Source organism: Eretmochelys imbricata, chromosome 27 (genome assembly GCF_965152235.1).
Source record: "Eretmochelys imbricata isolate rEreImb1 chromosome 27, rEreImb1.hap1, whole genome shotgun sequence".
Lineage (NCBI taxonomy): Eukaryota > Metazoa > Chordata > Testudines > Cheloniidae > Eretmochelys > Eretmochelys imbricata.
In genome coordinates this window covers 2,227,476-2,338,301 of record NC_135598.1, presented here as the reverse complement: position 1 = coordinate 2,338,301, position 110,826 = coordinate 2,227,476, and the positions used below count along the sequence as shown (strand labels likewise).

Genomic DNA, 110,826 nt, shown 5'->3' with positions numbered 1-110,826 from the left:
TCTGTTTGGCAACCTTCTAAAAGCGTGAAAATGAAGTTTAGTTGCTTAGAGGTCGCACCCATGTGGCGTGCGCGAACAGGGTAGTTATTTTAAACCTGCTCCCCCCTCCTCGGCGCCCCGTGTTCACACTGACTTATTTAGGAGACGAAGCGGGTACGGGAGAAACTAGGGCAGCGCCCTGCGCCCGGGAGCGAGGGAGGAACCGCGCAGGGCGCCCCCCTGTCGCGGGAGCGGCTCCCGGGAAAGGGCTGGAAGTGGGGGGACCCCCCGGCCCGGCTCGGCCCGGCTCCCAGCCCCCCCACGCTGCACACATTGTCCCTGGGCCGGTCTGCGGCCCGGGCTCCGGGGGCGCTGGGCAAAGCGGACCCCCGCCCCGCAGCGACCCCCAGGCCCCAGCCGCGGCCCGGCTGCGCCCCTTCGCCCCGGGGAGCCGGGCTGCGGGGCGGCCTGAGGCCCCGGGCGGGCGGCTCGGCTCGGGCAGGGCCCAGGGCTCCCCCGGGCGCTCGGGGGCGGCCGTCGAGGGGCCGCGGCTCTTACCGTGGAACGGGGCCCGCGCGACCAGCCGCTTCCGCCTGCCGCCTTTCAAATCACGCGGCAACGCCCGGCCGCTCTCCCCATTGGCCGCCAGCCTCCTTCTGATTGGCTCTGCGCCGCCAGGGGGCGGAGCCCGCTCCCTTCACACAGCCAATAGGCGTGTCCTCAGACGGAGGGGGTCGCACGGCCCGCCGGGAGTTGTAGTTCTTTGAGGAAGGGTGCCGCGGACGTATGGCGGCGCCGGGCCCTTGGGAGTCCCGCTCCAGGGGTGCGCCGCGCGTGCGCTGGCTGGGCTGCAGGGCACTGGTCAGGCCCCCTCCGCAGGGCGGATGGGTCCCGTGGCCAGCTCAGCCGCCGCCGCTGCGCAGAGATGGTGGGCACGGCCCTTGCCCTCTGGGGGCCTCAGTTTCCCCACCCGCCGCATGGTAGCGCTGAGCCCAGACGCCCAGGCGCGCAGCGGGGATTGGGGCTAGTAAAGCAGTTGAGCTCCCCCGGGAAGGGGCTACCCAGGCAAAGGGAGGGTGCTATGGAGCGGGGTGCGGTCAGCATGGGGGATCTGCAGGGCTGGACACGCAGGGCTGCCCCTAAGCACCAGCAAGGCCAATAACTGCTTGGGCCCCTGTGATTCACTATATATTACTGGGGTTTATTTTCTTTAGTGCCCGCTGTCGAACTGCTAATATACACCCAGGCTGGGACTGTCAAACCCTCCTATTTGGATACCTGCTTCTGATTAAAAATCAATGGAAATTTCCCTTCGGAGGCTTTGAAAATCCCAGCTCCACAATATACAACTCTAGGTCATGTGAAAGGGCCAAGGATTTGACATCCCTTAAGAAAGCTGTGGAAATATCCTTTGGGATTGTCACTTTTATTTTGATAGTTCAGGGGTTGGACGGGACTACCAGCCCTTCCGTGGAGGGAGGGCCAGGCAGTTTGTGGGGAGCTGGTGAGGCCTTGTGGGAAGCTGAAACAGAAACGAAGTGGGGGTGAACCCACATGCAGCACAATAGAGAAAACACGGTACATTGCGGTCATAAGGTGGTTCTGCTGTGAAGGTTCACCAGGCCCACCAAAACCAAACAACCAGATTAATCCCTGGAGTAAGCAAATGCAACCACAGTGAAGTCAATGGTTCTGCTTCAGAGCCAGAGGGATTAGAAATACATGATATGTTTGACAGGAGCCCTATCTGCTCTGTATCCTTCAACTGGGGTGGTATTATCTGCAGTAATAATGGCCTGGTTCTAACAATATTTTAAGATTCCACTTAACATAGTGAAAGTAAATGGCTCAAATCCCAGCCCCTGCTAAAACTTTGTCCCCTTTCATGCTTTACAAATTAAAAATGTAAACCCCCCTACTACCTTTCTCCACATCCAGAACCTGAAATACCCAGGCACATAACCCCTTGTCATTTGGAACAGCTTTAATACACCCAAGGCAATCAGAGCAACACATTCTAAGAGAAGACTCACCAAAAAGATCCTACTTAAAAGTTCAAAAAGACCCCCAAATTCCTTACGGAGCTTGACCTTCCAATCTGGGCCCACAGCTGTCTAGATTAGGGTGCTCTACTTTCCCCATTGGACAACTCACAGTTGTTTTCCCATTCCCTTCCTCTGCCAGGTATCTGCCATAAGTATATCAGAGTTTGGGAGTGTGGAATTCCAGATTGTTCACATTTGGTACATTATACAGCTCCTGAGGTATATGGAAATTATACCTGCCAGCAAGTACAATGGGCTTCAGTCTTCCCCATTTACCCAGAGAGCAGAACATGCAAATTAGCCCATGACAAAGACTAGAATCATAGAATATGAGGGTTGGAATGGACCTCAGGAAGTCATCTAGTCCAACTCCTTGCTCAAAGCAGGACCAATCCCCAATTTTTGCCCCAGATCCCTAAATGGCCCCCTCAAGGATTGAACTCACAAGCCTGGGTTGAGCAGGCCAATGCTCAAACCACTGAGCTATCCCTCCCCCCATTGTGGCCCACTTCCTCCATTCTCCCACTTCACCGGTAGAGGGCACCAAATAACCTGTCAGGCCTTGAGCTCACGTCTCGCAGAGAGCACCTGCCCCGCCATGCACAAGAAAGAAGCATTTCTTAGGGTTCCATGCTGCTCCCTGGGGGGCAATGAGCAGTACAACTGCAAAATGTTTCCCCCTCAGGATACCTCAGCTCCTGCTCTGGTGGACTCATGACTGGAGCTGGTGAATAACCGATGCGGCAGTTTGGCCACCACATGGAAACACCCAGGAAAATACTTGGTTCAGTTCTGAAAATGTTTGAAAAGCAACAAAATTCTGTTCCAGGCCAGCAACCATGCATTCCTTTGTGATCTTTAGCCAGGGACTAGCACACTCATTGGGGGAGGGATAGCTCAGTGGTTTGAGCATTGGCCTGCTAAACCCAGGGTTGTGAGTTCAATCCCTGAGGGGGCCATTTAGGGATATGTGGCATAAATTGGGGATTGGTCCTGCTTTGAGCAGGGGGTTGGACTAGATGACCTCCTGAGGTCCCTTCGAACCCTGATATTCTATGTGGGAGGTGGGAGATCCAGGTTTGAGTTCCTGCTCCAGAGCAGGGATCTGAACTCAGATAATCCCTCTGCCAACCCACCAGGGTACAGGCTAGGCTGGAGCAAGGAGCTCTCAAGCTCCCCTGTTGAACCTGGTCCACTTTAAATAACCACATACAAATTCACTGGGCCAAAAAAAGAGAAGCAGCATTTGTATAGCCTGGTGATGAAGACACTCACCTGCCAAGTAGGAGACAGGATTCAAATCTTTCCTCTGAAACAGGCGGAGAGAAAATGTGAATTCATATCTCCTACCACCCATCTGTCTGTCTGAAGCACCAGGCTCCAGTGTTGTTCTCATTCACACACTGACCCAAGGACTATTTAGTATTTATACAAAGTAGAACAGCTTCAACAGGAGGGATTGAGAGTCCTCTCCCCTAACATAGCCTATAGCCATTGGTCCGGCTGCTCACCTGGGGGTGGGGGATAGCCTCTGATGTCAAGTCCCTGCTCCAGTGTGGATTGAAATCGGGGACTTTTATGTTCTGGGCAAGCAGCTTAGCCACTGGTCTGAGGCTATAAAAGGGGTAGGGACACTCTTACTTTTCTCAAACTGGCCTTGACAAATATTTTCCCAGCCAAACCCAAGCTGGTCACATTTGCAAATTGTTTCAGGTTGACCAAAGCTGCATTTTTCAGTGAATAAATTATTTGTCTGAAAAATTTTGCCCAGCTCTACTCATGATCATGGTCCCCATGTTCTAGGTGGTGGAGACCATCAAGCGCAATGGGAATACTGGCTCTCTACCTGAGACTTTAGCCCCCTCCAGCCAGTACTATCACAGCGGGAGACTCCTCTGCGGAGGGGCAGGGGATACAGATGGAGAAGTTTCAGAGTAGCAGCCGTGTTAGTCTGTATTCGCAAAAAGAAAAGGAGGACTTGTGGCACCTTAGAGACTAACAAATTTATTTGAGCATAAGCTTTCGTGAGCTACAGCTCACTTCATCGGATGCATGCAGTGGAAAATACAGTGGGGAGATTTATATACACAGAACATGAAACAATGGGTGTTACTATACACACGGTAAAGAGAGTGATCACTTAAGGTGAGCTATTACCAGCAGGAGAGTGGGGGGGGCGGGACGGACCTTTTGTAGTGATAATCAAGGTGGGCCATTTCCAGCAGTTGACAAGAACGTCTGAGGAACAGTGGCTGGAGGGGGGGAATAAACAAGGGGAAATAGAAGTGTCTTTTTGGCAACATCTGTAGCCTAGCACTACTTTTAACATGCTCCCGCTGTGTGTGCCTCTCTCATTATCACCTCCCGGGGAGAGTTAAAGGTTTGATACCTGCCAGTGAGATTAGAGCAGCTCACACCTCAGATTCCAGAGCTTCAAAATATTCCTTCTCATTGCCAGGGGAAAGAGCCCTGCAAAGGCAGCTGTGTCTGCACAGCCAGAAGAGCGAAGGATAAATTCAGAGTGGAAGGAAGGGGAGGTACCAAGTTCTGAGAGATCTGTTTGTGCAATGGCTTGTGCCGTAGCAGAGCTGTGTGTGAATCAGGCTTTGTAGTTTGAAAATGGCCTCTGATTTTGGGTCTCTTAATTTTTGAGTGCCCAGCTTGAGACTTCGTACTTGGCACAGGAATGGACAGGGCAAGGGCCAACTCCGGACCGCCCCTATTCTGGAGCCAGCTGTCAGGATAAGTGAGAGCAGCCTCAGAGATGCTTGACCTACTCTCAGAGGCCTGTGGCTTTAAGGTTCCATTTCAGCAGCTGAGAGTAGCTGGAGTGCAGCTCCGGCGCCATGGCCCTGTGCCAGGGACCATGGTGGGAAGTGGCATAGAGCCACTGTGTCGGCTTAAGTCATGTGGGGAGCCAGATCCACTGGCTTTGTGGCCAGGCTGTAACATAGGGTATGTCTACCCTGACACCCTCCACTGGCCCAGGCCACCTGACTTGGGGTTGTGGGGCTTGGGCTAAGAGGCTGTTTCATTGTGTGTAGACGGTTGGACCTGGGCTGGAGCCTGGACTGGACCCTGCAAGGGAGAAGGGCCCAGTGCCTGTGTGAGTCCAGCTCCAGGTAATGATCTGATCCTTTGCATTCCCCTAGTGCTTTTATTCTGAAGAGCTGACATTGCTGCAAAGCCTTGGACTAAGAACTCCTCTCATCTTCCTTGTGAACTAGGGCTGTATGATCACCTTTGGTTTACAAATGGGGCACAGAGAGGGGTTATGACTTGGCCACAATGTCAGACCCAGGAATAGAACCCAGGAGTCCTGACCTCTAGGCTGCTGCTCGGTCACATGCAGCAAGCTAAACTGGGGTTAGTTTTGCTGTCACCTGAAGTTCAGAGTGCATAGCATTGGCTTCTCTGAGCAACTTGTTTGGTGAGGAGGCTGGTCGCCTGGCACTTGGTGGCGTGTTTGCGTGGCAGTGTCTGGGACTGGGGGTCACAGAACAGAACACAAGGGAAGCGAATGATCGAATGAAGCAGAAAACAGATTTGCAAGCACTGCTTGCTCCAGGCAGCAGCGTCTCACTGGGGCTGTATCCCTCCGAGCTAGTCACCAGCCCTCCATGCGACAAGCAGCACTGTGTGTGCTGGCTTCCCCGCCTCCATGGCTGATTCTGTGCTCGGGGGGTCAGGAACTCAACTCCCAAGCTCAGGGGGGAAATGAACCCACACCCCCTCGTACTGCCACACGCACCCATTTCTAAGGGTGTCTGGGGCCCATTTGGGGAATTAAATTCAGCTGAGTACAGAAGTTCTCATCATTTTGATGTCCTACTCTGTTGTGGTGTGCTGCAAACCGGCTGGTGTGTTCCACCCCAGAAGTGGCTGTACTGCAGTGGAAAGGGGGGTCTACCATCTGAAAAGTGCTTCAGGATCATTTGGAATAAAAGGCACTAGGGAAATGGTGCAAGGGCTGAGGAGGGGTTACTCCTGGAGGGGTCAGGAGGTTGGAGACTGGCTCCGAAGCCAACTCCAGCACTAAGATTTGGATTTAATGGTTCAGGAACCTCACAAAGAGCCGCTAGGTCTGAGGTTACTGTTATGTGGGGCCTGAGTCCAGAGTGAGGGAGGTGCAGAGATGTCTTTACCACTGGAGCTGGTCAGAAATTTTCCCACAGAAACCTGCCGGGACCCTGGTGGGTTGCAGAGGGTCCTGGTGCTTCTGAGGTCAGCAGCTCAGGGACAGAGCAGCCAGGCCTGGGTGTCCAGGCTCCCAGGAACTCCACGGTCCCAGCTCCTCGGCAGGGATCCTGGAGACCCTGGGAGCCCTGACTCGAACTGAGGCTGGCTCCTCGATCTGCAGCAGGGAGCAAGGAGACCCACACCTGTGGAGCCGGTAGCCTGGCGGCTCTGGGTGGGGTCCAAGGCTCTGTAGCTTTGGGGCAGGGGGCCTTCCAGACTCCAGACTGGCCTGTTGGCTGCTTGTCAGGGCTGCCCTAGAGCCGCAGACCCTGGGAGCTGCTCAGATGCTGAGTGAAACTGACATGCTGGCAGCAGTGCCGGGGAGCTAATTTCCTTTTAGAAACACACTGCGGCGACGATTCTGAAGCAAACATTTGGGGGGATTTTCCGATTCAGGAAGGAACAAGGAACATTTTTGTTTCAGTTCACATTAAACCGTATTTTTTTAAATTTTTGCTTAAGTCTCCGTACTGTGATGGAGTAACCGCTGCCTGCCTCCACCATGGCCTCCGTAACCTCTGCCTGCCTCCACCACGACCTCCGTAACCTCCGCCTGCCTCCACCACGGCCTCCGTAACCACTGCCTGCCTCCACCACGGCCTCCGTAACCTCTGCCTGCCTCCACCGTGACCTCCGTAACCATGGCCTCCGTAACCACCGCCTGCCTCCACCACGGCCTCCGTAACCTCTGCCTGCCTCCACCACGACCTCTGTAACCACTGCCTGCCTCCACCGTGACCTCCGTAACCATGGCCTCCATAACCACTGCCTGCCTCCACCACGGCCTCCGTAACCTCTGCCTGCCTCCACCACGGCCTCCGTAACCTCTGCCTGAAACACCCACAACCTCTGTAACCGCCACCTGCCTCCACCACGGCCTCTGTAACCTCTGCCTGAAACACCCACAACCTCTGTAACCACCACCTGCCATCCCCTTGGCCTCCTGCAACTGCTTCACCCTATCACTGCGCCCTCCCATTGCAGCTGCCTGCTATTACCATGGCTTCCCGGGGTGACTTGCTGCTCCCCTCCCTCCCAGCTGTTCTAGATCAGAGAGCAGAGGGTGGAGTGGGGCTGGACACAGCACAGCTGGGGAGAGGTGCCATGCAAAGTAGACGGCACCTGGGCCATTGTGCAGAGGGAGGGTGTGGCTGGTTCCTCATGCCCATCCCCTGAGGTGCTCCCAGATGTGTTGCAGGGTGCCCTCCTCCAGGCCAGCTGCTCTTCTAGCCTGAGCGCTCCAGGGATGCCAGTCGAAAGAAGCAGGCTGCTCATGTGGTTCCCTCCAGCTGCATGGCACCCAGCCAGGCTGCTCATGTGGTTCCCTCCATCACCAGCTGCATGGCACCCAGGCTGGTGCATTAGGGCCACCTGCATCCAACTGCAGCTGAGGAGCTGCTCGCTCGTCCCGGAGTGCCCCTGCTCTCGGGCTGGGCCAGGGAGGGGCAGGCAGGGGGTCACACTCCTCAGCTTCCCTGCCCCAAACCCTCCCGCGGGCAGGCGCACTGACCCTGGCCCTCCCCCCACAGCGATGCCGATGCCTGACGAGCCGCGCAGCACGCGGGAGCGGCTGTCAGGCTGGGGTAGGTGTCAGGGAGCCACTGAGCTGGAAGGAAGCGTCTGCCGGCCAAGTGCTTTGTGCTCACGTGCGGCTCGCAGCCCAGACAGCGGCAAGCGGAGAAACCGGCACTGCCGCTGAGGCTGCCCGCAGAAGTGGGGTGGCACGGGGGAGAGGCAGAAGCGTCTGGGAGCGGCCCAGGCTAAATCAAGAGCTGTCTGTGCGTCCGTCAGCCGCGCTGAGAGCTCCTTCCACGGTTCTTCTCTCCCTCCTCCGGAGAGCCAGGTGGTGACCGCCCCGGCCTGGGCGAGAGGTTCACGCCCCCGGCTGGACTGCTGGGGCGGCACATGCAGACCAGAGCGGACTGCAGGCACCATGCTGCCCTGTGCTCGTACAAGGCTAAAGCACTGCCCAGGCCGGGTCCTGCGGGGGTCGGGCGCCCTCAGCTCCCCTTGGCTTTGATAGACTGGGACCTCCCTGCTGACTTGCACAGTTTGAGTCCCTGTGTTTTCAAGTGCAGCCACCTCTGGGGCGGTTTCACAGTGTACAAGGGAGGGAGAACCCCATGGCCCATGGGGCAGGGGATGCAGGACAGGCGGGTTCCTGCTGGAATTTGGCCAGGACTCTGAGATGCCACACTCAGCTCCCGCAGCCAGCCTTGCCTCATGCCACTGAGATGCCAATCGGGCCAGGCTCGGTAAGGGCAGCGCGCGGGTCCCTGGGAGGAGGGGTGCTAATACTGCTCAGCGCCTGCTCCGGGTCCGTTTGGGACCTTACCAACAAAGTGCTCCGGTTGCACGGAAGGGTGAGAAGAACAAGGGGGAGCTTCCCTGCTCCATGGGGCAGAGAAAAACGCCAGCGACCCCAGGAAATAAACCCCTGACCAGAGATGGGCCAGGCTCTGGAGCCAGACTTTCCCCCAGATCCCAGCTCTGTTACTGAGATCAGCATGTGCTTGAACACAGGCCTTTGTCTGACGTCCCTGCTGCTTGGAAAACGGGGCAAAGGAGTCTGCCCTCTGCAGAGCACTTTGGGAGCTGTAGCCGAGAAGGGCAGGGGTTAGGAATCGTTGTCATCGGTGCCTTTTGCCTTTCCATAGCACCTTCTAGGGTCTTGGTGTGAGGCTCACACCCGGCGGAAAATGGAGGCCCAGAGCTGGGAAGGGCCCTGCCTGCAGCCACGCAGCGAGCCCAGCACAGAAGCCAGGGCTCCAGCTCACAGTCCTGTGCGTTGGCCGGGAGAGCCTGCTTGCCTGTCAGCACAGTCCCATCATGTCCCATCAATTTCAGCTGGAGTTGGGGGGCGCTCGAAGGCTCCGAACCGGGAGCTGTTCCTAGATCTGTCAGGGTTGCCGACGAGCTGTCTGTCTGTCTGTCTGCAGTTGTCACCAGGATCACAGGATTGTATCAGGCAGCCTCAGTCCAAGGCAGGTCTGTTGGGCACCTCTTCTGTTGCTCTTGCTGAAGAGTCTAGCCCAGGTGGGTTGGGAGGGTGAAGCATTGCTGGCAAGTCTGTCCCCTGACAGCTTCACCCCACCACCCAGCTTGCACCTGGCAGATTCCCACGCCCCCCGGTGCTGTTCAGGGGAGCGTTTTCAGTGTCCTGGCAACGCCGGTGGAGCCAGACTACGGTGCCAGGAGCAGGGACACTCAGCTACACCGGGTCATTTCGGTGGGGACATGGGGCCAGCGTTGCAAAGCTGCCAATAGGGCTCTCCTGCGAGCCCTGGAGAAGGAACAGCTCCTGTGATGCTTCCCGCTCAGGGTGAGGCCTGGTGGTAGGGATCCCCCCCCTGCCCCCGCCAGGGAGGGTGTACATGCCCCCTGAATTTCCACAACACCCCGCAGTGGGCAAGTAGTTCTACGCAGTGTTGCCAATTTAGTCATTGGTTTGAAATTTGAAAAAGCAAATACAGTGTATGAGAAAATACTTGTACCTCAGAAAGCAGAATGGGTTTGAAAAGTCTGAACAAAGACTAGCTTCCTCACACAGCCCTTCATTTTTCTGACAATGTCGGTGCATTCGTTTTGGCGATCTCGGCCAACCTAATATTTTCAAATTATGATTTGTAAGCAAGGTCTGAGTGAGCTGTCCCCTGACAGCCAGTGATGAGGTGTGGGGTGGCGGGAGGGAAGGCTTCAGGAACAGACTGTCTGTATGTGAACACGCCTATTCTGCCTAGGTATTCAGCAGACGGAGCTGTGATCAATTCTGGCTGGTGCTGGGTTACAAATCACTTTCGTATTGAATGAAATGCTGTTATCCTTCTTGTATGCGTAAAAGGCAGAAGGGCTGGACTTAGTGTGTCCTGATTGAGGGAGTCACCCTCTGTGCTTAATTTGTGCCAGGTCTGAGCCCTGGCACATCTAGGCTTGGTAATTCATAGCCTTGGGGCCTCTGGGCTTGCCACATCAGTTATAAAAGTACAAAAAGAACAGGAGTACTTGTGGCACCTTAGAGACTAACACATTTATTTGAGCATGAGCTTTCGTGAGCTTGCATCCGATGAAGTGAGCTGTAGCTCACGAAAGCTCATGCTCAAATAAATGTGTTAGTCTCTAAGGTGCCACAAGTCCTCCTGTTCTTTTGCGAATACCGACTAACACGGCTGCTACTCTGAAAAAAGTACAAAAGTTGCATGAGCCCAGGTATCTCTCTCATTACAAATGAAACACTGATCACCCTCAACCAAACTGCACTCACTAAGCTAGCGGTTTGGATGGCTGACCCCAGGGGAGAGAGAGAGGGTGGGGACAGGTGGTTTGCTTGGTGGGGTGGGCTCCGTCTAAGAGTCACGGGTGCCAGTGGACCTGCTCCTCTCTCCTGTTTAAAGACAGAGCTGACTAGGCTCCACTGAGAGTTTTTTGTTTTGTTGAGTGACCACTAGAGCTGAAACCACAGCTCATCTGGTCGAAGTGCTTAGACCTGCTGCCGGCCAGCGTGGATGGGGAAGACCCTGCCCAGCCTGCACTAGCCGGGAGGTTCTCCCACCGAGAGCTGTAATAGGAAGAGAGCCTGAGACAAAAGCCCCCTTCCCCCACTCTCCCTTATCTCTCACCTGCTCCTTTCCCCCATACCCTCAGCTCCGGGCCTCACTCACCTTTTCGTTAGCGTTTTCCCCGCACCATCCCCTCCTGCCACAGGGGCACGGCTCGGGGGGGCCTGGCGCGCTCCCCGCCACTGGGGCACGGCTCGGGGGGCCTGGCGCGCTCCCCGCCACAGGGGCACGGCTCGGAGGGCCTGGCGTGCTCCCGGCCACTGGGGCACGGCCTGGGGGGCCTGGCGCGCTCCCTGCCACAGGGGCACGGCTCGGGGGGCCTGGCGCGCTCCCCGCCACTGAGGCACGGCTCGGGGGGCCTGGTGCGCTCCCCGCCACAGGGGCACGGCTCGGGGGGCCTGGCGCGCTCCCCGCCACTGGGGCACAGCTCGGGGGGCCTGGCGCGCTCCCCGCCACAGGGCCACGGCCTGGGGGGCCTGGCACGCTCCCCGCCACAGGGGCACGGCTCGGGGGCCCTGGCGCGCTCCCCGCCACTGGGGCACGGCTCGGGGGACCTGGCGCGCTCCCCGCCACTGGGGCACGGCTCGGGGGACCTGGCGCGCTCCCCGCCACAGGGGCACGGCTCGGGGGGCCTGGCGCGCTCCCCGCCACTGGGGCACGGCCCGGGGGGCCTGGCGCGCTCCCCGCCACAGGGGCACGGCTCGGGGGGCCTGGCGCGCTCCCCGCCACAGGGGCACGGCTCGGGGGGCCTGGCGCGCTCCCCGCCACTGAGGCACGGCTCGGGGGGCCTGGCGCGCTCCCCGCCACAGGGGCACGGCTCGGGGGGCCTGGCGCTCTCCCCGCCACAGGGCATGGCTCGGGGGGCCTGGCGCGTTCCCCGCCACTGAGGCACGGGTCGGGGGGCCTGGCGCGCTCCCCGCCACAGGGGCATGGCTCGGGGGGCCTGGCGCGCTCCCCGCCACAGGGGCACGGCTCCGGGGGCCTGGCGCGCTCCCCGCCAGTGGGGCACGGCTCGGGGGGCCTGGCGTGCTCCCCGCCACTGGGGCACGGCTCGGGGGGCCTGGCGCGCTCCCCGCCACTGAGGCACGGCTCGGGGGGCCTGGCGCGCTCCCCGCCACTGAGGCACGGCTCGGGGGGCCTGGCGCGCTCCCCGCCACAGGGGCACGGCTCGGGGGGCCTGGCGCTCTCCCCGCCACAGGGCATGGCTCGGGGGGCCTGGCGCGTTCCCCGCCACTGAGGCACGGCTCGGGGGGCCTGGCGCGCTCCCCGCCACAGGGGCATGGCTCGGGGGGCCTGGCGCGCTCCCCGCCACAGGGGCACGGCTCCGGGGGCCTGGCGCGCTCCCCGCCACTGGGGCACGGCTCGGGGGGCCTGGCGCGCTCCCCGCCACAGGGGCACGGCTCCGGGGGCCTGGCGCGCTCCCCGCCACTGAGGCACGGCTCGGGGGGCCTGGCGCGCTCCCCGCCACAGGGGCATGGCTCGGGGGGCCTGGCGCGCTCCCCGCCACAGGGGCACGGCTCCGGGGGCCTGGCGCGCTCCCCGCCACAGGGGCACGGCTCGGGGGACCTGGCGCGCTCCCCGCCACAGGGGCACGTTCCGGGGGGCCTGGCGTGCTCCCCGCCACTGGGGCACGGCTCGGGGGGCCTGGCGCGCTCCCCGCCACTGAGGCACGGCTCGGGGGGCCTGGCGCGCTCCCCGCCACAGGGGCACGGCTCGGGGGGCCTGGCGCGCTCCCCGCCACTGAGGCACGGCTCGGGGGGCCTGGCGCGCTCCCTGCCACTGGGGCACGGCTCGGGGGACCTAGCGCGCTCCCCGCCACAGGGGCACGTTCTGGGGGGCCTGGCGTGCTCCCCGCCACTGGGGCACGGCTCGGGGGGCCTGGCGCGCTCCCCGCCACAGGGTCACGGCCTGGGGGGCCTGGCGCGCTCCCCGCCACAGGGGCACGGCTCGGGGGGCCTGGCGTGCTCCCCGCCACAGGGGCATGGCCCGGGGGGCCTGGCGCGCTCCCCGCCACTGGGGCACGGCTCGGGGGGCCTGGCGCGCTCCCCGCCACAGGGGCACGTTCCGGGGGGCCTGGCGCGCTCCCTGCCACTGAGGCACGGCTCGGGGGGCCTGGCGCGCTCCCCGCCACTGAGGCACGGCTCGGGGGGCCTGGCGCGCTCCCCGCCACTGAGGCACGGCTCGGGGGGCCTGGCGCGCTCCCCGCCACAGGGGCACGGCTCGGGGGGCCTGGCGCGCTCCCCGCCACTGGGGCACGGCTCGGGGGGCCTGGCGCGCTCCCCGCCACAGGGGCACGGCTCGGGGGACCTGGCGCGCTCCCCGCCACAGGGGCACGGCTCGGCGGGCCTGGCGCGCTCCCCGCCACTGGGGCACGGCTCGGGGGGCCTGGCGCGCTCCCCGCCACAGGGGCACGGCCCGGGGGGCCTGGCGCGCTCCCCGCCACAGGGGCACGGCCCGGGGGGCCTGGCGCGCTCCCCGCCACAGGGGCACGGCTCGGGGCGCCTGGCGCGCTCCCCGCCACAGGGGCACGGCCCGGGGGGCCTGGCGCGCTCCCCGCCACAGGGGCACGGCCCGGGGGGCCTGGCGCGCTCCCCGCCACAGGGGCACGGCCCGGGGGGCCTGGCGCGCTCCCCGCCACAGGGGCACGGCTCGGGGCGCCTGGCGCGCTCCCCGCCACTGGGGCACGGCTCGGGGGGCCTGGCGCGCTCCCCGCCACTGGGGCACGGCTCGGGGGGCCTGGCGCGCTCCCCGCCACTGGGGCACGGCTCGGGGGGCCTGGCGCGCTCCCCGCCACTGGGGCACGGCTCGGGGGGCCTGGCGCGCTCCCCGCCACAGGGGCACGGCTCGGGGGGCCTGGCGCGCTCCCCGCCACAGGGGCACGGCTCGGCGGGCCTGGCGCGCTCCCCGCCACAGGGGCACGGCCCGGGGGGCCTGGCGCGCTCCCCGCCACAGGGGCACGGCCCGGGGGGCCTGGCGCGCTCCCCGCCACAGGGGCACGGCCCGGGGGGCCTGGCGCGCTCCCCGCCACAGGGGCACGGCTCGGGGCGCCTGGCGCGCTCCCCGCCACAGGGGCACGGCCCGGGGGGCCTGGCGCGCTCCCCGCCACAGGGGCACGGCCCGGGGGGCCTGGCGCGCTCCCCGCCACAGGGGCACGGCCCGGGGGGCCTGGCGCGCTCCCCGCCACAGGGGCACGGCTCGGGGCGCCTGGCGCGCTCCCCGCCACTGGGGCACGGCTCGGGGGGCCTGGCGCGCTCCCCGCCACTGGGGCACGGCCCGGGGGGCCTGGCGCGCTCCCCGCCACTGGGGCACGGCCCGGGGGGCCTGGCGCGCTCCCCGCCACAGGGGCACGGCCCGGGGGGCCTGGCGCGCTCCCCGCCACAGGGGCACGGCCCGGGGGGCCTGGCGCGCTCCCCGCCACAGGGGCACGGCTCGGGGCGCCTGGCGCGCTCCCCGCCACTGGGGCACGGCTCGGGGGGCCTGGCGCGCTCCCCGCCACTGGGGCACGGCTCGGGGGGCCTGGCGCGCTCCCTGCCACAGGGGCATGGCTCGGGGGGCCTGGCGCGCTCCCTGCCACTGAGGCACGGCTCGGGGGGCCTGGCGCACTCCCCGCCACAGGGGCACAGCCCGGGGGGCCTGGCGCGCTCCCCGCCACAGGGGCACGGCTCGGAGGGCCTGGCACACTGTCAGTACGGCCCGGGCCCAGGAAGTGAATGATCGAACCAGCACCCCAAATACGGTGATGACTCCTGGGCATGAGCCACTTGAGGCACATTGCGCATCCTTCTTCCCTTCCCGCTCCGGCTGCTGCCTCTCCCCTCCCTTTCCATCCCCCTCCCCCCCAGCTGCTCTCTCTTCCCCATCTCCCTTCCCCTCCCTCCGCTGCCTTTCCCCACCAGCTCACCCTAACATTGATGGGGTGGGGGCCAGAGCACCCTTCTGTTGCTCAGTGTGCCTGGGGAGAGGGCGGTCAGGACCCTTTCCCGGCATGTGACGCCTCCAGCAGCCTCCCCTGGTGCCTGCCCCTGCCCCCAAGGGAACATGCCAGCTTAGTGGATGGGTGGGGGCTCATTTATTAGCTTGCTTGTTTGTTTAATTCAAGCCCATGGAGTGATACTGGACAGATGGAGGGAGGGAGGGTTGGATGGATGGACAGAAGACTGGCTGCTGGCTTGGCGGGCTTGCTGGCTAGAGAGAGGGATGGATGGAGGGACGGATAGACAGAAGGGTGGCTGGCTGGAAAGAGAGATAGATGGATGGATGGCTAGAAGGATGGATGGAGGGTCGGATGGACAGAGGGCTGGCTGGCTGGATAGGGGGATGAATGGATGGAGGGACAGAGGGATGGATGGATGGATGGAGGGACAGATGGGCAGAGGGGTGGCTGACTGGACAGAAGGATGGATGGAGGGATGGAGGGACAGGTGGACAGAGGACTGGCTGGCTGGACAAAAGAATGGATGAAGGGACGGATGGACAGAGGACTGGCTGGCTGGACAGAAGGATAGAGGGATGGCGGGAGGGAGGGTTGATGGATGGATGGATGGACAGACAGATGGACAGAGGGGTGGCTGGCTGTACTGATGGATGGAGAGAGGGATGGACGGACAGAAGGATGGATGGATGGAGGGGTGGGCGGAAGGCTGGCTGGATGGAGGGATGGATAGACAGAGGACTGGCTGGCTGGATAGAAGGATAGAGGGATGGAGGGCCAGAGGCCTGGCTGAGTAGCTGGACAGATGGATGGATGGACAGACGGTTGCTGATCTGACCCTGACTCCGGGCTGTGATGGAGTTTCAGAAAGGCTGTGTCTGGCAACCCCCCACTCCCGCCTGCCCGCTCCCCGCCCTGTCCCTGCGGCAGGACAGCCAAGCCGAGCCCGTGGAGAGCAGCGCGTGGAAGAAGAAACCAGACTCGGGAGAGGTCACAGCTCTTATTTACCACGGATTTGCTCTGATATTGGTAAGAAAATCAATCCCTGCCCCTGCCTGACCTTCAGCCCCAGCCCCCAGCTCTGGCGTCGGGATGGGCGTCAGGGAGGGGACTGACATGGCCGGGTCCCTCGCTCCACCTGTGAGGGCTTATGCGGAAGGGAGGCTGGGTGCACCCATGGTGGCGTTGTCTCCCCCACCCCGTTCTTCGGGGGAGGGGGCTGCAGGTTCAGCTGCCCCCCACCGCTCCCCAGGAGAGGCCCCCATATATTGGAGGCCGCATGGCTGTCAGGGGGTGGGATAGGGCTCTTGGGCCATGTGGCCGTCGGGGGATGGGACGGAGCTCATGGGGTGCCATGTGGCCATCGGGGGGGTGGAACAAGTCTCGCCAGGGGCTGCGTGGTAGTCAGGGGTAGAACGGAGCTTGTGGGCACTGCGTAGCTATTGGGGGGTGGGCTGCGGCTAATGAGAAGCTGCGTGGCCATTGGGGGGGTGAGATGGGGCTTGTGGGGGGCCACATGGTCATTGGGGGATGGGATGGGGCTCACTGGGGCCATGTGGTAGTAGGGATGGAACGGAGCTTGTGAGGGGCCGCGTGCCCATCATGGGGTGAGACATGTTCCACCCCCATGTGGATCATGTGACCGTCTGGGGGTGAGACAAGGCTCATGGGGGGCTGCGTGGCCGTTGGGGGGTGAGACGGGGCTCACGGGGGGCCACGTGGCTGTCGGGGGCAAGACGGGGCTCATGAGGGGCCGTGTGGCAGTCAGGGAGTGAGACGGGTATCACGAGGGGTCGCGTGGCCGTCAGGTGAGATGGGGCTCATGGGGGCTGCGTAGCTGTTGGGGGAGGAAAGAAGTGAAGGGAAAGGAGCAGATGTCAGGGTCTCACTGTCGGCAGCCGGATGCCCTCCCCGGCGCTCCGTGTGGCAGGGAGGCCGGGGCCAGATCCCCGGGCCAGGCTCTAGGGATGGGCCCCGCCCCGGGGAGCCTTCCCAGTCTGCTTGGCGAGGGCGAGCGGGCGGCAGCTCAGTCCGAGTAGATGATGAAGCCCGAGAACGTGCTGTATTTGTTGTTGTTCCCCCCGTGCGCCTTGCCGCCGTCCAGTTTGATGAAGACCTCGTCGCCGGGGTCCAGGTGCAGGATGACACTGTTGCTGGCGTAGTCGTAGTTCTGGTCCGCGTCCTGCGCAATCGCACTGGCCCGCACCTGCGGGAGGAGAGAGAGCGCGGTCATCTGTCGCCCCACGGCCAGCCCCCATCCCGGCTCACTGCACCAATCACCAGGGCTGGTCGGGGCCCAGACCCCATGCCTTGCTGCCTCCCTGACCATGAGCCAGAGGCTGGGCCCCTTCCTGCCCAGCGCAGTGTCCCCTAGTCCTGCACTGCCTGGGCCAGCTCCCCTCACTCTTCTCCTGCAAGGCTGTGACGGGGTCCACATCATGGGGAGGCTAACAGGAGCGTGGTGGCTGGAAACCTGCGGGCAGCGCAGGGCTCAGGAAGGAGTGGAGCTGAAGAACTGACGACCATGGGAACTGCTTCCTGGGGGTGGGCATGGTTTCTCCACTACCGACAATGTGCAACTTAAGACTGGATGTTTTTCTAAGAGATCTGCTCTAGGGGTTATGGCCTGGGTCCTACAGAAGGTCAGCCTGGATGATCTGGCCTTGGAATCTATGAAACTGGCAAGGGGAGGGCAAGAAAGAAAGAAAGAAAGAAAGAAAGAAAGAAAGAAAGAAAGAAAGAAAGAAGCAGCTGGAGCAGAGCGAGCAAAGGCGAGGAGAGAAAAGACAGGATGGGGAAAGGGAAGAGGTAAAGAAAGAAAGGAAAGGACTCCTTAGAAGAGCAGGTAAAGGATCAGTGCTGGGCAAGGCTAGGCAGCAAGGGAAGGGGCAGGTTATAAATTGGGAGGGAGGCACGGTGAAGGCAGACGTTTCTGGAGGTGCCATGGCTCTGAGTGCAGCATGACCCTGGCACAGACAGGAGCGGCATCATGAGGTCTCTGCTGAGAGTGCAGGGACATGCCTAGCACCCGGCAGAGAGCCTGTTCTGAGTCCAGGGAGCAAGACTGCCAGCGCAGGAGGGGTACAAGGGCATCCCCTCCCCTGTCCAGAGCCCAGCTTCCCGAGGGGGAGGGAAGTTAAGGGGAACTCTTCTATCTGACGGTTTTATACGGCCGCCCATCACCATAGTATCTAGGTACCTTGTCCATAAAATCAATAGCATAGCAAAGCACCTAGTGGCATCTCGGGCAGCCCCTCTCTGTGCTAAGCTCTGCTTGTGGGAGGGGCTGGGGGCTCCTGCGGTGGACGTGATTAACGTCCCTTTTCACTTGTTGATTGTGTTTCTGTTTCGAGCGGGGCTGGCTGGGGTGCTCTGGGGCGTTGATGCTGCGAGTGTCAGTCAGGCGGCGGGAAGGCTTTCGGTGAGACAGGCCTGGCCGGAGAGCTTGCAGCTAGGCTACTCAGGTGATTGTTCCAGGAACTCCTAGGGGGCTCAGCCAAGAGCAGGGCCTGGCACATAGACTCGCCTAGAGACAGTCCCTGCTCCACACAGCCTGCAGGCTAACGCCGGCAAGCCAGGCCCAGGATGGACCATCAGCCCCTGTGATGGATGGAGACTGAGCCACATTTCCCTGTTGGCTACCAGCTGTTTGAAAGTCTGGCCCCTCAGGAGCTGCCCCAGGTCCCAGGGCGTGTCTGTAGCAGAGCAGAAAATTGAACCTAGATTTTCCAAGTCCCAGTCTGGGGCACAACAGTTTTGGTCTCAGAAAAGTTCCACGTAGAACTACCATCTATTCCCAGGCGAAGAGCCCACCAGGAAGGCTGAGACTGTATCCCTTGAACACGAGGCTAATAGCATGTGAGAAACACGGGCAGCTGCCATGGCTCATTGATAAATAAAAACCTTTGTGCTACAGCTTGGCCCAAATAGCCTCGGGCCCTAGTTCTCATAGCTCCTTACAGCTTAACACTTTGGGGGGCATTTCTAGGAGTGCACCAAAATAAAAGTGAGGATAATTTTCAGGAATTAAAAAACCCAGCAGCACTGGAGACCAGCAGGGGCCCAACTAACATGGCAGCCTGAAGTCTGAACTCTGAGGGGATAGCAAAGTAATCTGCTTCCATCGACCTCATGGGTGGCAGGTGAACCCCGCCTTTGGGGAGGCTAGCCCAATGGCCTTGCCCCTTCCACCTGAGGCCCTGCCCCCCGTATGCTGGAGCCCCAAGGCCCCCTCCCGTAACCAGAGGCGCCTGGAGACTCCCCCTCCGTGGCTGCAGGAGCCCCAGCCTGCCCACCCCAGCCATGCTGGCTGGCCCTCCCAAGCGCCGGCCTGGCCCCTGGGCCACCCTGGGCCTCTGGCCTGATACCACCACCCCCAGGCCGGCCTGGCCCGAGTGCCACCCCATGCCGCCAACAGGCCCTAACTCCAGGCTGCTGGCTGAAGCTGAGCACCCCCCACCAGTTTAAGGGTAGACGGGGAAGGAGGGCAGGGCCTTGGGGCAGAGATTGGGCGGGTCCACGGCCTGTGTCAGGGCAGGCTTAGTCTTCAATACCCACCACCCGTGATCAACCGCTCTGAACCTCCCCCAAAACCCGAGCACAGAATTGCAGAGTCTCCAAAAAATCGGAAAATTTAAAACGATCCTTCACTCAGATGAGTGTTTTCAGCTCGCAGTGAGGAGAGGAGAGAGATCTCTCAGATGCCAAGTGAACATATGGCAGGCAAATCAGGCAGAAATGCCAGGGCTGCAGAAGCCCAAATGGCTACCAAAGGCTAGCAGACAGTGGGGAGTGATGTCGGAGTTTACGGCCATGAGAGAGGATCTGACAACCACGCTTTGGGCAGTAACGAAGGAAGTTACGGACTTGGAAGAGTGCGTCACTGAGCCTGTAGAGAATGGCCTAAGAGAAGCAAGTGAGAGAGAGCCACATGGCACTCATGGAGCAGAAGAGAGGGGTGCAGCTTAAATTGGATGATCTAGAAAACAGAGTGAGAAGGAACAGATACTCTGAAAGAAAAGGAGTACTTGTGGCACCTTAGAGACTAACCAATTTATTTGAGCATAAGCTTTCCTGAGCTACAGCTCACTTCATCGGATGCATACTGTGGAAAGTGTAGAAGGTCTTTTATACACACAAAGCATGAAAAAATACCTCCCCCCACCCCACTCAAAGAAATGTCTGTATACTAATGCGAGAAGTATGGGGAATAAGCAGGAAGAACTCGAAATGCTAGTAAATAAATACAACTATGACAGTGTAGGGGCAATGCAGGGATAGCTCAGTGGCTTGAGCATTGGTCTCCTTAACCCAGGGTTGTGAGCTCAATCCTTGAGGGGGCCATTTAGGGCTTGAAGTGATCAGACATCTAACATAGTGAATGCCAGTGAAAATGAGGTAGGATCAGATGCTAAAATAGGGAAAGAACAAGTTAAAAATGACTTAGATAAGTTAGCTGTTGTTAAGTCACCAGGGCCTGATGAAATCCATTCTAGAAGAATACTCAAGGAGATGTCTGAGCCATTAGTGTTTATTTTTGAAAAGTCATGGAAGACAGGAGAGATTCCAGAGGACTGGAAAGGGCAAATCTAGTGCCAATCTATAAAAAGAGAAATAAGGACAACCCAGGGAATTACAGACTAGTCAGCTTGACTTCTGTACCTGGAAAGATACTGGAGCAAATAATGAAGCAATCCATTTGTAAACACCTAGAAGATAATAAGGTGATAAATAACAGTCAGCATGGATTTGTCAAGAACAAATTGTGTCAAACCAACCTAATAGCTTTCTTTGACAAGGTAATAAACCTTGTGGATGGGGGGAAGCAGTAGATATGGTATATCTTGACTTTAGTAACACTTTTGAAAGGGAGCTACTGTAAGGTTTGTGCATAACTGGTTGGAAAACTGTTCCCAGAGAGTAGTTATCCGTGGCTCACAGTTAAGCTGGAAGGACATAATGAGTGGGGTCCTGCAGGGATCAATTCTGAGTTCAGTTCTGTTCAATATCTTCATCAATGATTTAGATAATGGCATACAGAGTACACTTATAAAGTTTGTGGACTATACCAATCTGGGAGGGGTTGCAAGTGCTTTGGACGACAGGATTAAAATTAAAAATGAGCTGGACAAACTGGAGAAATGGTCTGAAATAAATAGGATGAAATTCAATAAGGGTAAATGCAAAGTACTCTACTTAGGAAGGAACAATTAGTTGCACAAAATGGGAAATGACTGCCTAGGAAGGAGTACTGCGGAAAGGGATCTGGGGGTCATAGTGGATCACAAGCTAAATATGAGTCAACAGTGTAATGCTGTTCCAAAAAAAGCAAACATCATTCTGGGATGTATTGGCAGGAGTGTTGTAAGCAAGACACGAGAAGTAATTCTTCCACTCTACTCTGCGCTGATTAGGCCTTAACTGGAGTATTGTGTCCAGTTCTAGGTGCCACATTTCAGGAAAGATGTGAACAAATTGGAGAAAGTCCAAAGAAGAGCAACAAAAATGATTAAAGGTCTAGAATACATGGCCTATGAGGGAAGACTGGAAAAAATTGGGTTTGTTTAGTCTGGAGAAGATAAGACTGAGAGGGGACATGATAACAGTTTTCAAGAACATAAAAGGTTGTTACAAGGAGGAGGGAGAAAAATTGTTCTTAACCTCTGAGGACAGGACAAGAAGCAATGGGCTTAAATTGCAGCAAGGGAAGTTTAGGTTGGACATTAGGAAAAGCTTCCTGACTGTCAGGGTTGTTAAGCACTGGAATAAATTGCCTCGGGGTCACATAGGTGATGTGTAGGGGGGGCATGTGGGGTCAAGTGCCCCTCAGATTTCTGCTTGGCCTGCCGGGGTCGGGGAGGAAGAGGGGCTCTGAACTTCTCCCATTGTGCCTGCCCCCTGGTGGGGAGTGGAAGGGGAGGGACCACTCAGGGTCGCTGCTCTGCAGCATGGGGGCTTCCTGAGAGAGACTGGCTGGGGCAGTGGCCCACCCCGTCCCCTCTCCTCCACGCCTGGTATCGGGCAGCATGAGTCATCTATGCCCAGGGAGGTTGTGGAATCTTTGTCACTGGAGATTTTTAAGAGCAGGTTAGACAAACACCTGCCAGGGATGGTCTAGATAATACTTTGTCCTGCTATGAGTGCAGGGGACTGAACTAGATGACCTCTCCAGGTCCCTTCAAGTCCTACGATTCTACAATTCTATATCTGGAAGTATCAGGCTTGCCAAAGATAAACAAAATTGATAAAGTTGATAGCATGAGCTTTCGTGAGCTACAGCTCACTTCATCAGATGCAAAGCTCATGCTCAAATAAATTGGTTAGTCTCTAAGGTGCCACAAGTACTCCATTTCTTTTTTTGAAAATTGATAAAGAAACTTTAGATAAAGAAATAGCAGAAGAAGAAATCTTAAAGGCAATCAGAAGTATGAAAAGTGGTAAAACTCCAGGATCTGACAGCATTCCAGCTGAGTATTACAAAGTATTTAAGGAGGTATTTGGGAGTCCTTTGAAATGTACCTTCAATGCCATTCTTTTTGGGGAGGAACTTCCACAGCCTATGACAGAAACTACTGTTGTTGTTCTCCCTAACTTTGGGAATGACCCTGGAGTCATAGATTACAGGCCAGAGGGACCATTTGTTGATCATCTAGTCTGACTTCCTGTATAGTGCAATTTACCTTATTTAGCTCTGATAGGCCCATATCACTTCTGAATCTTAGCATAAAGATTTTAGCAAAAATACTAGCTAGCCAATTGCAGTCCATGTTCTCTGTTTATATAAAATCAGATCAGACCAGATTCATTAAGGACAGACAAAAATCAGACAGTACTTGAATTCATCCATAATGCCAGCTCAAAAACCCATCCATTTCTTTTGATATCGCTTGATGCACGGGAAGCTTTTGAAACCAAATGTGGAACTTTCTGTTTCAAGTCCTGTCCTATACAGCCATTGGCCCCAGTTCTATACCTGGATAACTGCTCCTTACACCAGGCCAAAAGCAGCTGTGCGAGGTGGAATCACACAGTGGGACAAGGCAGGGTTGTCTATTGTCTCCTTTGCTTTTTGCACTGGCCATGCAGCATTTTGCACTGAGGATAAGGAACAATGAATCCACCACAGGAATAAAACTTGCAGAGACCATGATCAAAATGAACATTTTGTTCTATCTTTCTTGATTTAAAATCTTTTGTAACCATCCCAGATAAAATCCTAGCAGGAATACAGAGAATGTTCTTAGAATTCATATGGAATAAAAGAAGACCAAGAATGAGTGTAGATACTGTGACAATGTTCCTCCTCTGCCTTGGTGGGTCCTGCGTTTATTGGAGGATTTGCTCGCCTCAGAGGTTCATGGTAGCCCTCAGTTTGGCCACTTTCGTGGCTCAAATCTGCCGTTCACTCTGTTAGCCTCATCACTGGCTAGCATGGGGAAAAGGAAGAAGAAAAATCCCCGCAGTCTCTGCTGATCCAACTAGTGGATCGGGCAACAGGCCAGAGACCTTCCCCCCTGGTGGAACCCACAGTCCAGTTCATCTCCTCCGGTATTAAGTAGGGAGTTGGGGGTATGGAGGGATGGGGGAACCCAGGCCCGCCCTCTACTCTGGGTTCCAGCCCAGGGCCCTGTGGATTGCAGCTGTCTACAGTGGCTCCTGGAACAGCTGTGTGACAGCTACAACTCCCTGGGCGACTTCCCCATGGCCTCCTCCCAACACCTTCTTTATTCTCACCATGGGACCTTCCTCCTGATGTCTGATAATACTTGTGCTTCTCAGTCTCCCAGTAGTACGCCTTCTCACTCTCAGCTTCTTGTGCCTCTTGCTCCCAGCTCCTCGCACGCACACCACAAACTGAAGTGAGCTACTTTTTAAACCCAGGTGCCCTGATTAGCCTGCCTGTCTTAATTGATTCTAGAAAGTTCCTGATTGTTCTGGAACCTTCCCTGTTACCTTACCCAGGGAAAAGGGACCTACTTAACTTGGGGTTAATATATCTGCCTTCTATCAGTCTCCTGTATTGAGGAGCAGTGGGCGCTGTCCTGGGTTCTGCCAGGGATGGTTCCCTTTGTTTCACCCTTTGACCAAACTCCTGTCCCTGTTATTTCATTAGTTGTCCCCCATACTCATTTGGTTTCCAGGTCCTGTGATCCCCCTCTTAGGCTGGGGGCAGGATCCTTTAGCAGTCCTTTCAGATGTTCTTGTCAACTGCTGGAAATGGCCCACCTTGATTATTTCTCTCCTGCTGGTAATAGCTCACCTTACCTGATCACTCTCGTTACAGTGTGTATGGTAACACCCATTGTTTCATGTTCTCTATGAATATAAATCTCCCCACTGTATTTTCCACTGAATGCATCCGATAAAGTGAGCTGTAGCTCACGAAAGCTTATGCTCAGATAAATTTGTTAGTCTCTAAGGTGCCACAAGTCCTCCTTTTCTTTTTGCGGATACAGACTAACACGGCTGCTACTCTGAAACAAGAGGAAATGAAGAATTAATCTCTCATATGCGAGTAGCTGCTCAGCTACTGAGAGCCTCCCTTGGAAAAAATAAAATAGCTCAACCACAATGATTCAAATAATACGGGAGGTGGGTGTTGTGGAAAAATTAATGCACCAATTATGTTCCCAGAAAACAGACAGAGAACAGATAGAAAAGGAGGACTTGTGGCACCTTAGAGACTAACAAATTTATTTGAGCATAAGCTTTCGTGAGCTACAGCTCACTTCATCGGATGCATTCAGTGGCATAAATAAATAATAAATAATAAATAAATTTGTTAGTCTCTAAGGTGCCACAAGTCCTCCTTTTCTTTTGCGAATACAGACTAACACGGTTGCTGCTCTGAAAAGAGAACAGATAGATAGTTAGAGATTTGATTGCATTCATGCTTTCAAAGAACCCAGCACACCTGTCCACATTTTTAAAATATTAACATTTGATAGACATGCCTGGTTTGCTAAAAGATGTGTAATCAGGGATATCAATCAATTTAATAAAACCACCAGAAACAACATGTAATGGGCAACATAAAGATGTTCACTCTCTAAGACGGTAACACCCTGTTAACCAGAGAGCTCCAGGGTTTTGCTGTGCATTGTTTCGCTGAACAAAAGCTCACTGTTGTAAAAGACTTAAGGGTGGCAATTCTGCAACAGAAAAGCTTCAAAAACAAACACCAGCGAGAAACTGCTGAGCTTGAATTAACATGCAAACTAGATCCCATTAACTTGGGTTTGAATAGAGACTGGGGGTGGCTGGGTCATTACACATATGGAATCTATTTCCCGAAGTTAAGTATCCTCACACCTTCTTGTCAACTGTCTAAATGGGCCATCTTGATTATCACTACAAAAGTTTTTTCTCCTGCTGATAATAGGTCATCTTAACTAATTAGCCTCTTACAGTTTGTATGGCAACTTCCACCTTCTCTGTATGCATATATATATCTTCTTACTATATGGTCCATTCTATGCATCCATGGCTGTAGCTCACGAAAGCTTATGCTCAAATAAATTGGTTAGTCTCTAAGGTGCCACAAGTCCTCCTTTTCTTTTTGTGAATACAGACTGACACGACTGCTGCTCTGAAACCTCTTGTAATTATTATGTTTTGTCTCTGGTATTTCATGGCTGGATTTTTAAACCTATTTAAACTTCCTATATAAAGACATAGTTTAAAAAAAACAACCCAGCACTGTTCCCACAGTCTAGTGCTTCGAGGAGACCTCCTCCAATTACCCTTGGAACAATTCCCTGTTGGACGTGAAAGATTGTTTGCAGACAGGAGACTGTGTTTATTTAATGACAGGTTTCAGAGTAGCAGTCGTGTTAGTCTGTATGCACAAAAATAAAATGAGTACTTGTGGCAGCTTAGAGGCTAACAAATTTATTTGAGCCTAAGCTTTTGTGAGCTACAGCTCACTTCATCGGATGCATTCAGTGGAAAATACAGTGGGGAGATTTATATACACAGAGAACATGAAACAATGGGTGTTACCAGAGAGTGATCACTTAAGGTGAGCTATTACCAGCAGGAGAGCGGGCGTGGGGGTGGGGGGGAGGACCTTTTGTAGTGATAATCAAGGTGGGCCATTTCCAGCAGTTGACAAGAACATCTGAGGAACAGTGGGGGATGGGCGGGGGGGGGGAATAAACATGGGGAAATAGTTTTACTTTGTGTAATGACCCATCTACTCCCAGTCTCTATTCAAGACTAAGTTAATTGTATCCAGTTTGCAAATTAATTCCAATTCAGCAGTCTCTCCTTGGAGTCTGTTTTTGAAGTTTTTTTGTTGAAGAAATGCAACTTTTAGGTCTGTAATCGAGTGACCAAAGAGACTGAAGTGTTCTCCAACTGGTTTTTGAATGTTATAATTCTTGACGTCTGATTTGTGTCCATTTATTCTTTTATGTAGAGACTGTCCAGTTTGCCCAATATACATGGCAGAGGGGCATTGCTGGCACACGATGGCATCTATCACATTGGTGGATGTGCAGGTGAACGAGCCTCTGATAGTGTGGCTGATGTTATTAGGCCCTGTGATGGTGTCCTCTGAATAGATATGTGGGCACAGTTGGCAACGGGCTTTGTTGCAAGGATAGGTTCCTGGGTTAGTGGTTCTGTTGTGTGGTGTGTGGTTGCTGGTGAGTATTTACTTCAGGTTGGGGGGCTGTCTGTAAGCAAGGACTGGCCTGTCTCCCAAGATCTGTGAGAGTGACAGGTCGTCCTTCAGGATAGATTGTAGATCCTTGATGATGTGTTGGAGAGGTTTTAGTTGGGGGCTGAAGGTGATGGCTGGTGGCGTTCTGTTACTTTCTTTGTTGGGCCTGTCCTGGAGTAGGTGACTTCTGGGTACTCTTCTGGCTCTGTCAATCTGTTTTTTCTCTTCAGCAGGTGGGTGTTGTAGTTGTAAGAATGCTTGATCGAGATCTTGTAGGTGTTTGTCTCTGTCTGAGGGGTTGGAGCAAATGCAGAGACTGTTGAATTGGAATTAATTTGCAAACTGGATACAATTAACTTAGGCTTGAATAGAGACTGGAAGTGGATGGGTCATTACACAAAGTAAAACTATTTCCCCATGTTTATTCCCACCCCCCACTGTTCTGAGAAGTTCTTGTCAACTCCTGGAAATGGCCCATCTTGATTATCACTACAAAAGGTTTCGCAAAAAGAAAAGGAGTACTTGTGGCACCTTAGAGACTAATCAATTTATTTTATGCTCAAATAAACTGGTTAGTCTCTAAGGTGCCACAAGTACTCCTTTTCTTTTTGCGAAGACAGACTAACACGGCTCTTACTCTGAAACCATACAAAAGGTTTGTCTTTGTGACCCTGGTCCTGAGGCCTGGATCCAACACCCTTAAGCATGTGCTTAAAGAATCCCACTGAATTCATCTGCTGAAGGGATTTGCTAGATCATTTCTCTGTGCCTTGGGTCACCATCTGTAAAATGGGGCCAGTCAGTCTTCCTTTCTTCTACCCTTTGTCTGAGATGTCGTTCAGATTCTAAACTGTTTGGAGGGGACCAGTGCAGCCTCCAGCCTGAGGGGCCCTGGACCTAGGCACTACTGTAGTATAAATAATAGAGTGTGTGTGTGTGTGTGTGTGTGTGTAAGAAACTATCTCAGAATAGTTTGGAGAGCACCACAAAAATCCTCTCTGGGGACAGTCAGTGTCCAGAATGGCTGTGAATTTTTATGCTGAGGAGCACTGAAGCTGTGCGCCCCTGGGGAGTGTGTGTGCTGTGTGTGGAGTGTGTGCACCACGTGTGTGCTGTGTGTGGAGCGTGTGTGTGCCGTGTGTGGAGCGTGTGCGCCCCATGTGGTGTGTGTGTGTGCTGTGTGTGGAGTGTGTGTGCGCCGCGTGTGGAGTGTGTGTGCACCGTGTGTGGAGTGTGTGTGTGCTGTGTGTGGAGCGTGTGTGCGCCGTGTATGGAGTGTGTGTGTGCTGTGTGTGGAGTGTGTGTGCGCTGTGTGTGGTGGGTGTGTGCGCTGTGTGTCGTGTGTGTGTGCTGTGTGTGGAGCGTGTGTGCGCCGTGTATGGAGTGTGTGTGCACCGTGTGTGGAGTGTGTGTGTGCTGTGTGTAGAGTGTGTGCGCCCCATGTGGAGCGTGTGTGCGCCGTGTGTGGTGTGTGTGTGTGCTGTGTGTGGTGCGTGTCTGTGCCGTGTGTGGTGTGTGTGTGCGCCGTGTGTGGAGCGTGTGCGCCGTGTGTGGAGCGTGTGTGTGCTGTGTGTGGTGCGTGTCTGTGCCGTGTGTGGTGTGCACGCGCCGTGTATGGGGCGTGTGTGCGCCATGTGTCGTGTGTGTGTGCGCCGTGTGTGGAGCGTGTGTGCGCCGTGTGTGGTGTGTGTGTGTGCTGTGTGTGGTGCGTGTCTGTGCCGTGTGTGGTGTGTGTGTGCGCCGTGTGTGGAGCGTGTGCGCCGTGTGTGGAGCGTGTGTGTGCTGTGTGTGGTGCGTGTCTGTGCCGTGTGTGGTGTGCACGCGCCGTGTATGGAGCGTGTGTGCGCCGTGTATGGGGCGTGTGTGTGCTGTGTGTGGTGCGTGTCTGTGCCGTGTGTGGTGTGCACGCGCCGTGTATGGGGCGTGTGTGCGCCACGTGTCGTGTGTGTGTGCGCCGTGTGTGGAGCGTGTGTGCGCCGTGTGTGGAGTGTGTGTGCGCCGTGTGTGGAGCGTGTGTGCGCCGTGTGTGGAGTGTGTGTGCTGTGTGTGGTGCGTGTCTGTGCCGTGTGTGGTGTGCACGCGCCGTGTATGGAGCGTGTGTGCGCCGTGTATGGGGCGTGTGTGTGCTGTGTGTGGTGCGTGTCTGTGCCGTGTGTGGTGTGCACGCGCCGTGTATGGGGCGTGTGTGCGCCATGTGTCGTGTGTGTGTGTGCCGTGTGTGGAGCGTGTGTGCGCCGTGTATGGAGCGTGTGTGCGCCGTGTATGGGGCGTGTGTGCGCCGTGTGTGGAGTGTGTGTGCCGTGTGTGGAGCGTGTGTGCCGTGTATGGGGCGTGTGTGCGCTGTGTGTGGAGCGTGTGTGCGCCATGTGTCGTGTGTGTGTGCGCCGTGTGTGGAGCGTGTGCGCCGTGTGTGGAGCGTGTGTGTGCTGTGTGTGGTGCGTGTCTGTGCCATGTGTGGTGTGCACGCGCCGTGTATGGGGCGTGTGTGCGCCATGTGTGGAGCGTGTGTGCGCCGTGTATGGAGCGTGTGTGCGCCGTGTGTGGAGTGTGTGTGTGCTGTGTGTGGTGCGTGTCTGTGCCGTGTGTGGAGCGTGTGTGCGCCGTGTATGGGGCGTGTGTGCGCCATGTGTGGAGTGTGTGTGTGCCGTGTGTGGGGCGTGTGTGCGCCATGTGTCGTGTGTGTGTGCGCCGTGTGTGGAGCGTGTGTGCGCCGTGTGTGGAGTGTGTGTGTGCTGTGTGTGGTGCGTGTCTGTGCCGTGTGTGGTGTGCACGCGCCGTGTATGGAGCGTGTGTGCGCCGTGTATGGGGCGTGTGTGCGCCATGTGTGGAGTGTGTGTGTGCCGTGTGTGGAGCGTGTGTGCGCCATGTGTCGTGTGTGTGTGCGCCGTGTGTGGAGCGTGTGTGCGCCGTGTGTGGAGTGTGTGTGCGCCGTGTGTGGAGCGTGTGTGCGCCGTGTGTGGAGTGTGTGTGCGCTGTGTGTGGAGCGTGTGTGCGCCGTGTATGGGGCGTGTGTGCGCTGTGTGTGGTGCGTGTCTGTGCTGTGTGTGGTGTGTGTGTGCGCTGTGTGTGGAGCGTGTGTGCACCGTGTATGGGGCGTGTGTGGAGTGTGTGTGTGCCGTGTATGGAGCGTGTGTGCGCCGTGTATGGGGCGTGTGTGTGCTGTGTGTGGTGCGTGTCTGTGCCGTGTGTGGTGTGCACGCGCCGTGTATGGGGCGTGTGTGCGCCATGTGTCATGTGTGTGTGTGCCGTGTGTGGAGCGTGTGTGCGCCGTGTATGGAGCGTGTGTGCGCCGTGTACGGGGCGTGTGTGCGCCGTGTGTGGAGTGTGTGTGCCGTGTGTGGAGCGTGTGTGCCGTGTATGGGGCGTGTGTGCGCTGTGTGTGGAGCGTGTGTGCGCCATGTGTCGTGTGTGTGTGCGCCGTGTGTGGAGCGTGTGCGCCGTGTGTGGAGCGTGTGTGTGCTGTGTGTGGTGCGTGTCTGTGCCATGTGTGGTGTGCACGCGCCGTGTATGGAGCGTGTGTGCGCCGTGTATGGGGCGTGTGTGCGCCATGTGTGGAGCGTGTGTGCGCCGTGTATGGAGCGTGTGTGCGCCGTGTGTGGAGTGTGTGTGTGCTGTGTGTGGTGCGTGTCTGTGCCGTGTGTGGAGCGTGTGTGCGCCGTGTATGGGGCGTGTGTGCGCCATGTGTGGAGTGTGTGTGTGCCGTGTGTGGAGCGTGTGTGCGCCATGTGTCGTGTGTGTGTGCGCCGTGTGTGGAGCGTGTGTGCGCCGTGTGTGGAGTGTGTGTGCGCCGTGTGTGGAGCGTGTGTGCGCCGTGTGTGGAGTGTGTGTGCGCTGTGTGTGGAGCGTGTGTGCGCCGTGTATGGGGCGTGTGTGCGCTGTGTGTGGTGCGTGTCTGTGCTGTGTGTGGTGTGTGTGTGCGCTGTGTGTGGAGCGTGTGTGCACCGTGTATGGGGCGTGTGTGGAGTGTGTGTGTGCCGTGTATGGAGCGTGTGTGCGCCGTGTATGGGGCGTGTGTGTGCTGTGTGTGGTGCGTGTCTGTGCCGTGTGTGGTGTGCACGCGCCGTGTATGGGGCGTGTGTGCGCCATGTGTCATGTGTGTGTGTGCCGTGTGTGGAGCGTGTGTGCGCCGTGTATGGAGCGTGTGTGCGCCGTGTATGGGGCGTGTGTGCGCCGTGTGTGGAGTGTGTGTGCCGTGTGTGGAGCGTGTGTGCCGTGTATGGGGCGTGTGTGCGCTGTGTGTGGAGCGTGTGTGCGCCATGTGTCGTGTGTGTGTGCGCCGTGTGTGGAGCGTGTGCGCCGTGTGTGGAGCGTGTGTGTGCTGTGTGTGGTGCGTGTCTGTGCCATGTGTGGTGTGCACGCGCCGTGTATGGAGCGTGTGTGCGCCGTGTATGGGGCGTGTGTGCGCCATGTGTGGAGCGTGTGTGCGCCGTGTATGGAGCGTGTGTGCGCCGTGTGTGGAGTGTGTGTGTGCTGTGTGTGGTGCGTGTCTGTGCCGTGTGTGGAGCGTGTGTGCGCCGTGTATGGGGCGTGTGTGCGCCATGTGTGGAGTGTGTGTGTGCCGTGTGTGGGGCGTGTGTGCGCCATGTGTCGTGTGTGTGTGCGCCGTGTGTGGAGCGTGTGTGCGCCGTGTGTGGAGTGTGTGTGTGCTGTGTGTGGTGCGTGTCTGTGCCGTGTGTGGTGTGTGTGTGCGCCATGTGTGGAGCGTGTGTGCGCCGTGTGTGGAGTGTGTGTGTGCTGTGTGTGGTGCGTGTCTGTGCCGTGTGTGGTGTGCACGCGCCGTGTATGGAGCGTGTGTGCGCCGTGTATGGGGCGTGTGTGCGCCATGTGTGGAGTGTGTGTGTGCCGTGTGTGGAGCGTGTGTGCGCCATGTGTCGTGTGTGTGTGCGCCGTGTGTGGAGCGTGTGTGCGCCGTGTGTGGAGTGTGTGTGCGCCGTGTGTGGAGCGTGTGTGCGCCGTGTGTGGAGTGTGTGTGCGCTGTGTGTGGAGCGTGTGTGCGCCGTGTATGGGGCGTGTGTGCGCTGTGTGTGGTGCGTGTCTGTGCTGTGTGTGGTGTGTGTGTGCGCTGTGTGTGGAGCGTGTGTGCACCGTGTATGGGGCGTGTGTGTGCTGTGTGTGGTGCGTGTCTGTGCCGTGTGTGGTGTGTGTGCGCCGTGTATGGAGTGTGTGTGCGCCGTGTGTGGAGCGTGTGTGCGCCGTGTATGGGGTGTGTGTGCGCCATGTGTGGAGCGTGTGTGCGCCATGTGTCGTGTGTGTGTGCACCATGTGTGGAGCGTGTGTGCGCCGTGTGTGGAGCGTGTGTGCGCCGTGTATGGGGTGTGTGTGTGCCGTGTATGGGGCGTGTGTGCGCCGTGTATGGGGCGTGTGTGCGCCGTGTGTGGGGCGTGTGTGTGCGCCGTGTATGGGGCGTGTGTGCGCCGTGTGTGGAGCGTGTGTGCGCCGTGTATGGGGCGTGTGTGCGCCGTGTGCGGAGCGTGTGTGCGCCGTGTATGGGGCGTGTGTGTGCCGTGTGGGGAGCGTGTGTGCGCCGTGTATGGGGAGTGTGTGCGCCGTGTGTGGAGCGTGTGTGCGCCGTGTATGGGGCGTGTGTGCGCCGTGTATGGGGCGTGTGTGCGCCGTGTGCGGAGCGTGTGTGCGCCGTGTATGGGGCGTGTGTGCGCCGTGTGTGGAGCGTGTGTGCGCCGTGTATGGGGCGTGTGTGCCCCGTGTGTGGAGCGTGTGTGCGCCGTGTATGGGGCGTGTGTGCGCCGTGTATGGGGCGTGTGTGCGCCGTGTGTGGAGCGTGTGTGCGCCGTGTATGGGGCGTGTGTGCCCCGTGTGTGGAGCGTGTGTGCGCTGTGTATGGGGCGTGTGTGTGCCGTGTATGGGGCGTGTGTGCGCCGTGTATGGGGCGTGTGTGTGCCGTGTATGGGGCGTGTGTGCGCCGTGTATGGGGCGTGTGTGCGCCGTGTATGGGGCGTGTGTGTGCCGTGTATGGGGCGTGTGTGCGCCGTGTATGGGGCGTGTGTGCGCCGTGTGTGGAGCGTGTGTGCGCCGTGTGTGGAGCGTGTGTGCGCCGTGTATGGGGCGTGTGTGCGCCGTGTATGGGGCGTGTGTGTGCCGTGTGGGGAGCGTGTGTGCGCCGTGTATGGGGCGTGTGCGCACGAGGAGTGGGGAACTCACAGAGCTGGAGGTTTTACAGCCGGAAGGGACGGTAACGGTCCCCATGTCTCATCTCCTGAAGAGCGCAGCCCGGCGCCCTGGGGTTCCTGCAGCCAGCCCAGAGTGTCTGGTTGATTTAGAGCCTCTTAGAAAGAGACGTCCTGTCTCGGTTTCGAGGCTTCCTGGGACAGAGGATCCCCCATACCCCTGGTAGGTTGTTCCAAGGCTTACTTACCTCCCTGTTAGCAATGTGCACCTCCTGCAGGAACAAAGGGTCTCCCGTGGCCAAGAATCCAGAGGTGGTGCAGTGGACTCCAATGGCTGCTGCCACAGAGTGGCTGTCAGAGAATTTGGTGCCAGTTTGCTATGAAGACAGAGGGCCCAAGTGGAGGTCACAGGCCTGCACTAGCTATGGCAGGGGAATGCACTGGATCACCCGCTAGATTCTTCCCACTCCTGCTGTCCAGGGATTGCTGGATCTAGACCAGTGGCCTGGTCTAATTGTTAGTCCTTCTGTATCAAATGATGGCAGGACCCATTGGCCCTGACTGCTGCCAAGTGCTATACAGGATTCTGCTTTGGGATAAGGCTGGGGGGTTTCGATCCCTCTGGCACTTTAAATTCAAGAGGACATGGGGGACAAATATTTAATAATGGGCTCTTCAGTCTAGCACAGAAAGACACAACACCATCCAATGGCTGGAAGTTGAAGCTAGACAAATTCTGACTGGAAATAAGGTGTAAATTCTTACCACTCAGGTTAATTAACCATTGGAACAACTTACCCAGGGTGGGGATGGAGTCTCCGTCATTTGCAATTTTAAAATCCAGACTGGCTGTTTTTCTAACTCTCGGCACTGGGAATTATTTGGGGCAGGTTTCTGGTCTGTGCTATGCAGGAGGTCAGAACAGATGGTCTAATGGTCTCTTCTGGCCTTCGGATCTATGAAGCTGTGAGAGGGTGGAAGCGAGCAGCGACGTGTTTGTACTAGGGCTGTCAAGCGATTTAAAAAATTAATTGTGATTAATCGTGATTAATTGCGCTGTTAAACAATAATAAAATACCATTTATTTAAATATTTGTGGATGTTTTCTGCATTTTCAAATATATTGATTTCAATTACAACACAGAATACAAAGTGCACAGTGCTCACTTTATATTTATTTTGATTACAAGTATTTGCAGTGTAAAAAAACAAAAGAAATAGTATTTTTCAATTCACCTAATACAAGTACTGTAGTTCAATCTCTTTATCATTAAAGTTGAATGTAAAAATGTAGAATTATGTATAAAAAACTGCATTAAAAATAAAACAATGTAAAATTTTAGAGGCTGCAAGTCCACACAGTCCTACTGCTTGTTCAGACAGTCGCTCAGACAAACAAGTTGTTTATATTTGCCGGAGATAATGCTGCCTGCTTCTTGTTTACAATGTCACCTGACAGTGAGAACTGGTGTTCGCATGGCACTGTTGTAGCCGGTGTCGCAAGGTATTTACATGTCAGATGTGCTAAAGATTCATATGTCCCTTCATGCTTCAACCACCATGCCAGGGGACATGCGTCCATGCTGATGACGGGTTCTGCTCTCTAACAATCCAAAGCAGTGCAGACCGACCAGGGCCAGCCTTACATAGGGGCAAACTGGGCGAATGCCCAGGGCATCGTTACAAATGGGGTGCCTCTGAGCAGGGGTGCCCCTTCCCCAGCTGCTCTGCTGGCGTCTTCAGCCCCACGGCTCTGCCCCCTGCCTTGGAGCTGCCCCTGGCCAACTGCTCCTGGGAGCTTCCCGTTTGCTGTACGGAGGGAGGCAGGAGGAGGGGCTCTGATATCAGGGTGTACCCTGCCCCCCCCACCCATGTACCCCATCTCCGCGCCAGAGGGGGGAGGACAGGGTTCACCAAGAGAGGGGCGGAGCTGCTGGCAGCTGCTGCTGTGTCTGAAGGAGCTTTCCTTCAGACTGGTGAGTGCTGCTCTCTTAAAGGGGCCGCGTGCAGTCTCTCACACACTCCCCCAGCTCACACACGCTGTCTCTTTCACACTCACCCCCAGCACATAATTACATTGTTGTTGTTGTTGTTACTTGTTGGTACTTCCTGCAATGCACATATGTTCTCTGTAATTTTATTCTTTCAGAGTGCTGTTGTTTTAGTTTTTTGCCTGGTCTGTGCATTTCATAATTTTATTTCTCTCTCATGCTTACATTTAATTCTTTGAGTCTTGAGTTCTAAAATGTCTAATCTGTCCTGGCGGCGTAATTATCATTATTACTGTTATTATCATATTGTGCTTTGTTAGTCATTATTTAAAGAGGTACAATCCAATAATAGTATCCTCCTAGATTGTAACTTTAGATTGTACTAACCATAGCAGTGCCAGTTTAAAAAACGTTAGCGAAACACAGAACTTTAGACACGGGGCAGATGAAGGTCGCTTATTTTCAGATCGTATTTTTAGTTATATCTGTAAATAACTTAAAATTTTCATGAAAATAAACGCAGTTCCAGCTCTGATACCAATAGCAATGATGGAGTCCAATGTCAGTGAGTCACAGACATGATTGTGATCGGTAAACATGAATGCCAACATCGTTAGAAAAATTCATTCCCTTCCTTAATAAAAGAAAAAAAAAAACCCTCAATCACATATGTAAAAATTATGTTTTTAGTGAAAAACAATTGACTAGTAGATAATGGCAGTAACACAGATTTTAAGTAGATTTTATTTATTTTTATGTATCTCTAATAAAGATAGTGTACAAAGTATCAAACGTGTGTTTCTGAGATCTGCGTTAAAGATCTAGAACTGACACCTCAAGGTTTGGGATTGGGACTATCTTGCTGTGTTATCTCTTGATTGTTCTAAATTTACATATAAACTTTAAACGTGGCTTTAATTGGAGTTTGTATATATTTTTTCTTTCTTTATATAACAATTAGATACAGTGCTCCTGTCAGCTAATTCCTAAGTTATTATCTGCAAAAACCTTAGAGTTTTCAGGTACCTAAGCAGTCCCTGGAGTCATGGTTAAAGTATCAGGCTGACCCGCCAGGGCTTAATTTGAGCCACGTCTGAACTCTGGCATCTCTTTCAATACAAATTAAACACTGTGGGAGGAGGCAGGGCCCAGAGGTGGGGCGGGGGTGGGGGAAGTGCGGAAAGCCCAGGGAGCCCATGGGGGCTAGGAATGATGGGGGGAGGGCACCAAAATACAAATTCTCCCAGGGTGCCATTTTCCCTAAGGCCAGTCCTGAGAGCGACACATGGTCATTTTCATGATCTGAGTCAGATGCCACCAGCAGAAGGTTGGTTCGGGTTCTGTAGTTTCTGCACTTGAGTGTTGCTATTTTAAGACTGCTGAAGGCATGCTCCACACCTCGTCCCTCTCAGAGTTTGGAAGGCACTTCAGATTCTTAAACCTTGGGTCCAGGCTGTCGCTATCTTTTGAAATCTCACATTGGTACCTTCTTTGCGTTTTGTGAAATCTGCAGTGAAAGTGTTCTTAAAAGGAACAACATGTGCTAGGTCATCATCCGAGACTGCTCGAACATGAAATACATGGCAGAATGCGGTAAAACAGAGCAGGCGACATACAATTCTCCCCCAAGGAGTTCAATCACAAATTTAATTAACATATTATTTTTTTTAATGAGCGTCATCAGCATGGAAGCATCATAGTCAACTGGAATGGTGGCCGAAGCATGAAAGGGCATACAAATGTTTAGCATATCTGGCATGTAAATACCTTGCAACGCCGGCTACAAAAGTGCCATGCAAACACCTATTCTCACTTTCTGGTGACATTGTAAATAAGAAGCAGGCAGCATTATCTCCTGTAAACGTAAACAAACTTGTTTGTCTTAGCGATTGGCTGAACAAGAAGTAGGACTGAGTGGACTTGTAGGCTCTGAAGTTTTACATTGTTTTATTTTTGAGTGCAGTTACGTAACACACAAAAATCTGCATTTGTAAATTGCACTTTCACGACAAGGAGATTGCACTCTGGCACTTGTATGAGGTGAAGTGAAAAATACTATTTCTTTTCTTTATCATTTTTACAGTGCAAATATTTGAAATCAAAAATAATGTACACTTTGATTTCAGTTACACCACAGAATACAATATGTATAAAAACGTAGAAAAACATCCAAAATACATCATACATTTCAATTGCTATTTTATTGTTTAACAGCGTGATTAAAACTGCTCTGAATTTTTTTGAGTTAATTGTGTGAGTTAACTGTGATTAATCGACAGCCCTAGTTTGCACCCCTACAAGGGCCCCTCCCACCTTCATGCATAGTCCTGCCTGGGGTGACATTGGAGGGCAGAAAACAGGGGTGCAGGGAACCTCTTCTCACCACCCCTGGGAAGCATAGAGCCCAGCAGGGAAGGGTTCCAGCCCAGCGCTGCCTTGAGGGCAGGGCTCGATTAGCACAGGGGCTTTAGGGGCTGCAGCCGGGGCTCTCAGATTTTGAGGTCCCCCAAACTATATTTCATTTCCTGCACTGTTCTTCAGTTGGTGGCTGTGGGCCAGGTCTGGCTGCAAGGGGCTCCTGTTTGGCCCTCGCTGCTGGGTGTCAGCCACCCCGTCCTGTCTCCTGAGGAGCAGAGCTCCCGCTCCCCTCAGGAGCTTAGCCCATTCTCATTGGGAGGGCAGGGGTGGAGGGAGCTCAGTCCTCCACTCCCTCCTTCCCCCACCTCCTGTGAGCAGGGCTGGCTACGTCCCCCACCCTCCCTGTAACACCCAGCTGGCCAGGGGACTTCACAGCAGCTCCCCCCCCTCCGCCTGGAAGACAGGGGTGAAGAGCCCCAGTAGGAGCATATGTGAGGCTGCGCGGGCTACAGCTGTTGGGGGCTGGGCAGATGGGGAGGGTTAGATGCAGAACTGGTGGAGAGCTGGGCAGATGGGAGGCTAGAGGCAGAACTGGTGGGGGGCTGGGAGGGCTGAATTGATGGGGGCTGGGCAGACACACTTCACTTTATTTTCCCTATTTACCATCATGCCATGTATTTAATTTAGAAACTTTTCATCTACATTTAAACAGATCGGAGCTAGACTGTGTCACTCCATGTCAATTTACAGTGGTGCACTTCTGTCATCAACATACAGCTAAGGGTAGCATAAAATCCCTCCTGAGCAGCTGTACTGAATCCTTACCTGCAAGAGGCTAAGAAGCTCAAAAACCTGGTTGGCACCTGACCAAAAGGACCAATGGGGAAAGAAGATACTTTCAAATCAGGGGCGGGGGGAGGAGGTTTCGTTTGTGCTCTCTTTGTTTGTTCCCTCTCTGGACGGAGAGAGAGACCAGGCAGAAAAGCATCTCCTGAAAACATACCTGAAATAAGCATTTAAGATTACAAAAATTGTAAGTAAGGCAAGGAAATGTGTTAGATTATCTTTTGTTTTAGCTTTTGAATTTTCCCTATGCTAAGAGGTAATTTCATTCCTGTTTTGTAACTGGGAAGCAGAGTCATAGGGGAATTCTCTGTGTTTTAAATCTTTTTATTTACCCTGTAAAGTTGCCTTCCATCCTAATTTTGCAGGTATGAGTCTTTTTTTTTTTTAAATAAAATCCTTCTTTTAAGAACCTGATTGGTTTTCAGTGTCCTAAAAACCAAGGGGTTTGGTCTGTGCTCACATTGTAACCAGTTGGTCAGTATATTATTCTCAAGCCTCCCCAGGAAAGGGGGTACAGGGGCTTGGGGGAATACTTTGGGGAATAAGGGACTTCAAGTGACCCTTTTCATGAATTTTTGTCTAAATCACTTGGTGGTGGCAGCAATACTGTCCAAGGACAAGGAAGGAATTTGTGCCTTGGGGAAATAAGCTTAGGGGGTTTTTCATGCACCGGAGCTAGCAAACAGAGCTGTAAACAGGGGAGTTTGAGTGGGAGTTTGCAAGGGGAGTTTGTCTTGTGGTGCTTTTTTGGGGTGTGCGTGGTTTTTTTGGTTTTTTTGTTTTGTTTTGTTTTCTCTGTGGGTGGTGGTGTTTTGGTATGGTTTGTGTTTCCCAGATTAACAGGATTTAGGTGGGAAGGCTATGACAGATACAGAGGCAGCAGTGGGAGTGACCCATGTCATGGAAGACACAATGAGGATGACTGGATGTGGAAGCTGTGGTATGAACATGACCCTGGAGGGGGCACCTGGTAAGAGTTTTGTCTGTATGAAATGCTGACCGATAGAGCTGATGGAGGAAAAGATCCGAGGTTTGGAGATGCAGGTGGAAAGTCTGGTTGAGTTTAGGACAGGGTTTGAGCCGATTATGGAGCAAAGACATGAGGTATCTGAAGGGGAAAGCTCAGACTTGCAGATGGAAGCAGGACTGGGGAATTCTGAGGGGAGACTGGGTGAGGAAAGTGGTCAGTGGAAGCATGTGACTAAAAGAACGAGGCAGAGGAAAAGACGGGCTAGTGAAGGAGAAATAGAGCTCAAGAATAGGTTTGCAGAGTTGGAAAATGAAGAAGGGGCTCAGCAGGTAGTCACTGAAGGTGGAAGGGCAAGGAAGAAGAGAAGAACGGCTAGTCCTATAGGAAAAGGGGAAGAGTTAATGGAGACTACACCAAATATGAGCCCCAGGAGGATACAAGATGGGTTAAAGAGGATTATAAGGGAGAATAGGGATGGAAAGAACTTGCAGCCAGAGGGAACAGGGGATAGACTGGAGAATAGCACCATCACCAGGAAAAGGCAGGTCTATGTGATTGCAGACTCTTTACTGAGAAGAATAGACAGGCCTGTAACCAGAGCTGATCCAGAGAATAGGAGGGTGTGCAATCTTCCAGGTGCTAAGGTACGGGATGTAGACCTGAGGTTGAAAAGGATTCTAAAGGGAGTAGGAAAGAATCCCCTAATTATCCTTCATGTGGGAACAAATGATACGGCTAGATTCTCGCTGGAAAGTATTAAGGGAGACTATGCTAGGCTGGGGAAGACGCTTAAGGAAATCGAGGCTCAGGTGATCTTTAGTGGGATTCTGCCTGTTCCTAGAGAAGGGCAACAAAGGTGTGACAAGATTATGACTATCAACAGATAGCTCAGGCAGTGGTGCTATAAGGAGGGCTTTGGGATGTATGGCCACTGGGAGGCATTCATGGACAGAGGACAGTTCTCTCGGGATGGACTTCATCTGAGTAGGGAAGGAAATAGACTTCTAGGATGGAGGCTGGCACAACTGATTAAGAGAGCTTTAAACTAGGAACCTGGGGGAGATGGCTGGGAGATGTCCAGGTCATCTCCACGCCGGATCTTAGCATTGAGAGGAAAGAAAATGAAGTAAGAGAGGATACAGCCGTGGGTAGGAGGAAGGGCAGTGTAGATACCAGTCTAATAGGTTCTACTGGCTGTAGAATGACCGTGCCTAATAGGGTACAGAATGTGAGTGAGGCCAAACAGCAAAAATTAAGATGTTTGTACACCAAAGCGAGGAGCCTAGGTAACAAAATGGAGGAACTAGAGCTACTGGTGCAGGAAGTGAAACCAGATATTCTAGGGAGAACAGAAACATGGTGGAATAGGAGTCATGACTGGACTACAGGTATTGAAGGGTATGTGCTGTTTAGGAAAGACAGAAATAAAGGCAAAGGTGGGGGAGTAGCATTGTATATCAATGATGAGGTAGAATGTAAAGAAATAATAAGCAATGGAATGGATAAAACCGAATCTGTCTGGGCAAAAATCACATTGGGGAAGAAAACTACTAGATCCTCCCCTGGATAGTGCTTGGGGTGTGCTATAGACCACCGGAATCTAATTTGGATATGGATAGAGCCCTTTTTAATGTTTTTAATAAAGTAAATACTAATGGGAATTGTGTGATCATGGGAGACTTTAACTTCCCAGATATAGACTGGAGGACGAGTGCTAGTAATTATAATAGGGCTCAGATTTTCCTAGATGCGATAGCTGATGGATTCCTTCACCAAGTAGTTGTTGAACCGACTAGAGGGGATGCCATTTTAGATTTGGTTTTGGTGAGTAGTGAGGACCTCATAAAAGAAATGGTTGTAGGGGATCATCTTGGCTCAAGTGATCACGAGCTAATTCAGTTCAAACTGAACAGAAGGATTAACAAAAATAAATCTGCAACTAGGGTTTTTGATTTCAAAAGGGCTGACTTTCAAAAATTAAGGAAATTAGTCAGAGAAGTGGATTGGACTGAAGAATTTATGGATCTAAAGGTAGAGGAGGCCTGGGATTATTTTAAATCAAAGCTGCAGAAGCTATTGGAAGCCTGCATCCCAAGAAAGGGGAAAAAATTCATAGGCAGGCGCTGTAGACCAAGCTGGATGAGCAAGCATCTCAGAGAGGTGATTAAGAAAAAGCAGAAAGCCTACAGGGAGTGGAAGAAGGGAGGGATCAGCAAGGAAATCTACCTTATTGAGGTCAGAACATGTAGGGATAAAGTGAGAAAGGCCAAAAGCCATGTAGAATTGGACCTTGCAAAGGGAATTAAAAGCAATAGTACAAGGTTCTATAGCCATATAAATAAGAAGAAAACAAAGAAAGAAGAAGTGGGACCGCTAAACACTGAGGACGGAGTGGAGGTCAAGGACAATCTAGGCATGGCCCAACATCTAAACAAATACTTTGCCTCAGTCTTTAATAAGACTAAAGAGGATCTTAGGGATAATGGTAGCATGACAAATGGGAATGAGGATATGGAGGTAGACATTACCATATCTGAGGTAGAAGCGAAACTCAAACAGCTTAATGGGACTAAATCGGGGGGGCCCAGATAATCTTCATCCAAGAATATTAAAGGAATTGGCACATGAAATTGCAAGCCCATTAGCAAGAATTTTCAATGAATCTGTAAACTCAGGGGTTGTACCGTATGATTGGAGAATTGCTAACATAGTTCCTATTTTTAAGAAAGGGAAAAAAAGTGATCCGGGTAATTATAGGCCTGTTAGTTTGACATCTGTAGTATGCAAGGTCTTGGAAAAAATTTTGAAGGAGAAGGTAGTTAGGGACATTGAAGTCAATGGTAAATGGGACAAAATACAACATGATTTTACAAAAGGTAGATCGTGTCAAACCAACTTGATCTCCTCCTTTGAGAAAGTAACAGATTTTTTAGACAAAGGAACTGCAGGATTGAATTTACCTAGATTTCAGTAAGGCGTTTGATACCGTGCCACATGGTGAATTATTAGTTAAATTGGATAAGATGGGGATCAATAGAAAAATTGAATGGTGGATAAGGAATTGGTTAAAGGGGAGACTACAGCGGGTCCTACTGAAAGGTGAACTGTCAGGCTGGAGGGAGGTTACCAGTGGAGTTCCTCAAGGATCAGTTTTGGGACCAATCTTATTTAATCTTTTTATTACTGACCTCGGCACAAACAGTGGGAGTGTGCTAATAAAGTCTGTGGATGATACAAAGCTGGGAGGTATTGCCAATTTAGAGAAGGACAGGGATATCCTACAGGAGGATACAAGGAGGGATATCCTTGTAAACTGGAGTAATAGTAATAGGATGAAATTTAATAGTGAGAAGTGTAAGGTTATGCATTTAGGGATTAATAACAAAAATTTTAGTTATAAGCTGGGGACGCATCAATTAGAAGTAACGGAGGAGGAGAAGGACCTTGGAGTATTGGTTGATCATAGGATGACTATGAGCTGCCAATGTGATATGGCTGTGAAAAAAGCTAATGCGGTCTTGGGATGCATCAGGAGAGGTATTTCCAGTAGGGATAAGGAGGTTTTAGTACCGTTATACAAGGCACTGGTGAGACCTCACCTGGAATACTGTGTGCAGTTCTGGTCTCCCATGTTTAAGAAGGATGAATTCAAACTGGAACAGGTACAGAGAAGGGCTACTAGGATGATCTGAGGAATGGAAAACTTGTCTTATGAAAGGAGACTCAAGGAGCTTGGCTTGTTTAGCCTAACTAAAAGAAGGTTGAGGGGAGATATGATTTCTCTCTATAAATATATCAGAGGGATAAATACCGGAGAGGGAGAGGAATTATTTAAGCTCAGTACCAATGTGGACACAAGAACAAATGGATATAAACTGGCCACCAGGAAATTTAGACTAGAAATTAGACGAAGGTTTCTAACCATCAGAGGAGTGAAGTTTTGGAATAGCCTTCCAAGAGAAGCAGTGGGGGCAAAAGATCTATCTGGCTTTAAGATTAAACTCGATAAGTTTATGGAGGAGATGGTATGATGGGATAACATGGTTTTGGTAATTAAATATCCATGGTAAATAGGCCCAATGGCCTGTGATGGGATATTAGATGGTGTGGGATCTGAGTTACCCAGGAAAGAATTTTCTGTAGTATCTGGCTGATGAATCTTGCCCATATGCTCAGGGTTTAGCTGATCGCCATATTTGAGGTCGGGAAGGAATTTTCCTCCAGGGCAGATTGGAAGAGGCCCTGGAGGTTTTTTGCCTTCCTCTGTAGCATGGGGCATGGGTCACTTGCTGGAGGATTCTCTGCTCCTTGAAGTCTTTAAACTACGATTTGAGGACTTCAATAGCACAGACATAGGTGTGAGGTTTTTCGCAGGAGTGGTGGGTGAAATTCTATGGCCTGCGTTGTGCAGGAGGTCAGACTAGATGATCATAATGGTCCCTTCTGACCTAAATATCTATGAATCTATGCGGGTCCCCACATCTGTACCCCAGAGCTCAGAGTGGGGAGGGAACCCTGACCACTTCTAATCAGGCACTTAATCAGATGGTTATGTGACTTCAACCGAGCTATAATTGACACACTTTCATTCGTTAACTTGAAGGAGTGCTGCCTGGTACCTTTCTGGGGGACTGTTGCCGCGAGTGTCAAAATTCCAGGCCATAAGGAAGGGAAATTTGATGTCCATTCATTTCTTGTGAGTTTAACTTCTCATGTGAATCTCATAGTTTTAAGAGAATGAATATTAGTAGCACGCTGTTTGAACAGCATTACAGTGTATTTGTATGATGACTGGTTTGCAAGATTTCACTGGAATATTGTCTCCACACACTTAACCCTTTATTCGGAGATTACTAGACACAGTCCAGCACATCACTCTGGAAAAGCGGTGACCCCTGGCCGGGTGCAGGCTCATGAGAGAACAAACACCCAAAGAGCCCTTTGGCCCGAGAGAGCACCATTTAGCATGCCGAGATTTGACACTCCCTTACCTGGGCCACTAGAAAATGTAACTGAATACCACAGCTAAACTTAATAGTGACAGCAACTTCCCAAGCAAATGCAAGAAACAAAACAACATCCTCAGAGGTGTCACCATCTATAACCCTCTGACCACACCTACGTCTCCAGTCACACTGAACAGCTCTGCAGACGGACTTCAGAAAAACAGGAGTCACTTACTACACCTCACATCATCCAGAAGGGACCCCCTCAAACAAGAAATCATCACTTGCTCTCACACACTGCAAGAAAGAAATCAGAAAGTCACCTGGAAATCATGCGAGAAATCCAAGAAAAACTATCAGAAAAACCTGATGACAGCCATCCAACCCAAAACCAAAAAGTGGAACCAACTGCAACTACCCCACAACCCCCAGAACACCATCTCCTGGAGAAACCATGGCAGCAGTACCCCCCAGATGGACACTGCATGACACCCAAACATCATCAGTTTATCCAGACTACCCCCAGGTGGGACTGAACTTCTGCGCCAGCAGAACCTGATGCCTGACAAGCATGTGGAGGACGAGAAGAATTCTTCTGCCAAAGAATTCTTTCACAACAATGACATCACTCACAATTACCACATCCCCACCGACCATCCTAAGAAAAAAGAATCGTCTGACTGGACACCGCAGCGTGGACATAACCACACTGTTGATCATTACATTGATTGCGTCAGGAAAACGATTGACTGTGAAATCCTTAACAAACATCACATCCACCACAATCTCTCCACCGCTGAGAGGACAGCTATACCGTCCCTGAAACCTAAGCACCAGATAGTGATCAAACCAGCAGGCAAAGGGGGCCCCATCGTAGGCCTCAACCGTGATGACTACGTTAATGAGCCCAATCAACAACTCTCTTACACCAGCAACAATAAGGAACTCAAAAAAGACCTCACACCACACTTTACCCAGGAATTTAAGGGTGTCATCAAATCCTTCACCAAACAACCCCTAGAGAAACTCTACAAACTCATCCCCCATGAACCTACCCCACGGATCTTCTACATGCTCCCCAAGATACACAAACAAGGGAGCCCAGGCAGACCCATCCTATCTGGCCATGGCACTCTGCCTGGAGGAATATCAGGACTCATAGAAAGCATCCTCAAACCACTCACCAAGCAAAGGCCCAGCTTCCTCCAGGACACAACTGACTTCCTCCACAAACTCCGCAACATTAACAACCTCCCTCAGAACACCATCCTCACCACCTTGGGCATCTCCTCCCTATACATCCACATCCCTGACAATGGCGGCATCGCTGCCTGCCTCAAATATCTACAAGACCATGGACAACACTCAGATCTCCACCTGCAGGGGTCCCTCACTCTCAAGTGGGGAGAGAGGCCGCTCCGCCTCACTACAGGCAGACAGTAATCAACAGGGGAAGCTCTGGGCAGGGCAATGCACAAAGCCTTTAGATCTCAGCCTTCTGGCTGGAACAGACAGTAGTCCCACCATCTCTGATGCAGGCCTCTTGGCCTAGAATGAATCTGCAGCCACCCCCAGGTGTGGGATGGCAGCAGAGGGTAGAGGGACCCGGGCCAAGCCCATCCACCACCTCCCAGGCAAGGGCCCTATAAGTGGCGAGCAGTCCTACCACTGGGTCAGCGGGGAAACCACTGAAACACACTGCCTCACTTCCCAGCAGCACAAGTGCATCAAGGCCTAGCTCCCCGGGCTACTTCCTACCGCACTTAGTCATTGGTGCTCCGTTGAGCTGGGGCTCTGTCTCGTCACCTCGCAATCAGGCAGCAGCCACGTCAGCCCCTCCTTGGGGTCTTCTGTCTTCTCCGACAGCAAGGTGCAGCGCCACTTGGGGGCTGCTCTGCGATCTTGCAGAGGGCTGAGCTCTCTGGAAGAGACATCTGATCCCCCTGGCGGTCCAGCCCCAACGGAGTTCCAGGGCTCTTCTTTTATACTTCCTCTCCCACCTACCAGGGAGAATGTAGTGGTCCCTCACTCTCCAGTTTGTAGGGAGGCCACTCCGCCTCACTACACCACCCCAGACACATTTCCAAGCTCATCCATTTCATCCTCACCCATAACAATTTTACGTTCAACAACAAACACTTTGTCCAAACGGTGGGAGCAGCCATGGCTACTAGGATGGCTCCCCGATACGCCAACCTTTTCATGGGCCACCTTGAAGAAGAATTTCTAGAGAAATGCAGCACGAAACCAGTGATCTACCAGGGATACATAGATGATATTTTTATCCTCTGGAGAAATGACCTAAACTCCCTCATAGATTTCCGCCACAACTTCAACACATCAATTAAACTCTCTCTGGAACACTTCCACACTAGAATCAACTTCCTGGACACCATGATCAGCTTGAACGATAGAACCCTACAGACAAGAAACCCAGGGATCACCACACGTACCTTCATAGATCCAGTAACTACCCCAAGCACACCAAGAAATCTGTTATCTAGAGCCAGGCAGTTAGATACCACAGAATATGCTCTGAGGAGAAACTCCAGGATATACACCTTAACACTCTCAAAACTGCCTTCACCAAACAAGAGAGATAATGTGGGGAAGGGAATATCTTTTATTGGACCAACTTCTGTTGGGGAGAGAGACATGCTTTCGAGCGAGACAGAGCTCTTCTTCAGGTCTGGGAAAGGTACTCGGAGTGTCACAGCTAAATGCAACGTGGAATAGATGGCTTAGTGTTGTGTAGCCTGTCAGTCCTCACCCTGACAGGAAACCTGCACAACACTTTCAAAAGACGAGCCTGGGAGCTTAAATTCATAACTTCGCTAAACACTGAATGTCACGGACTGAACAGAGGCACCGGTTTATGGCTTATTACCACAGTCTGAAACCCACTAACCCCCACTTTTGCCATATGACTGCAGAGGGTCATTTCCCCGAGAATGGTCCCTTACATATGTGCTAATTACGTATGCGAAACAATCTGTTCAACGTTGCATTTTGCTGTGACACCCCGAGTACCTTTCTCAGACCTGAAGAAGAGCTCCGTGTGGCCCACAGAAGTTGGTCCAATAAAAGATATTCCTTCCTCCATCTTGTCTGTCTAATATCCTGGGACTGAGCTGGCTACACAACACTGCATACCACAACTACGGGTAATTAGGTTACTCCTGTGGGCATTCTGGGCCAAAAAATTACAAATTCTGCCCCCCCACCCAAATTTAAAATTATGTGCACAATATTTTAAAATTCTGCAAAATTCTGCAAGTTTTATTTGTCAATAAATAAATGCAGAGGCTCCAGCATGGCAGTGCATGAAGGTGGGAGATCACCCTGCAACCTCCCCATCCTGGGGACACGGACTCAGTGGTGAGGATTAAACCAACCCTGACACAGCGCACGACCTAGGCCTGCCCCAGAAACACCCTGGGGCCCTGCCCCTCTGGACCTGGCACACCAGGTGTGGGGCAGGCAGGCTCAACCAGGCAGGATCCAAGTGTGGAAGGGCTCAGTGTGGGGGGATCCAGGTGTCAGGTGAGAGGATTCTGTGTGGGACAATCTGGGTGCAGGCAGCTCAGAGGGGGTGGATCTAGGTGGGGGGTCTGGATGCACAGAGGCTCATTGGGGGCGGGGGGTTCAGGTGCAGAAGCAATGGGATTCTGCAGGGGCTTCCAGGTGAAAGTGGTTGCAGCTCAGCAGAGGGGTCTGGGTGTGGGGGTCTCAGCAGGGGGGTCTGGGTGCTGGGGGAGTGGGGCTTGGTGGGGTGGGGGTCTGGATGCAGCTAACTGGGAGTCAATGGCATGGGGGTCTGGATGTGGGGGCTCAGAGTGGTGCAGGGCTGTGGGGATCGTTAGAGTGGGGCTTTGAGTGCAGGGAGCTCAGTGCGGGGTGTTCTGGCTGCAGGGGTGGGGGTCTGGAGACAGGGGGTCTGGGTGTGGGGGCTCAGAGTGGTGCAGGGCTGTGCGGATCGTTAGAGTGGGGCTTTGAGTGCAGGGAGCTCAGTGCGGGGTGTTCTGGCTGCAGGGGTGGGGGTCTGGGTGTGGAGGGCTCCAGATGCAGCGGTTGAGGTTCAATGGGGTGGGGTTCAGGTATGGAGCGCTAGGGAGGTTCTGGGTATACAGGGTGAGGCTTGGTGGGGGTGTCTGGGTATGGTTGGTCCAGTTACATGGGAGTTGGGTGGATGGGGGAACAGCTCCCCATACAGTGATCCCTCCCCCAGCAGCTGAGGAACAATGGGGGAAGAAGAAGGGGAGGATGCTGAGCTTCCTGCAGCTGGGGGAGGTTTCTGAGGGTGAGTCTGACACTGCCCCAGACACTCCTTGCAGGGGAAGAGGAAGTCCTGTCCTCTCCTGCCTCCAGCCCAGCTGGGATTAGCCCTGCAGTGATTTCCCTCTCCACCAGCTACTCCAGGTGCCTGAAATGGTGTACCTGCGCAGCTAGGGAGTGAGGCGTGACTGCTCTTGCAGCTTCCCTGTTAGAAAGTCATTTTTTCTGAGGGGAAGCAAAGAAATTTGCAGGGGACATGAATTCTGCATATGCGCAGTGGTGCAGAATTCCCCCAGGAGTACCTATTAGGTCATTAAATCCATACCATCACTATGTGTATTACTACCAGTTATGTGCCAAAATTAAAACGGTTTTTATTCACCATTACAGCTGGTCCATCACGTTTAAAAACTGGAACTGAAATAACCACGGTAGTTTCACAATAGAATGGCTGGCGTCCGGCAAGGGTGGTGGCAAAACAGTAAAGGGCAGGAACTGAATAGACAAAGAGTGTGCCCAAAACTCTGCCAGCCTCCCTCTCCAGCCAGACTGAACCCGGCCTTTCTGGAGGGCACAGCAGGGACAGTGCTTGCCCTTGTGCATCCCTAGTGCTAGACGACTGGCAGTGCGCACAGGTCATTGCGCCTGGCAGGTGCAAGTGCATAGAGAGGCTGGGGTACGGAAATGTATCTGTCAATGCAGGCTCTCTCTGTCCCACACACACGCCCCACCCCACATACCCCCCTTCCCACAATCTTTGTTGGGTTCTCATTAGCCCTAACACGTCAGTCTTGCAGGTGCACTAAAAGCAGGTCTGATCTACCAGCTAGGGCAGAGACTAAGAGCTAGCTCCACAAAGGGGCCTTAGAGCAGAGGGGCCAGAACAGGGTGGGCCTTGGCCCCGTCCCTTTTAAAAGTGAGAGTGCTACGCCCTCCCTCTTTCTACTGGCTGAAAGGGCGAGTGATGGAGAGGAGCGAGTGGGGGGCCGGGGGCTTGGGGCAGAAGGGGCAGTGAGAGGAGACAAGGCCACAGTTCGGCTGCCAGTGGCTCCCCCACTTATAGGGCGCGTCCGCTGCTCCTGCCTTAGACTTGGTGCCCTGCTGCCTAGCGGAATCCAGCTCCCTGTGCGGGCCTAGGAGAGTTAGACACCTGGGGATGGAATCCAGATGCTGAGCGGGAAGCCACCTACACTAGGCACTAGGAAATGCCAAGGAGAGGGGGATGCCCTTGCCCTGCCCTCAAAGGGCTCTAGGCACCTCTGCTTGTGATTCTCAGCCGTGACCCCTCATCGCAGGCGGCATCCTACGTTCTTTTGTTCAAAAACCCAGGGAGACGCTCCCCCCCCGCCGCTGCCCCCGGTATAACCTTTAGCCCAGTGCTGGGACGCTCCCCCAGACGTGGGGGTGTGCGGCTCAGGTCCCCGCTCTGCCTGATGTGGAAGAACAACCTGGAGCTGGGTCTCCCCGCCCTGCCCCCGGCGTTCCTGGGTGGGGTGCTCCGTCTCGCCCGTGGAGGCTGCTCCACTGGGTAAATAACTCCAGGGGCATTGGGTCTGTATTTTACCAGGATTAAAGTTCACACGCTAAGCGCTGCACAGCGGGAGAACCCTGGCTTTTAATTAGCAAAGTCCAGGACTGGGCTGCCTGCCCTGAACTCCTCACCTGAGCACCAGGCGGTTACAGGCTCTGCTCCCCCAGCCCAGAAGTGCTGGAGGCAAAACAATCGCCCCAGTTTTGCACATTTGTTAGGGCAGGAGGCTGCTTGGCCCCAGGGTTTGCTCCTGTTTTGCAGAAGGGCAGACTGACGCCAGGCAAGACTGGGAGGCTAAAAACCAAACTAGCCAGGGCTAAAGTGACGGCTCGCTCTGCCTCTGGTCTCTGGGCGGGCTGTCAGCACAGTGAGCAAAGCCGAGGCCTTTAGCTCTAGCAGCAGGAGTTGCCGCCATCTGCACCAGCTCCAGGAGCTAGAGTTGGGGGGTCCGGGTTTGATCCCGGCTGCCAGTGACCTCCCCCAGGGCGTTGTGTCACAAGCAGCAGCCTGGCCAGGTATTTGACCCCTGAAGGTCAGGGGGAGGCGGTAACTCCCCCCCACGCCATGCCATGCTGCGTGGCACTCTGAGCCCCTCCAGCGGGCCTGGGTCACAGATACAGGTGAGGAGCCTGAGCCTGCTATAGCCCCACCGACCAGAGCAGGGAGCCTGGCTTTAAGGTGCAGCGATCTGCTGCTATCCACCGCTGACAGCCCAGCCAGGGGTATCACGGGACGCTTTTAGGCTGTGGATAAATACCCCTTTCTGCAACCTACTGCACAGAGCAGTGGCAGCCGCACCTAGCACCCCATGCACTGCCGTGGGCTGAGCACCTAATGGAAACAGGAGCCCCGTGGAGCAGGCTTTGGATGAAAGACACCCAAGGAAACACTGCTAGGAGGCGCCCGTTCCTCTGCCCCGGTGCCTCGCTGGGCTGGGAGGGGAGGTATTGTACAGTTCAAGTGGGGCAGTTTGACTGCGTGGACCAGGAGCCAGGACTCCTGGGTTCTATTCCTGGCTCTGCTAGTGACATTGGGCAGGTACCTGCTCCTCTGTTTCTTCTCCTGCTCTTTGGGTTTTGTCTGGTTTCGGATGGATTCCCAGGAGTGCCCCAATGAGCTGGGAGCATAGGTCCCAGTAACTGTGACATACTGTAATACTGGTCACAATAGGGACCCTGCCGCGCACACGTGACACTCAGTTCCTTGGGGCTTGTTGCCTTTAACGGGACGTGTAAACCATGTGCAGGAGTTAGGGGGTAACGACATTGCCAGGGCCAAATTTCAATTGGGGTAATTATAACCTGCCCATCCCCCTACCATCTCCTCTGGGCATCAGCTCTTTTGTTGTGTTGCTGTGTTGGGTGCCACCTAAGAGCTGGGTGAAATGATCTATTTTGGAATTTCCTGTACTGTGCAAAGCCCTGAGGGTGAAAGCTGTTTGCTAATTTAATGCTGTATAGACAGGTGTTACATAGCCGGCCGCAGACGTCGTATGGATTTTGAAAGCACTGAGCGTAGTATGCACATCACACCTGCTAACATCAGGACAGAAGAGAAGAATCAGACTCGACAGGCCAGATTGCCAAGAGCTCAGAGTCCAGCACGCACCCCTGTGAACGCCTGCCCCCGTGCTGGGCTCTAGGTCTGGTCCGTGTATGTCACTGAGTTCGCAGGTGCGCACCCTTTGCACTTAGCACCTTGGGCTTCATTTGCCTTAACGAGGAAGCTCAGAGCTGGGTTACAAAGTGCAGCGCAGGCCGGCTCTTCGGCTGGTGTAAGTCGGTGTAACTCCATCAAAGCCAGCGAACATTGAAACTGGCTTGTGACTGCTTTGCATTACTGGAGCACACCAGTGAATCTGGATGACTGTGTCTGAGAAGAGAATGAGTCTCCGCTGGGTAATTGGCATCACTCCATTGAAGTCAATATGCCAATTTGTGCCATTTGAGGCTCCGGCCTCCTGGTCTCCTCTAGATAAAGGTCCTGGGTCACCACTCTGTTACTCCCGTGTCACAGGCAGTAACTGGAGTAACGCAGTGAGGACTCGGGTCCCACACCTGAGCCGGATCCACAGCTGGTGTAAATGGGTCTCATTGCACCGGCGTTGTGCGGTGCCTTGGGAGGCATTTCAGAACCTCACCCTGTGCTTTATAAAGAACAATGAAAATGGAGCACGGTAGCAGTGAGGTGGACGGTGAAGCAGCGCATCCAGGAAATTCAGAGTTAAGGCTGAATTGTGCTGACTCTGTGCGGGGAGGTCTCTGCCCGGCCGGGGCCTTCCACACCAGATCTGCTGCTGCCATGTGACTGGCAGACCCAGTCTGGCGTGGAAAGTCCTCATCTGTTTTTGTTTCTTCGGTAAAAAGGGTTTGGATGGAGCCAGGTGGTTCCTAACAGCGCTCCGAGCAGCTGATCCAGCACTTGCCGCAGAACCGTGTCCATGAGCTGAGGTTTTCTTGCAGAGATACGGCCCCAGCCTTGTGGTTGCAAAAGAGGGAGTGAGCTGAGTGTGGGAGGCAGCGACACTGACGGGGTCTGCAGACAGCCTGAAACAACAGCTCGGGGGGCAGGGGGAGAACAACCCCATTTATCCCCACGGGACTTAGCTCTGAAACCTAGAGATGGTTTAACTCTCTCACTGCTGCTGAGCATTGGGACAGAAAGACCCAGGTAATGTGCTTACCCACAATCCCTAGCAGCTTCCCACACATCCCCTGGAGCCACCTGCCACCTACCCCTCTGCCAAAGCCCCCAGCTTCCCCCGAGAATGGCCAGGGGGCAGTTGGTTGCAGGGTAGTTGTAGCTGGCTCAGCCCCAGGATGTCAGGGAGACAAGGTGGGTGAGGTAAGGTCTGTTACTGGATCAGCTGCTGTTGGTGAGAGAGACAAGCCTTCGAGCTACAGAGCTCTCCTTCTTTCATCTTCCTCTTCCTCTATGGCGCTCCAAAGCTTGTCTATTTTTCCAGCAGAGTTGGTCCAACAAAAGACATTCCCTCCCCCGCCCAGGCTGTCTCACAAGGCAGTTACACGGTGTCAATCCAAGCGGGGAATGAAACCGGGGGCTGGTGTAAAATCCACCGAACGGAGCGGCTGAGCAAACAGCACGGATGCTGCTGCCTTTCCTAGTTCCTCATCTCCCAGTGATCACAGGGGACCCAGCTGTTTGTCACGGGAATGAAGCTGCTACGGTATTTCTTGTCTGCCGCACAGCAGAACCCTTGAACCAGGCTGCCGGGTTTCAGCCTGCCTGGCTGCATGGGAGCACACGGACAGGCCTGGCCCTTGCGGGGCAGTGAGAGGGAAAGGGGGCTGCATGCATCAGAGCTCTAGGAGTAGCCACCAGTTTGAAATCCACCCTTTGGCTGCTACCCCTGCCTCCCTGTCTCCATACAGGAGTCCAAGGGCCGTACCTGGCCCTGAGCTTCCCATAGGCAGCCATATGCCAAGCTGCTGCCAAGCCCCCGCCCCGAAGTCTGTGGCGCTGATTACAGGATTGGGACCCTGCTGTTTCTGGACCAGTTCCTGTCTTGGGGGATCACATGGGGAGTCAGTGGGCCAGGTGCAGCGCCCGAGCCTAGCAGACAAGCTGCACTGTCCTTAGGATCCTCGAATCATAGACTATCAGGGTTGGCAGGGACCTCAGGAGGTCATCTAGTCCAACCCCCTGCTCAAAGCAGGATCCACCCCAACTAAATCCTCCCAGCCAGGTCTTTGTCAAGCCTGATCTTGAAAACCTCCAAGGAAGGAGATTCCACCACCTCCCTAGGTAACCCATTCCAGTGTTTTACCACCCTCCTAGTGAAAAAGTTTTTCCTAATATCCAACCTAAACCTCCCCCACTGCAACTTGAGACCATTACTCCTCGTTCTGTCGTCTGCCACCACTGAGAACAGCCGAGCTCCATCCTCTTTGGAACCCCCTTTCAAGCAGCTGTCCTTGCTGTTTTTCTGACCCTCCAACCTCTGCAGCAGAACCTGGCAGGGCAGCCTCTGGCAGGCAGGGAGCCAGCAGGCCAGGTGCAGCACCCTGTGCCTCGGAGCATCCACCCTTCGAGGTGCAGAGTCACCAGGGCAGGACTCCTGCAGGCATTCTGCTCCAAAATATTAAAAATTCTGCACACAATATTTTAAAATTCTGCAAATTTTATTTGTCAAATAAATGCGGAGGCTCCAGCATGGCGTTCGGGGAGCACACGCCACTGGCTGCACAGAGGTGGGAGATCACTGTACAGCTCCCCGCAGGACAGAGACTCAGCAGTGAGGCTGCACCCAACCCTGACACCGTGCAAGGACCGGGCCTGCCCCAGAAACACCCCAGGGTCCTGCTCCTCCGTGCCAGGTCCACCAGGTGTGGGCCGGGAGGCTCAGCAAGGCAGGATCCACATGTGGAGGGGCTCAGTGTGGGGGATCCAGGTGTGGGTTGAGAGGGTTCTGTGTGGGACAAGCTGGGTGAGGGCAGCTCAGTAGGGGATCTGGGTGTGGGTGGGGCTGGGGGGGGGATCTGGATGCACAGGGGCTTGTTGGAGGGTTCTGGGTGCAATGGTAAGAGGACTCTGCAGGGGATCCAGGTGAATGTGGCTGGGGCCCAGCAGGAGGGGTCTGGGTGTGGGGGGGGATAGAGCTCAGCAGGGGGGCCTGAGTGTAGTGGGCTCATTGGGGGGGTTCCAGTTGCTGGGGCTCAATAGGGTGGGGATCTGGGTGCAGGTGGCTTGTTGGGGTGGTGCAGGTGGCTTGTTGGGGTGGTCCAGGTGCAGGGGGAGTGGGACTCGTCGGGGGGGTCTAGATGTGGGGGGGATAGAGCTCAGCACAGGGCCTGGGTGTGTGTGGGATCAGGGTCCGGATGCTGGGGGAGTGAGGCTCCATGGGGTGGGGATCCAGGTGCAGCTGGTTGGGGCTCAGTGGGGTGGGGATCTGGGTACGGGTGGCTTGTCAGGATGGTCCAGGTGCAGGGGGCGTGGGGCTCATTGGGGGGGTTCTGAGTGCAGGGTGGTGAGGCTCGGTGAGAGGGTCTGGGTATGAGGGGGTCTGGATGCATGAGGTTGGATGGATGGGGGAGCAGTCGTGGTGCAGCTGCCCACAGAACAGAAGATGCTGGAAGCCCAGCACATTTCAGTTGTGGCCACAAAAGCACTCGGGACAGGGGATGAAGCCTGGTGCCTGTCCGGATAGCACTGGGATGTGCGGTCACTTTCCTACTGTCCCTTGCCGTCACATGGGTCACCTGGGACCCTTGGATGGGAGGGAGAATAAATGTCTCCCTACAACATGGGTCCTCAGCCTTGGAGCTCTGACCCCCCTCTCCCCAGAGTCTTGACCCTTCTGACCCTCCTCTATTGCTAAATGGAAGGGGCCCAAGTAGGTCCAGGCTAGCTGGGAGGGGGGCAGGCTTGCCATGCAGGAGCGAGGGTCACGGTACAGAGGCGGTTGAGAACCACTGTGCTGCACAAATCAATAGTGCAGCCAGGCCAGCGAGAGATGGAGATGGCCGGGGGAAAGCCCAACACTGAGTCCCATGCCAAGAGCACCTAAGCCGAGTGTGAGGAAGCTTGGGCTGGATTCTTTGGGGCCTCCTCCAGTGACCCCATGATTCTGATCCCTCCAGGCCCATCCAGGATCAGCTGCAGCCGTGGAAACGCAAAGGCGACGGCAGCAAAGATCAGGGCATTTAGAGAGGGCTCAGCCTCCCTGCCCACTGCTCGCCTTTCGCTCTTTGCCCCAAAGGCCCGTCAGGCTTGGAACCTCTCGCTGCCCTCGAAGTAGCCTTGGCTCAGCTTTGGCTTGGTTAAATTTGGCTCCGGATCGGGCCCCTCGCAGCTCCCGGATTACAGGCGAGTCGCATCAGACGCGTATTTAACTTACGCGAATTCAGCTATACGTGCTCGGCAAAAAAAAAGAAAAATAACAAGACACCTGTAAATAGTGCTGACGATTCCGCCCATCATTCCACTCAATGAGCGTATGCCCCGGAGTGAGCGTGAGATGGGAGATGTGAATCTGCTGTTCCCTCAGTCGGTCTCAGTTCCCGCCCACCTCTCACAGTGTGAGCATCTCGCCACGCTGAGTGTGTTTAAAGATACGTATTTTTTGTACAACATGGTCCCTAAACGCCAGCCAACTACTTCATCTGGTGCTCAACCGAAGAAACAGCGATCTCTTCCGATGCTGGAGAAAAAACTGGCTGCATTGGACTTATTGAGAGACAGTATACTGGTCTCCAACGCAGCACGTAAATATGGCCGCAGCGAATCTAGCATCCGTGCCATCAAGATTCAAGAGGGAGAAATTCATTAAGCCGTGGCATCAAGTGCTCCCATAACTGCTGAGGTGACGAGCCAGGTGTGTGATAAGACTTTAGTGAAGACTGAAAAGGCATTAAACTTATGGCTGGAAGACATGAACCGTGAACATGTGCCTATCGATGGCAACACGTTGTGAGAAAAGGCTCTTAGCCTCTACGCGATGTTCAAACCTCCCGCCGAAGAGGGACAGCCTTCTGAGGAGAAGGAATTCAAAGCCAGCCACAGTTGGCTTAATAGGTTTAGGAACCGCTTTAACCTCAGAAACGTGCAGACTCCTGGTGAAGCTGCGTCTGCCAATGAAGAGGCAGCAAAAGCCTACCCCGAACAATTAAAGAAAATCCCAGAAGCAAAGGGCTACCTTCCGGAACACGTTTTGAATGCTGACGAGACTGGGCTCTTCTGGAAAAAAATGCCCAACCACACTTACTTTTCGAAATCAGAAGGACAAGCCCCTGGCTTCAAAGCAGCTAACGACCGTGTGGCTGTGTTGTTTGGTGGCAATGCGGCTGGGCATTCAATAAAGCTGGGCTTGCTCTACAGGGCTGCAGATCCCCGTGCCTTAAAAGGCAAGAACAAAAATCTCCTGCCTGTGTTCTGGCAATCAAATAAAAAGTCTTGGGTGAGGGCAGCATTATTTCTGGATTGGTTCCACACGTGTTTCATTCCGGAGGTCAAGGGGTACCTCAAAGAGAAAGGACCGAACTTTAAAATGCTGCTGATCGTAGACAATGCTCCTGGCCACCCTGCGGCACTCCGGTTTGCGCATAACGACACTGAGGTCGTCTTTCTCCCCCCCAATACCACCTCCAACCTCTCGACCAAGGCATGATTCGCTGTTTCAAGGCCACGTACACGAGGCTTACGTTCTCATGGATACGCAGCGCTATGGATGCTGATCCCAATCATAATATGATGGAGGGTATACTGTACTTTATGGGCGATTTAAGGGATTTTCAAGGGTAATTTTGACTATACGCGATTTTCGCCGTATGCGCGGACTTTAGAACCTAACCCCCGCGTAAGATGCGACTCCACTGTACAGGGCTTTTGTGGGGGAGGGTGACTGCATCTCCACGTTGAACTTGGTGACTTTCCCAAGCAGCTGGAATAATTGCTGAGGGTTTTCTTGGCTCCGCTCACAGTAACGAGGGGCTGATTGCACATGGTCCATGGTACAGAGCTGCTGGTCACTCAGGGCCATATTGTCCTGGGCTCAGCACCTACAGCTGTGCCAGATCTTCCCAAGGGTCCAGCTGCCGTTCACGAGCAGGTACCAGGGATGCAGAGTTCTTTTAAAATTCTGGCCCCTGGCACAGTGAAAGGAGATGTCCAGAGAATCTCTCTGCTGAGGTGTGTCCCACACAATGAATAAGCTGGAGACCCCTGGGGTAACCTAATGCAAGATGAGATGCCCCTGGAGAAAGACGTGGAGATGCATTTCCTCTGAGCTGGGGCATCTTAGGCCTTGTCTACACTACAAACCATGGGCGATGCAAGTTACGTCGGTGTATAGCCACCAAAGTTTGTATCTCGCTTGTGCACCTGCATACGTGGCTGCTTGGGCTGGCTCTGTGCACACCCACTAGGAGCGCTTGTATAGATGCAAAGTGCAGTGCATCGTGGGTAGGTACCTTAGTGTGCCCCGTGCCACCATCCAACACAAGGCCTTTTGGGAAATTTTCACAGTGTGTTGTGAGATAGGAATGACTCACCCAGGATCCTGGGTGCTAGGGGTCAAGCTTCTGGCATGCAACTTTCTCCATCCCATACTGATACCCATAGCCCATAATTTTTGTGCCTTTTCTTAAAAATCCCACAAACCCGCACGGCACTTTTCGGACTCTGCCACCTCCGAGGGCAGCGTGGAGCTGCAGCGCTCTGCAAGGTCCTCGCGAATGGTGCAAGTACAAGCACAATTCACCTTGATTTGCAGGCCCGCAGGAAGTTCGGCAGCAAAGGGGAACAGGAGGATTTCATGGAGGGACATAGTGCAAAACGGAGCAGCTGCAGACGGTGGAGCACTGGTTCCGGGCACTGGCTGGTGGGATTGCGGCGTCCTGCAGGTGTGGGACGCGGAGCAGTGGCTGCAGACCTTTCTGATGTCCAAGGCCACATTCCTGGCTCCGTGTGCCGAGCTCGCCCCAGCCCTGCCGTGCAGGGACACCAGAACAAGCGCTGCGTTGAATCATAAAATCACAGAATCTCAGGGTTGGAAGGGACCTCAGGAGGTCATTAGTCCAACCCCCTGCTCAAAGCAGGACCAATCCCCAACTAAATCATCCCAGCCAGGGCTTTGTCAAGCTGGGCCTTAAAAACCTCTAAGGAAGGAGATTCCACCACCTCCCTAGGTAACGCATTCCAGTGTTTCACCACCCTCCCAGTGAAATAGTGTTTCCTAATATCCAACCTAAACCTCCCCCACTGCAACTTGAGACCATTGCTCCTTGTTCTGTCATCTGCCACCACTGAGAACAGCCGAGCTCCATCCTCTCTGGAACCCCCCTTCAGGGAGTTGAAGGCTGCTATCAAATCCCCCCTCACTCTTCTCTTCTGCAGACTAAATAAGCCCAGTTCCCTCAGCCTCTCCTCATAAGTCATGTGCCCCAATCCCCTAATCATTTTTGTTGCCCTCCGCTGGACTCTCTCCAATTTGTCCACATCCTTTCTGTAGTGGGGGGCCCAAAACTGGACGCAATACTCCAGATGTGGCCTCACCAGTGCCGAATAGAGGGGAATAATCACTTCCTTCGATCTGCTGACAATGCTCCTACTAATGCAGCCCAATATACTGTTAGCCTTCTTGGCAATAAGGGCTCAGTGCTGACTCATATCCAGCTTCTTGTCCACTGTAATCCCCAGGTCCTTTTCTGCAGAACTGCTGCTTAGCCAGTGGTCCCCAGCCTGTAGCCGTGCATGGGATTCTTCTGTCCTAAGTGCAGGCCTCTGCACTTGTCTTCATTGAACCTCATCAGATTTCTTTGGACCCAATCTTCCAATTTGTCGAGGTCATTCTGGACCCTATCCCTACCCTCCAGCTTACCTACCTCTCCCCCCCATCTTAGTGTCATCCACAAACTTGTCCATCCCATCATCCAGATCATTCATAAAGATGATGAACAAAACCGGCCCCAGGACCAACCCATGCGGCACTCCGCTTGATACCAGCTGTCAACTAGACATGGAGCCATTGATCGCTACCCGTTGAACCCGACAATCTAACCAGCTTTCTAGCTACCTTATAGTCCATTCATCCAATCCATACTTCTTTAACTTGCTGGAAAGAATACTGTGGGAGACCGTATCCAAAGCTTTGCTAAAGTCAAGATATATCATGTCCACTGCTTTCCCCATATCCACAGAGCCAGTTATTTCATCATAGAAGGCAATCAGGTTGGTGAGGTGTGACTTGCCCTTCATGAATCCATGTTGACTGTTCCTGATCACCTTCCTCTCCTCCAAGTGCTTCAAAATGGTTTCCTTGAGGACCTGCTCCAGGATTTTTCCAGGGACCGAGGTGAGGCTGACTGGTCTGTAGTTCCCCGGATTCTCCTTCTTCCCTTTTTAAAATATGGGCACTACATTAGCTTTTTTCCAATCGTCCGGGACCTCCCCCGATCGCCATGAGTTTTCAAAGATAATGGCCAATGACTCTGCAATCACATCAGCCAATTCCCTCAACACCCTCAGATGCATTAGATCTGGACCCATGGACTTGTGCATGTCCAGCTTTTCTAAATAGTCCATAACCTGATCTTTCATCACTGAGGGCTGCTCACCTCCTCCCCATACTGTGCTGCCCAGTGCAGCCATCTGGGACCTGACCTTGTCTGTAAAGACCAAGGCAAAAAAAGCATCGAGTACGTCAGCTTTTTCCACATCATCTCTCACTAGGTTGCCTCCCACCCCCATTCAGTAAGGGTCCCACACTTTCCCTGACCTTCTTGTTGCTAACATACCCGTAGAAACCCTTCTTGTTACCCTTCACATCTCTTGCTAGCTGCAACTCCAATTGTGCCTGATTACACCCCTGCATGCTTGAGCAATATTTTTATACTCCTCCGTAGTCATCTGTCCAAGTTTCCACTTCTTGTAAGCTTCCTTTTTGTGTTTAAGCTCACCGAAGATTTCACTGTTAAGCCAAGCTGCTCGCCTGCCATATTTACTATTCTTTCTACACATCGGGATGGTTAGTTCCTGCACCCTCAATAAGGCTTCTTTAAAATACATCCAGCTCTCCTGGACAACTTTCCCCCTCATATTAGCCTCCCAGGGGATACTGCCCATCAGTTCCCTGAGGGAGCCAAAGTCTGCTTTTCTGAAGTCCAGGGTCCATATTCTGCTGCTCTGCTTTCTTCCCTGTGTCAGGATCCTGAACTCGACCATCTCATGGTGACTGCTGCCCAGGTTGCCACCCACTTCTACTTCCCCTACCAATTCTTCCCTGTTTGTGAGCAGCAGGTCAAGAGGAGCATGGCATTGACAGTGGGGAAGTGAGAGGTGATCGCATTCTGGAAGCTTGCAATGCTGGATTGCTACCAGTCAGTGGGAAATAATTTTGGAGCTAGAAAATCCACTGTGGGGCTGTTGTCATGCAAGGGTGCAGGGCCATTAACTGTCTCCTGCTACACAGCACTGTGACCCTGCGCAACGTGTAGGACATAGGGGATGGATTTGCAGCAATGGGGCTCCTGAACTGTGTGTGCGGGGGAGCAATAGATGACATGCACAGCCTATTTTGGCACTAGTCCACCTTGCCACAGGGTACATCAAACAGAAAGGGTGACTTTTCTATGGTGTTGCAAGCACTGGTGGGTCACCCAGGACGCTCCACTGACATCAGTTTTGGTTGGTCAGGGAAGGTGCATGATGCTTGCATCTTTAAGGACGGAGGACTATTTAGGAAGCTACAAGCAGGGACTTTCTTTGCTGACTGGAGGATTACCACTGGCAAAATTGAAATTCCAAGAGTGATCCTAGGTAACCCAGCCCACCCATTGCTCCCCTGGCTCATTAAGCCGTACACCGGCCACCTTGACAGCGGCAAGGAAAGACTCAACTGCCAGCTCAGCAGGTGCAGAATGACAGTTGAATGTGCCTTTGGTAGACTGAAGGGACGCTGGCGGTGTTCACTCACTAGATTGGATTTCAGTAAGGAAGATATTCCAGTGTTATAGCTGCCTCTTGAGTCCCGCATAACATCTGTGAGGCAAGGGGGAAAAGCTGCTGCCAGAGTGGAGGGCGGACGGGGAGTGGTACAGCCAGATACCAGGGCCAGTAGAAGAGTTCAACGTGTAGCTGTGTGGTTGAGGGAGGCTTTGAAAGAGCACTTTTAACAGTCAGCCCCAGCAGTGTTTTGTGCTGGAGCATTCTCTGGCCTGCAGCTTTGGGTGCTGCTAAGAACAGCGTAGTGTATGCTGTGCATTTATAACTATGATGTGTGTTTTCCTTAAACTCTGAATTCTGTGGTACTTGTTGTACATTTATAAATATGGCTGGTTGTTTTCCTGAAGCTATGAATTCTGTGGTGCTTGGGATTCATTTGCAAGTACAATTTGCTTTGACTGCTGCTATCCATTCTGCAATATTTGTTGTGAACTAATAAAGATAATTTGATTCCCCAAAAAACAGAACTTTATTGCATGGGAAAAACCAGTACAGAAAATCAATGCGGAAAACCCCCCACGGCAATGTCATGAAAATTTTTAACATAATTCATGGGGTGATAATTTCAAATTAGAAAGAAAGCAAACAGCTATGCCCATTTCAGTGCCCAAATGTAGTCCACTGTGGCTACATATACCGCAGCTGTGGTTCTCACAGGTCAGTCTCTGTGAAGCTGTGGTTTTCCTTGCTGCCCCTTGGCATGGAGTGGTAGGGCTACTGATGTGCCCCATGATGTCCCATGGTATGTTTAGGGGTGTAGGGAGCAGTGACCAGTGATTTCTCCAAGGACTGCAAAGGGTGGAGAGTCCTGGATTTTTGGACCTGTAGGCCAACCAGGATCTGCAGCATTTGTGTTTGCTGCCTGAGAAGCCCCATTGTGTCCTGGTGCATCTCCCTCTCCTTGTCCTGCTGGGACTCCTGGGCCTGTCTCCTGTCGGTTCTTTCTCTACACTGTCAGTGGATCTCCTCCTCTTCTGTGGGATTACAGTCCCAGCGGAAAGGGGAAGATAAGATTCCAAACTCACTTCCCTTATTCACATAAACACTTTGAGTCAGAAATGCTTATTGGCACTGCTGCAGTAGAGCGCCTTGGCCCAGCTCCGCTCTCCAGCCTCAGCCATGTGAGCATGGCCTGCCGGGGTGAAGGATTCTCTGTTGCTAGAAGCTGTGAAAGGTTGGTCCCTATCCATAGCTACAAGCCCAGGACAATGGCACCGAGGCTGGGCTCCATTTTCCGGACAGTGGTGTTTGAACGGATACCTCACTCCCGAGGGTGACGAAGGCACAGAGCAGATGCTGCTGGTGTCCCAAAGCCCCCAGGCCCGCTAGCCTGTGTGCTGCGGTGGTGTCAGCTGAACCTGGGGCAGAGTGGTGCAGGAACGTGTCCTGCCATGGAGGAGGACATGGCTGCCTCCCTAGAAACCTCCGGGAGAGGACTGCAGAGTAGCTCCAGGATAGTTTAGCTGAGATCTCTCAGGAGGATAAAAGGGGCATCCCTAGGCACAGCCACAAAGTGCTCCGCATGCCCTGCCGCCTAACTCTCCAGGGAATGCAAAGCAGATGCCAACTCTACCCAGATGCCAACTCTTTTGTTGTACTTCTAGCTGCTCTTCTCCAAGTAAAACAACAAAAAGGCAATGCCAGGATCTTGCTTACTTGGGGATGGGCCAGGTGGCATCTTTATACTTAAACACTGTGAGGAGAAATGCACGTACACCCGTACCCGGGTTCCCGTCTCCTTCATCAGCCAGATCCATGCTCAGCTGGCAGGACTGGTTGGCCTGGAGCAGAGTCTCAAGCAGGCCCTAGCTTGTGGCATGGAGTCCTCTGCTGCATCTCCCCAGCTCCTTTTCTTCCTCCTCCGCCTCCCTGTTCATAGCAGGGGTCTCTGTCTCGGGCTGCTTGGAGGTGGGGAGGGAGGTGGGGATGTCTCCGCTGAGGATGGCAGGCAGCATGTTGTGAAAGTGGCAGATCTGGATTGACTGTTGGCCTCCCTGGCCTTCTGGTATACCTGCCGCAAATCCCTGGCTTTCTCGCGGCACTGCTGCTGGTCCCTGTCGTAGCCCTTCTCCTGCATCCCCTGTGTGATCTGCTCAGAGATGTCCATGTTTCTACGGCTGGTCGGTAGCTGGGCCGAGGAGATCCATTACCTCCTGTCTACTGCAAGCCGGAGGACAGCTAGTGCATGGAGCCGGCCTGGTTGGCTGGGCAGTTGTACACAGCGAGGGTGTAGGTGTCCTCGCCAAGCTGGGCAATCAGAAAAGACATTTCAAAAACCCGCAGGGGGCGGTAAGGGGCTTCCAGGCTCTGTGGCCCCGGCAGTGGAGTTTACAGGTGTGAGCAGAGCGGTCGCCGTCGCAGAGAACGCTGCATCATGGCACCTGCCGGGGGACGGCTGGGGCTGACGCAGGCCACGATGCAGGCGCTGTGCAGACCTCAGTAGCTCGGTGGTGGCTCCATGCCAATCAGGGAGGTGGCTTTGCTGCGCTGCTGAGGCGGGGCATCCGGAAACACCGCGGAGCGTGACACTGGGGTGTTTAGACGTTGCTTGTAATTATTCGAATTGGGCGCACTGGCTGCTGGGCGTCTGAGAGGACAGGAAACAGGAAGGACGGGGAGGAGCTGAGAGGCTGGGGGAAAGCTACAGAGGGTGCAGCAGCAGCAGCTTGGTAAAGAGGTTTCCACTAACGTCCTGTTGAAGCTTGTTAGTATCTTGCCTGGTTGATACAACAGACACACGCCAATGGATCACCACTAGGTGACTTCCCTGGACCTTACTTCACAGCGTAGACCCGGCGTCAGGTCCTGCCCCTCCTTGGCTGCCTCCCCCGGCTCCGGCGTGGTTTCCAGGGCAGTACAGGCGAATAACAGAGTCTAGGTTCTGTAGCGTCATCGGCCATCCATTCTCCAGCCAGTCCCTAGGATCTGAGGGCCACAAGGCAGCACAGGCTGGGAGCCAGAGCCAGAGAGAGCTGCAGGGGCAGTCTGTGGCCAGCAGCTTCAACAGAGAGTCACAGCCCAGCCCTTTCTTCTTTCTGCTTGACAGAGACTTCAGAATGGCTCGGCAGCAGTGGCTGCCTCCTGCGAACGGTGTACTGGCCCCATCGCCTACCTGCTGCAGCACCCTGGCCCTGGGGCCTGCCTGAGGATGGGTCTGTGACCGCGGTGGTCCCCGCTGGGGTTCTGGCAGCCCCAGAGCAGGGCCAGCTCCCAAGCGGCTGTGCCCCTCCCCGGCTGGGCCCTGGGGATCCTCACTGTCCCGGCCCCAGGCGAGCTGCCCTGGGTGTCTCCGGCAGAGCCCAGGAAACCTCCCCAAGCCCAGATGGCCAGGGTCTCAGAGCGGCGCGGGGCGTGGCTGCCGGGGGGGGGCCTCTGTTGCTTCGCAGGCGTGTCCCCCAGGTGCTGATTTTCTGAAAATCTGGCCCTTACTTGGGGGCCTGGATGGGAGCTGGGCTCTGGAGCGGCTGCCCTTTAATCTCCAGTGCCCCAATTTCCCAGCTGGAACGGGGGAGAACGCTCCTGCCTTTCCCCACCCTCTGCTGTCTGAGCCAGGCAGTGAGCTCGCCAGGCCCGGCCCGGCCCTCACTGGGGTCGTGGGGTGCCCGGCACAAGGGGGGCCTGTGCCCTGTAGCACACCACGACTGCCTCCGCGGCCTTTCCCTTGTGCTCTAGTGATCGCGTGTGCATTGCACCCCTCCCGCAGGCTCTGTTCCATTAGCCGGAGCACTGGGCACAGCGAATCCTCTCGCTCAGGAGCCGACGACCCAGGTGGCAAGCGGGCCATCGCCGACCCAGCACTGCGGCCCACTCAGCTGCGTAACAGGGATGCTTTTGTTTTCCTTGCACTGTCCCTTTAAATCGCTGCAGCCTCGGCTGCCAGTGGCGAGGGGCAGCCATTTTTGTGGGGAGCTCTGTGCAGAGTGTCCCAGAGCAGCCAGACACTGCGCGCTCACGTCTGTACCTACCGTCTGGCCAGAGCAAAGGGGGCCCGGGTGGATGGCGGCTGTTCGCGCTGCATGGGGAGGACGCAGCAGACGAACTGCTGCCATGTTTGCTTGCACAGCAGTCACCTGCTCTTGGAATGAGCAATCCCGAGCAGGGGTGGTGCGAACAAAGCCCCCATCTTGTTCTAGCATGGCCCACTCTGTCCTTACCCATCCCTATTCTAACTCCAGGCCAGAACGGCCCTAGCTACACCAAACCCCCTCCCCCACACACACACTTCGACTGGGAGCTCTTTGGAGCAGGAACCATCTGAGTTCTGTATTTGTACAGCACCTAGCGCCAGAGGGGCCTGCCCCTCGACAAACCCCTGGGTGCTGCTGCAGCACAGTCAAACCCTAATAACCCCTCTGCAATGGGGTGAGTCGCCGGCTCGCTCCCCACTCTGAGCACTTGGCGAGTGTCCCTACGTAGGCCACACTGAGCAGATGAGGGGCTAAAGACTGGATGGTTAACCGGGTCACAGGGTGATTCAGCTCATGAGCTGAGGACAGTTAAAAGAGAGGCAGGAAAGGGAAGGGCCAGAGAAGTGCAGGACCTCAAGCCCTTTGTTGGAGGGGACCAGGCCTGGTGTAGCACACCGTAGGGAAAGGGTTGGACTTGCCACTGGTGTGTGTGAGGACAGAGAGCAATCCCGGGGGAGGGAAAACTGCCCTGAGACACCCTCCTTTCCACATTGCCACTCCCAAGAGCTGGCTCCCTGCAGGGTGGCAGACAGCGACGGGGGGGGGGGGGGCAGAGCTGCTACTTGAGAGAGTCAGTTTAGATCTCAGGACTCTCTTAATGAGGCTTTCTTCTTGGCTGCAATCAATGGCACTGCACAGGTAACCAGGAGGAAGATATTTATATTTCCAGAGGGTAGGACACTTGCCACAGGCTGGGTGCTTAAAGCTCCTCCACGTTATAGAGATTTCAGAAATGGGGTGGGGGGAGCTGGGGGGAATATGAAGCATGAAGATCGCTCCCTGCTCTAGCAGCCACGGCACCAACCCTGGCACCTTCACCAGGCACCGCAGTCTTGTGGGCACAGCATGTATGGGGCTGAAAAGCTGCACTCTCGACTTCTGTTCCCAGCTCTACTGCCAATTTGCAGTGTGACCTTCTCACCTGGTGGCCCCAAGATCAGAATCCAGCCCTGCCCAGACACAGAGCGCAAGACAGGTCCTGCCCAAAGAGCTCACAGGCTGGGTAGACAGGACAGACCCACGGGGAAACTGAGGCCCAGGTAAGTTCAGGCCAGGTACCAGAGGGCCCAGCAGTCACAGTCGGGGCCAGGTCTCCAGAGAGCTCAGCTGAACTGAGGGCCGGATGGCTAGAGCTGCTCAGGACGCTGGGGGCAGGTGAAAACACTGATCCTCCCCTGGCTGGCCCAGTCACACAAGTGACAGAGCTGGGACCTGAGCCCAGATCCCCAAGCAGTCCCACTGCCCTGCTCGTCACCCCCCTCCCCCTCCCCCGGACAATGCTTTGAGATCCTGGGGGGCTAGACAAGGGCAAAGCCTCTTTGCTCGGGGTGGGTGTGAACTGCCTCCACCCCTGCTGTGGCTCTCACACGGCTCCCTCCTGGGGGGCTGAGCCAAGGGGCTGCTGGGTAGAGAACCCTGAAAGAGCCATTTATTCCGCTGCTTTGAGCGTCCTCGGCACTGGGACTGCAGCCCTTTCCCCTCCTCCCCGTCCGCCAGCTCGATAAACACTAACGGGGCGAGATCAGCTGCGTGCCTGCACCAGGGCCATTCATCTTCCCTCGTTAAGGAGATGCCTTGTCACAGCACAGTCGCCGGCTCTGACATTATCCCCTAACCAGTGAAGATAAATGGCAGATCCAACGCCGGGCTCGAGAAGGCCGCTGTCTCCGGCGCTGCTTGTCGCTGAGGGGGCAGAGATGAGCTCGGGCCACAAATCTTGGATCCGGGGGGAGGCTGCTTGGGCCTGGGGGCTTGGACAAAGTCTGGGTAATAGGTAGTGACACTCAGCCCCCCCCCGGAGCGATCTCCCCGGGAGTCAGTCCCATTAGCCCCATTCTGCAACCGAAGCCGAGAATGAGGAAGCGACACAGCACGTCTTGCTTACGGTCAGGCAGCAAGGGAATAGCAGCAGAACCAGATGCAGGACCCAGGAGTTCTGGCGTCCCAGTCCAGTTTCCCCACCCACTCTGTCACACTGCATCTCCTCAGACAGGCTGATGCTAATCCAAGTCCCTTGGGCCTGCATGAGAGGGCTCAAAATCTCCAGAGAGCGGCTCTGTGGCAAGGCAAGAGAGGCAGTGTGCTCCACTGGCTAGAACAGCAAGCAGAACGCCTGGCTCTGCGGTCGACATGCTGGGTGCACCTCGGCACCTCTGTTTCCCCTCCTTCCCTTTTTCTACTTTACTTAGCTTGTAAAGGGGCTGTCCCTCGCTGGGCATATGTACAGTGCCTTGCACAATAGGCCCTTGATCTCTGCTGGGGCCACTAGGTGCCACCGTATCCACACAGCGCGGCTGTCCACGAGTCATACAGGAACAGTGGGAGTTACACGCGACACATGCTAGTGAATGCAAGAGGACGCTTAGGCTAAGACACAGACAGCAAGAGCGTGGAGCAGCTAGTTTGATTAAGTTAAGGCTCTAGTCTGAGTCCATTGATTGTTTATTTGTACACAACCTCCTCCCCCCGTAATAACCTTCCTCCCTTGAGCTTGGTGAGGAAGAGCAAACTCTGCTGTGAAAATGGGGACCTGGGGGCACTAACCAGCCTTGCCCATGTCAGCTCTGCTCTGATTTGTGTTTAGAGCAAAGCTTTGGTTTGCCTCTCACCTCCTTAGACGAGTGTAATGAACAGGCACCAGCCCTCTGCTGGCTGGACTCAGAACTAATCCGCTGTGTGTCATAAATTCCATATTGCTAGCAGCTAATGGAGATTCTCCAACTGGTGTTGGACCTGGGTTCTAGGGTCAGGAGGTTCTGTCCCTGATGTAACTTCCAAGCGGTCGTGGCATGCTGCAGTGACAACTGTAAAGTTCCTAGGTGGCCACAGATTTGTTACTAGAGAACCCAAATTACCTCCAGATGGATGAAACAAACACAAAATGATATTGACAGACAGGCACCAGAGGGCCTGAACGCTTGTTTTGTCAGCCTCTGTCCCTCCTGATGTACACGCACTGGATACTAATAATCCAAGGGCCTCACTCAGTTACAGAGAGAAGCCAAATGATTTACCATTGCAGGGCTGGCCCTACAGTGGAGGAGTTTGCCCGCTGAAATTCTTGGTAGAATGGCAGTGAGTTAATTCAGGTCTTACAGCCACGCAGCAAATCTAGTGCCAATGACAGACCGGGGTCTGGGATTAAAGTAAATTGAAGCAAGTGGGGGGAGGGGCTCTCCCACAGTAGGGAGGAGGGAGGGTGCTATGTGGGGGCACTGCTCCCCCTACCCAGGGTGAGGTGGGGTATCACCCTCCACCCCGCTAACAGAACACAGCCAGGAACTGGAATGGACTGAGCCGGTGACCTGAAGCCAGGAACTCCCAAGCCCTATTCCAGCTCTTGCCCTGTTCTGCTGCCCCTGCTGAGCCCCTTCCCCCTCCATGCCTCAGTTTCCCCATCCCCATTTCACTGGGGTGTTGGGAAGCTTAATTAACCCTTTGGACAATGCCTGGAATATGCGAAGCACCATGCAAGGGCTAAACATCAGTACTGAATCAAGTGGGTATGCACATAGCCAGCGCCTTTCATCTAACAGGCCATCCCAGGCCAGGAAAAGCTGCACCATGGCTCAAGGTCCAACAGCAGACATTTCTCTCCTCCTGCCTTTTATTATTCTGTGTATTATCCCCCCCGACTGAGCTGGTGACACACGGGGCAAGAGTGGCCCTGCCCCAGAGAGCTCACAGGGGTGGGAGGGGAAGCAGCCACTCAAGTGAGTCACCCCAGCTCACCCAGCAGCAGGGCTGGGAATAGAACCCAGGTGTCCCAGCACCTAATCTCATGCCCTAGCCACTAGGTCTCTCGCTGAGCCACATCCAGATGTTTCACCCCACATTAATCAGTTTGCTGTCCTGCAAAATGGCCAGCCAGCTATCAAGCCATGCGCCGAGCCTGCCTGGCGTCCGCTAGTTTGATGACAAGTTAAAAAACCAGCCTTGTGTTGATTAAGTGAGTAGTTTGTCTGGGGAACTACTGGTCTTTCCAGGAGCAAAGATATAAATTCATCTGGAGCAGTTCAGCAAACGGAGCCAGAATGTAGCAGCAGCTGCTCAGGGGGAGCTTTACACGATCTTGTCTGTTACATAAGCCCCCCTTTGAAGGGTGTTTAATCAAGATGATTAGGTTAAAACACAGAGACAGGGATAAAGCCCCAGACCTAGGTGCTGTTTGCCTAGTGCCCTGCTGCCTTCAGTCAGAACTAATCTCCTGTGTGTCATAGACTCCATATTGCTAGCAGCTAACGGTCATTTATTTCTGGCGCTAACTGACTGAAGAGGCAGCATGAGCTAATGGTTGGAGCACAGGACTGGGTCTCCTAAGTTCTGATTGTGGCTCTGCCCCTAACTGGCTGTGTGACCATCGGCACGTCCCTTCCTCTCCCTGAATCTCAGCTACCCCGTCCGTGAAACAGGGGTAACGTGGAGCTATTGCAGTGTCACTAACCTTTGTCAAGCAGAGGGACTCGGAAAAGGACACTGTGGCCCAGTGGCTGGAGCACTGGGCGGGGACTCTCAACATCTGGGCTCTGTTCCCAGTTCTGCCACAGACCTGCTGGGGACCTTGGCCATGTCACTTCCGCTCCTAGGCCTTGCCTAGTCAGACTGTGAGTCCTCTGGGGCAGCGACCTTCTTACTCTGTGTCTGGACAGCGCTCGGCATGTTGGCGGCTCTGGCAGAAGTGTAATATGTATACCATCATTCCCGTTTTACACATACAGGAAACTGAGTCCCAGGGAGGGTAAGTGTCTGGGAGCCAGAACAGCAAATCGACCACAAAATGTATTGTAACAAGGTGGTGGGCTATGCCTGAGTCCCACCCTCTCCCCCTACCCCACCCTGGCAGCATGTGTTAATCTTGCTGGGAAAGGGTTAAGTGGGTTCCACTGATTGCTGAGGCAGGTGGCTCATTTTCCCATGCAGATGCAAGGGAGGTGGGAGTGGTTCTCTGGGGACAGAGGCTCTAGGGTGTGGGCTGAGCAGCCCAGAGGTAGGAACATCTCAGCCTGGAAAGATGATTTGAGCTGATCTTTACATTGTGCTATTACTAATTTCTATGTTAAGGTCAAACTCCAGGCAGGGGCTGAATTTGGACTCCCAACAGTGGGTGGAATGTGTTCAAGAACGAGTTGGAACCAGCTCCCAGTTATATGCTCGTATTGCCTGGTAGCCTGCAAACCTGGTTGCTTCCAGTGCCCAGAGATACAGCCCTTCTGCTGGGAGATTGTTAGTGGGTCACTCCGGAGTAGCCCCAAAGATCAGCCAGAGAAAGGTACATTTGTTTCTCCCCAGCGACTGGAATAGCTTTGATCTCCCCTGTCTGGCAATTACACAGGACGTCAGAGCTCCTGAGCTGCTACCGTGATGAATGACTATAATGAACTTGCACCTATGAAGCATCTTTCTGCCAGTTTGACTTCAGGAGGCATTTCAATGACTGTACAAGCTACATAGGGGAAGATTGATGTTTTCGCCATCACTGCAGTGCAGCCACCTCTGGGGTGAGACCTGGCAGCTGCTTGTTGCGCACAGCTACGCTGCACAACAGTTTGAGGCAGGCATGGAAGACGAATCCTACGCACGACTGAGACTGCAGAACACCGTGGACAGAAGCAGGTCACAGGGCCCTAAAATCTATGGCAACTCACAGATTTCGTGAAGTTCTAATGGCCCCTTCTGGGCTTGATCATCTCTGCAGAGGTCAGTACACTTCCCCCAGTTACCATGCACTGAGCCCAGGACCTTGTGTTGGCTAAAGCATCTTCCAGTCTGGCTCTGAAGACACCCAGCGATGGAAAATCCCCCACTTCCCTGGGGAGTAAGTTCCAATCACCCATCTGTTAAACAATATGCCTCATTGAATTGGTCTGGCTTCAGCTTCCAGCCTTGGTCTGCTAGACTAATGAACCTCTAGCACCTGGTATCTTCTCCCCATGAAGGGCCTTATGCACGTCATAGACTCAAAGGCTAGAAGGGACCGTCGTGATCACCTACTGTGCCCTCCTGCATGTCGCCTGCCCTGCCTGCCCACTCCTGTAACAGACCTCACCAAGTCACCTCTCCTAGGCACGGGGCAAATGCAACAGACCCCTAAAGCGTAAACAGCGGGAGAATCTCTTTGTCTCTGATTCACTCTCTCACACGCACACTTTTCTCACTCAGAGGAGCGAGGAGAAGCAAAGCCTTGGTCACACCAAGGGGGATTAGGTAGAGCCTGTACAATCATCACTCACTAGTGCCACTGGCAACGACTGGACAGGAATCTTCTCTAGTCATATAGGGGACATGCCTGTGGTTTCAGACGTGATCCAGGGCCCATGGGAGTCCTACAGGTTGGACTGTGACTGCCCACATCTTCATCTGATCCACGGAGACTACAGTTCCCAGCATGCAGTGCTTCAGCTTGATCCACACCAGCAGGCTGCGTTGCAGGCTTGGGTCCGTACATTCCATTAATTGGATCAAAATAGCAAGATCATTGCATGCTGTGACTTCTAGTCTCAGTGAGCTGCACCCCTCTATTAAGGATAAGGATAAATGGGCTTGAAAGGACTTGATTTGTATTGCTAAATGTGGGGAACTGGATTTCACCGCCCACACACACACCCATGAAAATCTATTTCCATTGATAACAACAGAAATTGACCCCAGAGAGGCGAAGGGAGAGAAATGCTGCCTGACAACTTCCCACGATTATGGATATTTACTTTGTCTGTTTGGGCACTTGGTGTTTCAAGGGTTATAAAGCTTTAACTTTGGGCTTCTCAGAGACTTCTGTCATTGAATAATTAGCCTCCGACCCTCCCTGTGTCCTACAGCTGTGAAAATTTGAACTGATAAAAATAAAAAATGCTTAAAAATAAACATTGATAATACCCCGCAAAATGATAAACTAGACCCATCGGATTCTGCCCAGCCTGGAGATAAGGCCGGGTTGCAATCTACTCCCCACCGAGCCCTCTGGATTCAGAAGCCCTTGAGTTTTCATTGGCCCTTTGCCTCCTGGTCATAGAAGTCAATTGGCTCCAAACTTCAGGTCAAAGTTTCTTTACAACCCCTAAACAAACCCCCCCCCCCCCCTCCACGCTCCCAGCATTTAATCGCCTGCTCTCCTGGACAAGTAGCATTTGCTGTTGGATCTAAAGGCCATTTCATCAGCCATTTATCTCACCCCTCACACCCAGCTGTGTGCACACAGCACTGCCAACTGGATTGCTGCCCATCGGGGCGTGCAGGGCAGAGGTCAGGCAGCTGGTGTGCTGAGCCCACAGCCTGTCCTGCTGGCCGGCACTGGCTCAGTGTGCCCCTGCGCTCCCCCAGCTGCATCCACTTGGTATCTCTCGTCTACTCAGGCTGCCAACCCTCTGGGGCAGGGCCCGTCTCTCCACTCTGTGTCTGTGCAGTGCCTGGGGCCCTGGCCCACAATCAATCACAATCTGAGTGGCTGTGGGGAGAGGGCAATCGTTGGCCATCAGAGTCCCATGGGATCTACCGTCTCTGTGCAGCCTGGGCAGGGCCGTGGCCTGTATGAGAGGGTGTCTCTGAATGACCTGCCATCCCCAGGAACCTGCCTGGCTCTCCCGGACACAGCCCCGGAGCCTTGGCCCCCACCCATTGAATAGCACGGGGACCTTGCAAGAAAGACACCTCTGTCCTGCCCTGCCAGGCGGTCGGCATCAGGGCCAGCCCGTGCTAATGAGCTGCTGGAGCTAAGGCGACTATTGCTATTGACCGGCACCCCCTGGAGGCCCCAGCTGAGATCAGGCCCCAGGTACCGGGTGCAGCACAGACAGGGGAGAGCCAGGCCCTGCGCCAAAGCGCTGGGGGGAGGGGCACTGCCTTGCCAAGTCCCGCAGCAGGTAAGGGCAATGAAATCTCCTGCGACCCCGTCCCCGTGACTGCCCCCAGCTCCCACGACTCCAGCGGGATCCAAAGGCTCCCAGCACCTCACCGAGCTGCTCAGCACCGCGCAGAGTGCCGTCCCTTATTTCTAGTCCCCCTTTCCCCCCACCCAGGCTGGCTATGCTCACCCTTCACCTTCAGCTTCTGTGAGTATTACACAACCCTGCCCTGCCGAGGGCTGCGTGTTCGTTCGCCGGCACTTCGCACAGATCCCGTCCTGCCACGCAATAGAACAAGGAGCATCTTTCTTCCAAAGAGGCTGCCACTGAAGTTGTTCATGAATATTTCATTCCAGGATAGCGCCTGATGGGCTTTTATTTGGAGGCCGAGCCATCTCTAATATTCCCCTTAGCTCCTCAGTCCCAGTCCTGCAAAACGCAGCACTTCCCCCCCCCCAAACCTGCTTGGCGAGCGAGCCTTTCTCCTGCAGGAAAGAACCACCATGCGAACAGGGCAGGCCAAGCTCAGCCCTGGTGCAAGAGGACCCAGCTCCAGCGAAGTCCAAGATGCGGCCCATGCCTGCAGCAGATGTGACTGGCTGAGGGTGCTCTGTATGGGGACGGTGCAGCCTGCCATGTGGAGCGGGGATTGTCTGATACCAAGGAAGCAAAGGGAACAATGCAAACAGCTGGCCCTTATCTAGCCCTCTTCATCCATTGAGCTCAAAGCAGGACAGCAGCATGATCCCCTCTCTGCATGTGGGGAAACTGAAGCAAAAGGAAACTTCCAGGTGGCCTCTGCTGTGCTTCCAGAATCTGATCCCCACCCTCATTTCTGTAAATAGAAACCCCGATCTTCTCCCATCCTCCCCACCCAACAGCAGCAGGTCCTCACAGCCTTGCCTGTGTCTCTGAGCCTCTTCCCTTTACAAGGGACACCCCTCATTTCAGACCCAGAATTCCCTTTAGAGCGCAGGGCTACCCCACCCCCTTTACTGCAGTAACTAGGGGTGTAGGAACTGCCAGAGTGGGTCAGACCAGGGGGACGTTTACTCTGTGGTATCCTGTCTGGTCCTGGCCAGCGCTGGAGGGTACATCAGTGCCAGGAACATCACTCTCTCGTTAGACGGAGATCGTCCACCCCGTTGCCTGTCTCTGAACCCCTCCATTTCCGTTCAGCCCTTTCGAGATGGGGTGCCCAGAACCAGGCACAGGATGCCAGGTGCAGGCCCCGCACTGAGCTATACACTTACATTACAGTTGTTCCCAGTATCATTCTTCTGGCCCATTCTTTATACATCGTGCTTGCTGCCCTTTGCAGCTGGGCGGCGAGCCGAGGCCTTCACAGAGCTGCCCACGCTGGTGCCCAGGGCCCTGAGCCAAGTGGTCTATGCAGACTGCGAACAGTTCAAATGATCCTGCTCAAAGTGCATTCACTTCCATCTGTCAACTTCGAATTTCATCTGCCATCCGGCTAACTGGGTTCGGCCCCCCTGAGCTTCCTCCGTCTGTTCTGTCTTCATCCCCCCAAAGAATTCTCTGTCGTCTGCAAATGCTGCCACCCAAATGCCACTGGACTGGCTGCTGCCCAGCTGTTTGCAGATAACCCTTCCGTTTGCCGGGGAGGGATGCCAGGGAGCCTTGGCCTACAGGGGCATCGGTATGGCTTAGACACAAGGCACGAGGGACGGCGTCCGCTCTGATAGTGCCACCCCAGTGAGCTCAGGGGCTAGCGCGGCTGAGGGCAGAGCGCTGGCCCTGTCAAAGCAGCTCAGCACCCACATCTGGAGGCAGATTGTCAGAGGAGCTCAGCACACTGCACGACCAGGAGGTGCTGAGCTCGTGGGAAGGCTGGGAACCAGCTGGGGGTGCCGCGCATGTGAGAACCTGGCCCCAAGCTCGCTGGAAACTGTGCCTCAAAGGCCCAATCTGCCCTGGCCCACTCTCTGCTCAGCCCCCTGAGGTCAATGGAGGAAAATCGCAATGGCCGCAAGCTCTGTCCTGCACAAAGCCTTGCTCTGGGTTTATTGACCTTTAGGACAAAGAAGAGCCTGAAAGAGACACCACCAAAATCAAAACTCCCCTCTTTAAAACAAAATCTCCTGACTGGTCTGACTGGTAACCCCTTCGGTCCTGACCAGACAGACCCTTAGGCCTGGGGAGAGTTTCACACCCTGGGGAAGTCTCAGTGACTTCAGTTAGATTAAAAAAAGAAAAGGAGTACTTGTGGCACCTTAGAGACTAACCAATTTATTTGAGCATGAGCTTTCGTGAGCTACAGCTCACTTCATCGGATGCATACTGTGGAAACTGCAGAAGACATTATATACACAGAGACCATGAAACAATACCTCCTCCCACCCCACTCTCCTGCTGGTAATAGCTTATCTAAAGTGATCACTCTCCTTACAATGTGTATGATAATCAAGTTCGGCCATTTCCAGCACAAATCCAGGTTTTCTCACCCTCCGCCCCCCCCCCCCCCCCCCCCACACACACAAACTCACTCTCCTGCTAGTAATAGCCCATCCAAAGTGACCACTCTCTTTACAATGACAGGTTTCAGAGTAACAGCCGTGTTAGTCGGTATTCGCAAAAAGAAAAGGAGTACTTGTGGCACCTTAGAGACTAACCAATTTATTTGAGCATGAGCTTTCGTGAGCTACAGCAGTGAGCTGTAGCTCACGAAAGCTCATGCTCAAATAAATTGGTTAGTCTCTAAGGTGCCACAAGGACTCCTTTTCTCTTTACAATGTGTATGAAAATCAAGGTGGGCCATTTCCAGCACAAATCCAGGTTTTCTCACCCCCCACCCCCATTAACACACAAACTCACTCTCCTGCTGGTAATAGCTCATCCAAAGTGACCACTCTCCCTACAATGTGCATGATAATCAAGGTGGGCCATTTCCAGCAGAAATCCAGGTTTTCTCACCCCCCACCCCCATTAACACACAAACTCACTCTCCTGCTGGCAATAGCTCATCCAAACTGACCACTCTCCTTACAATGTGTATGATAATCAAGGTGGGCCATTTCCAGCATAAATCCAAGTTTAACCAGAACGTCGGGGGGGGAGGGGGGGTTAGGAAAAAACAAGGGGAAATAGGCTACCTTGCATAATGACTTAGCCACTCCCAGTCTCTATTTAAGCCTAAATTAATAATATCCAATTTGTAAATGAATTCCAATTCAGCAGTTTCTCGCTGGAGTCTGGATTTGAAGTTTTTTTGTTGTAAGATAGCGACCTTCATGTCTGTAATTGCGTGACCAGAGAGATTGAAGTGTTCTCCGACTGGTTTATGAATGTTATAATTCTTGACATCTGATTTGTGTCCATTTATTCTTTTGCGTAGAGACTGTCCAGTTTGACCAATGTAAATGGCAGAGGGGCATTGCTGGCACATGATGGCATATATCACATTGGTGGATGTGCAGGTGAATGAGCCTCTGATAGTGTGGCTGATGTTATTAGGCCCTGTGATGGTGTCCCCTGAATAGATATGTGGGCACAGTTGGCAACGGGCTTTGTTGCAAGGATAGGTTCCTGGGTTAGTGGTTCAGTTAGATTGCGGTCACAAGTAACATTACTCACACACTTCAGTATTCGCAGGGCTGGGCCTTAGAGGGCAAAATCTGAAAGCAAGTTAAAAGCTGATTGACTTCTCTGTGCTCGTGATCATTGTTCATTTCAATCGGATGATGCCTGAAATGGGAAAACTTGGCCTTGCCAATTCCCACCATTTTCATCACAAGTCTTGTGCTATTTGGTGTTTGTTTCAAAGTTTCTAGCATTTCCTGGTTGCAGGGAAAAACTCAGAAATGTAACCCAGGTGTCCCCTTATGGCTCAGACACCAGCTGGCAACAAACCCCACAGCTTGGGGTGTTGTTTTTTTAATCTCGTGATTTGAAGTCAGTTTCATGGTTTTGGGGGTTCTGCCTCATGATGTCTGAACACTTGGGGTGTGCAACACTGGAAACCAGATTAGGGGGCTTCAATTATTTTTTCTAGTAAGTTTCACTTGTTGGTTCTGATGCACTAGTCCAGTTAGGCTCTGGTTACGTTTGTCTTCAGGATGCTACAGAAGAGTCAAATCCAAAAATATTTTGTATGTTTTGAAATTAAAAGGAATTCACCAAAACACTGCTAGTCACACTACACTCTGTACCCCCGCAAACCTCCCCACTTAAGAAAACCTACATCTCGAGTCTCATTCCCTGCTGCATTCCTCCAGTTTTATGCCAGCGTAACTCCACTGATTTCATAACGCTGGAGTAAGGCCGTGGTGGGTCAGGTACTTTGGCGTGAAATGAAATTGACTGAGCCCCGTTAAGAAAGGGCTCCACACCTAAGACCCATAATTATCTATGAAAGACAAGAACCACCGATTAAACCCTGAAGACTTGGGGATTCAGAGCTGAACACATGAGTAGCTGATTCATTCTGGGATGATTACAGACGCTCAAACATCCAGAATCTATCACTGGGCTCTAAGGCTCGGCTTCGGCCGCCAGCACTGAGAGATGAGACTCCTTCAGCCCCAGTGTCCGGTGAGCAGAACGCCCTCCGCTAGCTGCTGCCCCCGGAGCGAGGTGACTCGGCCGCAGAGTGTTGCTTCCCATGTAATAAAAAGCGGAGCACAGACTATCTGGGGTTGTGCTGACCACAGATTATCGTGTTCAGTGTCCGCCCTGCGAAATTCACTCACAAATCTCCATGTGCACCCTGATCTGTGCACAAGACAATACACACCCAGCCGGCTGCGCACTTCCTGTGCCTTCAGATTCCTGCCGTGAAACTGTCACCGGCTATCCCAAGGAGCCTCCTACAAGATGCGTGCGTGTCACGGCTGCCTGTGTAACATGGTGATCACATGCACCAGCGCCGTTTGCACCTGGGTTTGCTTTGCACGGAGAAAGTGGTGCACGCACAGATGGCCATGTCACTGTGCGATCGGAGGCACCTGTGAGGTCCTGAGTTAAGGGACTGGCCACAGGGTAAGACATTGGATTAGCACATTGATCCTGCTTCTTCTCGGGACCAGTCTCAGTGGGATGAGCAGCTGTCACTCACAGCCAAAAGGGCTGCTGCTTTAGTCCAGTGTTTTTGGAGCTAACAGCGCCAGGTTTGATCCTTGCCTAAGGGTAGGTCTATTCTGCAATAAAACACCCATGGCTGGCCCAGGTCAGCTGACTCTGGCTCAGGCGGAAGGTCTATAAAACCACAGCTTAAACGTTCTGGCTCGGGCTGGGCCCAGGCTCTGATATCCCACGAGGGAGGAGGGTCCCAGAGCCCGGGCTCCAGTCCGAGCCTAAACATCTACACTGCAATTAGCCCTGTGAGCCGGAGTCAGCTGTGTGTGCGTGTGTTTTATTGCAGTGTAGACGTACCATACATGGCTAGGCTGTGATTCATTACATAATGAGTGCTGCAAAACTATCGGCTTTAGAACATCCAACCTGCTCCCAACTCTCTGAGCCCCTAATGCCCGGAATCCCCACTGTGCTCCTCGCGGTTAAACAACAGTCTCCCAAACTGAGCTCAATAACCACACAGCAATGTGTGCTCTATCCGTGTAGTGCCATTCACACGCACAGTATCTCCCAGCGCTTGGCAATAAAGATGAGTCTGAAAGTAAAACTCTGGAGTCCCTGGATCTGGGGTGTTTGGAATCCAGAGCTATCTCTGCACAACAGTCTGGGATCTCTAGCACCCCTAGAGCGCTGGGGTCCCGAATCCCTGGACAGTGGGTTGGATTGCATTTCCTGCTGCATATTCCTGTCTGCTTAATGCTGCAGACGCTCGGGATAGCACAGTCCCAGGGCAGTGCACTAAAATCCACTGCAACACCATAAAAATCATAATGATAACTAAAAAGCGGAAGCTGAATCTCTCTGCCCAGGTATTTCCATAGCCCTCCGCAACGCAGTATGAGAGCGCCTGGGAATACGCACCAACCAGCTATCTCAAGAGGATGGTGTTTTCCTCAAGAGGCAAATTCCCACATGACGGGCAGGGAGGAAGCCCTGCGGTGGGAATGCAGTTTAAATAAGAGACAGATCAGCAACCCCTGAGCTGGGGTTTGTCAGAGGAAATTAAACTTAAATATCAAAGAGCAGGTTTGGTTTGGTTCTGGTTTGGTTTTTTGCATGTTACAAGCTAGAACAATTCACCTGCAGCCTCCTCTGGGCAGGAGCTTTGTGGAACAAAGTGTCACGGTGACATGCCCAGAGAGCCAGAGGATTGGAGGGGCTTGTCCTGTGACAGGCCACCCCCTCGCTCCCAGATGCCATTCTGGGGTCCAAAGGGCCTTGCCTTTCCAGCTCTTACTCCCAGCCACATCCCTTGCCTGTGCATGATGTCACAGACTTCCATGGGGCAGTGTGGGGCAGGGCTGTGGGCACAGGCTGCGGGAAGAGGCCTGCGAGGTCAGATCCTGCAAGGTGCTGGTATCTGCTGGACCCCAAGTGGAGTGTGCTGAGCACTCCGCATGATCAGGTCTCTGATGACGACTCTGGGGGCAGCTGCGGCTCTCCCCAGCGGGCTGAGCGCTAGACCTGGGATGCCCACGCTCCATTTCCTCCCAATTAGTGGAAGGAGGAGGCTCCTCCTGGCTCAGGGTCTCAGCCCCTCAGCCTTCTCCTTGCTACACGTCTGTAACAAGGCAGGAGGGGTGAGTGGCGAGGTGTCCCCAGGCCCTGCCGGACCGTCCTATCAGCCCCACGTGCCTGGTTCAATTAGAAACGTTCCAGCCCAGTCCCCGTAGCCCCGGGTGTGACTATATGATGCAGCAGGGAGGGGGGAGTGTTGACCTGGGAATGTGCCCTGGGGGTGGGAGACCTGAGAGCCTGTCACCTGAGCCAGGAGGGGGAGGGGGAGGTAACACCTCTGCCCAGGAATGTGAAGACAGGCTGCAGGAGGGAGCCTGCGGGGGGGGGGGGGGGGGGGGGGGGGGGGGCGGGGTTAGTTTCAGTTTGGGGCTGGGTGGAGGAACACAGGGAACCCCAGGGCTGGGGTCTAAGCTCCCTGCTCCCCCAGAAGGACTTGACTGAGGGGTCCTGGGTGTACACACAAGCTCTGTTTTGGACTGTGTTCCTGTTGTCCAATAAACCTTCTGTTTTACTGGCTGTCTGAGAGTCTCAGTGAATCCCAGGAAGAGGGGTGCAGGGCCTGGACTCCCCCACACTCCGTGACAACTGGTGGCAGAGGTGGGATGTACTGCACCCCGTGAACGGTGCTTCCTGCAGTAAGTGACTGGGGAACAGTAAAACAAAGGGGGATTGACGGGGACCAGGCGTGCTGAAGAGTCAGAGAGAGACAGTTTCAGGGGGCGGTTAACCCCTGGGAGTGTGTGACCAGAGAGAAGGACTTTTGCAGTAACAGGGTCCCCCGGGGGATTGCAGTGAGCGGTCCCAGGGGCGGAGGAGTCTGCAGCTCGACCCTGGCAAAGAGGTGGTGACCTCAAGAAGGACTGGCACACTAGGGGCTTTTCCTGGAAACCGTGGAAAGCTGCCCGGCCTGCGAGTGGCCAGCAGGGAGATGTACACTAAACGCCTTAAGAGCGACCTGGTGGAGCTGTGCAGGCAGAGGGGGCTGCGCATTGGGAGGTCCACCAAGGAACAGCTGATTGCCCAGTTGGAGGAGAAGGATCGCTTGGATGACCTGATCCCTGTCCCTGAGGGAAGCCGCCCGGTGGACGCAGTGTGGGCCCTGGGGCCTGACCGGGCTGGGAGGGGTCAGACTGCTGCTGAGGACATCCCGAGACCCTTCCTACCTATGCCTGGGGGAGGGGTTGGGGGAAGCCCAGCGAATAGCGAGGGCACCCTGACCCCGGCAGCCAGCAGGGGATCCTCCCGGCGGAGCTCCCCATCTCTGGACCGGATGCGGCTGGAATGGGAGAGGGAGATGAAAATGAGGGAGCTGGAGGATCATGAAAAACAACCTGGGCATGAGCAGGAGGGGAAGGAGAAACAACGTCAACATGAGCAGGAGGAGAAGGAGAAACAACGTCAACATGAGCAGGAGGAGAAAGAGAGGGAACGTCAAGAGAAGGAGAAACAAAGATAGCATGAACTGGAGCTGGCAAGGCTGAGGAGCGGTGGGGCCCCGGCTGCGTAGAGTGAAGGGGGACCCAAGGCTGCAAGGAGCTTTGATAAGTGCTTCCTGGCCCAGCGGAAGGAGGGGGAGGACATAGATAGCTTCCTGACGGCCTTTGAGAATGCCTGCGAGATGCACAGGGTTGACCCTGCTGACAGGCTCCAGTTTCTCACCCCCTTACTGGACCCCAAAGCCGTGGAGGTGTACAGCCAAATGACAGGGGCGGAGGCAGAGGACTGTGAACTGTTCAAACAGGCCCTGCTCTGTGAGTTTGGGCTGACCCCCGAGATGTACCGGAGAAGGTTCTGGAGTCAGCGTAAAACGCCTGAGGTCACCTACCTACAACTGGTCAACCGGATGCAGGGATATGCCCGCAAGTGGACAGCTGGGGCCCAAGCTAAAGAGGACCTGCTTGACCTAATCGTACTGGAGCAACTGTATGAACAGTGCCCTTCCGACCTGAGGCTGTGGTTGGTGGACAAAAAGCTCGAGAACCCCCAGCACGCAGGGCAGCTGGCCGACGAGTTTGTGAACAGTCGGTCAGGGGGCAGTCGGGAGGAGTCCCAAAAGAATAGGCCCCCCCCGATGCAGAGAGAGAGTCACCATGGGGCCTCCCAGCAGGGAAATAGGGAGAACCCCCTCCAAAGGGGAACGCCTGGCGTCGGGCCCCTCCGACCCGCTCGAGGGGACCAACGTGACCTGAGCTGCTATCACTGTGGCCAGAGAGACCACGTACAGACCCAGTGCCCCGGGCTCAGGGACAGACTGAGCAGACCCAACCTACCCAGGGTTAACTGGGTAGGGACCCAGCTGGACGAGGGGCAGACGACCCAGGCAAGGGGGGCTACCAGTTTACCACCTGCGCAGGAGGGAAGAGTACCCCAGGCCAGCTCCGCCAGAGGGCTGGAGACTCTGGACTCAGGGTGCTCGGTTTACAGGGTGGGCGCGGGGCTGTCCCTCCGGAGAGAGTGCCTTGTTCCCCTGGAGGTGGATGGGAGGAAGGTCAATGGATACTGGGATACGGGCGCGGAGGTGACGCTGGCCCGGCCCGAGGTGGTGGCTCCAGATCGGGTGGTGCCCAACACCTACCTGACCCTGATGGGGGTGGGCGGGACCCCATTTAAGGTGCCTGTTGCAAGGGTACACCTGAAATGGGGGGCCAAGGGGACCCCAACAATGTGGGGGTACACCACCATTTGCCCACTGAAGTTTTGATGGGTGGAGACCTAGAGGACTGGCCAAGCAAGCCCCAGACCACCCTGGTTGTGACCCGTAGCCAGAGCTGGCGAGGGGCACTGCACCCTGACCTCGGGGAGGGTACCACACCGGAGGCGCAGGACCCTACCCTGGTGGGGAGGGAGCGCCGAGGGGCACGGCTCAGAGAGGCTGCGGCCTCAGACCCGGCCAATGAGAGGGAACCGGTCCCCATCCCTTCCCCAGCTGCTGAGTTCCAGGCCGAGTAGAGGAAAGATCCCTCCTTGCGGAAGCTCAGGGACCTGGCCGACCTCAGTGTGGGACGGACCATGAGGAGAGGCTGCCAGGAGAGGTTCCTGTGGGAGAAGGGGTTCCTGTACCGAGAATGGGCTCCCCCAGGGGAAGTAGAGTCCTGTGGGATCAGGAGGCGGCTGGTGGTCCCCCAGAAGTATCGCCGCAAGCTCCTGTACCTGGCCCATGACATCCCCCTCTCAGGGAACCAGGGAATCCGGCGCACCCGGCAGAAGTTGCTACAGAACTTTTACTGGCCCGGGGTCTTTACCACGGTCCGGCAGTATTGCCGATCCTGTGACCCCTGTCAGAGGGTGGGGAAGGTCCGGGACAAGGGGAAAGCGGCTTTGAGACCTTTGCCCATCATAGGGAGTCTTTCCAGAAGGTGGCCATGGACATCATGGGGCCTCTCAGCAAGACGACCCAGTCGGGGAAGAAATACATTCTGGTGGTGGTAGATTTTGCCACCCGCTACCCCGAGGCAGTGCCCTTATCTTCCATTGAAGCAGACACCGTGGCGGATGTGCTCCTGACCATTTTCAGCTGAGTGGGGTTCCCCAAGGAAGTCTTGACAGATCAAGGGTCCAACTTCATGTCGGCCCTGCTCTGGTGCTTGTGGGAGAAATGTGGGGTCCGGCACGACTGGGCCTCAGCTTATCACCCCCAGTCCAATGGGCTGGTGGAGAGGTTTAACGGGACGCTAAAGATGATGCTGAAAACCTTTATGAACCAGCACCCGCAGGATTGGGACAAATACTTACCTCACCTGCTGTTCGCGTGCAGGCAGGTGCCCCAGGAGTCTACCGGATTTTCGCCTTTCGAACTGTTATATGGAAGGAGGGTGAGGGGCCCCCTGGACCTGATGAGAGACGAGTGGGAGGGGAAGGCCACTCCCGATGGAGAGTCAGTGGTGGAGTATGTCCTGATCTTCCGAGAGAGACTGGCTGAACTCATGGGCCTGGCCAGGGAGAATCTGGCCAGAGCCCAGAAGAAGCAGAAGGTCTGGTATGACCGCACGGCGCGGGCCCGTGCCTACGCCACCAGGGATCAGGTGATGGTTCTCATCCCCGTGAGAAAGAACAAACTACAGGCCGCCTGGGAGGGCCCTTTCAAGGTCGTCAAGCAGCTAAACGAGGTAAACTCTGTGGTGGAGCTGTCGAACCGGGCGCACCACCGCCGTGTGTACCATGTGAATATGATGAAGCCATATTATGCCAGGGGGAATGTGGTGTTGGCCGTGTGTGGACAGTGGGAGGAGCAGGGAGATGACCCTTTAGTAGATCTATTCCCTGGGACCAGAGCTGGTTCCCCCCTGGAAACAATTCTCCTCTCGGATCAGCTAACCCCTGCCCAGCAAGCTGAGGTCAGGGGGGTGCTGCATCCATACCGACAGCTGTTTTCCAACCAGCCTGGACGCACTAATCTGACTGTCCACCGGGTGCAGACAGGGTCGCACCCGCCGATAAGATGCTCCCCCTTCCGAGTCACAGGGAAAACTGCTCAGGACCTGGAAAGAGAGGTCCGGGACATGCTGGCTTTGGGGGTGATCCAGCCATCGGCCAGCCCTTGGGCCTCGCCGGTGGTGCTGGTCTCCAAAAAGGATGGGTCTCTCCATTTCTGTGTGGACTATCGGAAGCTCAATGCCATCACTGTATCTGATGCCTACCCCATGCCCAGGCCAGACGAGCTCCTAGACAAGCTGGGAGGAGCTTGGTACCTTACCACCATGGACCTTACAAAGGGCTACTGGCAAGTGCCGCTGGATGCAGATGCCCGGCTGAAATCAGCCTTTATCACCCCTCTGGGGCTCTATGAGTTCCTGACCCTGCCTTTCGGCCTCAAGGGAGCGCCGGCCACCTTCCAGCGCCTGGTGCACCAGCTACTGAGGGGGATGGAGAGTTTTGCTGTGGCGTATATTGATGACATCTGTGTCTTTAGCCAGATCTGGGAGGACCACGTGTCCCAGGTTAGACAAGTGCTGGACTGACTCCAGGGGGCTGGGCTGCCTGTAAAAGCGGAGAAGTTCAAGGTGGGGATGGCTGAAGTATCTTACCTGGGCCATCGGGTGGGGAGCGGCTGCCTAAAGCCGGAATCAGCCAAGGTGGAGGTGATCAGAGACTGGCCTGCTCCGCACACCAAAAAGCAAGTCCAAGCCTTTATTGGGATGGCAGGATACTACCGAAGATTTGTGCCCCACTTTAGCGCCATAGTCACCCCCATCACTGAGCTATGCAAGAAGAGGAAGCCAGACAAGGTGGTCTGGACCGAGCAGTGCCAGGAGGCTTTCCGGGTGCTGAAGGAGGCTCTGATCAGTGGCCCAGTTCTGGCAAACCCAGACTTTGACAAGCCCTTTGTGGTGTTCACCGATGCCTCAGACACGGGACTGGGGGCCGTGTTAATGCAGGAGGATGAAAAGGGGGAGAGACACCCCATCGTGTACCTGAGCAAGAAGTTGCTACCCCAGGAGCAACACTACGCGGCCATCCAGAAGGAGTGCCTGGCCATGGTGTGGGCCCTCAAGAAACTAGAGCCCTATCTCTTCGGGGCGACACTTCACCGTCTACACCGACCACTCTCCCCGGACCTGGCTGCACCAGATGAAAGGAGCCAACGCCAAACTCCTGAGATGGAGCCTGCTCCTGCAGGATTACGACATGGACGTGGTCCACGTGAAGGGAAGGGCCAACCTGATAGCGGATGCGCTGTCCCGGAGAGGGGGCCCCGAACTTCCCCAGGTCACTGGTCACAGTGACCCCACTCAGTTCAGTCTCGAAGGGGGGAGAGATGTGAGGATGTGAAGCAGCAGGGAGCGGGGAGTGTTGACCTGGGAATGTGCCCTGGGGATGGGAGACCTGAGAGCCTGTCACCTGAGCCAGGAGGGGGAGGGGGAGGTAACACCTCTGCCCAGGAATGTGAAGACAGGCTGCAGGAGGGAGCCTGCTGGGGGGTGGGGGTTAGTTTCAGGTTGGGGCTGGGTGGAGGAACACAGGGAACCCCAGGGCTGGGGTCTAATCTCCCTGCTCCCCCAGAAGGACTTGACTGAGGGGTCCTGGGTGTACCCACAAGCTCTGTTTTGGACTGTGTTCCTGTTGTCCAATAAACCTTCTGTTTTACTGGCTGTCTGAGAGTCTCAGTGAATCCCAGGAAGAGGGGTGCAGGGCCTGGACTCCCCCACACTCCGTGACACCGGGCCCCCCACTCAGTGTTTTCAGCAGGACGGAGAGGAGCTGCTCAGGCTGCGTGAGCAGCGCTGGGGTCTGCTGGGGTCTCTCTGCATTCGTATCTGCCCCTTCATCCCTCTCGCCACCAAAGATCCCAGCCCCTTTGCGTCCAGGCCAAATGCCACCGGGGATCATTACACTGGGTCTCCCTAGCTGCCCCCACAGCCAGGGTGCTGGGACAATGTGTAGAGTGGGGGCCTGAGAGCCATTGAACCAAACTGTAAACGCTGCATGTGATGGAAACCACTTCAAGCCCCCAGCACCCCTCGTTCCAGCACCTCTGCCTGCAGCATGACACTGTCCTGAGCGTCTGCACCTTCACCACCTGCCCGGGGCTTTTTAAAGGGGTTTCACCGATTGTCACCCTTATCCAACATGGCCGCCATCTCCCATGACTGTCACAAGGGCTGAAGCCACAAGCTGCCCAAAGGGAAGAGCTAGGAAGGGGGCAGGGGAATGTGGAGGTGCCTGCAATGGGGCTGCGGGGGCAGCATGGAGGGCACAGTGGTAGGGAGCAGGAAACTCTGAGGGGGCAGAGAAATGTGGGGGGCAGGAGGAAGACTGAGGGGGCAGAGGAATGTGGGGGGCAGGAGGAAGACTGAGGGGGCAGAGGAATGTGGGGGGCAGGATGCAGGCTGAGGGGGCAGGGGAATGCGGAGGGCTGAAGTCCCCATGAATTTTAGCGCGTGTTTATAATGGGGTGTTGCCTGTGTGCTTTGCTGAGTCGGGACTATAATGCATAACCGGGAGCCCCAGCTTATGGGCTTGATCCTGCACTCTCCTAGTCAATGGGGGGAGGGTTCCACCTGCATGGAGCAACATCAGCCCCGAGGGCTCAACATGAGGCTTTTGCAAAGAAGGGACCAAGCCAAAAACAATGTGGATCAGCCTCTGGGTTTAGCCGCTGAGCCCAGCCCAGCCCATTGGGTGGCTGGGGGGAGCTCTGGGACTCTGGGTGCTCAAGTGCTGAGCCAAGCACCCAAACACAGGGCTGGGCCAATCACTGTGGTGAGAAGCAGGCTGCTCAGCGGTGTCTCAGGGCCACAGACAGCCTGGCTCAGAAACGTGCCAGGAATATCTCCAGCTGCCTTCCCCCTCTGCAAAGTGCAAGGTGGGCAGAATCCGGCCTGCTAGAGCCACAGGAAATCAATGGCTCCACAGCCCCCCGGCCCCCTCCTTCCCCAGGATCAGGCGATTTACAATGGATTCCAAACATGTCATCAGTAATTAGTAGCACTTTGCTCCAAAAGAACTTTCTTTCTTTCTAATGTGGGCTCGTGTCCAACAGATGCTATCACAGGGAATCCAGGGGAATGATTTGGGTAATTAGGAGTGTCACAGTGAGGTTCCCATTGCAACAGAGAGCTCTCCCTTGGAGAGAGAAGTCCTCGCCCACCCACCCTGGGTAAGAATTCCCGCTCTCCCTCGGCCCCCGCAGCTGAGCACATCACAGACAGTCCCAAGTCTGGCCACACAACACAGGGGGAGGCAGATCAGTGGGAAAACCCAATTTCACAGGGGGGGTGCTGAGAGGTTAAAGAACTTGCCCAAGGTCAGAAAACAAGTGGGAATAGGATCCAAGAGTCCTTATTCCCCACTGCAACCACTGGTGGTGATCACTGGAACCCCGGAGTCCTGACACCCAGGCCACGCCCTTGACCACTGGACTGCCCTGCCCGCTGCTCTGAGACCTGGGTATTACAGTTCAAAAGGAATGCAGCCAAGTAGACAAATCATGAGCCCACCTAGGTATGGGAATAAAACCCAGGAGTCCTGACTCCCTCTCCCCTTCTCACTCATTCTCTCACACACCATTATAATTGGGGCTGGAGTGGGAGGGGGGATCCCATTCTGGATATATGGCGCTAGGGGCCTCCAACACTGACCCCCAACTTCTGTTCCCATTTAGGAGATTTTGCCTCTTTTTAGATAGGAAAACTAATTACTGCGAATTTTTCTTTGAAAGTGTCTTAGTCACATTTTCCATTCAAGTGCTCGTCCCAGTGATCGTTTAGCCAGCACTGTTCACCCCCAGAGCACTTGCCGCCCCTGTGAGTTGTCTTGGATAAGTACGGTAACAGCTAGATTGGGTTCGCAATTAGTAAGCGGGGCCTGGAGACTGGCATGTCCCAACCCCCGTTATCAACAGCTACAAGGCGATTGTGCTGGATTGCAGAGACACACAAATGGATTTTATTTACTCTGTTCATCTGTGAGTGCCTGGCCTTGCAAGTACAACCACCAAGCTCGGCCCCACTTCAGGAGCAGAGATGGATCTGCACATTTCACTTTAAGCACGTGCTGAACCCCATGACTCCCCTGGGCCATACGCATGTACCTTGCTGCTGTCCTGCTTCCAGCCAGAGCACTCGGGGTCGTCCCGCACCCAGCAGCCAGCCTCACCCTGCGGGGCCGGGAAGTTCTAGCAGCTAGAAGGGGCTTCCCTCAAGTAAACCAGTGTCAGCAGGATCCAGCCCTCCACCATTTCGAGACCTCTGCAGCTGGTTACGTGAGTGCAGGAAACAACAAGAGTTCAGGAGCCGGATCCAAAGCTCCCTGCAGTCAGTCAAGAGCCTCCTGCGTGTTCAGCGGCCTGTGGATCAGGCTCTAACTGAGCGGGAGAGAGAGGTCTGGGGCCAGGTGCAGGGCTGACTCTGGCCTTCATCCCGTGCCCCCGGAGTTCAGGGGAGTTTTCCCATTGATTTCAATGGGAGCCACCGAGGGCCCATAGGGAGCAGAAGTTAATCCTGAGGGAGGAAATGTGTAACTACCGACAAGGGCTGGGATCTTCCAGCAAAGTTGAAGGGAGTTCAGTGCCTGAAGCCCCTGGGATGTTGACGCCTGTCTCTGGTCGGCCTTTCTGAAACCCCCACCCTGTAGCTTTATGGATGATCCTGCAGTCCCGACTGCATCCTGACACATCGGCTAACAGCGGACGCAGCCGAGAGGGGCACATCAGGGATGTGTAAGAACAATAAAACTTTGAATAGGAAAAAAGCCATTTCTATTACTCCCAACTTATTATTATTATTATTCACATAATGCAGCAACCCCACAAGTAGACGTCTCTCATTTAACGATTTCCATATTCCCACTCTGCCCCAGGACCCCGGCTGCCCAATTGCAGTGCTGAAGTCAGTGCTGGCTAGCTGTGCTTTTAACAGGGGGAATTTTCCAGTAAGAACGTGGGTGAAAACACAGGTAACATTGGCCAGATCCTGTCCCCACTGCAGTCAGCGGCCAACCTTGCCCGAGCTGATGGGGGTAGGAATACAACGGCACCTGAGCCTGCTAAGCACAGTGGCTCCAAACCACCCAAGCAGATGATTAACGTTAATTACATGACTCAAGGCATTGGCTTCAACAGGACGACTCACATGCTTCCAGTTAGGCACCTGCTAAGTGCCTTGGTGGGCTGAGGCCAGCATGCTCAGCACCTTGCACATCTGAGCCCAGACACGGGAACCCAAGTTTGGGCCGAGCATCGCTGTGTTCTGCTAACAGAGGAAAAGTATCTGACAAGAGGGGCTGTCTGAAGGGAGCACAGGGAGGGACCATGGCCCAGTGAACAGGGCAGTAAGTGCTGAGGTCTCATCCTGGCTCTGAGTGCTCAATGACCTTGTCAAGTGACTGCCCTCTCTCTGCCTCTGTTTCCCTTCTTGTCCTGTGTCTGTCTTATCCATTCAGACTGTGAGTTCCTTGGAGTGGGGGGGTGCAGGGCACACAGGGTCAGGCCCACATTTAGCAAATGATAATGGGAACTACAGGGAAAAGACTAGAGGAGAAAGCCTGCTCCCTGGATGGAAGTTGGTCGACATGTAAAGCCCCAGGGCACGTCGCAAAGGGGAGGGTGTGACTCTCAGATTTCCCTCTCCTACAAATGAATCACTGAGACTCATCCTTAATGATGGTGGCACGACTGCTCCACTACAATAGCGGGTGACACCGACGAAAATTAAGCTCAGGTGACATTTAAGGTGTGACAGGAAAGTCATTATTAAAGCTGATGATCTGTGCATTAAATCACAGACAGTTTTCTTTGGAAGGGAGGGATTCTAGTGACGGTGGAGAGGAAGGTAGATTTCAGTGCACAAAATAGCCTTTGACATTTCTATGAGGTCTGCAGGGCATTCTAAGTGGAATCTCAAGGAGCCTGACAAATTGGGGACACCACCAGTGTGCGGCCACCTCTGGGGTGGAGCGTGGCAGCTTGGCAGAACACCGATAGTGGCTGAGAGCAGAGGACATTTTGCCAGGTGCTGGAGTAAACCCCTGTGAAGAATATTTCAGTGTTAGGGTGGCAGGAGGGAATGAATAAGCCTTAACGTTGTGAAGGGAATTTAGCCCTGGTAAAAGGTGCTGGATTGGCAGCCGTGGAGACTGATAAAATCTGTGTATGCACAGAGCTGGTGCCTCATAGGCTGGCACACACTGCCCCTGCTGATGGGATGCTGCCCATGAGATAAGGAGGGACCATTCTGATCATCCAGGCTGATGTCTGAGTAACACAGGCCGGAGACCCTCACCCAGGCCTTCCTGCACCCAGCCCACAACCCCTGTCTGGATTTAAGTTCCACTTTCCATGGTCCCGCCGGTCCTTTGGCCTCCTGGGACAGCAAATCCAGGAGTCAATACAACAATCTATAATGTAGCAGCAAGAAGAAGAAATAACCTTTTGTGCCTTTTCCTCCTTGGCTGCCAAGCTCTTGCCAATGCAGGGTTCTATTACTCCCATTGTACAGATGGGGATGTGTAGGCTGTAATTGCCCAGTGCCTCTGCTGGTTTACAGAAGGCAGTGGGCTCCAGTGGCTAGTGCACTGATAGCCGGCAGGTGAGCTTGGTTCTAGTCCCAGCTCTGGCAGTGTGACCTTGGGCAAATGGCCGTGCCTGTTTCTCATCCTATCCTTTGTCTCTTTAGGTGGGGCAGGGTCTGTCTCTCACTCTGTCCGCAGCGCCTCTACCATGGGGCGCGATCTCAGCTGGGACCCGGGGGTGCTACCGTCAGGTGAATGAATAAATATTCTAACAAAGGAGGCCAGACCAGAGGATCCCGGCCTTCCCCTCTGGTCTGAGCAGCGCTGGCTCTGTACATCAGCGGGCAGCTGTGGTTTGGGTGAAGTGAACATCCCTCTGCCAGGAGCTACCGGAGACCCACCAAACTCATCGCACCCCACAGGTGAGCCTTGTGAAAGGCAGCTGCTCATGCGCAATGGCCAATTGAATAAGCAGTGGGGTGCAACCGTTCGCTGTAAAAAGGCCCCAGATCCCGCAGCCCCTCTGTCCCTGGCAATTTCCCTGGGGTGGGAGGCGGGAGGGCCCCAGCACAGGGTGTGTCCGAGCTGGTGAACTTCCAAGCGCCCGCTGCGCCCCGGGGCGCGGAGCCAGGCTCGGGGCAGCCAGCCCGGGAGAGGCTTGCGGGAGGGAAGCGGAGCTCAAGTTTCTCTCCTCGCACCTGAGGCCTCAGCCGGGACGATGGCCGCAGCCCTTCCTCCGAGACCGGACCCAGGCAGGGAGCTCGGGATCCGCCCACCCAGGGGGACAGACAGCGGGACCAGACAGACAATCAGACACCGCGCGGCCCCGAGGCAGGCGCAAGGCGGGTCCCGCACGCACCAGATCGGCTGGCCGCTTTGTCCAGCGGCCGTCGGGCAGGAGCCCTCGGGTGGTGCCCGCAGTCAGCCGCCCCGGGGGCTGGGAGCGGGGCCAGGGCTCCCTTCGCGGACTCTTCCCCTCCAAACAACGCCCCAGCATCCCGCATGCACCCGCACCCCCAGGGGCGAAGGGGCCGGGCTGGGGGGGGGCGAACCCAGGGAGAGACCAGCTGGCCGAAGGGCCTTGCCGCTCTCTGAAACCCACCGACTGTGAGAGCCTGGCCAAGCCCAGACTGTCTTTCCTCCCCAGCCAGGAGACGTGAGGGACCCCCAGCCCCGAGACCCTACTGCAGCCCCAAGACCCCTTCCCCCCCACACCAGCCCCAGGACCGCCGCCCTGAGACCCCACTGCAGCCCTGGGACCCCTTCCCCCCCCACGCACCGGCCCCACACCTCCCCGAGACTCCACTGCAGCCCCAGGACCCCCGCCCCGAGACCCCTTCCCCCCCCATACCAGCCCCGGGACCCCCGCCCCGAGACCCCACTGCAGCCCCGGGACCCCCGCCCAGAGACCCCCTCCCTCCCCCCCCCATACCAACCCCCGGACCCTTCTCGCCCCGCTCTTCGAACAGAAACTTTGTTGGGGGGTGGGGCGGAAGACTCGGTCTAAAAATAAATTCTCCAGCGCAACTTCCAGCTGCCTGGCCTGGGCTCGGCCCCAGCTCAGCCATGGGAGCCCGGAGACCCGCAAGCCACGCGGCCCTCCCAGGCAGGAGCCGGACCCACCGCTCGGGGCGCTGGGCTGCCCCTGCCCCGTGGCCCTCGCCGAGGGAGGGGGGTGGGGGCCCCCGCCCCTGCCCCCGCCCCGCCCCGCCCCGGGGGGCCGCGGCGCCCCGCACCCACCTGCCCGTTCTTGCACAGATCCGCCCACATGCTGGTGCCGTCCCCGCCGCGCATCAGCACGTGGTAGGTGAAGAAGTAGGTGCCCGGGACGCTGCACGTGAACTTGCCCGTGGCCGCCTCGTAGCTGTTGCCCAGGTTGGTCACCACGTCGTCGAACTTGAGGATCTCGTAGCCCTCGTGCGGGTTCTTGAGCCCGGCGTAGAAGGCCACCCGGGGCGCGGTGCTGTACGTGGCCGTGCTGAAGGCGCCGCTGCCCCCCGCCGGCCCGGGCGGCCCGGGCGGCCCCGGCTGGCCGCGCTCGCCCTGCGCCCCGGGCGGGCCCATGGCCCCCGGCGGGCCCGGCTCCCCCGCCTTGCCCGGCCGGCCCGGCTTGCCCTGCGGCCCCTGCACCAGCGTGGAGGGCGGCGGGGGCCCGCCGGGGGGCTCGGGCTCCGGGCGGGCGCTGGCGGCGGCGGTGGCGGCCGCCCGGCCCAGGTAGGGGTCGCAGACCATGCGGCAGGTGCCCAGCATCTCGTAGCGCCCGCCCGCGCCCGCCGAGCTCACCAGCGCCGGGATGAGGATCACCAGCGCCAGCAGCATCACCACGCCGAGCGCGGCGGCCAGCAAAGTTTTCCTCCCCGCGCTCAGCCGCGGCCGCCCCGGCGGGGGAATGGTGCCCGGTGGCGGGGCCGCCGGGCGGGACAGCGGCCCGGGGGGTCCCCTGGGCGGGTGACCGCGGCGCGGTGCCCCCAGCCCGGGACGGGAAAGGAGCAAAGGCGGAGCGGCCGGCTGCTCGTCTCCTCCCGCCGCCTGTCTGCTGGCTGGAGCTGCGGGAGGCTGGTCCCTGCCCATCGATCCCCCCCGCCGGAGCGCAGCGGGGCTGGGCGCCCGGCTCCGGCGAAGAGCGGCGGGGCGGGCGGGGGCGCGGGGCAAGGAACGGCTGGCCGCGGGGCGGCGGATTGGTCGCGCCCCTGCTTGGAGCGCTTCGATTTTCGCCACCAGCGGTTCCTGCCGACACCTGCGGGGGGGGCAGAGCGGGATGGCCGGCCCTGCCCCGCCCCCCGCCCCCCGGCTGGAAAGTTGGTCGGGGAGAAGTCGCCTTCGCCGCTTTGTGAGCTGCTCTGGGTCTGTCCAGGGAGCTCCGGGTGTCCCTAGGACTCGGGGGTCCGGCTCTCCTGGGGGCCGCTGTCTCCCTAGGGGGGGGGGTCCGGGTCTCCTGGGGGCCGCTGTCTCCCTAGGGGGGGGGTCCGGGTCTCCTGGGGGCCGCTGTCTCCCGGGGGGGGTCCGGGTCTCCTGGGGGCTGCTGTCTCCCTGGGGTGGGGTCCGGATCTTCTGGGGGCTGCTGTCTCCCTGGGGTGGGGTCCGGATCTTCTGGGGGCCGCTGTCTCCCTGGGGGGGGTCCGGGTCTCCTGGGGGCCGCTGTCTCCCTGGGGGGGGGGTCCGGGTCTCCTGGGGGCCGCTGTCTCCCTGGGGGGGGGGTCCGGGTCTCCTGGGGGCCGCTGTCTCCCTGGGGGCCCTGTCTCCCGGGGCGGGGGGGGTCTGCCGCTGGTTACAAACAACAGCGAAGGACCGTTCCCGTGGGTTTCTCTGGCTTTTCGCTCTCCTGGGAGCCCAGCGGAAGAATGAGTCGCGGGTTCAGCTCCCGGCGTTCGGGTCCCACGGCTCAGCTGAGCTCGACCGGACAGGGCCGCCGACCCCCGGGGAAGTCGCCAGGCAGCCCCGCTGGCAGGAGGCAGGCGGCCGAGCGGGTCACACTTAGCGGGGTTCCCTGACCATGGCCCTCCCCCCTCCGCTCCTCGGGCTGGGGTGCCTCACTTCTGAGGGGGGGAGTGAGAGACTTTCGGGGGGGGGACCCACCGCTCATTATTCCTAGTGCAGGACAGGATCCTGCAGGCCCGGCCTCACTGGTGCCTCAGTTTCTTTCTCCCCAAACCTGGCTGTCAACTCCAGCCCCCGCCCGTTTCTAGAGTGTTTGTCGCTCGGGCTGGAGCCTGTCGGGCACTGGGGGGCGGCGGGGGCAGGCTGCCGGGGTCGCTGCTCCGCCCGGCCCGGCCCGGCCCGGCCCGCCGCTGTTTCCCTTTGCCGTGGCTCGTGGCCCTGCTGCGCAAAGCGAGTTACGTCTCCTGCCATCGGGACATTGGTCAGCTTCGGTCTCCCCCGGCGCACAGCCCGGCCCTGCCCCAGCGAGCCGTGCAGCCAGGCGGGGAAAGCGGCGTGTCCCGCCCCGTAGCGAGTTGATCTCCAGCGCCCCCGACTCGGGCCGACCGGGGACGGGGCCAGGGTGCTAGGGAGGTAAGGTCCGCCTCCCCTGGTAAAGACTCGAGCTGAAGTTTCGCTCTGGGACACGGAAAGGAGGAGAAGCTGCCGAGTTTCCCTGGGCCTTGGCCTCTTTCCCCAGCCCAGCTCCATGCCCTGCGGCTACTTGAGCTGAAATGGGGTTCGTCAGGTTAGGGGGCTGCTGCTGTCCTGGGACCTTTCTCCCACCCACCTGTTCAGGTGAGATCCCCTGGCTTTGGGCCTCTGGCAACACCCACCCTTCAGGCATCGGGCACCCAGGCAGGGTCCCGGTGGGAGTCCCAAACTTCGCACCATGACCCTTCACTCACCTCTCCCTGCAGCCCAGAGCCACCTGTGCCGGGGTCCCCTATTAGCGGGGAGATCTGTCCTCAACCCTCCCCCCCACGGGTGCTCCCTTCACCGCCCGGAGATCTGTCCTCAACCCTCCCGCCACGGGTGCTCCCTTCACCACCCAAGTGCTGTGGCTGTGGGCCCCCGATGGATTCTCCATGCTTCGCTGGAGTGGAAAATAACAGCTTCAAACTTTGCCGAGCAGAAGGCACCAGCGTGTTAATTAACAGCCATCTTGGCCCATGAGCTGCTGCTGCTCCCAGGGAGTTTAACAGGAAGGGAAAAGCGGGGGGGGGGGGGAGGAGTCCTCTCCCTCTCCGGTAATTACGAGGGAAAGGCACAAATCGCCCTGCCTCTCAGCAGGAATCACCCCAAGGGAGCTGAGCAGACGGCCACTGGCTGCAGCAGGGGTCTCTGTGTTTCCTCGGGGGGCGCCCCGACGCCTGGGCCCTCTGAGCCACTGTAGCATCAGCATATTCAAAAGTGGCCTGAGTCTGGCTGTCTCCAATTCTGACCCCAGCTTGCAGCTGGCTCTGGGCTGGGCTCAGCATGCTGGCTGCTGCTGGAGCCAGCGGAGTCTGTGAGGCCGCTCAGGCTGGCATTCAAAACCCGAGGCACCCCGAATCAACAGCCACCTCTGAAGACCTAGCAGCATCTGCTGGTGGTGTCTGCCCCCAGTCAGTGCCTGAAATGCCCCAGATTCTGCAAGAGCTCCTGGACCAACCCACTTCCAGCTATGCCTTCGATTCACAGATTTTTAAGGCCAGAAGGGACTGCTCGTCTGACCTCCTGCTTAGCACAGGCCAGAGAAGTTCACCAAGTAAATCCTGCATCCAGCCCATCACTAGAGCCCTGAATTTGTGAGCCCGGCCTCAGCTCTTCGCCCGAGGTCATGAGCCATGAGGAATGGCCAAGTGCTTGGCATGTGGCTCGGACTGCCATCTAGATGTGTGGGTGCTCCCCTAAGCTGCTTGGGCCACCCAGTTTCCCTGAGGATCTGGAGAGAACAGGGTTTCCCTCAGGGTGCCAGCTTTTCAGCTTCCTGCCCTAGCTGGAGAGGCCTTTCCTGTGATACCTGGACCCTCTTATCAGGACTTTGCAGAACTGCCTTGGCTCAGTGAGTTCAGCCCCACAGTGGGGAAGCTTTGGACAGGGGGCAGGCTCGGCACCTGATTCTTCTTTTGCTTATGCCACTTTCATACCAGTGTCACTCCATTAACTCAGCAGAGTCCATCCTGGCCCACCCCAGTGTGAGAGGGGAACCAGGCCCTGGGATCCTGCCCCAGTCCCAGTAGCATGACTCACTATCCCTAATTGCATAGCCCTGGGGATGGGACCCACAGAGATGAGACTAAAGAAGCAAAGCGCCCTTGGGCGTCTGCCCTTCCCCTCTCCAGTAAACAGAGCTTAGTGCAATGACCAAGGACCTGCCCGATTCCCCAGCTGCTGGCCCGAGCCACAGACCTGAGTGCCAGCAATTCCCTCCGAAGCCAAAGGGGTTTCCAGTATTCAGCACCTCTCTGGATCCCAATGCAAGGGCCAAATTCATCCCTGATGTAACCCCATTGATTGCAGTGTGGCCATGCCAGGCTCTTCGTTAGTGATTGTAATGAGCTCAGGTTGGTTCCCAGCCCAGACTTTCCCCGGGGTCTGAGGGAAGGGCTCAGAGCCCAGTGGGCACCAGGAAAGGGGGAATACCTGGATTGCCAGTGATCATTCCCCAGCATTGCAACTAGTGGCAGTAACTGAGGGACACCTGGTAGGCTGGGGCTGGCTCCCGTGGGGAGAGCCCGGTATTCACAGAGCAGGAGGGAGGCTGAATTGCTTCCTTTTGTGCCAGTGGGACTGGATGTATAGCCCTGCATCGTCCCCATTTACCAGAGGAGACCCACACTCCAGGCCAGGACCAGCCTTACGGGAGGCTGCTCAGACCCATGTGGACTTGTGACTCAATTTCTAGTCCCCACCCTTGCTCCAGAGCCACTGGACCAAAGGGGAAGTGAGTCCTACCCGGCCTCTCACGGCCAGTGGAGGAGCAAATTTCTGGCCTGATTCTCTGGCAATGTGAGACCTCCCCGGGTTGCAAAGCGGGCTCAGGGCTAGGCATGTGGAGTCACAGCAAAGGGCTCCAAAACCTGTTCCTCCCATTAGCCTCAAGAGAGGAAGGATTCCCTTGTCACTGTCCGCTCCTTCATAGCTGTGATGTAGCCCTGCTTCTGACCACAGGGTTTTAAGCGTGATATTGACTAGTGTTTTGAATGGGTAGAAGAGCCGCCTTATTTATCTCTGCAGCGCTGGGCACTTGGAGGGGATGATGGGTGGTTACAGCACCGGGCTGGGACTCAGGAGATCTGGATTCATTTCCCAGCTCTGCCAGAGACTCCCTGTGTGGCCTTTGGCCAGTGAGTGCCTCAGCTCCCTTTCTGTGCAAGGGGGATCGCGTGGCCTGAGGGAGGGAGGGCATCCAGTAAATGTCGATGAGATGCTTGCATGCTGTGCCGATAGGGCCGGAATAGCAGTGATTAGCTGTGTTGCCGTGGCCCTGTTGTGCTCGCTGCTATATTAATGCAGAACAAAGAGACCGGCCCTGCCCCAAAGAGCTGACAGGGTGAGAGGCTGCAGGGGAAGAGACTGACAGGGGAGCTGGAAGATTCAGACAAAGAGGTTCTTTCCAGCACTGCAGGGGCCCGGGGTGCAGAGAGGACGGGATGGTCTTTCTTGGCCAATAAGAGCTGAGTCCATGATTATGTTAGTCGACAGAATTTTCCTTTCTATTTGCCTTTTCTCTGCTTCCTCCCACCTAATTGCCTGAGCACCTCCACTCTGGGACGGCCTTTGGAGCCGTGGGCTTATCTGGGCTGGCGTTGGGAACAGTTCTGAATACGTCCCTTTCTGCTGGATAATTTTGTTCGACACCCCCTAATAATCAGCACCAGCGGAGGAAAAGAAAATCCCCAACCCTCATCTTCTAATCCAATAATGTTCTATTAAGGCCAATTTGGAGAACAATGTTACGGCTTTTTAATACCCTGTAAGTGAAAGACACTAAATTAGAAAATGTAATAATCAGAAGACCCCCCTCGCCCACCCCTCCATGCGCCCAGCGCTGCATGTATAAATAATAAAGCTTCGCCTCCATTCAAAGCACCAGCCAATATCGTGCTTAAAGCCACTGGGTCAGGCGCAGAGATGGATAGCAGCTCTGAACGAGTGACAGGCAACCCAATTATATATTGAAATATAAGGGACAAACTTCTGAAAGGACTATCCAGTCCTTAACGCGGCAAGATGAATATAGATATAAAAATATGACTGCACGTGGCTTTCTGGCAGGCAGCATGCTGGGGGCTCCCAGGCCACCGTGTTTCTCAGTGCTGCAGCATCACCCAACTGCTGCTAATGAAACCAGCAGAGAGCCACACTTCCTGAGCAGGTGCTTGAATCAATGGGGGCCGGGAGGTGGGCACCATATGGGAAATCAACCCCCGCACTGAGGTAGGTGCCTAAAGGTTTGGGTGCAAAGGCAGATGAGGATCCTTGGCTCACCCCAACACAGGGCTCCTGCCCCTGCACCATCCTCCCCCCCCCAGGGGCCGTAGCAGGCGGCCCTTTATACTCCTCAGGAACAGGAGCGGCATTGGGGGTACCCCTTGGTACTTCTCCCAGCAGCCAGGCTGTGTCTGCGTGGCTAGGTGGCCTGGGCCTGCTTTACTCTTCCTTTCCTGTCTCACACACACAGTCCTCTGCTGGGGTTGGCAGGATCCCCCCCCCCACGAGTAACCCCCCACGGAGATACACAGGCTGTCCCTCCTCAAAGCAATTGCCTCAGGCTCTCTGCAGACGCAGGCAGACTCGGCTGCAGCAGTTACACTCAGGGCACGGTTTCAAACTTCCCTTCACAATCAGGAGGGCTGGAAATTTTCTTTTTAAGTGAGAACATTGACGCTGCTGTGACCTCGTGATCTGAGGGGCAAGGGCCCTGCAGGGCCTACCCTACATGACCCAGCCCTGGTCAGGTGGCTGACGGTAGGAACTCACTTTTGAGATCTGGCCATAATGTCCCATGGCCCCACGGAGCATCAATGCCAGAGCATCACAAGAAATGGGAAAACAGGTGACAAAATACCAGGGGGTTTTGAAATGCAAGAGTCCGTTTCCGAGCAGCGGTGGTGATCACATCACATGTGGGACAGGGGGCGATGGATTAGCCTGACATCTGTAATGGTATCAGACAGTCCCCCTGCTGCCGAAGACAGCACTGCTGCCATGTATTTCTGTGCTGCCTCTGGTCCCAAAGAAACCCAGTGGTGCAGAAATGGTACCCGCCATCACTGCAATGCAGCTGCCTCCGGAGTGGGACCCAGCAGCTATTTAACAGTGCACAACAGCCCTCCACAAGTGGGTGGGAGGGGACTGGGGAGGAATACTGCACCCAGGTGAAGCTTCAGGAGACTGCAGGAAGGCAGAGCGCAGTTGCAATGGGTGAGCTGGGCAGAGACTCTTGTGAAAAGTGCGGTGGACGCTTTCCTGCTCACAAGTAGTTAGAGCCTGGGTCCACATCTCAGCTGAAAGACAGCGCCTCCACGCTCGCACTGCCCTGGGATCAGCACTGATTGCCAGGGGATCCTGGGGGGGAAGAGGGGTTCCCCATGACAGCAGGGATGTGGAGCCAGGAGCAGGAAGCGGGGAGGGGAGGGATAGCATTGGCCTGCTAAACCCAGGGCTGTGAGCTCAATCCTTGAGGGAGCCATTTAGGGATCTGGGGCAAAAATTGGGGATTGGTCCTGCTTTGAGCAGGGGGTTGGACTAGATATCTCCTGAGGGCCCTTCCAACCCTGAGATTCTATAATTCTAAGGAGAAGATGACAGATTCCAGAAACTCCATGAGCCTGGAGGAGTAACGGCAGGGTAGAGATGGATTAAGACTTACTGGGACCCTGGGCATGAAGAACATTTGGGCCCTCACAGTCCCCCTTACCATGGGGCCCTGCCCCCTGCTCCTCCCCAAGCCCGGCTCCCTGGCCAAGCCAGAGCCAGGTTATCATAAGAGTTATACAGGGAGCCTGGGCTGCTGTGGGGAGCCCTGGACCCTCCATCTGCCCATGGTGGTAAGCCCCAGGGGGTGGGAAAACGGCCTGGGAGCTGCTCTCAGGGGCCCTTGCCCAGGGCAGGTGGAGGGTTCTGGGCTCCGCTGGATGGCTCTTACCACAGCCTAGGGTCACCATGTGTCCCGTTTTGGGCAGGGGGTGGGGCCCTTGTGGGAAGAGGAGAATCAGGAAAAGGAGAATCAGGGGTGGGGCCACCCCACTTCTATACAGGTTCCAGCGCTCCTGTGGGGGGCCCAAATTGGCATGGGCCCCCTGGGCCTGTCCGTTTATCCACCGTGCATAGCTGTGAGACGCTCTTACCCTGTTTATCGGGACAGTCTGAGGTGCAGCCCTGCTGCAGGTTCTTAGTACGCTGTAAATAACCTCGTTAACCCTTTTCACTCCCTCAAAAGGCCCTGCCCAGGAGGTCTGCGGTTTGTATTTTGCTACGGGGTGAGGACAGTACCAGATCACCCACTTCAAATGCTCGCTCACTGTTGCTGCGCGCACACCATTCTTTCTGAGCTGCTTGGCTTTTTGTGAGCTTTTCCTGGGCCATTCCCACCTGAGTCTTTAAATCCTCCTAGCAGAGGTGCTGACTTTGATGAGATCCAGGGGGAAGTCTGATCTTTCTCCCACACAGGAGATCAAATGGGACAAATCCTGTGGTGTCCCAGAGTACCTCCCTATAAGCCAGTAACTGATAGGATAACATTACATCCCAGTCACTTGCCCTTGCATTTGCATTGGTTTGCAGCATAGATTCTGGAGTCCCCCTGACCCTCCCAGCTGACCCGTCTGTGTCTGGGTGATATGGGGCTGATTTTATTGGCTGTACCCCACACATCTTCCATCACTCACTCCAGAGCTGGGATGGGAAATCTGACCTGTGAGCTGATAAGGTTTCCTTTGGAAAACCCGGCCCGTTGAATAGAGAAAAGAGTGTGTTATCAGCTCTTTCAGCTGCCGCATTAGACAGAGCAACTGCTGCTGGGTTCCTGCTGGCAAAATCCACCACGACTGTTACACAGATCTTTGCCCTCTGGGTTGGTGAGGTTTGGGCTCTAGGATACCCTGGGCCTCCCTGGAAAAAGCTTCTTTGGTCACCTGTAGTGGGTGCAAGGGAGCCTTGCCATGTGCTCTTCTGCTTCTGCAGAAGTCCCAGGTCCGGCAGGGCTCCTGCAGGGCTCCTGTCCCACAGGAATCTGAGGCCAAGAGATGTTTTCCCTCAATCTCTCTCATGCCCTTTCTGTTCCCAAGTGAGCAGCAAAGGGCAGGCCTGGGCTAGTAACATTAACTCTGCACGGTGCTTTGGGTTGTTTGTCCATTCTGGGCTGCACCTCCGTCCCTCTACCAGGAAGAGCTGCTCCCGTCTGGGTATCGGGCATAGCCGTGGGGACCCCTTATGCTTTAGGGGGTGGATGGGGGACTTTGCTCTGCAGCAAGCTCCATTAGCTTTTGCTTGCCCTGAGGCTGCCTCAGGTAAGAGGGACGTCTCCTCCCCAGCCCCGTGACACAGTGCTGCTTTCCAACAATAAGGGCACAGACGCTTCTTCCCCCCTGCCCCGCCGTCTGCTGCTGCCCCTCCCGCTCAGGATTCACCTCTGGGAACTCAGAGACATAGTCCCTTGCGCCGCGTGCGGATCACAGCACTCATGGCTTTGGGCAGTGATGTTACGTCATTTTCAACCAGCACAGCAGCTGGTAAACGTTTAAGGACTCCCACACTGAAATCACCTCTTAACCCCTAACAATTCAGTGCAGTGTAAAGGCGCCACGGCTTTAATTGCTCCAAGGCTGGGAGTTTACCTCCTCCCCTGGGGTTCTATCACCCTCCCTAGTCACGTCGCTCCCGCCTAGAGACATTAGTGCTCCAGCGTGGCACGCATATCATCTACCTGAGCATGTTCCATGAACTCCATCCCCCCGACAGATTAACCCGGGCTCCTGTAGTTAAGGACATTGGGGTCAATGGTAAATGGGACAAAATGCAACATGGTTTTACAAAAGGTAGATTGTGCCAAACCAACCTGATCTCCTTCTTTGAGAAAGTAACAGATTTTTTAGACAAAGGAAATGCAGTGGATCTAATTTACCTCGATTTCAGAAAGGCGTTTGATACTGTGCCACATGGGGAATTATTAGTTAAATTGGAAAAGATGGGGATCAGTATGAAAATTGAAAGGTGGATAAGGAATTGGTTAACAGGGAGACTACAGCGGGTCCTACTGAAAGGTGAACTGTCGGGCTGGAGGGAGGTTACCAGTGGAGTTCCTCAGGGATCCGTTTTGGGACCAATCTTATTTAATCTTTTTATTACTGATCTCGGCACAAAAAGTGGGAGTGTGCTAATAAAGTTTGCGGATGATACAAAGCTGGGAGGTATTGCCAATTCAGAGAAGGACAGGGATATCATACAGGAGGATCTGGGTGACCTTGTAAACTGGAGTAATAGTAATAGGATGAAATTTAATAGTGAGAAGTGTAAGGTCATGCATTTAGGGATTAATAACAAGAATTTTAGTTATAAGCTGGGGACGCATCAATTAGAAGTAACGGAGGAGGAGGAGAAGGACCTTGGAGTATTGGTTGATCATAGGATGACTATGAGTCGCCAATGTGATATGGCCATGAGAAAAGCTAATGAGGTCTTGGGATGCATCAGGAGAGGTGTTTCCAGTAGGGATAAGGAGGTTTTAGTACCATTATACAAGGCACTGGTGAGATCTCCCCTGGAATACTGTGTGCAGTTCTGGTCTCCCATGTTTAAGAAGGATGAATTCAAACTGGAACAGGTACAGAGAAGGGCTACTAGGATGATCCGAGGAATGGAAAACCTGTCTTATGAAAGGAGACTCAAGGAGCTTGGCTTGTTTAGCCTAACTAAAAGAAGGCTGAGGGGAGATATGATTTCTCTCTATAAATATATCAGAGGGATAAATACCAGAGAGGGAGAGGAATTATTTAAGCTCAGTACCAATGTGGACACAAGAACAAATGGATATAAACTGGTCACTGGGAAGTTTAGACTTGAAATTAGATGAAGGTTTCTAACCATCAGAGGAGTGAAGTTTTGGGATAGCCTTCCCAGGGAAGCAGTGGGGGCAAAAGATCTATCTGGCTTTAAGATTAAAACTCGATAAGTTTATGGAGGAGATGGTATGATGGGATAACATGATTTTGGTAATTAAGTGATCTTTAAATATTCATGGTAAATAGGCCCAATGGCCTGTGATGGGATGTTAGATGGGGTGGGATCTGAGTTACAACAGAAAATTCTTTCCTGGGTATCTGGCTGGTGAATCTTGCCCACATGCTCAGGGTTTAGCTGATTGCCATATTTGGGGTCGGGAAGGAATTTTCCTCCAGGGCAGATTGGAAGAGGCCCTGGAGGTTTTTTGCCTTCCTCTGTAGCATGGGTCACGGGTCACTTGCTGGAGGATTCTCTGCTCCTTGAAGTCTTTAAACCATGATTTGAGGACTTTAATAGCTCAGACATAGGTGAGAGGTTTTTCGCAGGAGTCGGTGGGTGAGATTCTGTGGCCTGCGTTGTGCAGGAGGTCAGACTAAATGGTCATAATGGTCCCTTCTGACCTTAATATCTATGAATCTATGAACAGCTGGGGAGTGTCTCTGGATGCCCTATGCTCAGGGCATTGCTTCTTCATGAGTGTAAGTAACATTTCCTTGGGCCTTTGGGCTGGGGTCCAATCATCAGGTTCATAGAATCATAGAATAACAGAGTTGGAAGGGACCTCTGGAGGCCATCTAGTCCAATCCCCTGCCCAGACAAGGACCAATCCCAACTAAATCATCCCAGCCAGGGCTTTGTCAAGCCTGACCTTAAAAACTTCTAAGGAAGGAGATTCCACCACCTCCCTAAGTAACGCATTCCAGTGTTTCACCACCCTCCTAGTGAAAAAGTTTTTCCTAATATCCAACCTAAATCTCCCCCACTGCAACTTGAGACCATTACTCCTTGTCCTGTCCTCTTCTACCACTGAGAATAGTCTAGATCCATCCTCTTTGGATCCAACTTTCAGGTAGTTAAAAGCAGCTATCGAATCCCCCCTCATTCTTCTCTTCCGCAGACTAAACAATCCCAGTTCCCTCCGCCTCTCCTCATAAGTCATGTGTTCCAGACCCCTAATCATTTTTGTTGCCCTTCGCTCGACTGTCTCCAATTTTTCCACATCCTTCTTGTAGGGTGGGGCCCAAAACTGGACACAGTACTTCAGATGAGGCCTCACCAATGTCGAATAGAGGGGAACGATCACGTCCCTCGATCTGCTGGCAATGCCCCTACTTATACATCCCAAAATGCCATTGGCCTTCTTGGCAACAAAGGTACACTGTTGACTCATATCCAGCTTCTTGTTCACTGTCACCACTAGATCCTTCTCTGCAGAACTGCTGCCTAGCCATTCGGTCCCTAGTCTGTAGCGGTGCACTGGATTCTTCCGTCCTAAGTGCAGGACTCTGCACTTGTCCTTGTTGAACCTCATCAGATTTCTTTTGGCCCAATCCTCCAATTTGTCTAGGTCCCTCTGTATCCTATCCCTACCCTCCAGCGTATCTACCACTCCTCCCAGTTTAGTGTTATCCGCAAACTTGCTGAGGGTGCAATCCACACCATCCTCCAGATCATTAATGAAGATATTGAACAAAACCGGCCCCAGGACCAATCCTTGGGGCACTCCGCTAGATACCGGCTGCCAACTAGACATGGAGCCATTGATCACTACCCGTTGAGCCCAACAATCTAGCCAACTTTCTACCCACCTTGTAGTGCATCCATCCAGCCCATACTTCTTTAACTTACTGACAAGAATACTGTGGGAGACCGTGTCAAAAGCTTTGTTAAAGTCGAGGAATAACACGTCCACTGCTTTCCCTTCATCCACAGAACCAGTTATCTCATCATAGAAGGCAATTAGATTAGTCAGGCATGACTTGCCCTTGGTGAATCCATGCTGACTGTTCCTGATCACTTTCCTCTCTTCTAAGTGCTTCGGGATTGATTGCTTGAGGACCTGCTCCATGATTTTTCCGGGGACTGAGGTGAGGCTGACCGGCCTGTAGTTCCCAGGATCCTCCTTCTTCCCTTTTTTAAAGATGGGCACTACATTAGCCTTTTTCCAGTCTTCCGGGACTTCCCCTGGTCACCATGAGTTTTCAAAGATAATGGCCAATGGCTCTGCAATCACATCCGCCAATTCCTTTAGCACCCTCAGATGCAGCGCATCTGGCCCCATGGACTTGTGCTCGTCCAGCTTTTCTAAATAGTCCCGAACCACTTCTTTCCCCACAGAGGGCTGGTCACCTCCTCCCCATGCTGTGCTGCCCAGTGCAGTAGTCTGGGAGCTGACCTTGTTCGTGAAGACAGAGGCAAAAAAAGCATTGAGTACATTAGCTTTTTCCACATCCTCTGTCACTAGGTTGCCTCCCTCATTCAGTAAGGGGCCCACACTTTCCTTTTCTTTCTTCTTATTGAAACCATACCTGAAGAAACCCTTCTTGTTACTCTTAACATCCCTTGCTAGCTGCGACTCCAGGTGTGATTTAGCCTTCCTGATTCCATTCCTACATGCCCGAGCAATATTTATATACTCATCCCTGGTCATTTGTCCAATTTTCCACTTCTTGTAAGCCTCTTTTTTGTGTTTAAGATCAGCAAGGATTTCACTGTTAAGCCAAGCTGGTCACCTGCCATATTTACTATTCTTTCTACACATCGGGATGGTTTGTCCCTGTAACCTCAATAAGGATTCTTTAAAATACAGCCAGCTCTCCTGGATTCCTTTCCCCCTCATGTTATTCTCCCAGGGGATCTTGCCTATCAGTTCCCTGAGGGAGTCAAAGTCTGCTTTTCTGAAATCCAGGGTCCGTATTCTGCTGCTCTCCTTTCTTCCCTGTGTCAGGATCCTGAACTTGACCATCTCATGGTCACTGCCTCCCAGGTTCCCATCCACTTTTGCTTCCCCTACTAATTCTTCCCAGTTTGTGAGCAGCAGGTCAAGAAGAGCTCTGCCCCTAGTTGGTTCCTCCAGCACTTGCACCAGGAAATTGTCCCCTACAGTTTCCAAAAACTTCCTGGATTGTCTGTGCACCACTGTATTGCTCTCCCAGCAGATATCAGGATGATTGAAGTCGTCCATGAGAACCAGGGCGTGTGATCTAGTAGCTTCTGCGAGTTGCTGGAAGAAAGCCTCGTCCACCTCATCTCCCTGGTCCAGTGGTTTATAGCAGACTCCCACCACGACATCACCCTTGTTGCTCACACTTCTAAACTGAATCCAGAGACTCTCAGGTTTTTCTGCAGTTTCGTACCGGAGCTCTGAGCAGTCATACTGCTCCCTTACATACAGTGCTACTCCCCCACCTTTTCTGCCTTTCCTGTCCTTCCTGAACAGTTTATATCCATCCATGACAGTACTCCACTCATGCGAGTTATCCCACCAAGTCTCTGTTATTCCAATCACATCATAATTCCCTGACTTTGCCAGGACCTCCAGTTCTCCCTGCTTGTTTCCCAGGCTTTGTGCATTTGTATATAGGCACTTGAGATAACCCGCTGATCGCCCCTCGTTCTCAGTATGAGGCAGGAACCCTCCCCGCTCACACGCTGCTGCTCGTGCTTCCTCCTGGTATCCCGCTTCCCCACTTACCTCAGGGCTTTGGTCTCCGTCCCCCGGTGAACCTAGTTTAAAGCCCTCCTCACTAGGTTAGCCAGCCTGCTAACCTCACTAGGTTACTAGGAGGTGGTCGGGACTGGAGTGATGGGTGCTAGTCTCTGCTCCTCCCAAGAACAAACCGTGGCCCTCCCTTTTACTACAGGCTTTTGCCCTTCTCTCTGGGGCCTGTAACTCTATGAAGGGTCTTGCTGGTAAGTATGAGTCAGCAGCCTGTGATTTCTTCCCCAGCCACGCTCAGCTCAGCTGAGCAGATGTTGCCGAGCAATTCTATTCCCTTGTTATAATGTGGTGCCCTTTACTTTTTATTCATCTCCTCCAAAAATCCTCCATTTTGCAAACCGAATCCCTGTCATAGAATATTAGGATTGGAAGAGACCTCAGGAGGTCATCTAGTCCAACCCCCTGCTCAAAGCAGGACCAATCCCAACTAAATCATCCCAGCCAGGGCTTTGCCAAGCTGTGCCTTAAAAACCTCTAAGGAAGGAGAAAAGGAGTACTTGTGGCACCTTAGAGACTAACCAATTTATTTGAGCATGTACCACAAGTACTCCTTTTCTTTTTGCGAATACAGACTAACACGGCTGTTACTCTGAAACCTGTCAGTAAGGAAGGAGATTCCACCACCTCCCTAGGTAAGCCATTCCAGTGCTTCACCACCCTCCTAATGAAATAGTGTTTCCTAATATCCAACCAATATCCTAATATCCTGTCCTTAATTTTGGCAAGTTTGGGGGTTTCTAGATGTCCAGCAACATGCTGCTGGTGCGATTTGAAATGTTTTTTAATGTTAGATACGTTAGAAATATCATACTTCCTAGCCTCATTTACATCCATCTCATTAAACACCTGCAGGCTTTCCCTGCCAGTTTGCAGAGTGAACCAGTCATTCTCTGGTTGCCAGGGATTTTACGTACACTGCCTCTCCTTTTGAAGGTGGTTAAATAGTCTTCAGTGCAAGCTAGGGTTGCCAACTTTCTGACCGAACAAAACCGAACACCTTTGCCCCACCCCTTCTTCGAGGCTCCACCCTGCTGACTCCATTCCCCCTCCCCCCGCCCCCGTCACTCGCTATCCCCCACCCTCACTCTCTCACTCATTTTCACCAGGCTGGGGAGGGCTGGGGAAGATTCCTTTTTGACTGGGTGTTTGGCTGAAAACTGGACACCTGGCAACCTGCCCTGTAACTAGAGCCCAGTTTGTCCCAGCTGGGTGATCCCTGGTGGGGCTGACCAGTGGGCTGAGGGATCTGTTTTTTTACATCCAAAATACTCAGAGTGTACTGTCTGTCCCTCTCTTTTCCTGGCCTTCTACCTCCTGCTGTCGCTTGTCTGCTTCAAACTCCTTCTCTTGGGCTTTGCACTTTGCCTTCCAGCTCCAGGTCTCTGGTTGGCCACTTCTAGCTCTTTTCTCTTCCTCCGGTCTTTGCTTTTCCCCCTCCAGCTTTGGCCGCATTGCTTCCTGCTCTTTGGCTGTCTCCTCTCGTTCCAGCCATGGGCTCTCCACACTTAGCCCGTTCTAGTTTATTGCTGCCTCACTGAGAATTGTGTCAGGCTGGTTCTCTCAGCCTGCGTCTCCGGCCCTGTGGATGGATCATTCCCATCTCCTTGCTGCTTATCATGTTCCAGGAGCAGAGATTTCATCCCAGCCACATTCCTCCCTGCAGCATTCAAGCCACGATCTGTACACTGTCTTTCCAATACTGTCTGTTAAGTTTAGCATATGTCTCTGGTTTACTCATACTGGCTTCCTTTGGTTCTATTTTCCATACTGGAAATAAACAGACAGAAAGTAACTAACCGTAGCCTTTTTATTATGTTTCCAACCTTCATACTTGTGAATCTCTCAGTATTTATATTAGCTGGGACAGAAGTGCCTGGAGTGTGACCCTGAGCTAACCAGCGAACTGGGTATAGATCCTACCCACTACACCATTGTGATGCTCCCAGGGGGGACCCAGGGCTGTGAGACATCTCGCTACCATCTGCCCTTAGCGTGAGGAGCCTTGGCTGTGCCTGCCGGGGTCAGCACCTAACACCACCAGCCGCTAGCAACACCACCACTGCCTGCCGGGCCTCCACAGGCCCCACTCTCTACAGGCGACTGGCACACTCCAACCCCTGAGTCTTCCGAACATCCCCATGCAGTGCCCAGCCCCAATCCACTGCACGCCCACAGACGTCCCAGCCCTCTGCTTCCAAAGGGACAGCGCACCCCAGCTTACCAGCCACACCCGAGAACTCAGCTCCGCTTAACACAGCACAAGGATTTGTCTACAGAGACAGCAAGTGTCAGTTCATTAACAGAGCAGAGACGCAGGTGACAGCAGGCAGAAATACTGGAAACCAAGGGCTACATATAAAATGAGAACATGCAAACTGAAGCCTAAGATTAACGAATAGTCGTTCTCATGGTACAAGAGCAAAAGCTCATCCCGAATCCTTCCAGCATATCACAGCCAGGCTTGGCTGTGATCTTCCATCCATGAGACAAGCATGCTGCCCTCTCGCCTCCTCCAAGGAAGGATGCCCAGTGTGTCTCTGTCCCTGCAGTTATAGTCCAGAAATCCACTGACTGCACGTGCAAACAGGGTCACTCCCTGACTGCCTGGGTTTTCCTGCTGAGGGTCTCCCCTGGAGACTTTGCAGTCACTTGATTAGCATTTTGCTCAGACTGTAAATAGGTGCCCATTGTGAACCACATTTACATGTAGACAGACAGATAAACATCTCTGGTCTGAAAGAAACCTGTTTCTCCCCTTTTCCGGTGACTGGCCACAAGTCACAGACCTAAGGAACACTGTGTTCTGTGCCTGTACATAACTCCCTGTGTTATCCGTACACACATCTCACCATGGTTATGAGGACCAGTGTGACACGAGCTTTCATTAGAGACCTTACACGGCACTCTTTAGTGAACTAGACCCAAGGGATGCCTGCAGCCTTTATGCACTCCTGTAGCCTCTGCCAGTTGGCAACAAGAGGCCTCTGGGTCATACACAGGCCTTGCCGCAAGGATCTCACAATTGGAATAGACAAAAAGTGTGAGGGAAACTGAGGCACAGGGAGGGGCAGGAACCTGCCCAAGGTCACTCAGCAAGTCAGTGTCAGAGCTGGAAACAGAACCTAGGTCTACTGAGCCCCACAGAGCACCCATCGCACCGAAGCACCAGGCCAGCGCCACCCCAAAGAGCCCCTGCTGCTGCTGAGACTAGGTGGCCCCTGTAAATATCCGTCTTCTGTGTTTGGCTACCAGACGCCTGGTGCCCGGGCAGGAAGAACTCATGCCACCCACCAGGCTCGTCCCTTTCCAGTGCTTCCAGCCCCACCTCCCAGCCTAGGCGCAGCACTGCCCTCCCAGCTCGCTGGGCTTGTCAGACTCCCCCGCACTGGCGCCTGTCCCTGGGCTCAGCACAAGGCCATTTGATGGGACAAGCTTCCCACGGGCCCCGGAGCCTCTGCAGACAGTAAAGCTGAGTGATATGGGGCACTGTGGGCACGGAGCCCCTGCCCATGGCACCTCCAGGCTGGGCCCCAGGAGGGAGCAAGAGCTGGCAGGTTCCACCTGGGCATTTGTTGCTTCTGTTTCCAGTGAGCAAGACAAAACAGCTGCCCCGCACCCTGGGTGACGCAGGAGGAGAGGCAGCAAACGGGCTCCAGCCCAGGGCTCAAGAGAGCAGTCTGGCTTCTACTGCTGGCCCTGCCACTGACCCACTGGGTAAGTCACTGCCCCTCTCCCACTGCTCATCCAGCCAGACCGTGAGCTCTGGAGCAGGGCCTGTGTCAGGGGTCTGGCACCAATCTCAGCAGAGGGGCTGCTTCCACGTATGCTCTGCAAAGCACGACAGGCTGCTCCACACAGTTTCCATGCTGCCTGGTGCACAAGGTACCTGGAGCAGAGGGGCTGCCCTGAGAGTGGGTCACATCCCTGGAAGTGGGACCAACGCACGTGAACAGACGGCTGCTCGCCTGCTGCAGGATCCAGTGGGCAGGGAGGCTCCTGACTCCAGCAGGCTCCAGGACTCCTTTCCCAGCTCTGCCTCTGACTCACTGGGTGACCGGGGGTCCCCCTTGCTGGGGATATTCACGTCACTCCACCCCAGCGGGCTGTGAGGCTGGTTTAATGTAGGGAGAGCTCTGCGGAGGAGAGGGGGAAACACAGCAGGAAAGCAGGGGAAAGGCTGGGGACAGGGAATAAGA

General features: G+C 54.8%; 1 protein-coding gene across 1 annotated transcript; it reads right to left on the bottom strand.

The window, feature by feature from the left end:
* Positions 1–16,776: 16,776 nt before the first annotated feature.
* On the bottom strand, positions 16,777–93,072 carry C1QL1 (complement C1q like 1). Its single transcript, XM_077806476.1, has 2 exons — positions 92,242–93,072; positions 16,777–16,956 (listed from the first exon to the last, which is right to left on the bottom strand). Exons 1-2 carry the CDS (start codon positions 93,070–93,072, stop codon positions 16,777–16,779), a joined length of 1,011 nt encoding a protein of 336 aa, XP_077662602.1.
* Positions 93,073–110,826: the final 17,754 nt, after the last annotated feature.

Bases quoted from the DNA above. Each gene is read 5' to 3' on its own strand.
- C1QL1 (XM_077806476.1), bottom strand. From the start codon at position 93,072: ATGGGCAGGGACCAGCCTCCCGCAGCTCCAGCCAGCAGACAGGCGGCG. The intron at 16,957-92,241 runs GTGGGTGCGGGG...CTCCTCCCGCAG, and splicing joins ATCTGTGCAAGAACGGGCAG to GTGCGGGCCAGTGCGATTGC.